At 35.3% G+C, this 144,179-nt stretch overlaps 1 protein-coding gene and 1 long non-coding RNA gene across 26 annotated transcripts; one reads left to right on the forward strand and one right to left on the reverse strand.

Moving 5' to 3' along the window:
* Positions 1–7,251: 7,251 nt before the first annotated feature.
* On the reverse strand, positions 7,252–100,728 carry EYA1 (EYA transcriptional coactivator and phosphatase 1). Of its 24 annotated transcripts, none has more exons than XM_087961845.1 (20): positions 100,374–100,728; positions 95,464–95,513; positions 93,881–94,008; positions 92,586–92,648; positions 75,315–75,386; positions 72,670–72,739; positions 72,247–72,389; positions 69,568–69,705; positions 65,626–65,708; positions 58,666–58,852; positions 56,344–56,477; positions 55,477–55,560; positions 47,434–47,523; positions 21,469–21,527; positions 21,110–21,270; positions 20,806–20,920; positions 20,349–20,441; positions 18,982–19,103; positions 18,482–18,582; positions 7,252–10,578 (listed from the first exon to the last, which is right to left on the reverse strand). In XM_087961845.1, the coding sequence occupies exons 3-20, from the start codon at positions 94,002–94,004 to the stop codon at positions 10,498–10,500; spliced, it is 1,920 nt and encodes a 639-aa protein (XP_087817971.1). In that variant the 5' UTR covers positions 94,005–94,008; positions 95,464–95,513; positions 100,374–100,728; the 3' UTR covers positions 7,252–10,497. The 24 variants fall into 24 exon arrangements, with proteins under 24 accessions (XP_087817971.1, XP_087817969.1, XP_087817972.1 ...); XM_087961843.1 differs by having other exon boundaries at positions 56,344–56,480; XM_087961846.1 differs by having other exon boundaries at positions 56,344–56,480; positions 69,568–69,690; positions 72,247–72,392.
* On the forward strand, positions 100,716–117,920 carry LOC148131491 (uncharacterized). 2 transcript variants are annotated; one of them, XR_015748944.1, is made up of 4 exons: positions 100,716–101,778; positions 102,821–102,936; positions 110,086–110,175; positions 115,582–117,920. It is a non-coding gene; the product is annotated as an uncharacterized LOC148131491 (long non-coding RNA). The 2 variants fall into 2 exon arrangements; XR_015748943.1 differs by lacking the exon at positions 110,086–110,175.
* The last annotated feature ends 26,259 nt before the right edge of the window (positions 117,921–144,179 follow it).

Raw genomic sequence — 144,179 nt, forward strand, 5'->3', positions numbered from 1 at the left:
AAAAAGAGCATGATTTACTTAAAAACTATGGTAAAAAAAAAATGTAAAATTGGGCACAACTCACTAACAACCAACTTGCTTAGCAATGGAAATTCTGTTCCCAATTGTTGTCATAAATTAAGGACTATCTATACTGTTATTATTGTTTGGAAACTTGACTAATGATCCCTTTTAAATAGTTTATGTAAAGTAGTATATGAATGATTTAAACAAATAAAAAAGTATCATAAAGTGTTTCCTTGGATAGTAAGATGCATTTTCGCCCATGCAATAGAATAAACATTCACTTAAATTGAGAATTTTACTTTATATCCATTTTACTATATAAACGTCTGTTTTAACTTTACAATATTATCCCTAGGTTTCCCTTGACCTGGGAATCCCTTTGGGAGTTCAACAAACTAATCTATATTCTAAATATCTTCCAATATTGATATTTGATAGCATAGGAATTTAATGCTTCAGTCAGTTTGCAGGGTAATACCTTTTATTCCATTCTGGCTATATACGAATTGGAACACCTGAAATTAATAGAAACAATAGTTAAGTCTGGATTTTTTCCAAAGCAGCTCAAAGTGAAGCTTAAGCTTTAAAACTTTTTTGATTGGCAGGACTTTAAACTCTTAAAATGGTCCACAATAAAGCTTTTTTAAACCTGACCATGAGAGTTATGCACAAAACATGTTGGCCAACAGAAACTATTCTATAGGATATACAGCCTTAATTCTAGGACTAGTTTTCTGCAGTATTTGTTGGCGATATTTTTTCTAAAGAGTGTAAGACATGGTATTTGTAAGCCTTTGGTTTTGCAGTGATAATCATCCTAAGTGCATGGTTTTGTAAATACAGATGGCAAACCAATTAGTGATGCCGATATATAAATATAGATTTGTTATGTAAAAAGTTATTCATATATTTTTTAAGTTGTGAAAGTTTTTATTGATTCATTTATTTGTTGGTTCACAACCATTACCACCAGCTACAGCCAAAGCGGCGTCATTACAGCTAGGTTACTATGTTAAATTAAGTCACAATGTTGTTTCCTTTGTTTTGGCATTGACTTGTACCCAATTAATATATGGAATAGGAATGCTCACTCACTGAGGTTACATATCTTGATATTACAAAGGCACTTTGGCTAATATGAAAGTCATACCATTACTGCATTAACATATTACATTAAAGCATAATTTAACCCTGGTTTGTTTAAAACTGACTGAATTTGCAAAACATACTTAACCACAGTTACAAACCACATTATGTTACATCCAGGATAAAGAAAACACTTTAATATGTGTTAATAAGTGCACTAAACTTAGAGTACCATTGGTTCAAAATATAGTATTAGAAACACTTTAAGAATATAACCATTTACTTTGGTAGTCTATGAACCAAAGAGAAGTTCAGAGTAGTTTTTTATGGGCATTATTAAGTCATTTTTTCTTATAATATAGATCCAGAAAGCTATTATTTCTAGTAGAAGTGATTGAAAATTTAAGTACTTGTAAGATACTTAATGAATACCCAGATATATTATTCAACTATACATTAATAAAGGAATACAGTGGTTTATCAATGACTATACAAATGGATATTTTATGGATTGCATATTAGTTAAATTTTAACTTCTCTATAATTCAATTGCTTAAGTCCTCATGAACCATTTTTTAAAGAAAATGTCTGTCAGAGACTTTCAGGGAAGCCATGTCAAACTAGAGACAGCTCTGTGAAAGGAAATTAGACAAAGGGCAAAGACCAAGTTTGTTGATTTGGCAATTCTTGTAGTCTCTATAATTATAGATTATAGTTTATAAAATCTTTAGTATTTTACTAACTATTGAGACAAGTTTAATTGATTGATAAGTTTTACACATTTGAACATTATTTAGTATCATCCTTTTTGGTAGTGGAGTATAAATTAATCTCTTCTAGTTCTTTAGCCATTGCGTGCTATTTGCAAACCATATGCCACTTTGAAGTACAGCATTTTGTAAGTTTTTAAATAGCTCTGCTGATATTTCATCAAAACTTGTAGCCTCGGAAACTTCCGGTTTGAAGGGCTTCGGAGACAGACAGAAATCCGCGATCGTGCGCGGTTTCTGTCTGGGCTCGCTGCTGGAGCCCCCGAGCCGGCTGGTTTCGGGGCTAAGCCGAAGAGGTGGTGAAGACGGGGGAGACCACCAGCAGGGTCTCTCCTCCTCAGCTGGCCATTACTCCCTTTCCCGAAGGCGGTTGCAGCGGTGGTCAGAAATGGCCACCACAAAGAAGAACTCGACCGGAAAAGAACGTGCAGGAGGAAGATAAGAAGTGAAAGTTTTGGCTGACTGGGTTAAATTGTAAAAGCAACAACTAAGGTACCCTGGAATTTAAACTTACAAAAAATAACATCGCTCCCAAAGAAGAGTCAGAAGCAGCGAAGGAAAGTGAAAAGGGAAAGGTTTGCCTTTTTTTCTTCTTCTCTCTCCTTCCCTATACTGACAACTAAGAGACTTAAATAAGAAATCGGAAAAATCCGCTATGACATCAATAGGCAATTAAGCTGAAAATAAAACAAAATGCCAAAGGGATAATAAAGATTTCTGGACATTAAAAATTTTCTTTTTCATAAGCAGGAAGGGAGAGAAAAAGAATAAGGGCAGGATCTGGAAGAGGGAGGAGACTGCCTGGAATTAAAAAAAAATCTACAGTAAAACTTCAACAAGACTTCTAAAAGATACATTTTAACTGAAACTTTGCAACTAAATAGTAACCCCAGGAAGAGAAAGTGAAAAAAAAGAGCAAAAAAGAAACAGCTTGCATGTATTTGGATTATTTGGTGATCTTTGGATTCTTGGTTATTATATTTGAATGACTAAAATCAATCGGGTGGTTGTTTAAAAATTTATACAATGGCACCACTTCTGGATGAATTGAAAATGGAACTTAAAAAGTACAAATAGGATGCACAAGAAGGGAAGGGTTCTTTTGGCTTCGTTTTTCAATTCTTAGAAATGGAGATTTGGAACTATGAGAAACAACAAGAAACGACTGCAAAACAAGAAGATTGGGACAAAGAAGAAGCCATCTTTAATGAACAAGCAATTTTATGTGGGGAAGAAAAAGAAAAGGGGGGAAAGAGAATGGAGAATTTAAGACTTAAAAAAACAACCAAAGAAAAGAAAAATAATTCAAAAAATAAGTATAATACTGGAAAGCAGAAAAGGGGAATACAGAAGAGAGAAATAGAGGTAGAGAGACAAGGGGGTAAAAAGGGGAGAGAGAAGAAGAGAGGGAAGAAGGAAAGGAAAAGAAGTTACAAAGGACCGGAGCAAGGTATAGAGAAACAGGACCTATTTAGAGATAATGGGTGAAAATCTAACTGAAAAAGGGATTCTGTAAAGGTACATAAGATTGTATTGTTATATTAGTAATAAAAATAACTTTAGAAAATTGGAAACAACGTATGATTAAAATGAGGGATAAAATAGTTAGTGTAATTTAGTGAAATGTTTGTGAATAAAATAAGTGAAATAAAATAAATGGGAAAATTGAATTAGGAAGGAACGGGAACATTTTAATTAATTAATGTTTTATAAAATATAAGTGAAGGGGGGGATTAACTATGGAAAGCTTATAATTGTTCCCATAGAAGTATGATATTTAATTGAAAAGTAATATTAAAGATGTTAAGACTTTAATGAATATTAATATTAATGATAGAATTGAATTGGAATGGAATGTTGTTTTAATTATATATATATATATATATATATATATATATATATATATATATATATATATATATATATATATATATATATATATATATGTATATAATTAAAACAACATTCCATTCCAATTCAATATAATACATAACTTCCATTCGGAATATATATTTTAAGAATACAGTGTGTATTTTAAGAATGTACCAAGCAGAATCCGAATGGAAGTTATGTATTATATTGAATGTTACAACTTTAGGGAAAAGATATAAAGGCGTCATACTCCAATCAGTAACTACAGGAGAAATTTTGTTTAATGAGAAAAAATAATAGATAATTGAAACAGGACAGACAAAAAATATGAATACAATGATTTGAATTGAGATGACATAATTAAAATTGAGAAAATTAAAAGAGGGGAGAAGCTATGCAGAAAATGTAAAATAGTAATAAGATATGGAATAGAATATAAAAATGAGCATGAACCTGAATTTGTGTCTGTACAAAGAAATGTAACCCGGGATTACGCTACTTTCAAAAAAGATGTTTTATTTGTATTTTTTTCTCTTTGTGAAAACTCAAATAAAATTTACAAAAAAAAAACAAAAAAAAAACCTTGCAGCCTTGATTTAAGTATAATTTTTCTAGGTCATTGAACTTTACTTTCCAGAATGTCTGGCTCTGCTTTAGTGATTAAGCCTTTGCATATATAATCTCAGTTTGTCTACTTTCTTATTTTTATCTTTATCCAAGAGTTCTTTTCCCTTCTTTGCCTTATATTTTGTATAAAGATTTCCCTTGATTCCTGTAATTTTCTAAAACAAATACATTGTCCATTCTCACTTGATTATCTATTTGAACTACTTATTTAAATACAGTTTTCCCCACCCCTTTTCTTGCTCTTATGTAGAGCTTGACATTGGGCAAATTTATCTCTGTTCTTTTTGTCTATTTTTCTTCAGCTCTTGTCAGCATGTAGCTCTTTCCTCTTTCCCGCAAATTTATATTTGTTTGCTTTAATAATGTTATAAGTTTCATTTGAATTATTTATCAAATCTATAGTCACCACATAATCACATTGAATACTGCAGAAATTCTATCTTGTTTGTTTTATGATTTTGTTTATTCTAACTTAAGTTGTAATTTTGCAATGAATTTGTGATCAGCAGTCAGCTAGATCTTCTTTTATTGGTTCTAGAATGTAGAGAATTCAATTTCAGTGTTATTTACATGTCCAGATGTCTTTGAGATTGTTAAGAGGTATTCATTTGTTATAACCATTGAATTTTCTTGGCATAAATGTATTAGTCTGTCTCTTGCTTTGGTTCAGAACCAAGGGCAAATATTCCTATTATTCCAGATGCTATTTTACTTTCAACTTTAACATTTCAGTCTCTTACAAATAGTTTGATACCTTTTTGGTTATTTTGTCAACAGGTTGTTTCAAGTCATCATAAAAGTGTTGTACTTCCCCTGGATTTGTGGTATACATTTGCATCATCATAATATTGATTTGCATCTTTACCTTTTTTTGTTTAGAATGATGATTATTTCATTTCTTCTATGATCTTGTCATCAGCATATCTTGATGTTTTTCTCATAGTGACACATTTTGATAATTTTTGTTGTTCATTGAGTCCAAATACATTTCTGTTCTATCTTGATTTCCTCTAACATTACAATTGTGTTAGTTTCTGATTCAGACATTTTGTGTATGGATTGTATACATATCCTGCAGCATCAAACTTTATTTTAGTTCTGGGCATATTTGTATACAAATATGTACTTATACTTACTTTCCGTTCTTTCTCAGTAGCTTTTGGGATATCTTCAGTCTGACGCTCATGCTACATATCATATTGACAAATTCTTGGTTATGAATATTCATTTTGCTTTCAAAGTAGAATAGTGGAATAAGTTGCATTTCATATACTTCCAAAGGTATAGCTCATATTGTTGCAAGTCCCCTTCATCAATACAAGGTGATATATTTAAGCCCTATCATTGACTATCACCAATACAATTGAAACCAGTAAGATTGTCATATTAATTTTAATACATCTGATCTGGACTCAGACTAGACTAAATTCAATGTACTTTTCTCTCAAGAAATATAGATTAAAATATATCCTTATGCAGATATTTTTAACCACAACATATTTGCATACAAGCCAAGTGTCACTCACCCCAAAAAATACTTGTATACACTAATTTAAAGTAGCCCCTTTTCCAGAAACAAAATAATAGTCAATTGTTTATAATCTTTACATATAATTTCGATCATCATCCATGACATTCCTTTCCTCTAAATGCTCATTGATTTTGACCATACATTTTGTAGAGCAGAATAATTGAACACATGTAATTAGAAATGAAAGGGTCAGTTTTTAGTGGAAAACATATATCTCAAAGTTTTATCAAAGTTATTAAGCATTTCATTTCAATATTAAGGTAAAAGATTGAATTTCTATTTTTCAAATAGTAAATAGATAAAATAGAAGTGCACGGCAAAATAATGTCAAAATTTTTAAAAGATGTACTATTTATTAAATAGAATGTAGGCTTGTAAATTTCTAGTAGAGAAATTAAACTGGAAAACAGACAATGGGATTCTGATAACACTAATTCTTCTGTACTCCTCAATGCTTTACAGGCCAGAGTTATCAATGAAGACATTATCTTCAGGTTTTTTTTTTAAATGGGATTGTGTTCCTCTGTAAAAGCTTCATCTGTGACTAGATATGTTCATGCTATCTCAAAACTAAACAATTACATTATGCAGTCGGGACACATCTTTGAAGATAGCTTGATAATTTAAACCAATATGAATATAGGTGATTATATCACCTGATTTTTAAAAAAAAATCCCAAATAGTAAACCTATGCAATGGTTTATATTTGATGGCTGCAAAAGGCTGCCATGTGTTCATAGTAACAGATGTGCCTGCTTTTAAGGAATTTATTTATTTAAATGGGCAGCCAAACTCCTATACGACTTTTTGGCAGCTTACAGCTAAAAAAAAAACCCATCATATAAAATGAATACAAGAGACCAGAAGAGCAAAATATGAAGACAAACTAAAACAGATCAAACCAATCCCAAAAGAAGTACCAAAAAAAAGTTGCAGACAGGTGCTGTCAGTAAAGGAGTTGAGTTTCAGGGTTGAAACATGCACTGAAGATATTATCTAGTTAAGGTAATGAAATGTCTGCAAGAAAACAACCAAGTTCAGAGAGCTCCAAGGACCCTCAGATAGGTGGTATATTCCCATATATTCCAAAGCACCCTTTTGGAATTAAATCCCAGCTGGGTAAAAGACTCAAAAATACTTTGAATCCATAGAGATCTCTTTAGTGAGCTGTGCCTATTGCCCTCACATCTGCACTTGAATTCTTTGGGTGAGGCCTGATACATTATATCAACATATAGCTTCTACTGTAGAATTTTCTACCAAGAAACCCATATAATATGCTACTAGATTTTTGAAAAGGAGATGACTAAGATATTATATGTTAAGGGATGGGAGAATTCAAATACATTCAAAATGGCTATGTCACAAATCAATTTTATTAATTTAAACACAAAGTAAATAGAGGAAAGTTTCTGTACATAATGGTTGATACAACACACTGTTTGTACAACAAGGGCCAGACATACTTTTAGTCAGCATACAGACTAACTTCCTCCCAAAAAATGGGAGGGGTGGCAGGAAAAAAAACCATATTTTGCCTAAAACAAAAACCAGCTTCGCAATTAACATGTCTGCTTAACCACAGACTTTAAGTAGTCCTAGCATTGACTTGTTTTTGGTAGATCAAGCTACTGAAAATGAAGGGTTATATTTACAATCAAATAGTTTGAAATAAGCCACAAAATAACAAACTTCAGCAGCAATATGCATCCCCCACAAAAAGAGGAGTTGCCCCAATAAGACTCTGTGAAACTTTGATTCAAATTGAGGGCGAATCATCAAACTTTCACACATGTGCCTGTTTGGATTTATTCAGCTGAACCTACAGATTATGAATGTGAATTGAATTTTTAAATCAAATTACAAGTTCAGGTTGGATCTTGGCTGAATCACATACACAAATTGTCTAATAGCTACTTTTGCTACTAGCTGGCTTAAAAGCTGGCTTATTCCACAAAAATAAAAATCTAGAAAGTGGTAAAATATAAGTAAAATATGTATTTCTAGATAACCCAGCTGTGCCTAATAATAAAACTTAAGCCAAGAATTTATACTCATGCAGAGATTCAGGCAGGTTTTGGTGTAATAAGGGCTTTGTTTAGCCATAGTTATAAATATGGATGCTCACAGGATATTATATATATTTTCTCAACCTGTGCCAATTTCTCCTTCCCTTTTATTAACAGTTAAGAATCCAGATTAAATATGATTTAATCTTGATTAAAACACACCAGTGTTGGTATAATATAGTAGAAAATAATTTTTGAAGAAAATACAAGATGCATTTGTTATTAACTCTGGCCAAAAAAGCCACATTGGTTTATATAAGTCAGTTCAAAATAAAACTGTCAGGATTGTTGCAGGTTAGTAAGAAAGGGTAGAATTAATTAAACAACTACAAACAATAAAAACAAAATTGGCAATAATTTTACTGTGTCCATTGCCAGCAACGAACCAATACAAAAATCTGATTGTTAGTGTGAAACGGTCAAAATTAAGGATCTACCAGACATTTGCCATTCTTAATTTCATTTCAAACTGTGGGTTTACAAACAAAATCATTTCAAAATGTTTGCAGGTTTTATGCATTTTAATGCTTAAAGAAATATGCAGGGCCATTGCTTCTTATTTTAAGTAAACATCACATGGTTAGGGACATAATTTGCTCCCATATAGAGTTAGAAAAGATTTGGGGTTTCTGTTTCTGAATTACCCATATTAAAATTCTTAACTTCTACTGTGCCTGGCTTTTTCCATTGCAGGTGTTAATGAGACTTAGACAGTAATAATAGACATGCTTACTTTTGAATTAAGCTCACTGAATTTGGTACTGGCCAGATATATAGAATATGGTTGTTCAAGTGTAATTTATTTTTTTCCAAAAAAAATATGATTATTTTTAAAAGAGCAAGACTAATTTTCATAGTCAGTATGTACTGACTGAATTCCCAAAAGCATTCCGTTTTATTTTAAGATAGCGTGGTACATTTCATATTTAGGTTTTGAGTGCAAAACATCTTTTTTACTTTATTAAATCATGATACATTACACAAGGTTATCTTTTTAAAAAGTTCTGTATATTTCTGACAAAAAGAATAGATTCCACATTCAATATTTGCATGAGAAGACAGTGACTTGAATGCAAATATATTTTCATTGGCAGAATTCCAGTAATATTGCTCCTGAAAGTAAAAATAGAAATAGGGAATGACAATTTTTGTCACTATCTCCTTTCTCCTAAAATCCTGTTCTGGAACATATCCCATTTCTTAGCAACATATTTCTGGGGATTCCCGGGAGACAAATAATCAATAAAATTGATTTTATCCATTAGGAATATTATTCTATTGTTTCAACATCTTCCACGGACAAAAGCTGTTCAGTTTATGACTCAAACCAGTTAAATAAAGGAACAGAACACTGTGCTCATTTTTCAAGCAGTACTAATACACATGCTTCATATCAGTTAGGAATACACGTTCATGTGTAAACTGCTACTTTTCTTGGCAAAGTACACATAAACAATGCTAAATCAGGCCTCCATACGCACTTTAAAAAAGTGACAATTTAACCATGCTATTTTTTCTCATCTGATTTGAATTAAGTATATTTTACACTTGAACTTATACATTCAAGTACAAAGTATAAATGAGAGGATAGCCTACTATAGGCAAGGTAAAATTAGAGAGCTGATATTGTGATATAATAGATTTGCAAAGAAGAAAACTAAAAGAATGAATAAAAAGTGATTCCTCATTGACACTTGACAACCATGGTTTTGGTCTTGACAAACTGATCTTAAAAATTTCAATTTATACATTATACACAATTCTTTTATAAGGCACAGCACAATAGTTTGTGCACATACTGCCTCATTCTTCACCAAAAATCCATTACTACTATTCAATAATATTTGCCTAAACAATATGTAAAACATTGTCCATTAGAAATTTACACAAAACATTCTTCCTGTACACGATTGTCTCAGTGATGTACTTATTTGTTTAAATTAGAAATACTTCTACTTTGCAATGCGCTAAAACAAAAAAATTTTTGTGAGCAGAAGGCAATGACGAGTTATAGCCTTCCCACATATTGTACATATCCACATTTAAATGATGTCAAAACAGAATCTGTTCATAAATAAGTAAAGATTTACAGAGTACCCTGGATCTGAGGAAAAAAGCAAGAAAAAAGTAAACCTTTAAAAAGGTGTCCATTTTTAAAAAGTTCAGTCTTAGTTGTGCAATCAGGTTTGTTGTATTTAAGATGTGTTCATACCACACTGGAGATTCTAGAAATCACAAAGCACATCCCAGTCTCTTCACAGGTATGAACTTTTAAATGTAGTGAATGTGGTAAGAAGACATTGCTAAAACATTCTCACCATGGCTTGTTCTCATTGGGTTCACAGTACTAGAATGAACAGCTGTTTCTGAAGAAATAGATGTGCTTGTCCGTTTATTGAAAGGGCAAGGGTTAAGACCATCTGCAGCTGCACATCAACATGATGAAATCAAAAAAATTCTGTAGGCCAGTGCTGAAACAAGACTCAGGAACATCGTCCACGGATGTGAGGGAGGTTCCGAAGTTACAAAGTGCTACTATAAGTACTCCAGTTCCAAGGCATGATGAAGTGCCATAAGGTCAGAATGACTTGAGATCCTCCAGAATGGCATGGCATGCTGTGAGCAATACAAACACATAAAGGGAGACAATGTTACATGTTGTTTCATTAACACAGTAGTATTTAGCTATTCCATATTGCAAACCAAGTCAACAAGAATGCAAGAACATTGTCAAAATTCATCAACCCCATAAGAAATGCATACTTAAATGTAAGCAAAGAAAAACATATAAAGGCAGACCTCACTGAAAGGAAATATGTTAAATGAATGCAAACTTATTGTGTTAAAGGCCTGTCTATTTTACCTTTTTTTTTTTTGCAAGTATTATTACAAATATACCTCAAAATGGATTATATTCAAGATAATGCTTTCCATTGAGAATTCTAGATTTTCACAAAGAAAGATGCTGGAGCTAGGTGCCCCTATGGCCTATACCCAGAAGCTGTAATGCCTAAAGTCATCATTTTATTGTCTAACTTAGTAACATTTGAAAAAATAATAAATAATTATGTTATTAACTCTAAAGTGTGAAATACAATGAACTACCGCACTAATGCAGTGTCATACTAGAATACTAATTTGCTATGTATCTGAAAAAGCTTCTTGGATGAGAAGCAAAACATCTTCTAGGAAAAACAAAGAACCCCCAATTGCCTTTTGAAAAAAATATCTTTGAGACAATTTGCTTTTGTCTAACACATACTTCTTTATATATTCAAATTCAGGCTGAATGTTCTGACATTCTTTTGCCAAGTGACTCTAAGTCAGGCCTAACGTATCTCCTATGTTTCAGAAAATAGCAATCCCAAAATAAAACAAAGTGCTTTGATTAAAAAAATGCTGAGCCAATTTAGGTTGGGGATTTACAAAGATCTTCTTAAGTGGACCTTCATAAAGATAATACAATGTGTCAACAATATCTTTAGATGCACTAATTCTTGTCATTTGTACCAATTTATAAAACAACAAAATAATATTCATAGTTGGAATCCAAAGAATAAATTACTAAGTGTTGCTATTTACAGTGTGTACGTGAAGGATTGCCAAATGTCCTTTTAAGCCACAACACTTTACACTCCATTTAAATTCCACTCCAGATGTTTCCATAACCATTACCACCAACCATAAAATGGGAACAGGTTAAAGTAAGACTGGACAAATTAACCTCTATTCTTCATTTGGAAATCCATGTGTAGCCCTCAGAATCCTAGCAAACGATTCATAAAATCCCATAAAATTCCTAACATGCAGCTTGCTGTTTGTTTATCTGAACTGTTAATTTCTTAGACTGTAATTTTTTAAAATCCCCATCAACCTGTATGTCAATGCTTTAATTTGAAAAGCATTTTGGAAACTCTTTTTCACAATAGTCAAGTAGGCCATTTTGATAGGATTAGGAGAGACAGAAACAAAATAAAGAGAACCAGTTCTAAAATTATTAATTTGGTGACACATTTTGTGTGATGATTAATAAACTATTCATTACCAAACATTTCTTTGCAGCCTTCTTACTGACAAATAAGTAGTTTAAGTAAATATTCTATAATATCATTGTTTAACTTAATCCTTTCCTATTGCTTCATAACGTATTGGCATTGGTAATGTTCCAACAAAAAAAATTAATATACAAGGAAGTATGAATATAAAATATTATTTACAACATATTTGTAAATAATGCTGATTATTTACAATGACTGTACAGATATCTTCTCAACAAGTTCTTATACATTTTTTTATTATAGATTTTGTTCAAGGGACTGTTTTTTAATATTTTTCTTTATATGGTATCATCAAGAAAATTGTTTGAAATAAGAAACATCACAACACAGGCTACAGCTTGTACAGACTTGTAAGTATCAATAAATATTTAATAATATTAAGATTAGTATTGTTAGCTATAGCAATTAATTTGAAAGGAAAATTAGGAATGAAGGTAAAGCAACTTTTCATCATACCCATCAGGCTAGACCAGGCCAGAAAATGAACTCCATGGAAGATCAGACATTAGTTCCAATAATGGAATCTTGCAAGTGCTTTCTTCTTCCTTCTCCTCTCCAGCGAATCAAACCAGAATTTGTTAAACTGCTTCTAAATATTATCTTGTTTCCTAAGACTTTAAAAAGGTTTTAACCCTTTTTATTTAGGTAGTAGTTTTTGCCTGATCTTCTATAGCACCTCACACCTCCTGTACCGGTAACATACTGATTTTACATACTACAAACTCAAATTGCAAAAAAAAATTTAAAACCCTTTATTTTTATGAATGAAAAATCTCAATGTGGCAATTTGGGAAAGGCTAGGTAAATAACCAAGCATTATGATGAATAGTCGTAATATTCAGATGGAGATATTTCCTAGTACGGTAAGTATGTTCATATATATAGATAAAAAAGTTCATATATCATGATCCTTATCTGCAGCAGTTATCCTGTGAATTATCCAGATAATTTTTCTTAATTATTATCACATGGACAAATATTTTAATTATTCAACTGCCATATATCAGCCTTGCATACAATACTGATTCTGAATACCATTCATCTACTCTCCAATACAGAATATTCTAGGCTCTATGCCATAATATTTTAACAGCATACTTGAATTAGTTTATTGGCAGCAGAGATGACTAGACACATCCAGTTGAAGAGCAGCTGGCAAGATAGCAGCTTGTTTTTTGACTGTCAGCTGGTAATCAGGGTGGAACTCTGACTTGACCACTTGAGAGAAATAGCAACTGGGATTGAATAAAATTAGTATGTGTGGTATGTAAGAGTACCTAACTTAATCCTTTTATTTTAGTTTGTCTTCTGACTATTCATACAGCAACGGAAGGAACATTTGCAATTCTTTGGTTATATAACACCATCCGTGTGCTGTACATGTGTTATAAAGAGTTCTGCCCTGGCTCCAGCTCACATCTTCCTGCAATTTCATCCAAGCTTAGGCCAAAAGAATAGAGAAGGTGCACTTGCTATGATAGGCAAAGAGCCAGCACAGTTTGTTCTTTCCCCAAAAGATCAGGCTGAATGGGAGGAAAATCTCCCTGCTGGCAACATTGGCAGCAAGAGATCCACAGAGTTTCCTTTATTATTCTGGCTTCAGGAAAAACCACAATTGAGACTTTTACATTGAAGGCATATAAATATAGTCACAGACCGCTTGAAAAGCAGTGTTTTTGAGGTGAGGTAAGAATCTGAATGGTCACTAACTCAGGAGGATGTTTCTTCTTAGGCAGGAATACATACATATGGTTACCAAATTCATTGTTGATATAATCCCATTTAATTCACTGTTGTTTTGCCAGGAGAAAATGTGGCTCCTGCCTTGTGTCCTAGGCTGGAAATTCCTTCCGGCAACAAAGAACACATGAAAGCAATGCCTCCTGAGGATGGTTCATATTCATTTATTTATTGCACAAGCATAGTAGCCTTCTTAGTTTACAATCCTACATCCTAGTATATGAGAAAAAGCTTCACCAAATTCATGAGAAAACATGATCAGGATAGCACTGTAAAGTTGTACTTTACATTTTAAAAACTACTTATTAAATGCTAGCACAAATTTAAGTGCATAATTCTTTTACCAATTCTCTTAATTCTTTTTCAATTTTCACAACACAAAAGAAATACTGTTTAAATTAGAAATAGATTGCAAGGTAAATATTTGCAATGGAAAAAGCTTGGCGGATAGGACAAAGAGACACTGCCAAGGAAATGGTCAGATAAGAGACAGCATAACATGCAGATGGATCGTGGGTGAAGCAAGAGGTTCAGAAGAGTTCCTCCCAGTTTCTCAAGCGTTAAAGGAGATAGGCAGGGTGGAATGTACTTTCAGACTTGCAAGATTCTGTTACTGAAGCACAGGGGCGTCAGACTCTATTTCATTGAGTGCTGCATCAAGGGTTGTGTCTGACCACGTGGGACCAGGAATGGCCATGGCCAGGGTGGGCATAGACAGCTTGATATCACTCAAGGCTCCGTTTTCCGCTGCGATAGCTTCCTGCAGCCCTCTGCCAGTAAAAACGACAGAGGGCCATGCAGGACCTCCCTGAGCTGTTTTTGGCTGGAAGAGGATTCCACGTGGCTGTTGCAGCCAGAAATGGAGCTTGGGAGGGCCATGCAGAGGCACTATGGGCTGGTACTTTGCTATTTCCAGGGCATCCCCGTGGGCCAGATCCAAGCACCCCACAGGACAGATCCGGCCCACGGGCCTTGAGTTTGACACCCCTGCTGTAGCATTACAATAAAGTAGAATTAGCTCATTTAATTGTGAGTCTTACCTGGCTTACCCCATGAGGCCAACATCAATCTTGCCGGACTGAAAGTATAATCCCCCTACCTTTGCCCAAGGTCTGTCCTAGATTTCAATACAATATTTGATTTTAAAATTTATCATTAAATTTTATTTTATTTTATTTCCCCCAGTTCTTCTCCCGACATTTTTCCTTAAACAGTAGCTATAGCAGGCAAAGATTTTCAAGTGTTTCTTTAAGAACTTACTTCTTTCTTCATCAAAGTTTTCTTAGTTAAAATTACCCAACCAGCTTCATCTAATGAGAACAAAGATCTAAGTATTTATTAAATCTCACAGATAGAAAACAGCATGGGGATGCATTTAAGAACTAGAAATGCTAGATTAAGAAGAGTTACAAACTATAGAAATAATGTAAAGCCTGTAATGACTCAATATTTTGACTGTTCTAAGCTTGAAAGAAAGCATGCATGTTCTTTATTATATTATAACAAATATTTTATTTCAAATGGCATTGTTTTAATTGTGGGAGCAACATGGATTTTAGTAGGGCTCTCATTCCAAGTCTTTTGAATATAACCAGCCAAATATGCAACTGTGGGCTGTACTTTAAGTAACTGCAGGGATTTATAGCTAATAATCAACACTTTTATCTGGAAGCAAAGTAGCAAACACAATGAAGTTTGGAGAATAGAGGTGTCCCATGCCTATATGTTCCAGACCAGCTGAAGCTTCTAAATAGATTTCAAGGGCAACATTTTGCAGTAGTTGAGTCTGATTAGGACATGAATGACTGTCTGAAGAACCGCCTAGTACAGTAAAGGAACGAATGGTGCATAGAGGTTGCTCAGTAAAAGCTGCCTGGCTACAGTTGCCACTTGCTTTTTAAGCAGACATTGTGAGTCCAACTGGACCTCCATCTAAGGATATGGATGGAAAGTTCTCAGATCCAGGGGTCCAAATATCTATAGCCCAATTTCAATGTTGGTAGGTTGAGTTGGAATTGGTTAGTCCCCACATTCAGGCCTATTCAGCCACCAGTCACTGGGACAAGTCTTTAGTTTCCTCACTTAGTCAACCTGAGGTATAACTGGGTATCAGCATATTGATGGTACATCATCTGCTGCTTCTTCTAGGCAAAGACAAAAACACTGCTTGCACATTGATACAATTCTACAATTTCAAAAATCTGTTATGGAGAAATTAAAGTTGATTTCAGTAAATACCATGCACGAAGACAGGAATTACAAGAATACAGGCTGAGTGTTATATATGTAAATGGAACATCTAATGCTATAAATGATTGCCTTGGTACATGTCTCTATTCTTTTGAATTATATTATGCCCTGATGTAGTTGAATTTAAGGATGATTTAACATTTAATTAGAGTTTTTTTTGCTGGTTGTGGACTGATTTGTTGAGCTTTGGTATATAGACTCTGAGCACGCTCTTGTGTTCTGATCCTTTTAAGCTTAATGGTGTCTTTAAATGCAGATTTTAATCATTTGTAAAGCCTTGGGTTCTGGAGCTTGTTTTCAACTTTTGGAGCACTACTATGAAGTTAAAGTTATAAAGTGAGTAGAACATCAACATTAGAATTTTTGTAGCTGTAATATGCAAACTGTCACAAAAGGTGCTGTATGAAAGCTTTTGTGTATATTTTGCATGTAACTATGCAGGCTGCAAAATCAAACATGTTGTTTGAACTTTTTATGTTTGCACGCATGAATATGTACATGAGGTAATCTAAGCTGACTGCTATCTGCTAGCCAAGCTACACTAAAAAAGAACCAGACATCCCCATAGAAAAATATGTTTCCCATTTTGTTCAAATGTATAATAAAGAAGCCTTTCGTTCTTCAATCCAGGCACCAGCCTTCATGGTTTCTTTTCAGGAAAATTAGAGAGAAAGTATCAGTGAAGACAAATAAGTATATTACCAGAGATAGCTTGGTCCTAAGAGAGTATGAAAAAAATGTTCAGTACAGTGTGACTAAAAGATCATTAATTTCAAAAGAGAGAAGAATAATAGACTGCATACTAGTTCACACTACAAATGCATAGTCCTTGGAACAAGCCTGAAGCCACACACACACACACACACACGTAATGTTTGTGTTTGGTAAAAGTTTTTATTTGATCATGAGGTTGGTTGTTAACATACAATTTTATGTTGTTTGTTGAACTATAACTAGTTCACAAGTTCTGGGACTTTTTTTTTAAAGCACAACTTAGAAGACTTTGGCCACTAAATCCTCTAAGTGGCCAAATACTGTTTGAGGCAACATATTAATTTGGCAGGGAGTGGTGGAACTGGCGATTTATTTTGAAATCCCCACGTCATTATAGTTGTGCTTTTAAAGTTGTAGCAACGTTTCGGCAGAAAATCATCTGCCATCATCAGGCTTCTGTATTGTGTTCGTCTGTGAGTCAGACTTTTACAGTTGTTTCAGTTTTAAATTTGGGGCTAGCCTACTGCTGTGCCAGAATGGTTTTTTCTTCATCCTGATTGGTTGGGAGTCTTGGTCTGTGTTTATTGGTCTTGGAGTTTGCTGTGGTCTGCTTGATTGGTGTTTCTAATATCTTTTGTCTGTTTTGTGGCTTTTTTGTGTGTCTTGATTGGCTGGCAATATTGTGTTCCTGTATTGGAGGCTTTTAGTGCAGCTTGGCTCCGAGTAAATGGACGGCTATCATTTGTTAGGAAGCTAGGTTTCATCTGGGTGCCTGGTTGGGGTGTGTTTGAGCTGGAGGTATCAGGGGGGATCTGTTTGTGCCCAGGTGTTTGTCTGGCTAGTGGTGTGGAGAATTTTTTGTTTGTGAGTGTAGGCTTCCAAATAATTGACAGTCTGGTGGAATCATCTCTTCTATTCATGCTTTCAGGTCTTTTTTCAATCTCTATGGCTTCTCTGATAATTCTGTGGCTGAACAAAGCTGAACAAAGCAATACCCGAAAAAAGCTGAATTCAGAGAAGCCATAAAGATTGAAAAAAGACCTGAAAGCATGAACAGAAGAGATGATTCCACCAGACTGTGGCCCTCGTGGGTGTGGGTCTGGTGTCATTCTTCATGTTAGGTACTCATCTGTTCATGAAGAATGACACCAGACCCACACCCACGAGGGCCACACAAGATGCTACCACCATACTTCCATGTAGAAAGCAGACTCACACCCACACAGAAGATGAGACACGACCACGGACCAGAAGCCGCACCGCAGCTACATTACTACCCGCTTCAAACTCCTCCGACCCATACATGAAGCGAACTGACGCCCACCATGAAGATGTGGCACGACCACGAACGCGAAGCCAAACAGCAGGATCACAGCTCACCAGCTCAAATCCCCCAGCAACTAAGACTAACCTGAGCACAACCAAGCCCCCACCTGAACAGAACACACCCCCAGCCAATCAGAACACAGACAACTCCCCAACCAATCAGAACACAGCCAAACCCCCAACCAATGAGAAGACACCCCCACCCAATCAGAACACAGCCAAGCCCCCAACCAATCAAGTCACACCCCCACCAGCAGTTAAAAGGAAGAAGCAGCTGCAAGCTCACATTACTCTGAGAAGCACAAAGCCGAAGACACAAGCCTGAAGATGATGAATGAGACTTCATAGAAACGTCACCTAGATACTTCCAATTTTACGTGGGAGAAAACCCGAATAACCAAAGATCCACATACAAATACCCGTATCATTACCTTCTTTGATCCTTGTTCTTCTTCCACACCATCTCCTATGACAACGTAAACTACTTTTCTTCCAAATCTTTGAATTATGCGCTCAAAACAGCTTTCTTTTCCTGGAAAATTCAAGCATATTATCAAGCCCCAATCTGGGAAAGAATAGTGTAGTTTATTTCTGTTTAGGAAGCAATAAAATGGCTGGACACATTTGCTTTATAGTGTAAGATAATTATTCCTGAACTCTTGTATGTAGTAGATAAAATTTATTTGACTTGATACTAAGATTATTAAGTTATAAATGGGCAATTGAAATAAATGTTCAAATAACAAACCACAGATAATAAATGAAAGCATAATAACAAACCATTTAATGATCCAGATAAGAATTATCAATAACAATTAGTTTGAAATAATTATATGATCTGTTCTAACTGCTCAATGACATTTTGGATTTGGAACTTGAAGAGTATGAACTTGAACATGAATAACAGGTTCTGTTCATTGTAAATACTCACCTATTTTTGTTGCACTGTAAATATTTTCTATTGGAAATACCACACCCAAACCATACAGCAAGACCTTGGCAAGAGCTGGGATAAGCTGAGTAGTCGTTACTAAAATATTGACACAATTTGTCCTAGAAAAATGTAAAGAAGTATGTTATAATAATAAAATAAATAACAAATTATTAGTTTCATTTAAAAACCTGGAAATAAAATTTACTGTACAATTAAGGCTAGAAAGGATTCATAGATGGAGAAATGGTATTCATATGGAATCCAATATACAATCACTACAAATTCTCTAGTTTTTGCTCTTTTTCTGGCTCTCAGTTCTTAACAGGATTGATACTAGGAGGTATAAAGCATACCTCAGTAATAGATATTTAAAGGTAGGGATTATTCTCAAGAATTGATGGAGAAGACTAGGTCCCTATAGTATTAATGCAGATTCTATATGTTTATTATAGCATTGCTCTTACCTCTCAAAAAGTACCATACAAAGGTCTATTCTACTTCAATATAGGGCCATATTTCCCATAATGACCTAGGAGAGAGAGTCTGATTTGGTAAACTACAGGAGTTTGGTTGGAGTCCTGATATTCTTGTTAGCTGTTCTAGAAATCCCACTTTTTCATGGCACAGAAATACTTTGTCCCAATAGTGAACATTTTGTAATTGGTTGGACATATCACAAGTGGGATACTTGTTGTGGAATGCAGATGTAGTGCTACCTGAAACTGGCAAACTGGGGATCAGACTAGGAAGGGGCTATGTGACTGAGCAGAGTGGTAAAAGTGGAGTCATACACTCCTTATGCAAAAGGAGGAGGAAAATGACAAGGGCTACCTATTACTGTGAAACTCTAGAACTTGAATTCCAACAGATTCTTCCAACTATTAATGGGTGAATAGACTGGTGGGAGGAAAGCTTGAAAGTCTGCATACATTCCTAGTTTGTCCCTCTCCTCATCTTGGCAAGCAGTGGAAAGGAGGATTTAAAATATATATATATATATATAGGGCTTGATAGAAGAGGGGTTTTTGGTGTAGTCATATACATCCTTTGAAAAAAGGATGAAACCTTTACTGGATTGCTTGATGAAATATAATGTAACAACAGAGAAATCATGTCCTTATGCCTGGTGTTTCAAATGCACTCATGTTTTCTTATCCTTTATCCCTTGAAGAAAGTTATACTGGATGATCATCATGCTATTAGTAAAGCAATGGTGTTTTTCTGACATTATGTAATTATAGTTTAGAACTATTCTGTATGCATCATAAGACAGAAACTAAACAGTTATAGGATGCAGTACAATAGGAAAAGAGTGAAAATTTATGAAATGTATGGATAAAAAGATAGTAATTGGCCAAATCTACCTTATAGGGCTATTACTGTGAGGTAAAACTGTTGTATGTGGGGAAGTGCTCTGTATAGTTTCTTGACTTTTCTGGCAAACACAATCTATGAACCTAAGAATAAATTTAATAAATTAAAGAGTTAAATTTTACTGCTATCTTATCTGGGACATGTAGAAATGATTCTATATAATCAGTTAAATGATTCTATATAATCAATTAAATCTGCAATCACTATCAACTAATCAACTACAGCATGATGCAATAGGGGAAAATGAAACAATTCAAGTCCACTTTTATAACAACACTGCACATCAATTCACCAATTTTTAAAATGTCATATTTTAGAAAGCTATAATTTAACTAAACCAGCTATTCCTAGCAGTGCATAATGTATTAATTGTAACTTACAGAATTGTAAAATGTAGCATTATAGCTCCAGTTAATTTGCATTACTACGTATGTGAAATCTACTTACCTAGAGTGAATTAGTGTGAGTGCTTTCAGTGCAAGTGTTAACCACGAATCTGTAAGGGCTTCAATTTCTGCTCTAAGCTGCAACCAAGCTTCTCTCTTTGCTGGGCCCAGAAGACCTGCCAGGGGATGAGTGACGGAGAACAAGCACTGTAGCATTTACATGTCAACTATAATCCCTTACCAAGTTGTACAGTTCTATAGAATTTATAACTGTAACTAGGTGGGAAAACATAACCACAAGATTCAAAAAAATCACACAGCAATGAGACAGTAATTACATGGACAGGGATATGATAGGTACTTGCCTCCAACATTATTTTTATAGGTGTTATAGATTTCTTTTACTCGTCTGTATCGGAAAGCTAGCTTTCTCATCCAGTCCACTCCTCCACGCACCCCCGTTGCTAAGCATAGATTAGCACTGGTAGCTGCTGCAGGAAACCCATCTGTCCCGAAGTTATAGGTGCTGTTTTAGATGTAAGGAAAATTTAAAAATTATCAGATGGTTCAAGATAACTGACTGTTATACTGGCAATTTAGACAACTTGAAAAAGAATAGAAATAACAGTACTTGGAAATTATTATAAACAAGCAGCAAACAAGCAAGCAAAGAAACAAAAACTTCTACTTTTTCCATCACTGTCTTATATTACTTTAAATTTACCTTAAATCCTGGCCATTATCATCTGATGAAACATCATCAATATGAACTTGGTCACATTCCTATAATGGAGGAAAAATGCACTATATTTACTTTAATTTGCCAATTGCAACACAAGAAATATTAACAATTTTTAAAGACATGCAAATCAACAATCATATTTTCATACTTTTTATACTGCTATAACTGAATTGATAAAAGTAATTTTAGTCACTATTCTTACAATTTAGGAAAAAAACTGCACTTGGAAGGAAAGTTGTTAAAATAATTATGTACATTCTTATACATTTTAAGCCACCCTCAAGTTTTAAGTTATTCCAAAGGGTTTTCAGGCAGTGCGTGTGTATAACTCAAACCAGATTTCTTGGTAAATGTAACTTATTAGAAAAATTAAATCTGATGCTAACCACCAATGAAACTATGACCTCTGATTGCTGTTGAGCCACACACTAATACAGCCCGGGGCTAACATTTTTAAAGAGTGCAAACAAAAAAGAAAAAGTTATTCGTTTCCCACTATTTCTGCATTTTCTGAAAAGCACAAACCGAGAGTAAAATAGAAACACTTTGAAGATTTACAGAATGCTCTAATTTACTTCTTAAAGCCACTGCATAGAACAAGTCCTTCATATGTATAATATTAATTTATCTGCTAATAATTGGGCAAATGAATATATATTATTATTTCAACATTAAACAACAGAATCACTACTACTGTTAGTACTGATATTTTTCAGAATTGTGTTTAATCTAAGTCCAAAGTCTATTGCTTCTTTGTTTTAAAAGTCCTAATGTGAATACCAATAGCAAAGATGATCCATTTGTAAAGCTGTAATACTCCAGAGCTGCATATTTCTGTGTTACTGTTCCTCTATGAACAATTTTTTCTATCTCTCTATGGGCTTGAAGGGAGGGAGGGGAGCTAGAAGTGGAAAGAAACTCAAAACAGCTGTTCTCTAACAGAATTAAAATCATGACCCTTAACCTTTGTTTTAAAAAACATCTATTTCTCAGCCAACCCTCTCCCAGCAAGCAGTGAGTTCCAAGGAGGAAAAGACTTTGACCCCATAACCTTCTTCACCTCTCCTGAGGTCAACAACCTCAGATAAGAAAAAAAAAAAAGAAGAATGGCCTCACATGATGACTATGCGTGTAAGTCTTCTAAATAGAGAAAACACAGGATACCTTTAGAATAATTGAAACAGCATTAGGACTTAAATACTGAATAGGTAGGATGAGAAAAGAGAGATTGGATAAAACAAACTGCTACAATCTGTCTGAAGTTTAGTAAAATCAAACTCACAAACTTAATAAAATAAAAATAATTATTTCAAAAATTACACATTTTTCATATAAAGTTTGCTTCTAAAATTCCATACATTTATTCTAATTAAAATTCTGTCCCATTGTTGGAACAAAAATAAGAAACAAAGTAGAAAGAAAACTTCCACCCTCTAAGACATATTTCTCAGTTTCACACCAACAACTCTGAACTAACAGTGTATTTAATGCAAATAGATATTTCCATCATCAATACAATTAGCAAAAGTTGTTTGCTCTTTACAGGTAATCTTTAATTTATGACTGTTCAATTAACAATATTTCAGTTATAATGTCCTTGAACAAACTGACCTGCACAAACTGAACTCATGAATGGGCCATCATCCCTATTGTCATGTAATAGTAATTCGGGTATTTGGTAACCAGTTTGCATTTACCAGTGGTCATGTTACTTTTTTGCTGATTTCGGGCAAAATAACAGCCATAAGATAAGCTGGGTTTGCTTAACTAGCATCATAAAATCAGATCTGATTCAATTTATGACTGCAATGACTAAATTCTGGTCCCAATTGTGATTGTAAATAAAGGCCCATATGTACATTTACATTTTTGAGTATGTGTCCAAACAAATATACATACTTTGCTTATTCATTCTAATTTACATTCAGATTTGCAACTTATTTTAGAACAACATAAAAAGTTTAAGAATAAAGTTTCTTTTGTTGATAGTTTCAGGATCTTGCAAGTGAAGAAAAGAATAATTATATTATACAGTATGTATGTATGTATGTATGTATGTATGTATGTATGTATGTATGTAACATAATCAGCTTTTTATGGAAAAGAAACATTAATTTAAATTCAAAAAATCCTTCTGTAAAAAGTAGTGTAAGGGAAGCAGGAAAAGAAAATGGATGGGGTACAGTTTTATTGGTTTGTTCCTTATCCTTGGAGCTTCTGGATTATATCCTACACTGTTTTGGACAGGTCTCAAAGTCTCTAAGGAAAGGTTATTTACGCTGAAATAAATGAAAGAAGAAAAGTGACTTAAGAACTATGGATTCAGTTGATTTTTCTTTTTCTCTTCCTTTCTCACAGAAATTTTAAAAAATAGCTTTAAGAAAGAGGATTGCTATTTGAAAAGATTGTTCTCTATATTATAACCTTTACTATAATAATCACTTTTGTTGTTTAAATTATTGCTAATGCTATTATAGTTTTTATCTTTTTTTTAACAATGATTGAAACTAAGAGCAGCAAATGATCTACCCATCTATAGTAGCTAGCTAGATTTTAAAATTCTAGGCAATATCTATTCCACTATTTGCTATTAATCAGTGTGAGATTGTTAGAAACGTCCTTTGACTAAATTTCAGATGTTAAAGAAACATCTTAAAGAAGTGAGAATGCATTATTGGAGCACTGCTTTGGGTAAGAGTGTTATTTTGATGGCAGGGAAAGAAATAGTAGGGAAAACAATTCAAAACAAACCAAAAAGGCCGAAAGAGGCATGATTGTGAGAGAAGAGGAGAGAAAAAGTAAAGAGAAGCCATTCTCAATGAAGAAGACAAAGGGAAAAATCAAAGCAGGAACATTAGTCAGCAGGAACGATGTTTAGTATCCACTACAAAAGACAGGTAGAAAAGGAAACAAAGCTACTTTTACTCTGGGAATGATGAATAAATAAACATAGAAATAATCGCACAACACATTAAACTGACGGAATCCATTTAATTTTTCATTTACCTATTGTATTTATTTTCTAAACATCCTGTGCTTGGATTATTTTTTTTTAAATAGAGGTATTTATAGTTTTATTCAGTATCTAGGTTAAGTGCAATTTTCACTTTCAATAGGTTTCAAGACTTAATTTCTGCAAACCTTAATTTGCTAAACTGGGATAATTGAGATTTGATTCAAATCAAATTCAAAGGCAGATAACTAGACAATTCTTTTATTTTTATCAGTATACTTTTGGAAATTGATTGACTGATAATTTCAAAGGTTCTCAGAAAGTTCTGATGCATTTTAAATTGCCAAACACATTTGTAAAAGGAAATAAGTAACAATAAAGTTCTGTGCATATTTATAATTAAAGTAAATAGCTACTCTTTAACATAAATATCTTAGACTCAATCTAGAATTCTAAACAGAGAAAAAAAATGTGAAACTTTTGTAGACATATCATTATTTCTTGTTTTTAAGTTTGTTTGTAAAGTACTTTTTACAATGAATATTCTGAATTTAAACTATGTCAATACAATAATCTCACATTTCAACCCTCAGCTATAAATATTCTCTTATTGGAATGTCAATACATTACGCCAAGTTATGTCATTTAACTATAATTTGTTAAACGTAAAAAAATTATAATAGTCCACTAAAACTAAATTACAATAAGAGATAGAAAATATCCAAAACTGATACAAGGACACTTTGCAAAGACTGCTGGTAAACTAATTTAAATGAATAAAAGATACTACTAATTGATGTGACAAACTGAAGTCATTGAACAAATAAAAGATAGAGATGCTGATAGAAGGTCCATAAATTAGAAATGGGCAAAAGAAAATGCAAAATGTGTCAATAAGCAGTAACAAGTGTATGTACAAGTTGGTCTCCAGAAACCATATTTCCTTCATATACTACATTTGGTTTCTTAGTAATTAGATAGTATTTATGTCTAATATATATATTACATGGAATGAAGGTAAGAGAAAAAGTTCTTTAGATAGGAAAGACTGAGGCTTACTTTTGCAAGAATCTAATTATACAAAACAATTAGTTTACAAGTCCTTCATTTTTACAAATTTAAAATAAAGGTTAAACGTTATTTCAATATTTGCTTATAAATATATAACTAAATACAAAATAAGAAGTGGAAATTTGTAGCTGACTTTCTCATGAAGCAGGATCATATTTTACATATATTAACATCATTTTATTATTTTATATGTTCTTCAAATGTCGAGTGACACTGGAATATAAACACTATTTTATTCTTCATTGTACTTTAGGAAAACCAATGTAATAAAATTATACACAACAAATCTTGTAACATCCAAAATTATGTTATCCGATTTGATTAAATGAAATGAAGAACATAGAAAGTCACTAAATAACTTTATACTTGATTAAAAAAGACAATACAAATAATATTACTAATGTAACTTCTTCTGAAAATTGGAAATCATTACAGACTGCAGATCCAAACATGCTAATCATAGTTAAAATGCAGTTCTGTGTTTGCTTAATCTTCTTAATTTATCATGAGAAAACTAACACCATGCTGTCAACTAATTGTTTCAGTGATTTGCTTTCCAAAGTAAAACGAGCCGACAGGGAAATGCTCCATCAAAACTAGCTCTTTTCCTCTATCCTTTACACATCACAGTGTCCTTTGAGACTTGCTGGACATTGGCCAACTCATAGGAAATGATCAGTGGATTCTCTGTTCCCCTCCTATCTGTCATTATGCAATTATCCTCCTGTTTCATTTTTCTCTACTGAACGAACAGTAGAGAAATTTGGTCCAAGTATGTGTGAGAACAAAATGTTTAAAACTGCAAAACTTACATATCTGCAAAAACCTCTGCTTAGTAAAAACAAAAACAAAAAAAACCCCAGCATCTTAAATTCAGAACACATATTTCAAAGAAAAGAGCTCTATTTTTGTTTCCAAAATATGAACATACCATAATCATTTATTAAACCTACTAAAGTAAATGGATTGTTTCCAACTGAAACAATACCAGGTTTGTGAAATGATGTACAGTTTATTCCATTTTCAGATTTTCTTTTCCTTCCTACCTACTGACCCATTTGAAAGGTGTAAACCTACAGATATGTAATTTGTTGTTAATATTTGTTTTCTAAATTGCATGGGGTTTTCATCTGTCAAAAACTATTCCTGCTTCAGAAAGCACATTCAATTTCGTATGCTTATTTACTGAAACACCATTAATTGATAGTATTTGAAAAACACAACTTTCTTCATACTAGAAAAAGGACAAGAAATATTCACACAAACATAAAATGTTTTAAATTGAATCAATTTTCAAATACTCAAGTGCAGAGATTTCTAATTTGCACAATACCCTTAACACAGTACATTTAGGCTATGGTTCTATACTTATTAGTCTGGACATAAAATCCAAACTTAGTGAAATTTGCACTTGAGCAACATGTATGGTTGGTAGTGGTAGGCAGAAGATAGACATTGATCTATCCATAGACACCTTGATAAAATGTAGTAGATTGACAAGGATTTTTCATTTCCAATAGTTTAACAGCAGCAGCAAATGTCCTAAATTACAATATTGGAATGAAAAAAATGTGTAATGAATAGATTTTTCTGTTAATAATAGATTCATAATAAAACTTCTAAGCTCAGGATTAATACCTTTTGGTGAGACATCTAAAGAATCCACACGTTATCAAAATGCAAAACGATACATATTATTAAATAAAAAGTGAAGTCATATTTCTCTTTGCAAAATGGCCAGATAAACAATATCACTGGATTCAATACCTCTACTTTTGAAAACGTTCAGAGCTGCCACTATGTATGAAGTTCTTGCCTAAAACTGACTCAAATTTTACAAAACAGTTTGCAAGTTAGCAAATCCTAAAGAGTTCTTGAAAGTTAAAAGTTAAAAAAAAAAGAGCAGATGAGATTACAGTTATTATATACTTTTATAATTGAAATACTCAATTCAGTTTGGGTACCATTAGAACACACTATGAAACTAAAACTAAAAGCTGTTCCAAAGTTTGCTGGAAAACTAACAAACATTTTAACATTTTTCTTGTCACATTTGCAGATATAAATTCCAGTGTTTAGAATCAATGTGTTTCTATAGTACCTAACATAGTTCCCTTGTGGAAACCAGGAGAGATATCAACACAGACAATCATATGAACAAGATTAGAAATTATTTTAGCTGCTGTACTAGGTAAATTAAAACTAAATTATGTAAGTAAGAAGGAAATGTGTCTCTATTAAATATTATCTCATGATCATTTAAATAGAATATTGACACTGAATCATTTTTTAAAAAAGTTTTATTCAGTTTTCCACATTTTAACATCTCTTTTTACTGAACAGCATGATTACAGGTTTCACATATACATATAAATATGAGCATAATTACATATTCAATTTTTGTATTCAATTTCTTATCTTATCTTTTATACATTTTCTATTTTATTATATTATTCCAAATGCTTATCTCATTATTTAATTCACATATTAACTTCATAATTATTATACTTTAGTACTTTTAACTGTCACATTTGTATATTCCTCTTAAATTCTGATTAATAACACTCCTTCTATAAATTGGTTTCCCCCCTAAAATATAGTTTAAGTGCGCCACCTCTAAGTTACATATTAATTATCTCCCCTTTTAAATCCCATTAAATGTTTAACATTTGATTACCTAAAACATTAAAATTAATAATCCCATTTAAAACTACATGACATATATAAATCAGATTCTGCATGGTTTCCCCTTTTTGATTTCATAAGGTTTATCTACAATTTCCGAAAAAAAGGACATATTAATCTACTCATTTAATCTTAAACCTGATGTTAATTCCATTTCAGCTCTCCTATATAATTTCATTTATTTTAGTATATTTAAAATATTTCATTATATTTAATAAACATTCCATTATGTTACAATTATCTCTATGCATAAAGGAAAAGAGCACTGAATTCCATTATCAAAAAATAGCAGTTCTTATCAATCTATATGTCCCTATTTCACAACTACAAATTTATTTATGTTACCCCCCAGCACCTTGCAGAATCCCTCTCCAAATATCTATCAGCCATTATCTCTATGTCTAATTAAACAATTTTTCCCATTTTTAAAGAATTCCCATATTTCTTTGTTCCTAAGTCTTGTTTCTTATCCCTTCCTTCCCCTTGTATTTTCCCCTTTATTCTTTCACTCGTTTTATCCCCCTCTCTATTTATAACTCCCTTCCGCCCTTCAAATTTCTGCTGATTCTTTTTCCCCTTAATTTTCCAGATATTTCCCTCTTCATTCAGTTTCCCTAATCTCCAATATTTATTTCCAACTCTCTTCCTCTTTCTTTCCAGAGTTCTTTGTTCTCAATGGTAATTAAAGATGGCCCCTTCTATGATTTGCTCCACCTCCTTGTCTGTCCTTTGTCTTTGTTGTTCATACTCTGCAATCACATTTTCAATGAATTTTGAAGCAAAGCCCAGTCTTTTACCTCATTCTTGTAATATTTCTTTCATGTTTCTAAGTTCCATTTTTAATGCCAGAAGAGATATCACCATTTTACAGCTTTCTAATTAGCAATTTAGTCCAAATAGTGTCTTTAAAGTTAATTTCCAACAGTCAGCTTTTATTTTCTTCCTCTCAAATTTTAATCCTCAACTAATCCAATGCCAAATCCATATCAGAATCAACAGTTAATCCAAGGGCAGAATCTTCCTGTTTCTTTCTTTGTTTCAATGTTTTAATTTTTCAAAGTTCTTGTTTTGTTGTATCAATTTTCCTTACAGTTTTAAGAAACAGAGTCTTTTGAAGGAAAAACAAGTTGGATTTAACTCAGATGGCACTCTTTGTTCTGACAAGTCCACACCCCCTTTTCTTTTTTTCTTCCCAATTATTCAGAGCTTTTTAAACCACAACCTTCCTAAAAGGTCAAATCCAATCGATATTAATTTTCTCTTTAACAATCTATAGTTCAGCTTTATTTGATTCTATATAGAATCAAAATATACTTATCCAAATTGATTAGATGATGCCTTCTCCAGCTTCTACCTTTCTCAGTTCAAAGCCCTGCCGCCGTCAAAAGCAATTCACACCTTTTTTTCCCTCTTTCTATTCGCCACTTTAAATCCTTTCTTGAAAATTCTTTGAAATGTTAATCCTGGGGGTACCTTCCATTTAATTATATCATCCCATTCCTCCTGCTGTTTGCTTCTTTCTCTCTCTCCTGCACAAACTTATTCCAGTCTAATCTTCCCCTTCAGGGTGGCCATTTTAGACCACCGCTTCAGGCATCTTCGGGAGGGAGCAATTGCCAAGCCGGGGAAGGGATTTGCGACTCCCCTCTACCCGGCTGACGGTCTCCCTTTCCTCCACTGCCCCCACGAGGCGGCTTCTGCCCCAAATCTGGTCGATCTCCAATGCCGAAGCACGGATCAAAGCTGCGTGCAGTCGCGGTCAGTCTTTGGGGAAGCTTAAAACCAGAAGCCAACATTGAATCTTAATTGTAGCCATGTTGGACTCTTTTCTCATGGTCAACATAGCTATTATTATTTTAATACATAAAACTTATTACAAAAATCTGGTTTCTATTTTTATAGCTATTAAATATTAATTGCATTTCAAAAGTGTACTATTAATAATATATTTTTATACATGTTATTTTTGAAAGAATTAAATGTATTTTATTGCACCTTTTATATATTTATATGTAAGGTAGTTCCTGCCTTACAACTGGTTGTATACAATGGCCCATAAGACTTTCAGCCATTGTAAAATGTCATGCTGCCCTCTTCCCCATAGTCATATGACTCCCATTGAGGTGCTTAACCAGCTCACAGTTATGTGTGGTTGCAACATCCCACAATCATGATTTCCAATGTTTTTTGCTGGTTTCCAACTAAATTCTGAATTTGGGAAAATGGATTTGGACTTATGACCATGTAATTTGCTTAAAAACTGTCATAAAATAGGATCTGGTCATGTGGGGCCTTTCCCCCCCAAGACATTTATTATGAAATTTCCAGTCCAAATTGTCATAAATCAAGGATTATCTGTATGTGCAAGTTCAAACCCCAAGCAAAAGTGAAATATTCTGTTCTTATAAAGTCATAAAACATAAATTTGCAAAAGTATATATATCTATATATATGCAACCATAATTCTGATGCGTGAAAAAAATATAAGAAAAAAACACATTTTTTTCAGACCTGTGTCTCTCAGTTGAGAACAATAAAAGCTTAAGATATGTTGTGAACTGCATAAACTGTCATCACAAAAAATCTTTTTAAAATATAACATAAAACCATGTGAAAAAAGAGCAACTATTGGTGAACCTGTCATCTTTGTCTGGTCTGTACTTTGCAACCATTTTCCCACAATAATTATTCTGTTCAGAGAGTAGAGAAAAGGTACAGATTACCTGTGGATAGGCACAGATATAGAGAACAAAGAGAGCTCTTGTAATCCAATTCACTGAATTTGACAATTTGTGGATTAACAGTCAAAGAATTAAAACTGACCTTGAAGAATTTCCTTTAAAAAAATGGAATGGACTTATACAACTTAAATTCCTACCCCCCCACCCCCGAAAAATAAAAGACAACAGCAAACACTATGAGGAAAAAGACTAAGGTGAAAACCTGTCAGTGGAAATTAATGTACAGGAAACTGCTTGATTTTCTGCTTCTGCTTCTACAAATGTGTACATTTGTATACATAATTTCGTCATGTAATATAGAAGATATTTAGATTATTACTTAGAAATCTAATTTCTTTATCCTATATATTAAGTATGAAACTAATATTTTGTGTATATATTGATGAATTTTATGTAGTAAAATTTAGTTCTGCTCAAATAAGAAAACTATATGAACAAAAATAAAAATTAAGATGCACTGGTAAATAAGAATTATTCATTCTTATTTAACAATGAGGGCATTCTGAAACACAGCAGTCTGTCAATACAGCTTAGCTCCTCCTGTCAGTGGACACTGCCAACAAGCTAGATGGCTCTGTCCATGTGATGTGTGACTCAAAAATATACCAAAGGCAGAAGTAATGATTCTTGCCCTTTATTCTTATTCTGAGACAAAAAACAAAGATACCTCATAATAAGTCAATTCTAACAAATGCCTGAGTTTGTAAGCTTTGCTTTGCTTACCAATCGAAGATCCTAATTAGGCCCAATGGAACACCAGCAGAATGGCCAATCCTGGTCTTCCATAATTCTTCAGAATTGTACTTTAGCAGTGAGTGAATACTTCTACTGTATTGATCATATTTCGGGAACTTTTAAACTCTTAGCAGTGGTATATGCAGCGTGTTTTAACAATAGGCTTAAATTGTGAATCAGAATTCAAATGTTATTTACTACCCAGAAGAAGCCAAATTATACAATTTGGACAAACACATTTTTGAAAAGAATATTTTTTAATGAAAATGTTCAAAGGGAAAAAATCAAACACAACCAATATGTACATTAAAATTAGCCTATCAATTTCTTCTAGACAATAAACATATTTTGTTCTCAATGTAGGTAGATATTGATAGTAATCTTATATATTCTAAACTGCATAAATAATCACACTGAATAAAATGTATTTCAGAATAATATATAGAGCTAATCATCACATGGTGTTTTTTTTACAAGAAGATCAAAATGAGTATTCCTTTAAAAAATAGCTAACAGAGTTTTAAATACATTTAATTACAGATAACAATATTTCAGGGTGCACATTCTTTAATTCTAGACAATTCCTGCATTTAGTATAATTGCAAAATACCAATTACAAAATTTTTGGCAGGTCACAGAGAAGTTACTACTTTGTGGACAACCCTATAGTAAGAATTATCCTAGATGCAATGCTGAGAAACTAAGCAGGATAAAGTCATGTCTTCGCTTAATAACCAAAATTGGGATTAGCAAACCCGTTGATAAATGAAGCAGTTGTTTAGACTTTGTGTGACTGCAACAGATTTCTAAGCTCACTTCCATAGTCATTAAGTGAGTCACCATAGGTCATTCAGTAAGGCATCACATGAATGCAACTTGCATTTTACTAATGGCTTCTCCATTGATTGCCTTTGGGAAGCTGCTGTGAAGCATGCAGATAACCACATGCCCATGAGATGCTGCAATGATAAATGCCTTCTGGTTGTGAAATGCCTGAATCTTAGTTATGTGATTACAGGGACACTGCAGTAGCCGTAAGAGCATGGACCAGTTGGAAAGTTACTTTTTCAGTTACATCATAACTTTGAATGGCACTAAATTGGACAGTCATTAACCTGGCTGTAGAATTTTCTTTTAAGAAACTAAGGCCAAAATATTTCATCACTACTTTCAATGTTAACATTTTAAAATATATAAATAAATTGGATATTTTATTATTTTAAACCCTCTTGTAAAAGTTTTTCATATAAAGCAATGTATCTATATATTTAATCTTAGCACACTTAAAAATTAGAAAAACAGAACAAAGGGACCTCTGAATAAACAGGAATAGTTGCAAAACACTGTCTCTATTCCACCTTCATACTATTATAAAATGCAGATTTCATATCTAGTAAAAGGTTTTAATCTTTTCGTTTTCTCTTAAGAATGTTCCTTAATAATACTTCTAAACATTCTGATGTAGAATTTGAATGAAACAGAAAATCCCACCACAAATATTAAACGTCTTGCAGTATTTGAAGTCTTTGTCCTGAGAATGCTGATCCCTACTCAAGTTCCTTCCCTCCTCATACTGCTGCCTTGAAATTTCTAGTTGAAATCTGGTAATGTCAAATAATTGCCTCAGATCTAATGATTTATCCTGCAGTCTGCCTATTTACCTGTTGATAAAACTCTACAGCAGATATTTACCTAGATTACCTTATTCAGCAACAGTAATAAATCAAAAGCAAACTGCTGTTAAATCTGATCAATGTGACTATCAGATAACAAGTCCAGGCAGTAGCATCTCCTTGAATACTAGACTTTTGTGTGGTTATGGGGCACTAATAACTATGGTAGCTTTATATAGTAGTCCTTGTATAGCTGTTTCTTTCTAGCGTTACTGTCTTTTGGGAATACAGAACAAAAAAATGCTTATCTACCTCTTTCATTATTATGCTAATGTCACCTTATGAAACTTTGCCAGAGCCAGGTAAGGGATTTGGTGGGAGGAGGTTGTGTGGGACTTCAGACTTGCAATTATCCCTTCATTCAACTGGACTGCAAAAAATCTGGCCTCCCTAGCTGAGAATGCATTGTGGACACTTTTTCTACCTTATCCAGAATAGGAGCAGCTGTAAGAAAGCCAATTTAACCTAGAAACAAACGTCTTTAAGAACCAGTACCTTAGTCTGTTCTTTGATTCTTCTTTCTATTCTTTTCCTTTTATGTTACAGCTTTCAGAAGAAGTTGTTTTACTAATCTTTGTAAGATGGTCTATGAGGACAAATCACTCATATGCAAATATCCATCAAATTATTTTATAAACCTTACGTCTTTTTTAAAAAAATCTACATTTGTTTTATCATTTTAGTATTCATCGTTTCTATCACTTTTAGACATATCTCTGATAACTCTTTGCCTCTTTATATTTTCACTAAATTTGTAATCTTTACTAATGTTGTAATGAAAAAAGCACATAGTCCAAAGGAACTATTCATACTAATTATAATATTGCAAAAAATCAATACATATGCAATAATATCAATATTTTTAACTGATGGCGGACACCAAGTGTTACAAATAATCCATTTCCAGAATTATAACACTGACTTTAAGAGTAAACATGATACGGTAGAACCAAAAATATCGTATTTCATACCATAATTATTTTGTAATGACTTGAAAGGCAAAACAATATATTTTTACAGTAATTCTGGGTTTAATGTTTTGTTTCTAGGTCACTAATCTAAGCTTTGAACAGATGTTTTTCATTCACTGCGATCTAAAATCCACATAAAATCATGCATATTCATAGTGACAGTAAAAAATGAACATCCCACTTAAGTTATTCCAACTGTGGGAATGTTCATATACAAATAACACCAGAGAGGATCATGGAAGAAACTGTATTTATACAGACATACTGAATACTACGGCCTGCTGAAATGGATGAACAATTATAATAATAAATAGGGTCTGATTCCAGGAGTGTTTCACACTTTAAAATGGCCAAAATATCAATCTTTATTGAATAGAAACAAACTTAGAAGAATGTTTTGAATAAGTTGTTGCAGTTATACCATAACAATTTTTATGATCTCATTTTATGTTAACAATAGTTCCAGGTTAGAAAAATGATTTTTGCCAGAAGCAATGTGGTTTAAGATGATTCCTGACAAACTAAGTATTCTAAGAATTATAGAGATAATATAATTGAAAAAAATGTAATTGAGAAAGCTATAACATGCTAGCTATTTAAAAGCTTACACCTTTCATTCTGCACTAAGAATATCCATACGAATTGACAAGATTGTGCAACCAAGCATATATTTCTGAAGGTCTCATAATTATAAACTGTACAAAAACATAATTTTTCATTGTTTTTGCAATAACAAACAATCATTATCTATTGGAAAAATTCAGCAGGCTTATTTTTATTATTATGGTTTGTCACACAGTCAACCAGATGTTCAGACTGGATTTCCCCCCTCCCCCGCCCCTTATCTTTGTTATCTTTCAAGGTAATGAAAGGACTGTGACTTTTGACCATTTATTAAGAGTCCACTCAAGACATACAATCATAGGGTAAATTTAAACAATAGGTTGTTCACACATCCAAATCCATCTCCAGAACATTTGACCTAAGAAGTGAAATTAAATACTCCTTCTGGTTTCTGGGTTTTCTTATTTAGTTTATCTTAACTAGATTATTTGTGCTTGGTGGTTTTAAAAGCATTACAATGATATGTTTAGTTCAGGCTTGCTGATTTAAAAATGTTTTCAGGCATTAGAAGTATAAAGGAGGACAGGAGCCTAACTATATGATTATGCAAATACTATGATTTTTATCCTGTGACTTGCAAATACAGCATTTGATTGATAATATGACCATGTCTCTATCATTTTTTATGTTATCATTTGTGATGAATGATATGTTTACATTTACTTTTCAAAAGTTTACTTGACTTTTCCATTAAAATGTTCAGGGTGGCTTAAAGTCTAGTAACAAAATAGATATAGTATTATTACCTAACGAGATAATGATAATGGGGAGATAGGGGAGGACAAAATTAATAAATATTTCAGGGTAAAGTAGGACTTTTAAAGATTTATTGTTTGCCAGTGGAGGTCAGAAAAGACAAAACAGAGGGTTCAAATAATACTGTTATGGTGATATGTATCAAGAATTATTTTGGAGGGAAAAATAATCTAAATAATATAAAATTTATGATTCAGGAGAGAGTAAGATCTACAGAAATGCTGTCCCTTTATCATTAAAAATGTAGCCTATATACTGAAGGATGTAAAAGAAAGTCCATGAAGAAATCCTTAATAATGCAAACAGTTTTACTTGAAATAAACATTTTAGCTTTTTCAGTTTTAAAGATGCCTCATGCTTTAAAAGTTGTATAGAACCATTTTATCTGATCTGAAAATGAACTGAAGTCAGTGGAGCTTTTATAAGCTCCCAATATCCAGTTTCTGTCAACAGCTTAGAAAAATCTTTTGGAGCAGGTGAATTTTCAGACACCTGTCAAGGACAGTACCATGCAAAGAACTTGGCAGCAGTACAATTATGATGTAACTGCACCACCTGGCCACTTTGAAATTAGGTTTTCAGATAATAACTGAAAACACTGAGTTTTATATGCCACTCTAACAAAAAAGCTTGTGTATAAAATAAAATTGGATAAAGCTTCACTTTTGGCCATGGCTGCTGCCTGAATGTTTATAACTCAGATTCAGAATTATATCCCGGAGCAATACTATATTATGCTATAATTTTGTGTTAATGTGCTAACACCTAATCCAGGGACAGTTAAATATTTATGTCAGAATTAGTAGTTTTATCAGTCTGGGACATCTATCTGCTTTATGGATTACATTCCAAATTCTTATCAGTTCAATCTCAAAAATTTCAGCAGAGAAAGAACAGAGTTGCTATTATGATAATGAAACTATTCCCTAAATACCAATGTTACTTGATTAAGACATAGAGGAAAAAAAACTGCACCAGGAAACCATATTGGAATAGTTGGACACCCCAAATGTCAGTATGAGTCACTATTTTCTAAAATTACTGTTTTTAGGATGATGTAACCAAACTAACAAACTATGCGTTAAAATACAAAATGATGATTTGTCAATATTAAGTGAATAAACTGATGAATTTGTATTTTATTTTCGCCTCTAAATTTTATTTTGCTTCAACGTGAATTTTAAGATAATTACAGAAACTTTTTGCAGAGTTTTCTAAAAAAGGGTTTTAAAACAAAGATTGCAAAAGACACAGAAATAGAAGAAATAAGAAAATCTTTTTCTTTGCAATAAATTATAAAATGAATAATAATGTCTTATATTTCTACAACACAATGCACATTATATTTTTATATATACGGCATACCACCACACTATTTCTTTCAAGCAACATAGGGATTAATTTAATGTATTTTTCACAGTAGAAAAATAAATCAGAAACAGTTTAAGGAACATAAGTAAATGCCTCAGTTCTAATTTAATGATAAACTTTGCTAAATATTTTTTTAATGTTAGCAACTATTATGACCATTCTTCGATCATGAACTGCAACACTGTTTATTTTTTAATCTACATTTTAAAAAGTTACAGTTAAGGTAATTATACCTTTATCAACAAAACATTTCAATTGAAATCCTAATGTGAGTAACAATACCTTGCATACTAATAGGTTCATAAAAATAAGAAACCCCGTAAATTTAAACTTCTTGATAGAATATATATGATTTCTATCTAAATTATAATCAGTATCAATGTAAAATTGTTCTAGAAAAATTATAATTTTGAAATTCTCTAATTAAATTGATGATTTTAAAAGAATTTCCAAATTGTTGAATTCTTTTTCAGCATTAAAATGAGCATCAGACTAAAAGCTACGTGCTATTTCAATTAATCTTAAATACACTTTCACTTAAAATTGAACCCTATCTATAGCAAACTACTTCCAAAAGGTTGCCAAGAAAATTGCATGGACTTCTCTAACAGTTGCTAGAAATTCAGACTAACTGAAAGGCATATGCATATAGGCACACAGAAAGTATTTTAAGGAATAAGTCATATTACTTTAAAACTTAACTCAGTAAAAAAGTGTTTACTGGTACCATTGTATTCAGCATCTGTATGTTCCATCATAAATAAAATATAAACACTGGTAGAAATCTCATAGATATCACAATTTTTTTTTCAAGACTGAATGGCATTACAGAAAAATCATTTAGATGAAAAAATTGAAAATGATATTGCTGCAATTGCATAGTGTCACACTATTTCTTTTAGAAATAATTATTACATTGGTGGGGGGGCAGATATCACTCTAAAGCCCTATGCTTTTATCAACTTGCTATCACTATTTGAGAGTGTAGGTGTGCAGACATAATAAGTTTGTTTGCAATTTCCACAAACCTGCAGGCATCACACACAACTGTGTATGAGATCAAATTAGAACCATTTACAAGTTGACTAGTGAAGAAAAGAGGTAAGGGGAAGGAACAAATTATTTTTAGGATAAGAAGCATTTCAGCTCATGTCATACTATACAATTAAAATGCTATGTACAGGTAATAGCTGAAACAAGCATAGATGTATATGGATAGATACTGTTCTTACCAAATAGATATAACAAACCAAAAGGTCAAATATATTGTATTGCAAGTCCATATATAATTCAGTGCTTTCAGATAGCCGAATAAGCTGATGCTGAAATCACCACAGGAGCTACAGTGTTTATTCATTGCTGCTTCATGTTCAATTTATCTATAATGAAAGACACTTATGACTTTACTACTGGTCTACCTTGGAGAAAAAAAGTAGGTGCCAGAAATCAGGAAGATCCAAAGCCAAAGGCATCAATTGAATCATACCACTAAAGGTTCGTCTATTGCCAATTAAATAAAAAGAGATTAAAAGCTCAATGCAGAGGGAAACAAATCTTTTTAAAGGTTTGAAAGTCTCAGATAACTTCCCTGCCATTGTTTTACATTTTTTCATAGAACTACACTTCCTGGTTCTGCCTGAGACCAGATGTGCCAAAATACTTTAATAAAGAGTGTTATCATAGCTCAGCAAGAAGCAGGAAACACAGGTAATCTTGTAAGCAGAAATAAAATCCCTAAATTTAAAACATCTGCATATATTTTCATAAGAACTAACATCTTTAATATAAAGTCACATCGCCTATTAATCCATCTAACATCTATCTATCTATGACCTATCATGAATAAAATTGATGATTTCACTAGCATAACATGCCTGCAAAAAAGTCCTACCTGAACGCTTCTTCTCGGGGAGCCGAAGGGAGAGTCCAGGATGGGGTAGTCTCTAGTCTCCTAGCTCTGCAGACCAAGTTGAAAAACTGAGGACACCCCCCCTGGTAATGGTCCCCAGTTCTGAACGACGTCAAAGCGAATTCAGCTGCTCCTCGTCCTCAAACTGATACCTTAGCTGACACTGCAAAAAAAAGGGACATATCCTCCCTACTCTGACCTGACAGAATACAGGGTGGGACTGGACTCTCCCTTCGGCTCCCTGAGAAGAAGCATTCAGGTAGGACCAACGCCCCTTCTCCACTGAGCCGAAGGGAGAGTCCAGGATGGGACATACCAAAGCTAGCTGATGGCTGTCCTACGGGTGGGAACTGGATTGGTCGGAGGTCCCCACTTCTACATGAACACCCTGCAGGACTCGTCTTCCAAAGGCCGCCTCTGCTGAGGCAAAGGAGTCAATTTTGTAAAAATGTCTTATGAATGGGGTCACCAATGACCAGGTCGCAGCTCTACAAATGTCCTGAATCGATGCCTGCGTTGCCCAGGTTGCAGTGGTCATTGCACTTCTGGTTGAGTGCGCAGTGATTCTCCTGGGTACAGGAAGCCTCTGTAACTCATAGGTCTTTGCAATGCAGGCTCTGAGCCAGCGACCCATGGTGGAAGGTGTCACCCTGCGACCCAAAGTTGATGGATGAAAGGAAACAAACAGGGCTTCTGTTCTCCTAAGGGAAGAGGTTCTATTAATGTAAATATGGAGGGCCCTCCGAACGTCCAAGGTATGCCATTTTCTCTCCAGTGCATGGGTAGGCTCTGGACAGAAGTTAGGCAAAATCAACTCCTGTGAACAATGGAATAAGGAGTTCACCTTGTGCAGAAAGGTAGGGTCCAACCGCAGAACCACCCTGTCTGCATGGAATACGCAGATCCTTCCTGATAGATAAGGCCGCCAACTCCGAGATACGCCTGGCCGAGGTAATGACCACCAAGAATGACACCTTGCACATGAGTAAGCGAACGCTGACTTTATGCAAGGGTTCAAATAGGGGAGAAGTCAGTACCTGCAGGACCTTAGGCAAATCCCAGGTGGAGTAGCGGTGGACCACCGGTGGCTTCAAATTCATGGCTTCCCTAAGAAAAGCTTTCACCCTAGGGTGTTGGGCCAGAGAAGCAGAGTCCTTGATCGAAATCACCGAGGCCAAGGCAACCACCTGTCTCTTCAAGGTATTGGGGGCGAGACCTCTATCCAACCCGTCCTGCAGGAACTCTAACACCTTTGCAATAGAAACAACAGTGGGTTCCAATTGGTGAGAAGCGCACCAACTGCAAAAAATCTTCCGCATTGAGTTATATATCCTGGTCATGGAAGGTTTTCTGGCTGCCAGGATGGTCTGAATGACCCTTGTGGAAAACTTCTCCCGCTTCAGGATCCCCTGCTCAAGCGCCAGACGGTCAATCGAAACCAGGCTGGATCTGGGTGTTCGATTGGGCCCTGGCTGAGGGATATCTTGTGCAGGGGAATTTTCCAGGGTCTGGCAACTGACAGGCCCACCAGGTCGGTGAACCAAAGGCGCCTGGGCAAGTAAGGGGCTACCAACAGAACTTCCGCCCTCTCTATCAGTACCTTCCTGATTGCCCCCAGAATCAGGGGAAGGGGGGAAGGCATATAATAGTCCCTGAGGCCACCTGCACCGAAGAGCATTGACCCCTACTGCTCCCCGTGCAGGGAATCAAGCAAAGAACCTTGGGAGCTGTGTGTTCTCTGGCGATGCAAAGAGATCCAGAATCGGGCAGCTGAAGCATTCCATCATCTCCTGGAACAGACTGGGATGCAGTTGCCATTCCGACTGGTCGACCGTGACCCTGCTCAACCAGTCTGCTTGCACATTGGACACTCCCGAGATGTGTTCTGCTCGTAGGAACAACAGATGTCTCTCTGCCCACCTGCATAATTGAGTCGCTTCCTGGATTAGAGATCTTGAACAAGTGTCCCCCTGCCGGTTTATGTGGGCCTTGGTAGCCACATTGTCCATGAGGAGAACATGTCTCCCCACCATCTCCTGCCTTAGATCGTTGAGTGCTAAGCGGGCAGCCCTGAGCTCTAGCCAATTTATGTTGTGGGCGAGCTCCTCTCATGACCACCTCCCCTGGGTGACCTGTACTCCCAAGTGGGCCCCTCAACCATACAGACTGGTGTCGGTGGTGATGGTAATCCTCTGGGGCTCCCTGTAGAAGCATCCCTGATCCATGGCTTGCGACTGCCACCAATGGAGAGAACAAAGAACTGGCAAGGGGATGCGAACCCTCCTTGATGAGTCGCCCCTGCACTCCCTCTCGTAAGGGAGCAGGAACCACTGTAGGGTTCGGGAATGGAAGCAGGCCCATGGGACAATCCCGATGCACGATATCATCTTGCCGAGAAGTTGAGACAACAAGATAATAGGCGCCTCTCTGGGAGACAGGATCAGCGACATGACTTCCCTGATACTGTCTCGACACTCCTGTGAAAGAAAAACCTGGCTGGCCAAGGTGTCTATGATAGCCCCCAAATGCAAGAGCCAAGTCAATGGTACTAGGTGACATTTGTCCAGGTTTATTGAGAAGCCGTGCTCTCGAAGAATCCTGATTGTCGACATCAGATCCTCCTCTGCCTGGGTTCAGGAAGAGGATGCTATCAGGATGTCATCCAAATAGCATTGGATCCTTATTGGTAAGGCTCTGAGGTGTGCCGCTACAGCTGCCAGGAGCTTGGTAAAAGTCCGTGGGGCTGATGACAGGCCGAACGAGAGAGCCCTGTATTGAAAATGGCGGTCGCCATAGCAAAACCTCAGGAACTGGCGGTGGTTGGGGTGTATGGGCATATGGAGGTAGGCCTCCGTCAAGTCTACTGAGGCCAAAAAATCTCCCTCCCACAGTCCGTCTAGGATGGAGTGGAGGGAGTGCATCTTGAACCTTTGGTAGATTAGATGTCTGTTGAACCCTTTCAGGTTGAGAATTGCTCCCCCGAGGCCTTTAGAATCACAAACAACATTGAATAGAAACCCTGTCTCTCCTGGTCTTTTGGAACCGGCTAGATAGCCCAAATGTCCAGCAGATGGTGGATCACCGATTCCATCAGATCCCTCTTCGAGGGGTCCCTGGATACGGGGCAGCACACAAAGGCTCTTGGGGGGAAGAAAGAAACTCCAGAGAGAGACCTGACCGTAAGGTTGACAGGATCCAAGCATCCGTCGTGGTCTGTTCCCACCTCTGCCAGAACAGTCCCAGATGGCCCCCTATGGGAGATGAGGCTCGGGTGTCACTTGTTGCACCTAAAGGGTCTGTTGGAGCATCTAAAGGACCTTCTGCCCTCTTGCCTCTGACGCCCTCTGGTGGCAAAGGCCTGTCTATCGGCCTGAGATGAAGATCTTTGGAAGAAGGGCCTACTTTGACGGGGAAAGCCAGCCCCAGCTTCCCCCTGTTTAAAGGAGGGCTTCCTGTAGTAGGGAGGAGACCTGTAAATGAAGCGCCTCCCCTGAGAGGGCAGGATCTTTCACTTGTCCCTGGTTTCTATCAAAAAAGGATCCAGGGCCTCCCCGAAAAGCCTCTCTCCCTTAAAAGGAGCTGAGGCCAGCTTCCATTTAGTTCTGACGTTCATCTGCCAATTTCTTAGCCAGAGGAGCCTACGTGCTGTTATGGAAGAGGTCATGGCTCTGGAAGAAAATTTGGCCGACGTGAGGGTGGCATCAGCAGTCAATTGAGCTGAAGCTATAATCTTATTCAGGTCCTGATGCACCCTGAGATCCTCAGGTGGGATTCTGCCCTGTAACTGCCTCAACCACTGCAAAGAGGCCTGCGTAAAAAAAGACGCGGTCGTCAATGCTCTGATGGCCCAGGCATCGGCTTGATGAGCTCTCCGGAGCGCCATCTCCTCCTTTTGGTCCTCCGCCTTTAAAACATCCTCCGCATCAGGTGGGATGACAGATGAGGAAGCTAGGGCCACCACTGGGCCATCTACCTTTGGCACTTCCATAATGTCCAAAAGGTCCTTGTCTATATTAAATAAGGTAGACTCAGACCCACTGGGGCGAGTGTACATCCCAGGGGAGTCCTACTGCTTTTTTATCAGATTCAAAAATATCTGGGGCACAGGTACAGCGTCCACCACAGATGCTTTCTCAGTGAACAGGTAATCTTCCTGATCCTCTCCATCTGTGGAAAGGTCCCGAGTGACCGTGTCCTTTTTAAGATGATCCGTGCTCTTAGCCTTAACCAGCAGAGTCTTGAAGAGAGCCGGCTGGAAAAGGAGGTGGGACCTGTTACCTCTGACTCCTCATCCGAAAAATCCCTTTCTGGAAGGAGGTCCCTCTCGGAGCCATAAAATTGGCTGCTTTCTGAAGCCGAGCGCTCTCTGAAGTGGATCGGCTGTTCTGCAGAAGCCTGCCCATGCCCCTGAAGGACGCCACTGTTAGTGTCCAAATAAGACAGATGGCACAGCTGGTTGACCTCTGCCTGCAATTCTTGTCTTATTGTTTGGGAGATCCAGGCTCTCATGAAGGGTGGTATTTCTTGCATCTGGGTCTCCTCAGGCCGTAAGCCAGCTGCTGTAGGTGTAAAGGTGGCTGCAGGCACAGGTCTGGCTCCGCTGGAGACTTGGCTTGCAGGTGCCACAATCAGAATGCCCTGAGGCGGCTCAGCAAAATTGTGAGAGGTTTCTGCCCTGATTTGGAGGTTTCCCTCCAAATCCTGAGTACTTGAGCCACCAGGAGACCAGGCAGTCAAATACTGCCTATCTGCCAGTTGGTCTAGCTACCTGTCATCTTGTGGAGGCAGAGGAGAGGTGGCCCTGTTTTCAATCATCCTGGAATCTCTCACTGCCTTGTCAAACTGTTTATCTATGGCTTTTTGTCTGTGCCTGGCCTGTCTATCCTCAGCCCTAGAGGGTCTTTTAGGGGCTAGAGCCCTGGCTCTAATCCTAGCTGCTACCTCCAGTCCAGCAGACCTGGGCTTGGCAGATCCCTTTACAGCCTTTTCTCTACCCTGCTGAGGAACTGACAGTTCTTGATCAGCTCCCCTGGTGGCCATTTTGAGCCCGCCAAAATTAACTGTCACTTGACAGAGGGAGGGAAAGGGAAAAAGTAAAGAAAAAAATTATTTAACCTAACGCTGTCTGCTACAGCCACAGTAGCTGTCCACCACTTCAGGAGGCTAGTGCAACGCAAAGTGGTGAGCTCAGCCCAGCTCTGTAATTCAAAAGCCGAGTCAGAGAAAAAAAAGGTGAAAAACGGCTGACTCTTTGAATTGCAGCAAGCCCTGACAGGTCAAAGGCTTGCGAGCCTGGCGCTGGCTGCACCGCAATTATCTGGCAGTCTCAAGCGTCTCGCAGCTGCCACGGTGCTCTGAGGACGGGATAGGGGGTCAGGATTCAATCCTGATGGCCAACCCCGCCAAGGGACAATCCTGGAGACGAACTGCAAGACTGTCCCCAAATGCGAGAAATGGCTGCCGCCGCTGAAAAAGGGGGCATTTAACAGCAGATGCCGCTAGCCCAAGTCAAGGGAAAGTGGATCGGGAGAAGGCGAGTTAAATAAGACGCTGCCTCCTGCCCGGGCCACACGGGCTCTCAGGGTCACCTCCACCCAAATTCCAACCAGAAAGGGAAAAAAAAAAACCAGTCCACCAGCAAGGAAAGTTTAAAAATTAAATAATAAGCAAAAAAAAGCAAACCGGAAAAAAGGCGCGAAAAAATGAAAGTGCTAAACCGGCAAGCCAGCTAGCTGTCAAACCTGATCTAAGCCTCTCTAAGACAAAAGTCTTAAACCAGGGGGTGAAAATTCTTCTGCAATCTGAAATATTCAGAGACCTTAAAGGGTGGTCTGAACACGCTGAGACCAAGTGAAGAACTAGGGACCGTTACCAGGGGGTGTGTCCTCAGTTTTTCAACTCGGTCTGCAGAGCGAGGAGACTAGAGACTACCCCATCCTGGACTCTCCCTTCAGCTCAGTGGAGAATTTCCCTGTTTCCAACACAAGATAGATAGATAGATAGCATAGACAAATTACTCTGACCTATTTATGTTCAAAATTATGGAACAGGAATAGTTTGTTTTGAGGGGAGGGATGAAATACAATACAAAAGAAAGCCTGTAGATCAGGGGTGTCCAACCTTCGCAACTTTAAGACTTGTGGACTTTGCTGGCTGAGGAATTCTGGGAGTTGAAGTCCACAAGTCTTAAAGTTGCGAAGGTTGGACACCCCTGCTGTAGATCAAATAAAAAGTCTCTGTAATTCAGTATTCTGTGTCAGTGACAAGAAGATATTTTTTAATGGTACTTAAGCAGCATATAAAGCTGTAGCTCCATTCTAATGTTCTTCCTATTGGCTGTAGCTAGTTAGCCAGGAAGACTAATACCTCTATTTTTTCCATGAATCTGTTGAACTCATCCTAAAGTCAGCTAAGCTAGTGATTATCACCACAATTACAAGTAGTGAAATCTATAGGTTATATTGCTTATCTGAAACTTTGTTCAAAACATTACTCCTTGTAATATATCCTAATCAAAGGGAATGGCATGACACATAGAACTAGTTCAGACATGTTCAATTGGAATCATAATCCTTGATGCTATACCAGAAACTGCTTTTTGTAAGATCCATGTTTCAAAATCAATTTTATGGGTCGAGTAAGGAACTACTGCACAAAATAATAAAACTTAAAAGTCATACTTGATACACAGTGGAGCTGACCAAATCCCTGGAATGTTGACATTTAACAATTAAATTACTACATTTATGGTCAATTATAATGGTATGCAACTATTAAAAACATCTGGATGTATATTCCATTTTGATTAGAAAAAACTATAGGCTATTTGGCACAGGATCAAGATAGAATACTCTTTCAGCAAAACTTGAACTAAATTATATAGTATATAATCAGAACACAGAAGCTCATATATTGGTCAGGTTATCTTGTATTGAAATATGTTCATGTTTGTGTGTGCAACTTGAAATTGACATACTGGCAATACTTGAAATAGTGTTTATTTTACATATTTAAGAGACAAAGTTATAATTTTTATGTTAACTTGTTAATGTATCATTGAGTAGTTTCTTTTATAAATGAAATTGAAATACAGGACAGATGTTTGAGAAACCACATTTAGTGGTTGCACACACTAATTTCAAGTAATATCAGTTCAACTATTAAATAAGGTACATTTTGTTAGATTTTGGGAAAAAGAAACATCAGGAAATATTTAAAGGGCAATTGTTGCCAATTAACTTTGATCAACAAAAGTTGTATGTGAATCTTCAGGATTCTTTTGCCTGCCTAGAATAATGTATATTTATAAATTCTAACAAAATAATATTGTGATGATTAATGCTTATTGGCAATGCTCCCCAAGCTTGTTTAGTGGTTCAGTTTTAAATAAACCGCTGTCTTTATTACGACAGAATCTGTGTTTGAAATTTTAATGAATATAACCAACAATCTGTTTTTCCATTGATAAATGAAAGAAACACAAGAGTTGGAAACTACTATTCATAACCAAGGAAGTTTTTTTTGGGGGGGAGGATTAAGATGAAAGATTTTAAGCTTTTGATACGGTTCTATATAGTTTGACATTACAACTAACTGCTAGAATTTCCTACAGTTCATGCAAAAGATCTACTTATGTTTATTATTCACATAAACATTGTGAACCAAAACATTTATCATAATAACTATAAAGGTATGAATCAGTTACTCAGGTTTCATTGTGCTATTACTGTGCTATCAATAACAAATATGTTCTTGTTTTTGTTGATATCTTAATCTTGTGTTAGTAGCCCAGACTCACAATTGTGAGACGGAACATAAAACAATGTAATAAATAAAATAAATTTCACAACAAATACACCATCTACAAGATGCATGACAAAAAATAATAGTATTAATATGGTATTGGAGAAGACAGAAACCCCAGTTTCTAAAAGGCATTTAATATATGCAAGATTACTGAATTAACTTAATTTCAACACAGTTCCTCACTCTGAGTTGTATTAGAGCAATACACACACATACACACACACACACACACACACACACACCGATAGATAAATATTAAGTTTCTTTAAGGGGACAACACAATTGGTAGAGTGTTTTGAGTAGAGATAATGAGAAAGAGGAATGACAGGAACAAACTGGGTAAATATTGTAGGAATTATTTGTGAAGAGATCCCAATAGCAAGGAACAGAACTGTACCTATCTCAGCCTATGCCAGGAATACAAGACAGATACTTGAAACCAATGACAAACAGTGGGTTGCATATTAGTTAGCTACACCTAGAAACAGACAGCCAATTACTATGAAATTAGTATCAATAAACTGATAAAGAACTCCAAAACACTAATTTTGCCAGTGTAAATCTCTCTTATTTTCTTATAGAAAATAGTGGTCACTCAACCATTATTTAGTCTTTCAAAAATCTGTATGTCATTCAAATAATAATTACTTACTTCTAAATCATTAAAGAACAGATGCGTATCTGCCAAATTGAAAATCATCTCCTCCATCCTTAGTCCCAGTGAAACAGAAGTAGGGGGGTCCTCATAAAAGAAAAAACAAGAAAAAAATTAGACTTATCAGAGAAAAGAAGATAAACTGTTATGGTTAAAATGCCTTATAGGGAAGAGGACTTTTATGGCCCCAAAACAGTGTTCTAATTACAAATTCTAATTACAAATTATGCAATAAAAATAACAAAAAAGAGATAAATAATAAACCAATTACCACGTACTATGGCAACAAGGAGAGGCAACAGGTCATTAGAGCTAAAATTTATTCTATTCCATTCCTATTCTATTTGTTCTGTTCTATTCCATTCTGTTCTGTTCCACTCCACTGATTATTTTATAATTGTTGAGGTAAACATTTACAGATTTTTTTTAACAATGGGTATCGGGATAGGAGCTGTGGTGGTGCATTGGTTAGAATGCAGTGCAAAACGCAAAATGAAAAAAACTGAAGTGCTATGGGGCTTTAGAATTCAAACAGATAAGGCCCTTCCACATAACACTCCAGACTTAATAACTGTCAATCGGAAAGGCAAAAAAGTTTGGATAGTGCATATGAGAAAGAACTGGACAAAATCACAAAACACAAAGATCTACAAATAGAAGCAGAACGATTGTGGCAAAAGAAAGATAGTACTACTAATAACAACAACTGCCTTGAGTACAATTCCAAAACATCTGGAGTACCACTAGAATACCATCAGCATTGACAAAATCACCATCAGTCAACTGGAAAAGGCAGCTTTACTTGGAAGCTTACATCCTATTATGATACCTTTAACATTATTAAATAACACCAGCTTATCCCAGATCCTTTGGAGGGACAGAAATATGTAAACATCTGGATGATTATGTGATAAATCACAACACAATAACAATAATAATCTCCTCCATGGACACCCATTATTATGGTGACGGGACTTTGATAATCTGTTCAGGTTGACAGCTCTGCTGGCATTAGTGTATTTTACTCAGTCAACAGTCACTCTAGCAGAGAAGTCTCATAGCCTGACTATGTGTATAGTGAGTAAATAAAAAAAAAGAATCCTGTACCAGATTCAATGACCTGATTGGTCATTGCCTGGCTCAGCAAGGATCGCATCAGGTATTAGAGTTCCTGGATATCTTGACAAGCGGTCAGTAGGACTTAGGATGCCTGGGCAACCAGAGCTTAGCCCTGTAGGATTATTGGAAGAACAACAACCACAAAAATGGCAACAATATACTGTGATACAAAAACCAAGACATTGTGGCCTATTATAAATTGGAATCAACAATATGAAGTTACTTAAAGTGAATGTTTGAATTTTAGAAAGAATTCATCCAAACTCAAATATTGCTGAACAACTATTAGCAGGTAAAAGGAAATTTATTATTAGAAATAAAATATTCAGGAACGCAGAATTGGAAGAAGTTCAGAAAAATTGTGATAATAGAAAACCCAAAACCAATACAGACAGTCCATACTCAACGTCTATTCATTTAGTGACTGTTTGAAGTAACAACGGCACTGAAAAAAATTATGTATGACCAGTCCTTGTACTGATGACTGTCACAGCATCCTTACAATAATGTGATTGTGATTTGGGTGCTTTGTAACTGTCATGCATTTATGATGGTTGCAGCATCTGTGATCATGTGATCGCCATTTGTGATCTTTCTAGACAGCTTCCAACAAACAAAGTCAATGGGGAAGTCAATAGAAAAGGTTGCAAGTAGCAGTCACATGATGTTGAGTTTAACAACCATAGTGATTCACTTAATGACCATGTCATAAAGGTCATATTGGGGTTGGTCATGTGCTATCTTATTTAATAACCACTTAATGATGAATTTTCTGGTCCTTATTGTGGTTATAAGTCAATGACTACCTACAGTAGAGTAGTAGAAAACACTGAAATAAAAATTGGAAATATAGAGGGAATGTCTGATAGAAATGATAGAAATGATAATTTAGAAAATGGTTGTTCAATTTTTGACTTGCCAGGGCCACATCAACTGAAGAGGAATTGTCTTGGGTCATATTTTAATATATAATATACTGTAGTTAGTGCATATAAAGAACAAACTTTGTTTATATTTTTTATGATCTTATGTGGCCACATTATAGTTGTCCAGGCTGCATGCACCCTATATCCCACATGTTGTACAAGACTTAGAACAAGTAATAATCAAATAATTAGTAGTACAGGTTAGCACTGTAATAACCTGACTCTCTGACAAGAAGAATGAAAATAAACTAATATGGCATACGCACAATCACCAGTAGGAAGACAAAGACTACCAGGACAAGAAAGTAGTGCCTCCCCCCACCCAATTTTGTGCCAGCTATAATGAAAGATGAGAATAAGATGCTTGCAAGGATCAAAATAACATCTATCGAACAAATCAATCAGCTTGCCTATAGTATAGCAGTGGTAGTTACAAAAAATTGAATACCAAAATTAGAAAACCAAAAATAAACATATTCGATCCCAAAGTGAAGATAAGATTGGAGGCCAAATTAAGATCAGATGCAAATAATTTAAAGAACATGAAAGAGTTAAGTTAGGTAAAGTAAGCTAGTTGAAATGCTAATGATTCACAGAACCACCTTGCAAGTAGCTTTTGTTACACAATGGAATAATTAAAAACATATTTTTCGGAGTATAAGATGCTTTGAAGTATAAGACTCACCTAGCTTTTGGGGAGGAAAACAAGAAAAAAAAAATCTGCCTCTGCCTCCCAGCAATTTGCCTCCTTGCAGCAAACAGCCTGGTCAGCTTCAGCACAGCCTGATTAGCACAAGCAGGTGACTGTCGGTTGGATTGGCCTCCTGACAATCAACTGTTTCAGGCTGCAAGGATTGCCATAGCCTATTGCTGCCTCCGTGCACCCCTTTTTTGCATGCCATTTTCAGCCTCCACCTGCCCTCTTTCCGGCCTCCATGTGCCCCATTTTGGGGCCATTGCACGTGGCAGGGATCAGAATGGGCGGAAAATGGGGTGCATGGAGGCCAAAAATGGGGCATGTGAAGGCTAAAATGGGATGCGGAGGCCGAAAATGGCAGGTGCGGCGGTAATAGGCAATGGCAATCCCTGCAGCCTGAAACAGCTGATCATCGGGAGTCCAATCTAACCGACAATCAGCTGCTTGTGTTAATCAGGCTGTGCTGAAGCTGAAACAGGCTATTTGCTGCAAGGAGGCAAATTGCTGGGAGGTAGAGGCCGAAGGGTGTGGGGTGGCAGGTGAGCAGGGCTTCGGCAACATTAGCTGTATAAGACACAGATATTTCCACCCACTTTTGGGGGTGGAAAAAGTGCGTGTTATACTCTGAAAAATACGATAATTATTATTGTAAGGTTCTATCATATTATTTCATTTAATATTTAAACTTAGAAAACTATAAATAAGTAAATGCTATACATGTACAGGTTTACACTAACAGAAAAGAAATTTTGCATTCATAACTTCTGAATCCAGTGGTGAACAAAGTTTGTAGTCCTGAATTCTTCCCTAAATCTAATCTATTGCCTACACCAGGGCTGTCACATTCCTGGTCCATAGGCTGAATGTGTGATGCCTTGGCCATGCCCACACCCGGTTTAGCGAAGGGGAAAGTCCCGATATATCACGTGACGCTGCCATGACGACGTGTGTTTAACACCCCTGCACTACATGATTACCATTAATTCAATTACCTCCATTTCTCCCACATCCAAAGTGACAGAACCCTATTATTATGATGAATATCCATTTTCTACTGCAGAATCTCATATACATTCCACTAGAACAAAAATATATTTAGAGCTGATTGTGTTTTAAACCTCTACATGTTTTTGGAGATAAAATCTCTTTGCTCACTTAGACCTTGTGTATAGGTCTGACAGAGAATCTAAATATTAAATAGCACAACATTGTTTTAAAGCTTGTATACTTCAACACAAAAACAATAGTGGCCAGAACTGGCATGCAGACTGAGATAAAATAATGGAACACTAGACCTTTTTGGCACTGAGTGCCCAAACCGGAACACATGCATATGTGCTTGCCGGGGTGCTGGAAAACTGAAGACCAGCTGGCTGGTGTGCACATGCCTGTTATGGGGCCATTTTTCAGCCATTTTGGGGGCAAAAACTAGCTTGAAAACAGCTTGAAAAACACCCGGGAAACAGTTGAAAAATGGCCTGAAAACAAGACCAGCTGGCCGGCACGCGGCAGAAAGCAGAAGAGCAGCTGGTGACACCATGTATGCCCAGAGAGGGCTCTGCATGCCACCTCTGGCACGTGTGCTATAGCTTCACCATCACGGCACTAGACTGTTAATCTTTGTTATTTTAATTCATTTCTAAATAATTATTGCAAAATTAAATGTTTGAAAAGTGTAATGAATCAGTTAAAAAGTACCATTTATAAACAGGAATGACATATTTATTAGAATTTTTTCCACCCATATTAGCATGTCATCTTAAAATCCTTGCTCCCTTTGTTTTCTGGTGAAACAGGAGTTGAAAAACAGGAAAGTTCACTTTTTTTCCTGTCTCAGCTTATTTTCCAGTTAGCTGGAAAGTCAGAATTGAATACTTCTGTGAAAAAAGTTATTTTAATGTAGCATGTTATGACATATATCTCTTACAATTAAATCGAAGAAAAAATAACTTCATATTAACACTAAAAAACTTCAAATGATGAAGTACTGAACCACAAGTACCACTACATAAACAAATTATCTGAATTTTAGCTAAATTTCATAGTCTTTTAATCTGCACAGTAATTTTCTCCCTCTTTCTTAATCTGAATCAATTGAGTTTCCATTTAATCTAAAGTGGCAAACTATCAGTTTTCTCTTTGAAGAATTAAATATCAGTATTTGACAATGAGAACAGGAAAGAGTTACTACATAAGCCTGATATTCATTTACATAATGCCAGTATGTAACTTGATGTTATATTTGAATTATTTTACTTTTTCTACTTTCCAATTCTTGCTCCATGTTTTGCAGGGACAATCTGGGCTTCAAAGAATCAGCTGTCTGGCAGGAGAACTTCTCTACCTCATAATGCATCGCAGCTGGTGAACTAATAAGTAGTAAACCCATAGCCTCAGATGCACAGAAGGCATCACTGCATATATTCAAAGAACATATCCCACTACTTCTATACTTTCTTTTCAGCATAATATCTACACAGCTGTTAGTTATTTATATTCAAGATAGTGCTCACAGAAAACTGTTCTTTTAGGACTATTGGATAAATAACTGGAAAAAAATATAATTTAGATTGTAGTAATATGTAAGTAATGGTCTAACCACAGAGTAAGAGTTTAATTTACATTTGTCCTTATAAAAGAAAACTGGGAGTCACTTCTTTATATTTTCTTTCTTTTTTCCATTTTTCCTGCATTTTTTATTTGTTCTTTTCTTATTTTTTCCTTATTCCCTTCATTCTAAATATTACTTATTATTAGTTTCTATCTTCCTTCTTAAATTGTTAATAAAGTTATATAAAATATGTATATCATATGCTGACTTTTAATGTGCAATAAGTACATTTAAAATAATAAACTACTATATAAAATTTTACTGTAGTAAAAAAGGGGGATAGCAACTGTATCTTCTACCTACCGTAGTTAATTTTTAACTGTATTGCCTATACATATCTGTGCCATTTTTTAAAAAAAGATGCAATCCTAAATTGAATCATTTGTTATTTGTCTGAATTTCATTTCTACAAAGTCTTCAGTTCTGATCATTTATATTCAGCAACCATTCAAACCTACAACAGTGGCGAAAAATTAGCTTCATGCCCAATTATGATCTTTGCAGTGTGCCTCAATAGTGGTTGTCATTACAGGTAGTCCTTGACTTACAACTGGTCATTTAATGACTGTTTGTAGTCATGGTGGTCTTGGAATGGGTGCTTTATGGTGTGTAGAGTACTTCCAGATGCACTGTAAAATATTGCATTGCACTCCTTCTGCAGTCACAAAACCACGTTTTGAATACTTGGCAACCTGTTCCCAACTGGTTGCCAAGTGCCCTGATCACTGCAGCATTGAACAGTCACATGATCACCATTTGCACATTTCACAACCATTTTCTGACAATCAGAGTCAATGGAGACTCCAGCAATAAAATTGCATGTTGTGGTCATGAGATGTATCATTTAATTATTGTGTCACTAATTGACAAGAGTTGCTGGTCCCAGCTGTTAGTTAGGTGAAGACTGTCTATAATAGGTACAACAACCAGCCTTAAATTTGACAATAAAAATATTGAAGCAGAAGATGGTTTCTGACTTTTAGGATAAGCTATAAACAGAAAAAAAATATACCAGCACTCAAGAAATATGCTGCAAAATAGCACTTGGTAGAAGCAACAAAGGCCTGGGAAAAAATATTCAGATGCCCTAATAGGTCTATATAGGTCAGAATCATGCAGGCAAATTTTCTTAGCACTACTCTATGGACGTGAAAGTTGGACAGAAAGAGAACCTTTACTTTTGAAATATGGTGTTAAAAAGGTTTCCTGAGAACTCTACAGATAGGCAAATGAACTGGGTCAAAGAACAGATTAATCTAAAGTTCTCACCAGAGAACTTTACCAACCATCCTCAAATTATGCAAAGACCTAGCCCTCTGAAGAAGACTTTAATGCTGAGAATCATAAAATAATGGAGCTGGAAGGGACTTTGAAGATCTTCTAGCCAACTCTCTGCCCAAAGCAAGAGTTCTTATTCCATCTTCCCTAAACAGGCTCCCACCCATTGTTTCTTGTCCTGCTTGCTTTGGAGAATAAGTTGACCTGCTCTTCTTTCTGACAGCCGTTCAAGCAGACAGTTTAGCCATTTATATTGTCACTCCTAATCCTTCTCTTTGTTGGGCTAGACATATCTAATTTTCTTAAATAGACATACTGGAAGAAGAAGAAGAGGAGGAGGAGGAGGAGGAGGAGGAGGAGGAGGAGGAGGAGGAGGAGGAGGAGGAGGAAAGTGAGTGAATTCAGTGGCAATGGTGATAAATGAGCTATTAGAAAATCATGTTAGGGAGAGATCGTCATGGAGAAAATCTAGCTATGTGGTCACTAAAACTTAATTAGTAACTAGATGACATATCATCCATCCATCGATCAATTAAATATTTTATCATATCATAAATTCTGTACCATGTAACCAATTTTCATCAGCCTATTTATTTAATAATAATATTTATTTTTCATTATGGTGGCATTATATTAGTACAGTTTGTTATATACTAATCTAAAAAAAAAGATAATAATGACAGGCCTATATAGAAAGTTCTTTATGCAATTTGCATAGAATATTTTATTTATGTCTAGTATTAAAAAGCTGGAACTTTTTTTTATCCATATCATAAATTGGTTTTAGTTCATTTTACAATTCTAACATTACAAATGTCATTTAATCATTTTGTACCTTTTTTCTTTCATTCAGTGGAAAATTGATATTTTATGTATTTAGAAGTATGCTATTTTTTAGAATGGCAAATATTTTCTCACCCAAAAGTCAGTAGGAAATTTGTACATCAGTAATAAAAAAAAAATACCAAAAGTTTTAAATTCATAATTTTTTATTATGTCAACATGAGGACAAGTTGCATCATGAATTCCTAGTGTATTATTATAGAGACACTACAACTATAATACAAATATGTATTTATTTGTTTGAAAAGCAGTATAAATTTATAAATGACTTTACTTTTACAATTATTTCTTAAAATTTTTCTGAATTCACTATCAGCTTCTGATGACTACACAGAAACATTTGTATTGATTTCTTTACAATATGGATGTTTCCAGGGTGTTATTTCTTTTCAGATTTCCAGATGATCTCCAAAATTTATCATTTACTTTCAATTCTTCCTAAGAACTGAAACCCCAATGAAAATTATTATTTTTATTTCACTTTTAGCTTCAGTAATTCATCCTATTAAGTTTTTACTTTTTTCTATAGATTGCTTCTATATACAAATGTTGTATTTCATACTTACTCTCCCATATCTATTAGCATACGATCCTGTAAGAAGTGAATGGAAAATGATGATTGTCTCATCCAAATCCCAAATGAATACTCTCTATAAAAATAAAATCAAAATATTTACATATGTCATGTTTTATAAAGTTGGTGAGTACAGTAGACTTACCTAAAATAATTGTTCTGAAAGTTGTACTTATTATAAACTTATCTATTTTTATTCAATTTCAGACTAATGTCCATTATATATAATGTCAACAATGATGACATATTGCAAAATTTCTCAAGATATAAAGTGAATGGTTGCTTATTAAAGCATCCATATCTTTTTTATGTTTATGCAAAGTTTTAAAAATAATTCAGGTTCTGGGACATGCTATGCTCATATTTTCTGTTTTTCAAAATTTATCTTCCAAATCACTTTTGAAGTAAGCATAGCCTTATAGCAATAAGGGTAGTCAATTAATTGTTGAATGTTATAAATTCAAACACAAATTATACAATAAAAGTTGTTTTTCAAATAGAAACACACACTTAGTTCATTAGTTTGTTTGTTGTATCCATAAACACAATCAACTTACTAGAACATTAATTGTAACTTAGTTATTTCTTTTGAAAATGTAACATTCAAGGTTTGAACTTGAACAGTCATAAAAAAAAATGTAACTTTTACCTTGAGAAAGAAACAACAGGAGTTCAACTACAGATGAATAATTTTGTAGAAGAAAATTCACTTGTAAAAATACAAGTGTTGCTAAGTGTTGTTTCAATTAATTTTCAACAGTTTTCATGAATTCGCATTTACTTTCCCTATCAACTCTTCCTAATGCTGTTCAAAGGATGAATCAATATACAAATAAAATAGACGTTTCATATCTAATACCTCAAGGTCAGAGTCAGGTGGTGGTGAAGGATTGTTATTCCTTCTGCCTCGGCCACGTGATTTGCCATCTGAGCTGCGACGCAGCCTATCTGCCTCTGAATCTTTAACTGGTGTTGTAGGAATTGTACTGTACTCTGCTAGAAAAGAGATGGAAAAAAATTGCTTTAAAAAGAGATGAAAAAAAATTGCTTTAATTCAATTGTAGCTTTCTGGATTTCATTATTTTAAGTAGGCTGTACAGATTTGACCAGTACAATTATCTTGTGTTCACTTTAGCATTCATCTTGGATTAATATTATATTAATATAATATACCTGGAAGAGCTCTTTCTAATCTTATCCACAACAATCAATAGATAATAGAAGTTCACTTCTTGCCTATTATCAAATGCTTATTGCTTCAAAAAAATGACTTCCAACTTTTAAGAACTCAAATATGTCCCATCTAAAATTATGAATGGCTAAATTTCAGTGATATCAATTAAGTACACTGTTTTGTTCTCCATTTTTAAAAAAATTATTACCATAAAGACTTTTACTTTAAGTTGAGCTAGTGATCAATGAGTTTCTAAACTGGTATGGCAATTTTTATAGAGACAAAAAATAAGTTTGTTAGACAGATTTATTTTGAAGAGATCCTTCCAATTCTTCTTTCCTGAGAAAATCATGGAGGGGTATTTTTCAGTAGCCAAAAGAACTGTCCTTTGTACAAAGGAAATTTGGGACAGATTTTGGTTTCAGTGCTGATCAAAATACCGGTAAGTACATGTGTGCCTAATTTTACATTCTTACTCATGGTTTCAGCTCATGATCAATTTTAACTATATTATAGGGTTAATGAAAATAATATGAATTAAGATTCCCATAGAGATTTTTGAGGAAGGTCAGGGTTCATAATATGATAGACTTACAATAATAGTTTCAGTTTACCTTTGTATAATTAATTCAATTTCTTCAAGAAATTGAATATGTATGTATGTATGTATATGTGTATATATATATATATATACACACACACATATATACATACACATATGCATGTGCGCGCACACACACACACACATATCAACCTAAACTCAATCGATATTGAAGTAGGAATATTTTCCTTTGGAAAGAGGAGACAAAAGTCTCTTACAGTTTTATGACAATTTTCAGGTGAATACTAGACTGCTTATTCATTTGGAAGTATTGATATCTAAAGATGTAAGCCAATAATAGCTACTTGATAACTTAATAAGAGAAGAATACCAGCTCATGTATCCACAGAATTAAATCAGTTTAGTGCATGAAACTTATCTGAATATGCCAATTCTTACTTCTGCAATGTCTCTAATTCTAATCATATATAAGGACAATCAGCCACTAAAATCAATGAAATGAATTTCAAATGAATTTAAACATATCCTTCTCCCCTTTGCCAGTCACAACAAAATTTCATCAGAAAGGTATAACTTGGGTATGTTGTCTAAGTCCTTATCTTAGTATAAGCATAATAAAACTGGGAATAGAGGAACAAGGTGTTCAACACATTGAACTTTCTATAGACAAGTTATTTTGGGATTGTACCCTAGGTGCCCATTACTATTGCTACTATTACTATTTGCTTTAGTACATAGAGCAAAGAATAATAGGATTGGAAGGCATCTTGGAGGACTTCTAGTCCAACCCTCTTGCCATAGCCATTCGTCTTCTATTAGGTCTTTGTACGGTATTTTGTGATTTTCTCCAGTTCTTTCTCCTGTCATCTGTTGTCTCCAGGAGAACAAGTAAAAATAATCTTTTGATCCTAACTTGCTGCAATTAAATTTACTTTAAAGTTATACATATTCTAGTTTGAAATTTTGGTTGTGCTTGTAGTTCTCTAAATACAGCAGCCAGAAATACAATTCTACATTTCCCTCCTATCTATCTGCCACTGGGAAAACCTGAGCTTAATGTTTTGTGACCAAACATTGCTTTTCTCAAAAATTTCTTGCTCTGGAACTATTTTTATGAGCTTATTCTGATACAAATCTCACTGAATTTATTTGAGCATACTCACATACAGTATAAGCAACTACAAAACTGCACTCTTACTCTTAGCCTAGCACCTAAAATAGTTTAGGTGAGGAAATCAGACTTTTAAATACTATTTCTCATCTTGCAATTTTTATTACTTCAAACTTTGACAATTTTACAAAAACTGTAGAAAAACCATGCATCTGAAAATTCATTGCTATACAATTTATCTTTAACCCATCTTTTCAGTACTGAAAAAACAATAACATAAATTTATCTTTATGCATCTGATATGTTTATTGAGGTAATAAACTAGAACAATTACCTGCTGTAGCATCTGTTATAGCTTGATTTGTGATACCACTTGGTGGTTCTTGTAGTTGGTAAGTTGCATTGGAGGAAGGAGTTGTTGGACTGGTGTTGCTGCTTGTCATATAATGCGGGGGATATGGAGAACTATTATAATACTGTGCATACTGACCCTGGCCAAAGGTGGGATAAGATGGATATTCCTATCAGAGGCAAGAGAAATGCTGAATTACACTTTCCATCAGTATGCAATTGCATTTTATTTACTTCTAATATAAATTCAAATTCTGTATGCACTTTCTGTTACCTTAGCCTTAAATAAATTACTGTTCTAATATTTATTTCTAAAGAACAGATAATTATAGAAACTGTTTCTACCAAATTTAAACTAAATTTGGAAAGTGAAAATTATACACTGAATTTTTAAAAAGCTTTAAAATTCTGTTACTAAAATAAAAATAAACGTCAAAATTCTAGATACCGCAATATCAAATTTTTCTGAGTGAAGTACAGGTAGTCCTGGACTTACATCAGTTCATTTAGTGACCATTCAAAATTACAACGGCACTGAAAAAAGTGATTTATGACCATTTTTCAGATTTATGACTGTTGCAGCATCCCATGATCTTGTCATCAAAATTCAGGTACTTGACCGTTGGAGTGTCACAGGCACACGTGATCATCTTTTGCAACCTTCTGACCAGAAAAGTCTATAAGCCAAATTCACTTGACAGTGGTGTTACGAAATTAACAACTGCGGTGATTCACTTAACAAATGTGGCAAGAAAGGTTGTAAAATGGGGCTAAACTTACTTAACAACTATCTCACTCAGCAAAAGAAATTTGGGGCTCCATTGAGGTCATAAGTTGAAGACTACCTGTATTTGCTTTGTAATCATTTTAAAAAGGTAGCTCTGGCAACCTTTGATGATAGAAGTATTTCACTAACACAAATATTATTTGTGAAATAAAAATGAAATATTATTTTTTTCAGGCTCTTCCTTTCTCTTTATGCAGCTGATCATTATGTAAGAACTACTACTACATTGATAAAAGAGAATATTTAGCTCAGGGTTGAAATGAGAAGTACTTGCTGCTGCCAGAACTTGGTTGTGTTCTCTGATATTATTTAGTTTTGGCAATGAAAGGTCTGCAAGAAAAAAACCAAGCTCAGACAACACCAAGGACCCTCCCTACTCCTAGTGCAGTTCTATACATTCTATACATAGAAAGACTTATTTGACATTCTCAGATATTGTCAGACAAAAAGGAAATACATAATAGTGTCGAAGATAATTGAGGAATAGGAAAATGATTGTTGTAAGAATGTTAAAATAGTAAGTTTTCAAGTAAAACCAATATAATTTTAATGTATGCTCATAATTTCTTTTTCAGAGGTAGTACAACTTGTTTAACATGTATGTGAAGACTGCGTCCATTACATGTTATTGGAAGAATATTTTACTACATCCTTCTAAAAAGAAAATATAATAAAAATAAATACAAAAATATATTTAATGTCCTGCCCTACATAAGAGGTACTACAGACAAAATCAGTAAGATACTACACAGGCATCACATCAAGACTGCCTTCAAAACAGACAGAAAAATAGCAGCCATCCTAAGAAACCCCAAAGATAAAATTGACCTGGAAAACCAAGGCATATATGAAGTCCCCTGTGCATCATGCCCTGCCACATAGATTGGACAAACCAATAGAAGAATAAGTACCCGCCTGGATGAACACAAAAATGCAGTAAAAAAGCTGGAACACACTTCCTCACTAGTCCAACACATGAAAGCAACAGGTCATAGCATCGACTTCAATGGCACCAAAACCCTAGCCACTATAGAAAACCCCAGCCACAGAATCATCAGAGAAGCCATAGAGATTGAAAAAAGACCTGAAATCATGAATAGAAGAGATGATTCCACCAGACTGTCAATTATTTGGAAGCCTGCACTCACAAACAAAAAAATCTCCCCACCACAAGCCAGGCAAACTCCTGGGCACAAACAGATCCCATCTGTTACCTCCAGCTCAAACACACCCCAACCAGGCACCCAGATGAAACCTAGCTTCCTAATAAATGATAGCCGTCCATTTACTCGGAGCCAAGCTGCACTAAAACCCTCCAATACAGGAACACAATGTTTCCAGCCAATCAAGACAAAAAAAGCCACAAAACAGACAGAAGATATTAGAAATACCAATCAAGCAGAACACAGCAAACTCCAAACTCTTGGACTTCAGCACTTCAACAACAGAATAATCAGAGAAGCCATAGAAATAGAAAAACGCCCACACAGCATGAATAAACGAGATGATACCTCCTGCCTACCAGACATCTGGAAACCCGCCCTCATTAATAAACGAGTACCTAACATGAAGGACACCAGACCTAGACCCACCAGGGCCACACAAGATGCTACCACCATACTTCCACGTAGAAAGCAGACTCACACCCACACAGAAGATGAGACACGACCACAGACCAGAAGCCGCACCACAGCTGCATCACTACCCGCTTCAAACCCCTCCAACCCATACATGAAGCGAACTGACAGCCACCATGAAGATGCAGCACGACCACGAACGCGAAGCCAAACAGCAGGATCACAGCTCACCAGCTCAAATCCCCCAGCAACTAAGACTAACCTGAGCACAACCAAGCCCCCACCTGAACAGAACTCACCCCCAGCCAATCTGAACACAGCTAAGCCCCCAACCAATCAGAACACAGCCAAACCCCCAACCAATGAGAACACACCCCCACCCAATCAGAACACAGCCAAGCCCTCACCCAATCAAGTCACACCCCCACTAGCAGTTAAAAGGAAGAAGCAGCTGCAAGCTCACATTATTCCGAGAAGCACAAAGCCGAAGACACAAGCCTGAAGATGATGAATGAGACTTCATCGAAACGTCGCCTAGATACTTCCAATTTTATGCAGGAGAAAACTCGAATAACCAAAGATCCACATACAAATACCCGCGAAAACGTCACAAAACAAATATTGCACCTCTACGGGGAGGAAACCCACCATCTGACCAGGGCTTATGAAAAATTTGAAGTCCAAAGAGCTTCCATTTTATGTGACCTTGCATTCCTACGCAACTGCCGAGATCAACATTTAATCCCCCTAAGCTTCCAATTGAAATTCCACGCCAACACAGCAGCCACCAAACGCATCCTAAAAAGAACAGAATTGGCCCTAATTAGAAATAAACTTCACACAAAAAGATTCCTCCTAGACCAAATCAACAAAGATCTCCTCACACTTCACCTCAGACTCAGCAACAAGATTCACCCCGCACTTTGGGACAAATCCAAACAACTCGCTGTCTGGAGAGCCGAAACACAGACCACCCTCAAGACAGACACACACACCAACAAACTCAAAAGGCTACAACAATGCCAGAAACAAACTCCTTCCCCATCACAGCCACACATGAAACAAACAGTGCAAGATCAGACAAGATCCTGACCGAAGCCGAAACCAATGTCCTTTCGAAAGGATTCAACTTTGCTGTCGCTCCCAAACACATCACCACAGAAACCATTATATGTGGAGTTGAAACCAGCCTGACCAAAACCAACCCTGATGATGCTAACAGAATTAGACTCGAAATCACCAACATCCTCTGCACCAGCAAACCACCCAAAAGCAACTTATCCAAAGAAGAACAAACTGCACTACTTTACCTGAAGGAAGACACCAGCATAATAATCCTACCAGCAGACAAGGGCAATGCGACAGTGGTTATGAACACATCTGACTACCAAACCAAGTTAACCAAACTACTCCAAGACCCCACACATACAAACCCCTAAACACAGACCCCACCACCTACCTAGAAAAAACCACCAGATCCAAAATAAAAGCCTCCCCCATCAGCAAAGAAATCCAGCAAAGAATCATACCCAGAAATCATCCAGATGCCCTAAGCTTTATGGTCTCCCCAAGATACACAAAGAAGGAACCCCACTTAGACCAATAGTCAGCTCCATAGGCTCACCTTTACAAAACTTAGCCAAATTTCTTGCCAAACAACTACAGCCCTATGCAGAATCCATCAACTCACATGTAAGAAACTCATTCCAGTTCATTGAGATCATAAAGAAACAAAACTTACAGCCCAGCGACCTACTAGTGAACTTCGATGTCATATCCCTCTTCACCCAAGTGCCTATAAAAGAAGCCTTGACAGCCATCCAAAGCAAATACAACCCCCCCAAGCACATCCTAGATCTGACCAACCACTGCCTATCCAATACATACTTCACCTACAACGGACAAAATACAAACAAATAGAAGGAGCACCTATGGGATCACCCCTCTCACCTGTCATCACTTACCTCTACATGGAATACTTTGAAACACAAACTCTAGAAAAATATGATCACAAACCCAAACTCTGGCTCAGGTACGTAGATGACACTTTCATAATCTGGCCACACGGGAATGAAAAACTGAACAACTTCCTCACACACCTCAACAGCCTACACCCAAAAATACAATTCACCATGGAAACAGAAGATAACAATCAACTTCCCTTCCTAGATGTCTTAGTATACAAAAAATCCAATGGCTCCCTAGGACACACCATCTACCAGAAGAAAACACATACAAACCGCTATCTACACGCACTCTCACACCACCACCCAGCACAGAGCAATTCCGTAGCCGAGACACTCATCTCCATAACAAAATGCTTAGCTGACAAACAACACCTAAAAACCGAACTACATACTCTCACTAACGTACTAACAGCCAATGGATTCCAAAGAAAGAAAATTACCCACCTAATCCAAAAAGAAACCCCAACCAAAATCCAAGACAAAGAACAAGAGAACGGCAAAATCCTCCTCCCATAAATAAAAGGCACTACAGACAAAATCAGCAAGATCTTCCAAAAACACAACATTAAAACAGCATTCTGCACAAACAGAAAAATATCCACCATCCTAAGAAACCCTAAAGACAAAATCGAGTTAGAAAACCAAGGAGTATACGAAATCCCTTCCACCTCCTGCCCCACCACATATACTGGACAAACCAACAGAAGAATAAGTGCACGCATTGAAGAACACAAGAACACAATCAAAAAAGAAGAACCAATCTCTTCCCTGGTCCAACACCTCAAAGTCACAGGACATGAGATTGACTTTAAAAATACCAGAACTATCGCCAAAACTGAACACTTCAACAACAGAATAATCAGAGAAGCCATAGAGATAGAAAAATGCCCACACAGCATGAATAAACGAGATGATACCTCCCACCTACCAGCCATCTGGAAACCCGCCCTCATTAACAAATGAGTACCTAACATGAAGAAGGACACCAGACCCACACCCATGAGGGCCACAAAAGATGCTACCACCACACTTCCATGTAGAAAGCAGACTCACACCCACACAGATGATGAGACATGACCACGGACCAGAAGCCGTACCGCAGCTGCATCACTACCCGCTTCAAACCCCTCCGACCCATACATGAAGCGAACTGACGCCCACCATGAAGATGTGGCACGACCACGAACGCGAAGCCAAACAGCAGGATCACAGCTCACTAGCTCAAATCCCCCAGCAACTAAGACTAACTTGAGCACAACCAAGCTCCCACCTGAACAGAACACACCCCCAGCCAATCAGAACACAGCCAACACCACAACCAATCAGAACACAGCCAAACCTCCAACCAATGAGAACACACCCCCATCCAATCAGAACACAGCCAAGCCCTCACCCAATCAAGTCACACCCCCACTAGCAGTTAAAAGGAAGAAGCAGCTGCAAGCTCACATAATTCCGAGAAGCACAAAGCCAAAGACACAAGCCTGAAGATGATGAATGAGACTTCAACGAAACGTCGCCTAGATACTTCCAATTTTACGCGGGAAAAAATCTGAATAACCAAAGATCCACATACAAATACCCGCGAAAACCTCAGAAAACATATATATTATAGAATGTTTTGAATGAGCATATGAGCTGAGAGTTGATTGCTAAAAGCAGTAATGTGATATAAAATAGAAATAAAGGAAGTGTAAGAATAAATAAAATGGTTCAATGTCAAATAAAAAGGGGGTATGATGTTCTCTTGGTAGTTTATATTTGGAAAAATCTCTAAGGTCTTGTGGCAACATTAGAGGTGTGGATTAAATACAGAAGTGAATGATTCATGTGAAGAAAATACACTGACATGGTTTGATCACAGAGAAACTAGATAAAGATGAAATCAAAATGGCAAGCAAGAGTAAGTGTGTCAAGAAAAAAGTTGGATACTAATGTTGATGTGATCTTTAAAAAGAGATAGGTGAACTTTTAAACAACAAAAGGCAATTTAGGAAATGGGATAAGCTCATAGTGGAAGCAAATATGTTTTGTAAGGTATTAATATATGGAGAAGTATATAAAATGATGTGTGAATTGTATTTTTTTGTATTTCGTTTCACTTAGCGTTGACTTTAATTTTTTTTGCTTATTATTTCTTGCTCTTTACTATGCTTTGCATGAGTATGTATGCATAAGAAAAATATTAGGGGTATAAACATTGAAAATATTCAGAAATGATTCAGAGCTCATCAAACCATGCCACTTCTCTGGCTTTAATTAAAGCAACCCAACTACCTCGGCTGCTCATTAAAATTAAGGCAACTCATAATGCAATGGCATTTTCTTTATAATTTGCCTAAAATTTTTTTGAGCTACTTCTTTGAATGGCAGGGAGATGCTATGCTCATGCTTGCAAGCCATCCAAAACACTTTTTCAATTAATTTCCACAATTCTTCCAAGTGTTCCTTTTTCTGCTTTTACCATTCCATTGCATATTCTTTTTATGCCATGTTGTTATGATTATAAACAATGGGCAGGAAGTCAATGTTCATTCTTACAAAAAAGGTACACTGAGATGGCAATAAAAAGTGAGAAAAATATTTCAAATAACCCCACCTCTCATATTTACCTGCTGCGAACCATTGAATCCAGTAGAATTTGTAAGTGAATTATTTCCAGTATATATTCCAGATGATGTTGTGAAACTGCTTCCTAAAACAAAATATTAAAGAGAAAGTATATAAATCTTTAGTATAACTACATTCAGTCAGACTAAAACATGCCTAGCATGGATCTACAACACATTTTGAATTTGAAATGTTCTGTTTCATGATTGAAGAATGATTTCAAGTTCAACATGGTTGTTTCAATCTTAATGAGTGCTGTAGTGCTGTTTGGACAGCTCCATTTTGTGCTCAACATATTAGCCCCATTTTAATTAAAACAAAAACAGTTGCAAATAAGAACCAGAGCTGTTCAAAACTCAGAATAATAAGATGAGAACAATCTGTTTTGAATCCAAGATATAAAAAATTAAGTTTATAATGCTTTGAATTCAAAATATAGTGCACATCTCTAATATTTAGTTCAGCCTTCTGTTGGCATAGTGACTAACCAGGGGACATTCAATAATAGGACTAAACTATGTTAAAATTAATTTCTGTTGATCCTGGAAGAAACTAGGTATCCAGAGTTTTCAGTTTAAGCAATTTAATATCACCACATATACCTTCTTGCCATAGAAAGAAAACGTTTTAGCTAAAGGCAAACCTGTGTCATGTCTAATAGTGGCACAGATAATTATAAATTATTTTAGTGTTATTCACTATATAGCCTTGGGCAACACTTTTCTCTTTCTTGAGAAATTACTGTTTCTCCTAATTCCTAGAGCATTATTACATGGCATTTCAAGTAGAAAGACCACTCACTAAAAGGGTTTGGATACTGCAATTCACTGTCAATTTCGTTTCCCAAATAGACAGATGGCCTTCTTGTTTTAATGTTTTTATCTACAAAGCTGTACTTTCTTTTATACCCAAAAGCTAATTTGAACATATGGATAGTTAAAAAAAAACATGTGAAGGATGGATTTTTAATAAAAGCAATAAAGAAAAAGCTGTAATTGAGAGAAAGACTGTTATATACAGAAAAGTTGAAGTAAATAACCCTAAATGTCTTACTCATATGACAATCTTGTGATGGGATTCTGAAAAAAAAGAAAACTCATTCTCTATTGCAGCAGTGTACATCTTTGACATAGTTTTGTAACTATTTTTAAAGCAAACTGAACTTATACCCAAACATGAAAGGTAAGAGGATGACACTGATCTATAATTCTTTATGCCTCATATTTAACCTTTCTGTTTTCCTAGCTTGTAATCATTCTGAATAGGCATTATAAGACTTGTAATCTGTAAAGCACCAGTGTTGGTTTGGCTGACATGTTTTAATTAATATAGCTTTGAAAATGTTTGCTAGTTATACAAATTGTATTTAGCATTCACAAGGGATAAAAAATGCTCATATATTAAGAATAAAAACAGTACAACACATTCATTAGTACCTATATTGACTTTTACTCTCAATCATGTTGTTATTTAGCAAATATAGAATAACTATATGATAAAGCCATTGTTCCCAGCAAGATTAAAGTGGCAATTGTAGAGCACAGATTAAATATATAGTTTAACCTTAATTCTTAATTATTGTGTTTCAAATTCACTATTATTTCAGAAAGTAAGTATTAACCTTGCTTTCCAGAAAGGATTCTGTGTATGTTTTCTAAAAGGTAACCTTCATCTAGTTAATATGTTAAAGTTTCTGTTCTTCATAGCATTTCTGTAAGCTGAGGGTGAGGGTTCATTCTCCGAGCTTGTGGGTTGGTTTCCAAACATTTTGTTACCAGGATAGGTAACATCTTCAGCAGAGTTTAAGGATGTCAATGTCAGTTTTCTTCTATTCATAACACAGTGATGGCGAAACTTTTAGAGACCGAGTGCCCAAACTGCAACCCAAAACCCACTTATTTATTGCAAAGTTCCAACATGGCAATTTAACCTGAATTATGAGGTTTTACTACCTAAAATTATGATAAACAATGCAGAGTTTAGCTAATTGTTCTAAGAAAAACGTGATAAATGCATTTTCATGCTCCTTCATTTTTATCCTGTTTTTGAAATATTACGTTTAGCAACAATAAAAAAGAAAAACTTTTGTCATATCATTTCTCTTTCCCTCCCTCCCTCCTCTGTTTCTCTCTCTGTTTCTATCTCTCTCTCTCTTTTCCTCCCTCACTCTCTTCCCCCCCTCTTCCCTAGGGGGGATCCTCTGAACTGGGGCTGGGTGGTGGGAATCTGACGTCTGGAGGCCGAGGAGCCAGGAGCAGCTCACCCACGCTTAGCTAGTCTGTAGAAAGCCAAAGACCAGCTGGCTGGCAGGGAGGCAGGGCATCCCAACAGAGGCAGCTCTGCAGGAAAAGCAACTGACAGAGGAGAATCAACATGGTCGCATTTTGTCTCTGTGTCATAATGGGCTCCAGGAAGACGGGACCCCATCTCCCTCATTGTGAAGTGCACTAAATTTCACTGTGCTATGCAAGGGGCAAGGTCATGGAGGCAGCAACAGAAAATGCACCGCCACAAAGGCAGAATGCTGTTTCGCGCATTTTTTTTAGTCCTGCAAAGGACGGTGAGAAACGCAATGGAGAAATGGAACAGAGTGAGCTGATGGCACGCGTGCCCACAGAGAGGTCTCTGCATGTCATCTCTGGCACGCATGCCATAGGTTCGCCACCACTGTCGTAAGGGCTTCAGGTGTGGGTGTGTCAAGTGAGGATCTTGTGATGGGTCAGCTGTGGGTCTTGTGATGGGTCTTGTGATAGGTCTTATGATAGGTCTTATATAAGGAGATTACATCAGGTCAGGGTCATTAGAAGTTGATCTGGGGGTGAGGGGTTGCGTGGGTTGGTTGAGGGTCAGTGCTGTCTCTGATTGGCTGTGTGGTTGATTTGGATTCTGAGAGGTTGTAAATCAACGTATCTGTTGTTGGAATTGCTTGTGGAGTGCCAGGCTTCAATGAACTCAAGAGTGGGACGGGTAGTAGCATGACTGATAATTTTTGTATTGTTCCAATTGAACTGGTGCTGTTTGGTGTCGATATGGTTGGAAATTAAGGATTTGGAATCATGGTGTGTGACTGTCAGAAGGTGTTTGTGGATCCTGGTTTTTAATTGATGTGATGTTTAAATTTAGATATTGTTTCTTTTCATTTCTCATTTTAAAATATTACTATTTTATAAAAAGTTATAAAAATATAGTTTATTAGAAAAAAACGTAACTACTAAAGACACATTTAACTGCAATTGGTAATATGTTATACTTAAACCAATTCCAAAGCTGTCTTCCAACATAAACTAAATTGTACCAACAAGTTAATTTGAGAGATTATTTTAAATTGTCAGATAAAAAAACCATACTTATGGATACAACTATCTCAGTTTTTCCACACTACTGTATTTTATTTTGATGAAGATTTAGACTTTAAGAAATGGAATTCTAAAAGCAGAAACAGTTTTGAATATGTTAATATTGCAAAATCATTAAAATGAATGAAAAATACTTATGAAAATGAATAAAAAATTCACAAACTGTATTCAGATGTTCAGACCCAAGAATTAACTTGCAATAAGTCCTGTCCTACCTAACTACAATTTATATGAATATGTACAGATGGTGTAGCAGTCAAACACATATAAAAATGTTTATGTTCTGATTTCCAGACAATAAAAAAAAATGTACTGTCACTGTTTCTTCTCAGATGGAGGCTAGAATATTTATAATCCAAAATACATTCATGGTATTTTCACTGTAAAAATCTATGTTGTATTCATGTAATAATTTATGCTGGCATATTCGGGGCTTCTGTGGAATGACTTTATTTCTGAATACCCAAATACAAAATATTTAAATTGTACAATTGTCATCAACTGGTTCACTGAATGAATTAAAGTTCTGAATTTAATAAAACAAAACAATATGTTAAAACCAAATGAATTATAATCATTTATACAGACCTTGCATCTGGTAACTGTATGGAGCCTGTCCTGGTTGAGGAGTACTAAAGCTTGCACTGTAGCTCAGAAAGCCTGTCTGACCAGGTGACTGTGTTTGTGTCAATCCACCTTCTGTCTTGATGCCTGCCCACAATGCACCTAAATCAGTTAGTGATAGCAAAGCTATTTGTTCAAGTTCAACACTTAGAGGGCATTAATAAATCACACAATGATCATGCATTGAACTGCAAAGGTATATTAAACCACAATTCATTATCTATTTATAAGTTTTCTGTAGAACCACTTTAAGTCTTAAAATGAGAAAATTGTCTTTTTCAGCACGGATTGGATTTAAGAATACATGTCCATAGAGGCTGTGCCAGAATTCCACAATTGGGATTATATGCTTCAAACCATTTCTGCTGCTCATTAAAGCCACTCATGTTTTCTCAACTTTACAGTCCTTCTTCAAATTCTTCAGGAACAGATTAAAAAAGGTATAAGTCAAATAGGGTTTAAATACTTACTAAAAATAAAATTCATATCATTACCCAAAAATGTTCAGCCTTATTAAATCAATACAATTCTTTACAAAGAGATGCAATTTAGAAACTTTTTTCTCCAGCATAACAATATGAACCGAGAAAGTTAACATTTATACAGTCTAGAGAAAGTTAAGATGTACCAAACAACTAGCCATAATATTTGGCTATTTTTTCCAATTTCAAGGACTGCAAGAAAAATCTGTACTGGAAAGTAGTTATACCATCTTCAGACTTCTTGGAAATGCTTCATGAACGTGTATTGCAGTCTTGTACATGACTTTCGCTTTGTGGTTAGTTTCCATACCACAAGTCATTGTATTGCATTGAAAAAACAATCTATTTGGAGTTAATAAATATAATGATTTGACATACAGAGGAAACTCCTCAAGTAGATCATGCCAATATTGTTTCAAGCTATGCATGAGGTATTTTTGTGTTATGAATAGACTTGAAAGCTAAGACCTGCTTCGGTGCTAATCATCTTCTCATTGAGGTTTATTGAAAAAGGAAAACAGACATTAGGTAAATATTATATACAGCTTTGGTGTAAATTTTTATTTGATCCTATTAGTCTGCGCGATGGTTTTATTTCAAAAGATTTTCCTAATATTTTACTCTCTTCTCTAACTTTAGAAGAGAAATATAAATGATATTATTAGAATTTTGGTAAGATAGTAATGAGAATTATGAGGATCTACACATGCATAAATGAATACTAATACAAATAAAATAAAATTCCATTAAATATGTCGAAGCTAGAATGTAATGAAAAAAAAAACCTGTGGAAACACCATAGACCAGAATGTTATACACTTCAATCATTTCTACTACCTTTCCCCATTTAACAATACTATATTGCATAATGGGGGAATTCAAAAATGCACCACGCTAAGTAAACTGATATGTATATAATGTATGTTTTAGAAATGGTTACTGTTAACTCTGTGATAATTCTAACATTTTCAAGGGCCTTTCTGCTCATCTAAGCCTTTTAGTTTAAAATTTATGCTTTTACACAGTGGTATAAGATCTTACTGCTTTTTTGCTATTTTATGTTAATGTAATTAATTTTATGTTTGAATCTAATCTTTTTAAATATTTTTACCTAGACTCACAGGTAAAATTTATATATTGCAAAACTGATCAAATAAGAAAATTATCTATAGATTTACATTTATATTATTTTGTATTCAAAAATATATTTAAAAACCCCCACTTTTATTTATTTGACTATTGTACTGTATACAAGTTGTTTTCAACCAGAGGTAATATAATATCTACCACAGAACCATTGACGGTATTTATTACCCAAGGTACTTTATGTGACTCAGCTGTCTTTTAATGTATTTAGGTCGTAGATCAATTCCAATTAATTGAGATGAAAAATAATGCTTAAATAAAGCTGTTAAAGCCTTTGCCACTATTTGTGGTCAGTTGCAAAAAAAGTTTGCAGTTCAAGATAACTAGGAAAAATCTGTTTTGCATTTATTACATTTTAAAATCATTTATTACATTTAAAATTTCTATCATTTTAAAAAAGAAATCTGAATGTTAGTAAGCTATTTAGAAAAGAGGTAGCAACTTGATCCAGGAATAATTATATACATTTCACTTTGTACTTCTATTATTGCATATTATTGATGTTCTTGAATTGAATGTTGCTTTTGTTCACCATTTAACACAGCCTTGGCTGTAGAAGATTATAAATTCACAACTAAAAAAATAGAATTGGGGCTGTATAAACCTTTCAGATGTACAAAACCCTTTTTTTGAAATGTTTGAAACAGTTGAATCTTTTGACAGGTTTGCACAACTGGGCTGTCATATGCTCTCTATCTCTATGTATGCAAAAAGAACTGGAATCAACTTCCAACAAAAAGATGCAGCTGCTTTAACAATTCAAAATGCATGTATATGCACCTGTTTCTTCCAAACCACTTCTTTTGAACAATGTACACAACTTTAGTGATTACTTCAGTTTAGCACCATAACTTGATACTCAAGTCTAACTAAAATCTTTTAAAAGTTTTACAGTTATATTTTTTTAACATCAATTTTTTTTTCACTTTTAAAGCAATATTTGCAAATTTAGCTGCTTAAATAATATTTTTGCTTATTATAGGGAAACCTGTTGCCCTTTTCCACTTTCACTCACCATATGATGGGATTCCATAGTGTTGACCAGGTTGTGGGTATGTTGAATAAGCAGAAGCTTGCTGCATTCCGGTGGTAAACTGTGTCTGCCCATATGCAGCCATAGTTTGCGAAGAAGGGGTGGGGAGAATATGTGGATATGGTCTGCTGTTACATGCAAAATGATAGAAAATAGAAAAAATATTTGCATTAAAGCAATAGAATGTCATATTGGTTAAAGTGCATGGTACAATCTAAACATTTTAGTGATATGCAAGTATATTAATATACTTCTATAGCTAAATATTTATTTTATTATTTTGAAATTCATTCTTTTGCAACAGGAAACTGATTTTAACTACAATTTAACAGTGTCAATCACAGTGATAAAAAGCTGGGTATAACTTTTCTTTTTTCTCTTCTCTTTAAAGTAAAAATATCTTACTTGGAAGAATATATCTGAGGTGGGGAAAACGGGTGTGTTTGTCTTGGGCTGAAGCCACTGCTCCCAATTGCTATAGGGAAGGGGGGGAAAAGCACATGGAAATGTAAGCATATACACAGAACATATCTAATCTAAATATTATTTTTGTTAGGAAACTGTAGACATTTAACAATGTTTAATTAAACTAATGTCAAGTAATAATTTATTAAAGTCAGACTAGCACGATGACTCCCTGTATCTTAATTACAAATTACATTTTTTCAATTGTTCCTAAGGGATCATTCATAACTTTTACTCTCTGTCATACTTTGCTCTATTTAATTAATGTTGAAGTTACTTCCTTTCAACTACGCTCTTCCTTAATACTCTACATTTATATGAGTGATATTTCTATCAGAACTAATGACCTTTAACTAACAATCTGTCTTCCTCTTTCTCCCTCACACACTAAAAACTATAGCTGAAATTAAACACTTATTCATGTAAACAAATGATATCTTTAAAATCTTGACTTAAACAAATTTATACAATTCAGGATGTTCCTTATATCACTGCCGATTTTTAATCCATTACTATCTAAACCAAAGCTGAGGAATATTTTTCACCTAAGGGCCATGTTTGTTGTGCTTAATCTTCTTCAGATGGACCATAGAACTCATCAGTCAGGGTTCCCATTCAAAGCACAAATGACTAGGTTCTAATTACTTTATTTTAGGCATATTATATGAGACTCAGTTCTCCTAGCAAGTCTGTAATGCTGTGAAAGGATAGAGAAGAAGATGACAACCAGCAGCAGCATAGGTGCAATTTGATTATACCAGCAATGAATGCACCTCTGAAAACCTGAAGGGCTAAGCTGGAGACACATCATCCTGGTGAAATACATCCATCTATGTATTTACTGACAGCAGCTTGATTGCACATCCTCAAATTTTCTTTGAATCACAAATTGGCAGCACTGGTTTTTATATAAACAGATTGGCACACAGTGCAGAAATTCTTATAGACAACTGAACAGCAACAAAATAATACCATTTTTAAAAAGAGCAAATTCAGTTATGAATACAGCAACATTTCAGTTTCCTACACCTTCTAGCTTTTGAGATAGCAAGAAAATGAATGAATTAATTTTCCAAGCAGACCTCTATTCAGTTTACTACTGAAGAACTAATGAATTAGAAGCCTAGCAAACAGTATTTAAGATTTTCCACTTCTATTGCACAGTATTTGACAGTAGCCTGCCAGGATTGCAACAGATCTTTTCAGTGACATGTAAAGTTCTAAAGATTAAACATGGGTTTAGTCTACACATTTTCTACTGAAATACAGAAAGATATGCAGAGTATCAAGAAGCTACACATATTATCTTCAAAGAAAGTTCAGTGTCAACCGAATCTTAAAATGTAAGAATATTCAGATTGAAAAGATATAAACAATATATTTTCAAAGGAAGATTATTTAGTCTTCCCAAAATATGCAGAAGCAGCATACTACACAAGCTGCTTGGTTATTACTTATGAAATTAACAAGAAATCGTTCACTGAAATATATGGGGCTCAAGTATTTTATTCTTTATTCTATGAATATCAAAAGGTTTAGGAAAACTATTATTTTCATATTATGAACTGAATTAGACTGGCAGGTGATTACTTCACAATTTCTGCCATGGGAGATAAGCTGGATCAGATGAAAACTTTTACTATTCCATTATTCTGCTCCTACTATACTATGGATAAATAAATGCTTATGAGAAGTTCCTAAGTGAGATAAACAAATGGTACCATCTTACCTCATCAGCAACTGATGTTAAAAAAACATAACACTTTTCATACTAGACCTAATCTATATTAAAAATAACAGTCACTAATACATTTATCTTCTATAAATTTGTCTAATAACTGTTTAGGGCTGTCCATGTTGGTGAAACATATTACATGCTCTAGAATTAGATTCCAGAGTTTAGCTATGTAATTCATTATGTAAAAACAAACCCTGTTATTTGTTCTGAAAATATTATGAGAAAAGATGGGAGATTCTTTTCATACTATATATGTCACAATACATGTCCTACGTGCCTTTCTTGTACTTTCCTTGTATTTAATTCTATTCTGCAATTTTTCCAGTTCTGTGTTAATCTTTTTCAATAGAAATGGTTAGTGCATCAGTATTGTTTAAAATTATTACAAAACTGGCAGATTTATTTTTTATTCTTTTCCTAATAATCACACAGTAATAAATCTGTTTTTATAGCAGTCATCTCATGAAATATTTGCAACCTCCCAACTGTATTCCCTGCCAATTACTACATATCCCAAGAAAGAAATATATATTTTTTACACACACAGAGAGAGAGAGAGAGAGGGAGAGAGAGAGGCTAGAATGCAGTATTGCAGGCTAATTCAACCCATAGCCTGGAGTTCAATCCTTAGACTTCCATCCTTTCGAGGTTGGTAAAATGAGGACCCAGATTGTTTGGGGCAATATCTAAACCACTCAGAGAATGTTGTAATGCACTTTGGACTGGTATATAAGTTTAAGTGCTATTGCTATTGCTATATAATCTTCTGCCATTGAAACAAGTTGTTAGTAAGTATCAAAACCATGACTCAGACATTTAGATACAGTTAAAATATTTTATTTCTTACCTGGTCCTGAGAAATTTTCTAAAGACCCGTCTGTTGTTGTAGTTTCACTGCTGCTCATTGGCTCTGTTTTAACTAAAAAAACAACCACAAATAACATGTGTTCTATATACCTATTATTTGTGCACAAACCCATGCATACATGCAAAACATATACTGTAAGCACCCAGTGGGATCACATACAAAAAGGCAACACATCACAAATCACAACAAGTGCATTTATAGAATACAGACTCCAGAAGTGCTTAAGTTAAAAATGAGTAAATAATTCATTAATAATTAGTTAAATCATATATTATTTTTCTAGAGAAATATCAAAAGTGATGAACATAGAAGATAATCAATATTCTCAAATCTGATAATATTAATGAATCCATCCAATTGTATAATTTTATTTTTCATCTTTTAATCTCTTTGCCATGTTTTTACCTTATTGAACATATATTACATTGTAATTAGAAACCAGACTACTTTAATTCCTTATAAGTTGCAGGCTTCTTCTAATACAAGCAATTTGACACCATTTGATCAACAGGTGCTTTTAAGGATTTCAGACAAGAACCTTCCCTATTCTATGAGGTGATGGCATCCCCGGGGGGGGGGGGGGGGGGGGGGGGGGGGGGGGTGTTTTTTGTGGGGGGGGGGGGGGGGGGGGGGGGGGTTTTGGTAAGTTAAAGAAGGGACCTTGGAGGACTAGAAGACTTCCAAAGTCATTTCCAATGGTTATTCTATTCTGTTTTGTTTTGTTCTGTTCTGTTCTATTCTTTATTCCTGTTTTAAAGCTCTTGTCCTAATTGTAGTGCAGTTTATATTGTGACGGGACAAGGTCATTTATTTATTTAGTTATTAAAACTAAAATACATTAAAATAGACATTGTCACTATCTTACATTAAAAGTTGTTGCATATATAAAGAAAATATACAAAAAAGTCAATTTGATAGTTAACGTAGGAATAGTTAACGTAGGATGTATTATATATGTGGAATATAATAAATCAGTATAAAGGTAAGAATTTCTAAAGATGTCCTTTTTAAAGAGAAAAGCTGTAGGTACTTTCTCTGTACATAAGTAGTGTTAACTATAGTTATCTTTCTCTCTTTTTCAATTACTAAAGTATATATTGTACTTTCCCTTAGAATGAAAAGGGCGTTGGTACTTACCTGATATACCCGTTCTCTGTGAGCTGTGAAGAGCATCCAGAAGTGGGAGGTGCTTCAGTCTCTTCTGGAAAGGCTGGGCTTAAAACTCCAGGACGCTCCTCCTCCTCCACGGGACACCTCCCCAGTGTCCCCCAGTTTTGCCAACACTGAGTGCCAAAGTCCGGAACTCATCACCTAATCTAGATCCCTGAACGGAACAGAACCCCACCAGATGGAAAGAAATGGGTGGGGCTGGATGCTCTTCACAGCTCACAGAGAACAGGCATATCAAGTAAGTACCAACGCCCTTTCTCCCATGAGCTGTTCAGAGCATCCAGAAGTGGGACATACTAAAGTTTGGACTGTCCTTAGGGAGGGACTCCGTCTGAATCAAAATCCACTCCTAAACTCTGTGGACCCTCTGCAGGACTCTTCTGCCAAATGAAGCGTCCGCTGAGGCATAGACATCAATTTTATAATTTCTGACAAAGGGCGATGGTGAAGCCCAAGTTGCCACTCTGCAAATTTCGTCTATGGAAGCCCGTGTGGCCCATGCTGCTGATGTTGCCACACTCCTTGTTGAGTGGGCTGTAATGCCCTTAGGAACTGACTGGCATTTGTAACTTTTAGCTATGGTGGCTCTGAACTATCTACCAATGGTCGTCGACGACACCTTTTCGAAATGCCGCCATGAGGTCTAGATAGATGCTTAACGCCCTTCGAACGTCAAGTCGATGCCATTGATGCTCCAGTCTATGAGATGGTTTCGGACAAAAATTTGGAAGCACCAACTCCTGCGCTCTGTGGAAGACTGAATTTACTTTAGGGGTGAACGATGGATCCAATCTGAGAACCACTCTGTCCGCATGAAACACGCACAGGTCCTTTCTCATCGACAACGCTGCCATTTCGGAAATCCTCCTTGCTGATGTGATCGCAATTAAGAAGACCACCTTATATGGCAGGAATTTGAGACTAGCGGTTCTTAAAGGCTCGAACTGGCCAGTTGTAAGTGCGGTTAACACCTTGTTGAGCTCCCAAGTGGGATAGCGGTGAATTACAGGAGGTCCTAAGTTTGCCTTAAGAAAGCTGCGGACATATGGATGGTGCGCTATGGAACGAAGGTCACCCCAGGATATCACTGAGGCTAAGGCCGCCACCTGTCTGCGTAAAGTATTTGGAGATAGGCCCTTGGTCAACCCCTCCTGTAAAAAGTCCAATAATTGTCCTATAGATGGGGCGGTTGGGTCGATCTTAGACCCCCGGCACCAGTGACAGAAAGCGGACCACGTGGCCTCGTATATACGATTTGTTGAGGACCGTCTGGATGCTTGTATGGTGGCAATGGCATCCTCTGAAATCTGTTGGGTCCTTAAACGGCTCCGCTCAACCTCCATACGGCTAGGCTAAGCCATTTTGGATTCGGGTGAAGTACCGGCCCTTGCGAGAGGGAAACCCTCGATGGTGGAATTCTCCAAGGTTGTTCTCTCGACAGGTCCTGTAAGTCCGCGAAACACGTTTGCTTGGGCCAGTAAGGGGTGACCAATATCAATTCCACTCATTCCTCCAATAACTTCTGGATCAACCTGGGTATTACAGGGAGTGAAGGAAACGCATACAGAAGTCTGGGAGGCCATTGACATCGCAGGGCATTGACGGCTTCCACCCCCTGAGTCGGGTACCTTGAAATATACTGGGGCAATTGGGCGTTGAAGGGAGAGGCAAATACATCGATCACCGGTTGCCCAAACCTTCGCACTGCTTCCTGGAAGAAAGACGGGTGTAGGCGCCACTCTGTCTGATCTATCGTGGCCCTGCTGAGCCAGTCCATTTGTGTGTTTAAGGCCCCTGCTATGTGCTCTGCCTTAAGCGAAAACTGGTTGGCCTCGGCCCACTTGAACAACCTGGCTGTCTCCAGCATCAGAAGTTTGGAGTGGGTACCCCCCGTCTGTTTACGTGGGCCTTGGAACGTGGTGTGATTGGAAAATGGTTAGAAAACTGCGTAACGCCAGATGAACTGCTCGCAGCTCCAACAGGTTGATGCTTTGTGATTTTTGGGAAATAGTCCAACTTCCCTGTGCAGTGTGGGATTGGAAGTGAGCTCCCCATCCTACCAGGCTGGCGTCGGTTGTGATCGTTGCCCTACAAGGTTCCTTGAAAGGACACCCCTTGTTTATCGTGTTTTCCGACCACCAGCGGAGCAATCGGAGAACATTGTGCGGTACCTTTATCTGGACGTTGGAAGTGGCTCTTCCAAATCACTGGAAAGGTAGCAGGAACCATTGCAGATCTCTAGAATGGAATTGAGCCCAAGGCACAATGGAAATACAAGAAATCAGTTTCCCTAACAGTTGAGACAGAACTGCCAGGGAAACCCTCTTTAAGCCTCTGATCTTTCTGGCCAAAGACTGGATACGATTCAACCTGTCCTGAGAGAGAAAAACCTTGCCCTCCACGGTATCTATCACTGCCCCTAAATGAACTAACCTAGTTGAAGGGATCAAATGGCTTTTATCCCAATTTATGGAAAAGCCATGACCTTGAAGGGTCTCCAGAGTAATCTTGGTATCCAAATTTGCTTGATGTCTGGAAGATGACAAAATTAAAATATCATCCAGATAACATTGTAAACAAATAGATTTGATCCTGAGGAAGGCAGCCAAAGCCGCTAGGGCCCTGGTAAAAGTCCTGGGGGCCGAAGCCAGACCGAATGGTAGGGCGATATATTCGTAGTGCTGATCACAATAGCAAAATCTAAGGTATTTGTAGTGAGCAGTTCTAATTAGTATATGTAGATAAGCCTCTGTCAGATCTAGAGGTCAGGACATCGTTCTCTCTGATGCTGAGCAGAATGGACTGGAGAGTAGTCATCTTGAATTTTCGATAAACCAATGATCTGTTCAGACGTTTGAGGTCCAGAATTGCCCTCCAGACCCCTGAACTCTTTGGGACCACAAACAATAGAGAGTAACAGCTTTGACCCTGTTGTTCAGATGGGACCTCTCTAATGGCCCGAATATACAGAAGATGATTGATAGCCTCCTGCATCAACGCTCTCTTAATGGGGTCCGTGGACCTTGGGCTCCTAATGAAAAAGTTCGGGGGGGAGGATTGAAACTCTAGCGCCAAACCAAACCTAACAGAGTCCCTGACCCACGCATCAGAGGTGGAGCTGTCCCATTGATCAGCAAACAATTTTAGCCGCCCTCCAATGGGAGCTGCTTTCAAGGACCCACTTGGGGCGACGAAAAAATCGGCCTCCGGTACCTCTGGGGTTTCTTCTGTTCTGGCCCCCCCGCTGACCTCTATCGGAAGACTCCGACCTATCCTGTCTAAAACTGGGCCTGTAGCCTGATGTTCTCTGCGATCTGGGAACGTATGGGCCTTGATACTAGGGCTGAAAGGAACCCCTTCGAAACGACTGGGGCGTTCTGTTTTCAGACCTCCGAAAAAGAGGGGGAAGCACTTTTTTCTTGTTTCTATTCTCAATAAGCAGGGGCTCCAAGACATTGCCAAATAATTTATCCACCGATATTGGGGCTTATGCCAGCTTCCATTTATGCTTGGTATCCGCCTGCCAATGTCTGAGCCATAGCAGTCTCCCTGCTGATACGTGAGATGCTATGACTCTAGACGAGAATTTGACTGCATTAAATGTGGCGTTGGCGGAGAATTCTGCCCCTGCAATAATCTTAGCAATGTCCTGGTGGGCTCTGACATTTGACGCCGGCAATATATCCCTCAAGTGGAAGAGCCATCGTAGGGAGGACTGTGTAAAAAAGGATGCAGCTGTAGCTGCCCTAATGGCCCAGGTGTCAGAAACATGCTCCCTATGGAGTGCCAACTCTGCTCTTTTCCTCCGGTCTCAGGGCTTCCTTGGCCTCGTTGGGAAAGGTTGAAGGAGAGGCCAGTGCCACAATGGGCTCATCCACCTCCGGCGTTTTGAGAAAATTTGAAAACTCTGGTGCCAAATTATAATATCGTTTATCGTACCCTGTTGGGCTGGGTAGGATGCTGCTGATGTCCATTGATTTTGTACTAATTCAGCAAACATACGAGGGACAGGAATAGTTTCTGCCTCATTAGCCGGTTGTGAGAATATTAGATCCTCACATTCGTCCTGAGACCCTGTTGACAATGGATGAGGCCTTGATGTGCCTAGTTTAGTGGTGTTCTTTGCTTTGAACAGTAAAGATTTAAAGAGGTGCGGACGAAAAATGCCAGAAAAGGTAGCTTAGTCCGGAATGAGGCCTTCGTCATCCGACATTCCTCGTTCTAGTGGGTCAGCCTCTGATAACCCCAAGTCTATCTGATGGATCGACCCCACCTCCATGGGAACATCCTGGTCATCTAATTCCACCTCCTCCCGAAGACCCTGGACTGGTATGTCAGGAATATTGGGGAATACCTGAGTTTGATGATGTCCCATATGCGCAAAGGATCGAGCAGACAGGGATCCCACTTCCGAAGTAGCTGAAAAGTGTCTGGTCCGGATGGATTGCTGAACTCCAGCCGCAATGCCCTTTTGTATGGCCATCTCCATCCATTGCCTCATTTCGATGGGAATAGTCTCAGGTAATCCCTCCTCCTATCTTAAACCGGCGGCTGTAGGGGTGAAGGTTGCCTCTGGGATTTGCCAGGCAGTGCTTATTGGAAGAGATATGCCTATGGGAGGCTGTCCAGAAATAGCCTGTCTGGGCTCGGTGGATAAGTCCAAGGGCCCCAACAATGTAATTGGGCCTTGATCCGATTGTTGTGTCATAGCCATCTTGTCTGCCTCCCTGGCCCTTTTCCGCAATTGCCTTTCCAAGGCTTGGTGCCATCTATGGGCATCCTTATCCGCTGCCTTAAAGGCCTTTTTGGGGCCCACTGACTTATCTTGGGACTTATTTGTCTTGGAGCGGAAGACATTGTCACCTTCCATTGTGGAGGACTGATTCTCGTGCCTCTAACTTTATTTTTTAAAAAAATTATTATTGTTGTTGTTATTATTATTATTATTATTATTATTATTATTTGTACTTAGGGGTGATGCCTACCCCGTGGTTGAAAGTAGAACGCTTCTCTAGGAGTGTAAGTCTATATATATATATATACACACACACACACATACATACACACACACACACATACACACACACATACATACATATACATGCCTATATCGACATGTAAAACTGTGTATATGGGAAGCAGTATCTAAGGGTCCCCAGCAAGGGAAACCCCCAAGCGCTCCAAGCAAGAAATATTCTGGATCCCTGGTCCCCAACAAGGAAAACCAGCTATACAGGGCCTGGATGGATCCTTTCCTGTCAAAAACGTCCCGCTGTTTGAAATGGCACTTGCAGCTTCACTCCAATGTAATGATCCAAAAGTAATTGCAAAAAGAAAAAAATTATTGTTTAAGGACTAGCCTGCTTATCCAATGCCAGCAAGATAAAAGAGAAATAATGCCAGTGAAGTGGAGTGGGAAGGTACCTGCCCCGGTCCCCAAGAAGGGAAACCAGCGGGGAATGGCGCATGTGATATTTAGGTGTGAACTTGAAGCCAGCCATTGAAAATGGCGAGAAGGCAGAATCTCCGGTGTTAATTGCCTGAGCAGTTTAACGAGCCGCTGCTGCTGACTGTCTAAATTGTCAGATAAATGATCCTGTCAGTCGAAACGGCAAGGAGAAGTGAGCCGCGGCTGCGACCACTCCGCCAAGATCGCAGAGATAAGACGATCAGGGGATTAGATAAGCTAATTGCCTGAAGCGGCCGTCTCACGCTGCCTGCGGAGTGGCAGGCTCCGCCAGCCACAAAGAACTGCTCTCAAACTGATCGGGGGGATGACCTAAGAGAGCCACAAGCCTTGAAATCGGCAAATTAATTGGGGGAAAATTTACAAGCCGAATTAACCCAAAAGCAAACCTGAATTTTGACTAGCTGAATCAGAAAACCGTTCCAGTCAGGGAGTGCACAACCTCTTACCACGAAGGCTGAGCTAAAACTGGGGGACTCTGGGGAGGTGTCCCGTGGAAGAGGAGGAGCGTCCCGGAGTTTTAAGCCCAGCCTTTCCAGAAGAGACTGAAGCACCTCCCACTTCTGGATGCTCTGACCAGCTCATGGGAGAATCTCCTATTTCTACTGGCTGGTTACAAAGTGTTTTATTCAATCCTGAGGAATTGTTTTTATAGCTTTATTGACTGTCAAGGATCCAAATGCTTATGGGAACTGACAAATGAAGCCAATCACCATAAGAATTTAACTTATTTAGAAGAGTTTTCCTCCCTCAAATTGCATGACATGATAAAAATCCTTTTATAGCCTTCAAGCACCTATAAAATGTTAAACAATTTAGTTTTTTGACAGTATATAAGGTAGAAGAAACAGTAGTTACTTTATTTCTACCAATGCCAAACTGAGCTAAGAAAATGAAGACAACAGAATACGACACTTTACTTTGTAAAATATGAAGCTGGGCTTTTTTATATTCAACTTTTCCTACTATTAAGGAAACCCTTAGTCACCAAACATCATGAAGGGAAATGGGAAAAATTAATATATACAATATACACAATATACATATATACATTATTGCTTTCTTAGATTGTTTGGCACACACAAGCATTAACAAAAAGAAAAAATTGTTTTGCTGCACATAACAATTGCTGCAATTAAAAGTGTATGATATAGGAATAAGAGCTTGGAAGAATTCTCTAAAGTTGGCAGCATAACGACATAGTCTCAAAGCAGTCTCAAGAATGAAAACAGAAAGATATTGTAAGTCATTTCAACATGCATTCTTTACTACAAAGAAAAATATGCTTTGGAATGCAGAAAATGTGTACAAAAACCACTTGTACCACATTTTAAAAACTCCACTATTTGAGCAAATGGAAACCTTATTCAATCACTCCAGGAATTTTGCCTAGTTTTGACTATATTTTTCCTATATTGCCAATTATTCCCCTTTCCAAATCTAACATGATCTTACAATATTGTATTCCCTTTATCTTAATTTTATCCCTTTTATCCTGATCTTGTTACAATGGTTACTACATCACACACTTACAAACACGCGCACACGCACACACACACACAAACATTTGATAAAGATCAAACTATGCTTTATGCTAATTATATATTCAACAGTTTTCTTAAGCAAACAGGACCTAAATCAGACTAGGGTCAGAGCAAACACACCGCAGACATAATTACCTCCAGAATGTGATACTTTAATACAAAAACAAATGCTCCCTTCCCCAGAACAAACTGTCAGGCATAATTTCTGCTTGTTTTGAAGATACATGTGTGGGCCTAATCTAAATCTAGACTATCATATACAAGAGGTGTATAACAATGGAAGTCAAATGAAGATTGGGCACATGCAACACAATGATGTAACACATAGTTAAACACCAAGATAGCAACCAGATGTCTTTAAAGCAGGTGTGTGGATGAGTTCTATATGTAGCAACCTAAAAAGTTATGCAAATTATTTTATGAAAAAAGAAAACTGTATCCCAAGACACATCTGTTACATTTATTTCATAATACAGAGTTGTGTGTGTGTGTGTATATATAAAATTTGTTTTGGAATTATACACACTTACCAAATGTACAGCTACCTTCTTTTGAGTGCCAATATGTAATGTACTGTAATGTAATGACAAAATTGAGACCCTCCCTCCCTCCCTCCTTCTGCCTGTATTCTTTCCTTCCCTCCTCCCAATATTAACAAATTTGCTTATAGAAGCACAGCAAATAATGAAGAACCAGACAAGCAAAATTAGCTATTTTAGAGATGAAGTTAACGCATGAAGTTAACAAATGAGTACTGTAAAATAGCACATATAGTGCCAAGTGTTTCTGATATGCTACATTTTTCTGTTTTCTCTTTCTGATAACAAATGAAATTGTTACATTCTTTATAAAATATACAAAATGTTTTATAGAGAAAATAGTTTACTTAGTTGAAAGTTGATTAAATCTAAATATTTCTTTATAATTTGCCATTTATTTTATTTTATAAAAATACTAGCTCGATACTTGTGCTTCGCGACGAAACTATGCGGTCAGGGTTAGTTTTTGGAGAGGAAAATAAAGGGGAAAAAATTCTGCCTCTGCCTACCAGAATCCATTGGTTTTCTTCTTGCTAGTGTCCTGTCAGTGTGTGAGAGTTGAGGGCTGTTTGGAAAGTGAAACAGTATTTGCTGTGTGAGCGAGGTGACAGCAAGGAGCCTGGTCGTGGCTTAGCTCAATTGTTCTGTACTAAAGCTGGTTGCTGCTGTGAAACTAAAACTGAAACTAAAACTCCTCTCCTCTGCTTGTGTTTTACATTTGGAACAGATTTATTTTTAGGTGAAGATGAGGAGTAGAACTCCTTAGCTTCAGAGCATGTTAATAATACTATATGAAATATTAATGCTCTGATAGTCATTTCAAAAAATCCTTTCTTAGTGAGCACCTAAAAGCCAAGAGGAACATACGTGCCAAATTTCAAGTTTGTAGGCTTTACAATTCTGGAGATTTTGATGATGCGTGGGTGGTATTTCACACACACACATATATATTTTCAATTCAATATTTATGATTCGAACAAACAAACAAATGGATTTTCATTTTTCAATCCAGTCTGTACAAAACTGACAAGCTCTTATTTAAAATATCCTGATACTTATTCACACAATAATCTAATACTTTCAATAGATTCTCATACTTCTGCCATGAAAATATTAATGTCAGAGAATTTTTATTTTATATATGTATCTACAATGCTTTATATGTTACATGAGAAATATTATGGTCCCAAAATTCCTTTCAGGTTTGGATTTTGATCAGTTTTGGTAAACCCTTGCTTTAGTCCCTTTCCCTATTTATTTAAATCATTAACCACTAACAATGAGAAGAATGAACAAAAACATATTTCCAGTACCAACTATTTTACATACAGACAAGAAGATATTAAAAATTGGAGCAGTGAAGTGATTCTTCTAAGTACTCTTACAATTCCCAGAGGACAGCACCATAGGGCATGGGGATGAGATCTCTTTTGCTCTCTTTTTGCTTTTAATTCTTGATTGAGGATTTACATATGCATTGAATGCACTGCTTGAATGATAGAAAGCTGTATATCCCATATTTTAATATTTTGATCAGCTCCAAAATGAAGATAAATTCTATGTAAGGCCAAATATTTATATTTGTACAAATATACATAATATTTAATCCAATTATTTTTAAAAAAATCCTACAAAGCACATTTAAAACTAATAAACTCTAAAATTCTGTGAATATAGCAGTGCTAGCCAGATGGAAGACCTGGAATAGATACTTCTGTGGCCAGTACTGGATATTCATAAGGGTTAGCATCAACTATATTTGAACAGAAACAGAATTTTACCACAGCAATTAAAACAATTTAATCAAGATTTGGATTACAAAAATTAACCCTTTAATTATGCTTTAACTATATGTGTGTATGTACACACGCACACACACACAAAAAGCTGATTTAAATAGTATTCAAAAATAGGTTATGGTGGCATAGTATCTGATGAGCAGATGCCTTATCTCTTAATATGTGACGGTCATCAAAATAAGTAAATTATATTTCTAAATTTAAGATCAATCCAAAACCATGTATGTCATGTATAACCCCACCAGACTCTTCATAAAAAGTATTTAATGTATCCAGATTGAAATATATAGATTATTATGATGTCTGTTTCACTATGTAAACATCACATTCATTTTGTTTTGGTGGCACCAGTAAATTTTTGTCTGTTTCAGAATCAATTATTCACCATTTTAAACTAACAGATAAAAGCAAATATTTCTTTAATCCATTTAATTTGTCAAATATTTAGAATATTGTTGTATTTTAAATATATAGAAAACAAAGTGTGTGAATATTTATAAAAATAAGGATTTTTGATGGAAATAGCTGAAGCTGAAAAATTCAGTCAGCGTTGAAATCAGAGAATCGGAGAAAGTGCATTTCTTGCTTTTGCCATTAAACAGCTACACAAAGTCTAAAACTCTTGCAGATTTTTTTCAATGTTATCATAATCCTCCCTAAGTAACATTTTTTATTAGTAGTAAAAGCAAAAGAATATGATATCACAGACATTTATTGCTTTATTAAAGGCAACAGATCTTTCATCACTTTAAAAAGTAACATATCTGACATGGAACATCTCAAATTATTTATCTGCTTTATACTTAATGCATTGAAATGCTGTGAGTTATAGAACAAGATTTCAATAATTTCAGAGGAGAGGATAAAAACAATACTCTAGTATCAGAATGTTATCATTCTGTAATAATTTTAAATTAGGGAACAGATTTAAAGCCAGATGGCTTTAAATTCCAGAAGAAACAGGTCTGTGAGTAGGCAATTACCTATTGTAAATAGGCAATATTTTTTCTTATCAAAACCTATGAATCCTGGCAGAAGACTGTCACTGAATCATATCAGATATGTAAGTGAATCTATTTATTTATATTCCCTCCCTCTCTCTGTTCCTTCCTCCTTCCTTCCTCCATCCATCCATCCATTGAAAAGTTCTAAAGAAATGTTTTCAAATTTTCTTTTGGTTTACTTCTAGGGCAGTGGTTCCCAAACTTTTTCAGTCCACTGCCCCCTTGGTGCTACAAACTTATCCTAAGTGCCCCCACGCAAGGGTGGGATTCAAATTTCATAACAACTGGTTCTGTGGGCGTGGCCTAATTTGTGGTCGTGGCTTGGTGGTCATGTGACTGGGTGGTCATGGAGGCCACGTGACTGGATGTGCATGGTTTGGTGGTCATGTGACTGGGTGGGCGTGGCCAGGTAGCCATGTGACTGGCAAATCAAATATAAGTGGTCCTCGCTTAATAGCTGGTTGTTTAACAAGTGTTCTAATTTATGACTGACCTCCCCAGAACTACTTGACCTGTTTTTGGAGTTTTGACAGCCATGCACACACACACTCCCTTCTAACCTGCTGGAGCAGGTGGTTGGACTAGATATCTCATTCACTTTCTCCTCCCTCCCTCTTTCTTTCTTTTTTTCTTTCTTTCTCTTTCTGTTCCTTCCTTCCATCCCCTTTCTTTTTGTATCCCTTTTCTTCCTTTCTCTCCCTTTTTCTTTCCCGTTTCCTTTTTTTTCTTGTCTCTTCCTTCTCTCTCTTTCCCTCTCTCTCCCTCCCATTCACTTTCTCCTCCCTTCCTTTTTTTCTTTCTCATTCCCTCTTTTTTCTCTCTTTCTCACTCTCTCTTTCCCTCTATCTTTCTGTCCCTTCCTTCCATCCCCTTTCTTTTTCTATCCCTTTTCTTCTTTCTCTTCCTTTCTCTCCCTTTTTCTTTCTTTACTTTCTTGTCTGTTCCTTCTCTCTTTCTCTTTCCCTCTTTTTCTCTCTTTCCTTCTTTTCTTCTGTTTTTTTTTCTCTTTCCCTCTCTCTCTATCCTTTCCTTAACCTATCTACCTATTTTCTGTCCAGGCAGGTGTGGCCTGATCTGTCAAAGGCCTGGGCTAATCCTGCATCTCCCTGTGTCCCGTTTCAGAAGCCTTGGCCCTTAATATCCCCATTTCCTCCCCCACGACCGCCTCTTTCATCGTCCCACAGTTGCGACTTTACCTTCCTCCCATGGCTGGCTGCCAGGGAAGGCAAGCCAGGGATGAGCCGTTATTGTCGCTGGGCTCCCCACCAGACCACGTCGCCCTTGTCACAAATGCCTGCAGCCGAGCAGATTGGTGTAGCAGTCAATGGGGCAAGCCTGCATGGCCGGCGCCTAGAACGTGGCGGCGGTGGCGCATTGGAGAAGCAGAGCAAAGCTAGAGGTTTTTGCTGCAAAAAGTCTCCAGATGCCACATGTTTTTTTTGATGTGGCTGGACTGCAGCCGCACCAGAAAAAACACGCAGCGGCTGCTCGTGACAAGGGCAACGTGGGCTGGTGGGGAGCCCAGCGACAACAATGGCTTAGCCCTGGCTTGCCTTCCATGGCAGCCAGCCTGGGGGGGGGAAAGTAAAGTCACAGCCGTGGGATGATGAAAGAGACGGTCGTGGGGGAGGAACCGCCCACTTTGGGAACCACTGTTCTAGGGAATTAAGCATACCTTAAACTACAATATTTTATTATATTTCTGCAGTTAGGTTCTTGAAGAGGATCAGAGACACCTCATTTTAACATTACTTGGTTTCTGCAGGGAAAAGGTGATGTAGTATTTTCACAGAGATGTATGTGATATTTGAATGATACATCCAAGAATAACATTCCAGTGCTGGCAAAATATGGACAAATATCTTGGATGTATTGAACGGTGTAATATGGTAGTTATGGTGGTTGGGTTAAGAGGACTGAGACACAGGTCATCATAGCCATTGAAACTCATTGGTTGATTTGAAGTCATTCAGTCTCACTCCCACTCTCAACCCAATCTTCTTAACAGGATTATTATAATTAGGATAAAATAAAGGATTATTTCCATGTACAGTATATAATTCTGAAATCCCAGAGAAAATGTACCACCAATAAGCAACAGCAATATGTTACAAACCAGACAGACTCCAAATGGATACTAAGCTTTGAGATTTGGGCTCAAATTCAAAATACTCAGTAAAACCTGCATATTGGTTTCATCAGTCAATATGGTTTATGTTAAAATGTATATTCAAACTCTTATTACTCTGTAATATCTGTTTTACACATAATTATAGTTTTGTTTATAATCGTCATCTATAAATAATTATTTTTATTCCTTATTTTTCCATTTGCCTCTCTTTTCCTCCTCTCAACAACCTTTCATGGATGATCCATCAAAAGCTTCAGATATAATAAACTTGTTATTCTTTATAATGGTATGAAGCTACTGGTTATAGCTTGCTAGTACATCTAACACCCTGCAAATAATTTTTTCTTTCCTATTTTCTATTAATACATTAATATATAAGTGTAGCCAATTCTCAAAAAAAAGTCATTTTCAGAAATTTTGGTTTGGTCTACTATTAGAAAATATGTATACTTTACTATTATTATTATTTGCATTTTATTTAAGGATATAATTTTGAAAAGTTTTGTCAATGGTTGCATTGCCACAATGTCATTAGTATTGTGCTTCATCTGTAAATAATTCACAGCTGCAACTTATTTTCTATTAATTCTTCTATAAAAATGTTATAGCAGAGTACAAATATAATAAAGTAGATAGACTTTTATTTATCCATTATATTATCAAGGTGATTTAATTATGGATATGAATAGCATGACAAAATATGTAATTGCAATTTTAATTTCAGCAGATGGTTCTGCACTGGACAATCAGAAACAAGATAATAAATACATCCATATTTAGAAAAAATAACTTCAAATATCTACATTCATCAATAAAACAAATACCAATACTCCCATTTCTAAAATATGCAACAAAATACAGCTTCATGTACCTTTAGTCAGGAATTCAAGATGCATTTCTTACTTATAATAAAACTGTTTACCCAGGTTCAAAGTGGACCACAGTAGCTTAAAGTTAACATACACCGTAAATAATTATTGCTAATGTTTAATAGCAGAATACTTTGTAAATAATTATTGCTAATGTTTAATACCAGAATACTTTGGTTTTCAGTGTAAGGATGAAAAATGCAAAAAATACTAACAGCAATAACTGCAATACATTCTTTGCTCCTCTTCCAATTGCATTATAGGCCTTCTAGGCAAGTCTCACTTTGCAATGTTTTAGAAAATAAACTGAACTGGTGTTTCACCTGTAGAAACTGCCCATATGGTCTTTATAACTTTATCCAATAAGCTTAAACCAGCATGTTATTGTTCTAAAACTGCTACTTTTTTCCACTAGCATATTTCTTACCAAAAGACTGTTTTTGCGATAATGAATTTAACCATTCATTATCTCTTTCCTACACACACACAAAAAAAATCACCTATGCATACACATTACATATTTTTGGACTGATGTCCAAAATCACCTAGTTGTTTCCAATAATTTGACCTAAAGCAAAATCCCTCTTCTGAAATTGTCTCCTCTGTAAAACAGCACTTGTTGCTGAAAATAATCCATAAAGCTAGACTTTTAGGGTACTGTATTTGCCCTGTAAAAGATATCTACTTCCAATGTTAGATTGTGTGTGGTATTTCTAAGAATGATGCTACGTAAGCAGGTGCACAATAAAAAGAATAATACCAATGCTATGGTGCAATTGCAACATTTAAAGTATATGAAATCATCATTTTTGTTACAGTAATCCAAAATCAGTGTCTAATGTCAACTAGTTAACCATTTTAAATCTTTACTATGACCAAGTTTGCCTTTGAAGAAAATTGATATACTCTAGAGAGGATAAAAGAAATGTTTAGTGTGTTTCTCCTTCCATAACAGTGGAAGTGGAGTCTGCTGTGATCCTCAAATGGTTTTACATTATAAATTCAGACTCAAAATGCAGGTGCATAATTCCCACTGTACTTAGGTTAACCTGCCAGTCATCTCTCTCATACTAACTTCTACACTGAAACTCCAACTATTTAAATAGTTAAAGTTTTCTATACCAATCATGGGTTCATACTATATATAGAAAATTACAATTGAATAATTTTTTTCTCGTGAGGAATCTAAGTATCTCTACCAACTCCAATTAAGCGTTAGTTTTCTATAATACATTTTAACCTGGAAAAATATATGAGAAGGGAAAATATAGAAGTAATAAACCAAAGTTATAAATCTTTTCTTGCTTATATAAGTTCAAGGAGCGTAGATCTGATGTACAATAAATTCTCAGTGATTAAAGTATGAATGAGTTTCAATTACTTCAAGTTAAAACTTACAAATACATAAATGTCTCAAACATAAGTTATACCGAAGCAATTTATGTCAAGTCCTATCAATGTGGTCTTGACTTCCTTCTGAATAAACATATTTATGAACAGGCTAAGAAAATGTTCTCTGCATGCTGCCATGTGACATTCAGATATTATGATTTACTCTAAACTCCTATGCACAAGTGAGTCTGATTGAGTCCTGTGAGTTTATTCCCAGGGCAGTACACACTAATATTGTAGCTTCAGTTTCCTAAGAATGTTATAGGAATAAATTGGACTATAACACAGTATTTTTTTTTCTTCCACCTAACCCACAATACCTTGATATAAAAAGGATAATACAGAATAATATCTTTCAGTACATTTGAAAGGAATGAAAGAATACAGGTTTGAAATAGAGTAGTTTCATATTCCTCTGTTAAATCACTTAAAACACTTTAGATTGTATAAAATCCAAACATATTCAACAGCAGTATAACTTTGGTCTGAGATCAGTTTTACAACATGCAAAAAAATACCTATAGAAACTCAAATTTCTTTCTTCCATATACTCTAACATTGCATTTCTATTAAGACATTACACAAATTATTTACTCATCATTAACTAGCAATGACCTGATTATTCAATCATTCTTCTTATTTTACCTATAGCAAGAACGCAAACATTTTAGCTAACTCCTGAAAGCTAAGTATGGTTGGACCAAACTAGTACTTGGATGACCACCAAGAACTCACAAGGCTATAGGCAGAGAATTGGAAGAAATATCATGGAAGAAAGGAATGGAAAACCATTTGAATATTGTGTGGATAAGAAAAATTAGAGAGATATAGTCATCAAGAGTTGATTTTTTTTGTCAACTCTGTATTGTTTTCATATAAACTAAATAGGTTTATCCCTAACCTCTTATACTATAAATTCACATGAAGCAAATAAGAACAAAATATGGATTGCGTTTCCACAAATGCTTTGTTCAAATCCAACATTATTATTTAAAAATGAATATTATCTGTCTGTCTTAAAAAGCTGAGTGTCTTCCAAATCATCATTAAAATAGGAAAAGGAAAGGAAACTCCTCTAAACAAATATCAAATTAATTTTAAGGAGATAAAGCAACTCTCACTGTATGCCACTGTATGTTTTTCTATATTAGGCACACATGAAAATCCTGTAGCAATCAATAGAGCTTACTTCAACTACCTGTACATCCTACTGTGAATTAATTACCTTTCAATAAAGTTAACTAACATCACTAACAAACAATAGTCAGCATCTTACAACTTTGCAAATCTTAAAATGCATGCTAGCAATTTTGCATTCATCTTAGCTACACAAACCTGCAGTGGTCTGTGTATTAACATTTAACAACCAGTCTGCAGTGCTGAGCAGAGTCATGTCACCTAAAGGAAAATTGCAAAGAAAATAAAATGCTAGTAGTTTTTCCATATATGGCACAGAATCACATGTATGTAATATCCATCAAAAAAGTTTTATTCCTTTTAAATTGATAACGCATTAGTTCTGTTCCTTCTCTCAATTACTTGGAATTGTTGCATTAAAATAATTTTAACTTAACATCCTGATAGGTTTGTTTAGAAAGAAGAATAATCCTTGTAGGCTTCATTAATTAAAGTTGTTAACTCCAGAATATAATAGTTATCATCATACTTATACTCATCATATATATATACTATGCCAAATTGAAAGATTTTTTAAAGTAGCAGTCTGTCTCATTTAGATGTCCTTCTATGTATCTCCAAGTCATTTTTAATTAAATCTGAGAGTAAAGATGGTTGCGAGAAGGGGGATGACAATGATCAGTGGATGGTATCTCTCTCTTAAAGGAATGCAGTATACTATGTACAAGTTTTTATTTTAATATACTAAACTTTCTTATAAAAAAGTTAAATTTGCCTATTACCTTTTTTGAAATATTTCAAAGGAAATTGTTAAGTTGTTCTACACAACATATTGTATGTGTAGTTTTCCTAAAATATTGCTGTGCTAATATCCTCATTCAATGCATATTGGAACGCTATCTCCTATAGTACCATGTTCTTATGCATTTTAACATATTAAACTGCAATTTTGCACATTTTCATACTATTTTTTTTTCATTTATATTAAATATTTCTTTTAGTGGCAAATTAACCATGTAAATGAACATGCAAGATAAAACAAATCCTGAAACATTACTGATAGCAAGCTTCAAAACATCTATAAATAAACTACTAATATAATTTGTCACTAGCACCACCTTATATTCATTAAAAACATATACAGTAGCAGAATTTATCTAGTTAACATTCTTGCATATCTACTAAAGAAGTCTGGTTTCCAAGATGCTAAACCTGAAAGTCATAATAGTAACTTTCAGATGCCAAAACAAAGCTGCTGCTTAAAATCAGCAAATAAATAAACACCTAGATGAAAAGGTTAGTCATCCCTAGCCTTTATGTAGAGAACTGGAGAAACATTCCAGCATTATGTTCTCCACTTTCATTCAGATAGTAAAGCCCAAATGTAAATGTAAAAATGGCAAGGCCTCATACAAAATTTCATACTGTTTGTAAATTATATAATGATGTTTCTATATATGTATCATAGGCAACATACACAATCAGGAACTAACCTTCTGTGCCATTGGGTGTCATGGAATTATTATTTAGGTGAGAATTATCAAGTTGTGGACCATTAGGAGACTCACTGCCAGCACTCAGACGGCTATGTGGGGTGGCTAAATCCTGCATTTCCATAGACCTAAGGAAAGAAAGAAATTTAACTATAGAAAAACAATTCAAGACTTTTCACATGTTATGTCTACAATTAATTTTTCTACCTCAAACACATAATCATTTCTGTAAGTACAAATCTACATATATTTATAGCTTTGGAAAGTCTGTAAGAAATAAAATCCAATGGATCTTATTCCTAGGTAAGGAGTTTTGCACCTTTCCATACACAAAGCATTAATGTCTAATGAGAATCTTAACATAGCAAAAACAAGTTACTTCTTATAATATACCCATGTATTATAATGTATAAATTTTGATGTCAGAGGCAATAATAGCACATTAAAAAGTGAGTACCCAAAGTAACACTGCTTGCTTGCATATAATTGACCACCCAATTACAATTTCATGGGCCTCCAAACCAAAGAAAACACTTTAAGCAATAGTTGAACCTACCTACAGACTACTGACAAGGAATGAGATATTCCTGATGTATGTGTTTACTCTAGCAAACTACTTAATTGTTCCTCTGTTTCTATTGAAACAAATGCAGCATTACATTATTATTATGTCTGTTCTCATGTTTGCTTTGTGGATTACATAAAGTGTGCCCCCTGAAAAAGGATAAGACCAATGCCCAATGAATGGTTCTAGCATTAATATACTTAGCACTTTGCGGTACTTGAACTGTCACTTAAATAAAATAAAAACTGAGCTAAGTACAAAATTGCCAATATTTTCTCCTTTAACTATGCTTTAGTAAAATACTAACATTCTTAAATATACCACTTTTTATAATACATTTCCAATTGTGCTTTGTATAATATATATAAGTTAGGCAATAGTCAAAACACACATTCTGAAATAAAAATAGTTTTTGAATAAAGAAATAGTGCTAGAATACTTTATTCATATTTATGATATGAAAATATCATTGCTATCAATTCTAGATTTTCCAAAATGCTAATAAACTTACTAGTTTGGATTTTCAAATTTGCTCGGAGGATTTTTTTTTTTGTAAAATACTATCTGAAATTATACTAATAGGTAAACAAAGTTCAATAATGCAACTGAACTGAATCTTTCCAGACTTACTTCATATTCTGTCAAATCCATGCAAAGAAGCATATTTTTCAAAATTCATTATTATGTATTTAGTTTTCAACAACTGCTTTCTTGTAATAAATTCTTTTGACAATGGTTCTGTTTATCGAACTTATATTTAAAATGCACTAGTTTTCCAACTTATGTACAAGATTCTGTATCACTGATTAAAAAAATCCAACCAACTGAATATTTTTTAAATTCAGAAAAGTATTTTTAATCATCATTTTAGAATATTTAAAGAGTGAAAATATTTCTCCAGTTTAAAATTAAGAAACAAATCTCATTTGTATATTTGCCACTTGAAGTAAACAAACAAAACTTCAGTCTAAGCTTTTCTTTCCATAGAAAAGCGACTTTCTAAAAATTTTAACCTTACCTGGGAAAGGATGAAGCAGCAACATCTGAACTGACTTGGGATTTTTACACCTGCAAACCAGGGACACAAACAGAAATCTATGTTATCCTATGTTCATGTCAGGTCTTAACCTAACAAAACAAAGAAATTTTCCTGGAGATCGTAATGCTGTTTTTTAACCTAAAGAGGAGGGGGACAGTACTTCGGTGAAAGACATATTGTGTTTAAATTGAAGCTTCAACTGTTGTTTCCTCCAGCAGGTCTATCCCCCTCCTGCCCATGTCATGGGGAAGGCAGCCAAATGACGGGATAGTGATTCATCACTTGTCTATGACAGCTGCACACTGCATTACCCCTCCCCCAATCAACATGTAAAGCTGTCTTCCTAAAGTAGTTTAGGAAGAAGTGCCTAGGTAAGGAAGCTATTAACCAGAGCAAGCAATTTTAAGGAAAGACGCTCTAACACTCCAACACCCTCTAAAGATCTATCAGCCAGCTTTTATTATCACTAACTGAAATATATCTCCCTCCCACTCTTTAACTCTTTACAGTCTTTTATGCCTAGCAAATTACTTTTTATCTTTTCACCCAATTTATGTTTTAAAGTTCAGACTTCAGATCATTTTAAAAGATTTCAAGTCAGTGCTAAGCGTGTAAAATACAGCTATGTTATACTTTTATAACTCATCTGTGAAGTTTCTTCATGTCTAACTGGGCCAGAAATTCTTTAGCCTTCGATCTGCGCACTCCTCCACTAATCTAAATTAAGCTAAAAATAACCATACATACCTCAGAAAAAATGAACTTTATGCAGTCTTTTAAAATATGAATCGCACATACAAAAATGGTTTGCTAAATAAGCTACTATATGTTCTCAATGAATATTATCCTTCAAGACAATTAACTTTTCTTTTAAAAAAATCAAAATATTTTTGGATTTATATAATGTAGATTAGCTTTTAAATTTCAAAATAACTTGTAAATAAACTGTATTTAAGAACAGGCTTGACAGAAAATTGTTTCTAAAGAGCAGGTGATATATCTCAGGTAAAGATCCGCTGCTTGCTTGAAAGTACAAACAAAACTTCTCCAGCTATGGCATGTATATCTTAAAAAATCTGAATTCAGAATTCCACGCAACCTGAACTGACATTTCCTAGATGATCACAGAACAAAGACAAGAGAGATGAAGCATTTTAAGTGCCATAAAAGTCATCTAAGCAAATCTCACTTATGTGTTTGTAGTTTTTGTTATTTTTAATCTTAGACAGAATTACTACTTTAGAAAGCACACACCACTCCTATAAGCAGCCAGACAACATATAATGTTACACATAAGGGCAAAAAGAATGCTGTAACAGAGATAGAACAACTACAATATTTTCCTTGTGCTGTTTTAAAATGCCGCATAAGAGACCATAAAAAGCTAATTCAAATATCAAGTGTATGTTTGCAACAACTAAACCATATTCTTTCAAGATTTTTAAAAAAGATGTAAGTGTTAAATGAGAACGTTTTACTCTAATACTCAAAACTGCGCCTTTAGGATATGTTCTCTCACACTTCTTGAATATACTTTGAATAAATTATAGATGGGAAAGTAGCATGCTTAAAACTATCTGTTAAGAATACAGTTATTTTAGTATTTTAAATTAACTTCTATAATATATATTTATATTTTGTATTATATTTAATATATATGTGCTAATCATGTACAATATTACAATGTGTCTTTTGTACGCTAGATTACATATGATACCATGTATAATACAAATATTTGCATATCTTTTAATATTATAGAAACTGAGAGTTCATTTGTAAGATCTTCATTTTCGTGTCATACTTCAGTTGCAATCCTTTGCCTATTAAGGATTATTTAAGTCACGTGTTATTCATTATACTATTTAAAAATAATTCTTTAATCAAAATAACTTTAAAACTACTAATCTCCTATTAGATTGGTCAATGAATCCACATAGTATATAGGAAAAATAAATCTACTCTCAAGAATGCAAAGGCAAGCAACAATTAGACACAGATGTTGGTGACATTAGTTATAATTTACAAAATACTATACTTCATATGTTTTTGGAGGACTATGAGGGATGCAAAATTACACTGTAGGGAGTGATTGCAGTATGATGACCAATTTATAGAGAATAACACATGGATGGATGATACTTATTAGTATTTCAATTAATATACATCTACTGTAGCTTAAAATCTTACTAAGGAAGTGTAAGCTGTTCAAAATAATAGTTTTACTACTCAAATCATCCCATAAAGCAGATGTTTGCAGCAATAATTAGAATCAACTGAAGAATTGATGCACTAAAAATGGAAGATAGGATTATTGCAATATGCAAAAATCAAGTTGTGTAATCAGACCAATAAGTTTTGAAAAAAAGGCAAAATCTGGAACTTCTTTGCCATATAAGTAATCATTACATGATCATGATTCAAGAACTGAATATAAATTAATAAATTGCAAATCTGATTTTTAATTCTTCCTAAAAACATGATGTAATTTTAAACTTCATTTAGTAAAATTACAATGACAATTAGGATGGTAATAGAGTCATGCAGCTCTGTAAAGTTTACTTGTGAACAGGCCTGCATAAAAGTGCACTGCCAAATATCTTCACAAATAATACCAAATTGTGACCACCTTATAAAATCTTTTCAGTTGGTCTTTTTTTTCTAATTAACTTCATAATTCTTTACAGATGTAGGTTTTGTTGATATTCAATTTGTCTCTCTCATTTTGTTAAACCTCACATAGTACTCTAACAATCCAATGAATAGCCACATTAAATCTGTTAATACCATGCTCTTCAACCCCAGAAATTATTTCCAGAAGGCAAACTTGCTTTAAGAGTTCATCAAACAGAACTTAAGGTACACATTTTATCACATTTTCCCTACCACAGAGCTCAGGATGCAGAAGAAAATTCATGACTTTTGCACTGTTTATTATACTTTGGTAAATTACAAATCAAAAGCATCTGACAGAAAATCATGTATGAAGCCAGAAACTTAATAATGTTCCGTGAAAAGTAAACTGTAAATGGGAAGGGTTTCTAAATCTCAGCAGCACAGAGCAAGTAAAGTGAAGGTACTTGTCTAAATGATTGGTTTTCCAGACTTTTTAAAAATTGCTAGAAGCAATTTATAAAAAGGAATTTATAATTTAAAACATTTCTTCTAACCAAAAGGTATTTTTTTAAAAAATACTGTAAAGCTCATATTTGAATTAATAAATTATATTCAGCCAGGTATAATCTAAATCCCCAGAGTTCTTTTAGTTACTTTTTTCAAATATTGCCCTTTTAAATAAATAAAAAAAAGGTTGACTTACAGGAGTCACAAATGTTGCCGGTTTCAAACATGGAGTTACTTAAAAATTACTTTAGAATGCATGTATCAAAAGTGCATGAATCATTAAAATTGATTTTTAACTAGTATTGGATCTTCACCCAACAGATATTGGCATTTCTAATGAAATATATTGACATATGACTCAAACATAAAACTGAAGACTAGGTTTCTGAAATAGATATAGAAGTCAAAATAAAATATGTTGATTTGTACAGAATGAATCTATCTTTTGATAAATATATATACAATCTCTGCTCTTGAATCAGGGATCTTTTTTACTTCAATGAATAATCCCAAAAACATCAAAAACAAGCCATTCTTCCATTTTTTTCTCTGCCATTTGGAATCATGCACTTCCCTGCTGTATTTATGAAAAATGAAACAATGGCTTGTTTTATAAATCTGTTACTGTGCAGGATTCAGCTTCCAAAAGTATAAGAAAGGTCATTTAAAGGGAGTACTATAACCCAAACAGTATCAAGATTTGAATAATACATATTTTGTTTTGAACAAATATTGTGACATGGATTAACATAAACTATAATCCTTTCAGAAAAATAGGAAAAAATGAGCAATATTAAGATGAATAGTATAGGGTGTGCTTTAAAGAAAAATGTAAATAGAAATAAAACATTATAATTTCTAGAATGCTATTCTTAAAATTTGTCAGTTTTTCTTTTGCAGAAAAATATATTTAGCTGGTTTAAATATTATTCAAACTCTGAATTCATATTTTATCATTTTCCTTGTAAAGTGCACTTACATTGTTACCTGAGGCTAATTTAACATGATTATGGTTTGGGTGTTTTAAACATCTGGTAGCATTTATAAAATAGGTCAAAAATGAAACTTACATTTTTTATGAATGATGAAATTCAGAAGCTTCATATAAATACAGTGGTATATTAATGCTAGTTAATTGTAAGCATTTAGTTTCCAGAAATACCAAAGGTTTTACGTTATAATTATGTCAGGTAGCTTGATAAAGTCATCCTTTAATGCTCAGCAATTTCTCCAGGATTTCCTCCTTCAGAATAAGCTGTCAAAATTTCTGCCACACATCCTTCCTCCAAATTTATTTTCTTTCCTTCTGAATTGTCTTTCACCAATTCAAGGATCTTTTTAAAAAATCACTCATCACTGGGTTATTTATTTTCAGTGACCCGCAACACTTGAGAAAACTAAACAGTCATATCAAGCAAATTTAACAAAATAAATACTTTAGAAGCACAGAACATCTGACTTGAACGACGTCTACATAAAGAGGAAGTTCAGCCAAATTTTACTGCAAAAATTTTTGTGACGTATATTAGGTATTAACAGGAATGGGGAGGGGGGGAGAAACGTGCATATGATCCCATGGTGGTGGATCACTTAGTTGCTTGGAAAACTTGTTTTTGCCACATAGGGCATTTTTGCGGATGACTCCCTTATAAAGCTTCAGTCGGGCCAAAAATTGTGTGTGTGTTTGGGGGCTTCTCTCACCGTTTTACAAGAAGAGACAGTTGTTGTCAAATCCATGCAGTTTTCGAAACAGACAGGTTTGTACTTACAGCGAACGGCTTTGCAGCATCCACCAGGGTTAGGTACTCCCTTCACGTGAACCAACCAGTGTTGCTCACATCGTTTTGGTTTTAAAAGCTCAACAGCCTGTGCTGATTGAAAAAGAACAAAATAAACCAGTAACCCTCGACCCACTTCAAGAGCAGCCGTCACTCGCTCTGGAGGACAATTTCGCGTTTAGAGCGAGGAGCGGGTGAGGGTGACTTCTGCTGCTGCTGCCGCCGCCGCCGCCGCCACGGGCTGTGCTTGCCAAGCGTCTGTGTGAGGCAAAGGAGAGAGTGAGGTGGCGGCGGCGGCGGCGGGAGGGGCGGGGAGGGGGGCCTTCGGGTCTCCAGAGCGAAATTGAAAACAGCCAACGAGGACTTTCCCAGGAAGGCTTAAAGTCGGAAGTGGCACTGAGGGGTCCGTCTGCAGCAGCACCCAGTTCCCAAATCGGCGCGCGCCTAAGTTCCCGCTCAAATGCTCTCTCAAGCAAACCAAGGCGCCCTTTCGCTCGCTCGCTCTCCGGCTCTCCGCAAACGCGGCCGCAGATACGATCGCTGAAGAGTAGACAAAGAAACAGCCGAAGCCTCGTCGGCGCTCGCTCATTGCCTCTATCTTGGCCCAGGCTTGGAGGTCTGCCCCAATCTAGCCCGAAGGCTTTTCCGCCTTCCTCCCCCCCCCCGCCCCACTCCCCAACAACACACCCCGCCTTGCGACTCGTCCCCTTTTGTTTATTCTTAATGCAAACCACAGCTAGTCTCTCGTCCTTATTGGTTTGAACATGCGAACAATCGAAGTCAGCCTTGGGCTGGCTGGTCGGAGGCCACCTTTGCTGGCAAGCAATTTTGGTATGCAAATGAAGGATCCTGCGGCATGTGCATAAACAGCTGTGTGTCGGGGGTGGGGGGGGGAGAGATGCAGCTGAGCGCGCCCTGTCAAGAAGCGGGCCGGCGGGCGGGCTTTCTGCTGCGGAGGCACCGGCGCTACCGAGCCACGTAGAGCTTCGCAGAGCAAGCGGCGCGGAAAAGCCCCCTGTGCACTTTCCAAGCGGGCTAGCCCGGCGTTGGGCTCCTTAGCCCGGAGCGGAGCTGGGGGATGGGAGAGGTGTGGATGGACTTAAAGCCTTGGCCCGATCCCCAAAGCAGGCGACCCAGCACAGCGTTCGCGACCCTCTCCAGATCTGTTTTAAGTACAACTAAAAAGAGAGCGATCCAGCAATATCAACTCTCGCGTCTGCACTTGTTTGGATACGGATCGGAGTTTTGTTCCTGGGTATCCCTTAAAGAGGCAAAAATACGAAAGAGAACAAACAAGAAGGCAAATCGCTAAACCCCTGACCCGTGCCAAGCTCCAGCAATTTGACAGAATAACCACCAATCTTTCAACTGTTTATATGCGGGGGTTAAAACGATGGTGGGCAAAATGAATTATTTAAATATACTTCTATTTGGATTCAATCTTTTTTTCGGGGGGAGTAATTCTGCATTATCCTTATTTCTACTTATTTTTTTCTGCAGAATGACTCTAACTGTAATAATATTACAGTTGCCTTTGCGTATGTTAAACATTAACGTTGAATTTAGAGGCAATTTTTAGAAATAATTCTTAGATAAGACAAGTATCTAAAATCCAGATAGCTAATGTTGCTTTGAGCTATTTTAACCAATCTCAGAATGCAAAACCATTTCTAAATTAATACTGTTCCAATTCCAATACAAATAATGTACTACCAAAGAAAAAAAGATTGTTTGTTAAAACATGTTAAAATATCTGTAAAAACTGTTTTTGAATGAAGGGTATAGTTTTGCCTGAATGTATTGCCACATGAAGTAACATGAGTACACAGTTGAATATTGGAATACTGTATAAAGTTAGCTTCAAATAATGTTTGTTATAAATACAAGCTTATAATCTCAACATACTTTACAAAAATACTGTGCAATGTCCAGCTTACATATTTTCAGAAAATAATACAGTGGGTAACTTTCCAAAAGGCAAGGAAATTGTGCCATGACAGTCTTGAGCAGAACTCTGGTTGCTTAGTGAAGGCAAAAAATCATGATAGACATTTCCATACATGGAAGGTTAAGGTCAAAACCCACAAATGTCTGTTAGGTCTGCCTCTGTGGCATGACACATATATTCACAATATATCTCTTCTTTTAATTCTTAAATATGTTCAAAGTAGAATTTGTAATGTTATATTAAATTGCACTGGCAATAAAATCATATGCAATATTTTAATGTTACTGAAACACTTCATTAAATAAAATATTTTTAGGATGACATAGAATGCTCCTTATTTTGGGAGTTCTTTTCATAAGTAATTTAATTAATTTGTAATATGTATAGTAATGTCTTATTTCGCAAGTATATGGTTAATACAAAACTTTAGTGGAAAAAGTGGTTTTATGTTTATTTTGAAACACACATTAATGATTTTTTCTCCCAAAAGGCAAGAAAAGAGAATATGAGGCAGTATGGCAAATACTGGGCTTGTGCTAACAACGCTTTTTAACAGTGCAATCCTATTCTGGCCAATTCAGTTTACTGAGAATTATACCCAAGAAAGTGAGTGTAAGATTGAAACCAAATCCTTTTAGAAGATGTTTTAAAATGTCATCTTACCAATGACAATACAATATTAGTTAGACATTTTGCATTTTTCAGTGTTACAAATCAATAATAACTTTATGTACTCTCTTTAAATCATGTCTATTCATTTATATTTACAATGGTTAACATATAAGCTATCTCAAATAAGACAGGTGCATATGGATCTGGGAATAATTATCTGCTTTAGATTTTAACAAAGTGTTAAATTGGTAGTAGCATCAGAAAATGTGTTTTATGCTAACATTTGTTTTAGTACAGTGCTTTTCAGCAGTTAGCCACCTACAATATTATCTGAGGAAATAGAATTTTTGAGTATTTGATTTCATCTTGTCTTTATAGTAGATGAAGTTCTTGCACAGTGACTTTTTATAATTTGACTATTCTTTTGTGGGAGGAGTATTAACTATTACTTCTCATTGATTCCTCCTCCTCTTTGTCACTGAATATCCAATCCACATTCTCAAATTATAGTACTTATGCATAACATATTTGGGAGCAAATTCTACTGAAATCAGTGGGGGTGACTTGATGTATTTAAAACCAGGGTATCATACTTCAGTGAACTTCTTTGACCATTAAAACAGTTGAACCAGACTTTAGTTTATGAACCAGTGCTTTAGTTTATGAAGTAAACTTGCATAGGCCCACTCTAGTTATTCTAAATATGTTTAAACAGTTGCTTTCGCCCAAGGACAATGCAGAATGCCATAAAACAATAATAGGATGGTATATTTCCATTCAAATATTTTGGGAAAGTTTACGTTATCTTTTTGGAGTAAACAAATCAGCAAGTATCACTATGATACAGCACAAGAAAATGCTATTAAAAATTCAAAAGTCATTCTACGCTGCTGGACTAAACCAAAAGCTTTTTGTTTGCTTGCTAATACTATAAATATCAGAAAGGGACAATGCAGCCTGGTCTCTAGGTTAACTTCCGGAGATGAAGAAAGAATGGTCTGTCTGGAATTCTTGCAAATCTGTGTATGGAATATTGGGATATAGATCTCTGCCTATGATGTCCAAAGCCAAACAATCTGGAATCTCTTACATTTCAAATATTGAAACAAAGGGCAGAGATGGTTAGCATAAGGCAACCTCAAATAATATCTTGCTATCTTTGATTTTTTAAAATAGCAATTTACTTTACAAGCAGCTTTATTTAATACTGAATGGGAATCATTTGCTGGGATGCAGATGTTGCACTAGCAATAATGTATATATTTGGACATATTACGATATATTATGGCACGGCCTATAATATTTATTTTGTGAACACACAAAGAATATTAGAAGAAGTATTAAGAGGGTACTTTCTCCCCCCCTTAAAATATAAGTTCATATACAAGCTAGTTTAGGCACATTCAAGCATTGGCAGTACTGTATTCAATGAAATATTTTTGAACAGCTGTCCTTAGTGATGTATCACAAAACTGCTTCTGAAATGCTGTGAAGTTTCAAAACAATGCTTCTGTTTGTGAATTTGCACAGGATATATATGGAACTGACATACTGCCAGTATGCCAAGCAGATGCAGTACTTGGAAGTTCTGATAAAAATATATACCAGATCAAAATCTGAAGATAACGATTAAGAAAATTATTTTAATTTCAGTGTTATCTCAATTCTATTGGATCCTAAATTGATCCAGCAATTCATTCTAGGCATAGTAACAGAAATAGGCACATATCAATACATATATTTTTAAAATTCAGGTGATAGTTTAAGAACCTTCAGTAAACAAGCAGAAAAAATTAGACGACAAATCTTTAGCTTTTTAAAATCTCAAGTTTCATTTACTCCAGTTATGAAGGAATGTATAAATTTCAGGACTTATGTATGATATTCAGAAAGCTCAATTTGAATGATATTACCCATACATTCTGACCAAATTCAATAGATATTATTGTTAACCACACGGGATGTTGTAAAAACAGTGGCATCTGAAACCCAAATTTTAAGAGATAAATGTTTAACATACTGCTTGGATAATAAGAATATTTTCTTTCATTTCCACTAGATTTTATTGAACTCTCAAGCTCTTTCCACTGTTTTCAATGCAAATAACAAAAATAATTTAATGAATATTTATAAAGAAAAAAAAATGAACCGATTACAAATCTTGCTCATATCTTTGCAGAGTGAACTTTTGGCTCCTTCCAAAGACCTCAAGTCCTTATTGTTATAGTTACTTTTAGAACAGAATCAGGAGGCAAATTCCTTATATAAATTGATTGATTGATTAGTTATATTTTTTCTTCCTTTCTCTTCAAAGTACTTTCAAAATGGCTTGCATTCAATTAAAAATAAGAACATTCAATCAGGAAAAAATATGAATAACAAGCCATCAACAAACTTACTCAGTGTAAATATGAAATGATGGATCCACATATATCATTTAGATCTCATTCCTGATACTTGTTAAGCATCCTTCATTTGTTTAATGAAGCTTACAGAGATAAAAGGTGCATGACATTATCTTGAATTATGTATTCATAACCTAATCATATTTTCAATCCTAACCATTTGAAACTGAGAAAGCCACTATTTTTGTCTGGGTGATTCTATAACATCATGTTACATTGAAGTCATACTCTATTGGAGTCTATAGGCACTATATGTGTAATGTAATTTTATCTATCAAGAACTTTCAAAATATTTTTTTTCCAAAATAACGTTTCAGTTATCCTGATATGTAACAAATAGTAAAATAAGATTTAGAACTTCTAGCTCTTAAAATTAGTTTCTTTCTCATGCATAATTCCTCTGAGTTTTAAAAGATATGAAACAAGCAGCTTCTACACTTTATTGCCCAGAAGATCAAGATAAAATGGCACAGGAACTTAATTGGTCTTCTGCAAAACATTGTGCACAAAGATGTATAGAAAAAAATAATAATATATGGTACTGCCTAAACTAAGAGAGATAATAGCTAATATCATGGTAATTTCCCAGATAAATTGTCAATAATTCATTTTAATAAACCACTCAACACATACAATAATAGTTTTTAATGACTGATCATAATTATTATGGGTGTATATTTAAATGTACAACAACCAAATTGTAATTATGAGACAGTTCATGGACTTTTATGAAATAGACAAAGATTAGCATCCATGTGATTAGAAAGTGCTGAAGTCTTTTAAAATATTCCAAACTAAAAATAAAAAACAGATTTCATCTTTAATATGGTATGGTACAGCTAGCAGTGAATGAGCTCTTATGAATTCCTAAGAACATTTAAAATAGATCTCAGCCATTGATTTCAGTGAGAAAGATAAAAGCAAGTGCTTTATTGTCCTTCAAGCTAAAACAGAATGTAAAACCTTTAATTCCAGTTACTATTTATTAGATTTCATCCAATCTTTTTCTCTATGAGCTCAGAGCAATGTAACAGTACTATTTCCTCCAGATATTTTTACTCACAATAGAACCTTATAAATGCATTTGGCAGTGATTTGGCTAAGAATAATTGGCCATGGCACCAAATAAGCTGCCATGATTGAGCTGGACTTTTATGAGGTCTTCCCTTTTCTTAGTTCAATCCCCTAATAATATTCATTAATTAATTATGTGCTATCAAGTAGTTTTTGAGTCCTAGCCACCATACAAATAGATTTTTTTCCATGGCAATCTATCCCTAATCTGTTCTTTCAGGCTTTCCAATGGTGTACTCATTGCCACTGTAACTGAGTCTGTCCACCTTGCTGCTAGTCATTCCCTTCTGCTCTTTCCTTCCACCTTCTCTAGTAGGAGAGCCTTTCCAGAGAGCTAGGTCTTCACATAACATGTCTGAATATATATTCATTCAAAAGGGCTGCTTCAACGGCATCATGTCATATGACTCACCCCACCTATTATCTCCATCTGTATATCTGCAATGCGTTAATGTATAAAATATATCCTTTGTTTTCTTTTCAAATCATTAAACAAATCCCCATATTTCATTATCTGCAAGCATTGTATCCACATTAGTTGCCCAAGCATGGCATTGTGGGTTGAGAGAGCATAACAGCCCCAAAGTCATTCAGGTGGCTTTCATACCTAAAATGGGACCATTGTCCTGGTTTCTAGCCTGGTCCCTTAATCACTAGGCCAAACTGGCTCTCAAACTGCATCCACATAAATGCATCGCAATAACCTTTATCTATTAAAAGTTTTGTTTTACAATTATTTTCTATTATTTTGGTTTAGAGTACTGATCATTGGAAGCAGTCCAGACCCAGCATTTACAATCTGAGCTCTGTTTCTCACAGTAGTATCTATAAGTACATCATTGAGAATTTCACCACTGCTTTTTTTCAATGTAGCATGGATTACATCCGCTGTTAAGCACTTCTGTGACCTATGTAAAAGAAAGAATTCAAGTATGATTAATTTGTTCCATTCAAATCAGTTAGATATACAGTGGAATTTTGGGTTGCGAACACTCCTGTTCATGACCAGATCGATTCAAATATTGGTTGGAGAACAAAATCAGTGCAGAAAGATTCCCTTTCTGCACCAATTTCCCCTTCGGCTCCATTTTTTTTTGTCGATCATGCTTCTGGACACAACCAAACTGGGTTGCGACCAGAGTCTGGGAACGGATTAAAGTGCTGCCCCCGCCCCCGAGGCTCCACTGTATTAGGAATGTTTGGATTGGATTGGGCTTGTAATGGTGGTATCAAAACGGAACATCAATTCAAAAAAGAAATCCCACTCCATAAACATACCTACCTAACATCAGTTAACTTTAGTTAATTAACATGACTTGTTTGGCTCCTTCACACAATATATTTAATTTTGTGCTATGTATGGGTTTTGACTAGTGTGCCATATATTGCACTCATCACTTTCAAACCAGGCAGGATAAGAGATTAGAATCAAAGTAATAATGATAGACACAGAATTTCCTATTTTACTTTTAGAAGTACTTAAAGCCCAGGCAGTTATATTAGCAGAAGCGATATGAGCAGGGAATCTAGCAGTTTCAAAGATTCTGACCTCCCCCTTCCTTTCAGGAGCATGAGCTCCTTTTCTGCAGTCTCACAAATCGGAAAAAGAGTAACCTCTAAAGCTGTTTTAGACTGAAGGTCAGAATTCAAAGTCTCTGGTAACTTAATCCACAGAACTCTGTAATCACATTGCTATTGGAAACACACGAAAGAGCACCCGTATTCTAGATATTATGAAGCAATGTCAATAACTAAGCAATCTGGACAGGCTTTTTTCAATGTTATAAAATTTAAAGTTTATTTAGGCTGATAGTTGCAGGAAACAGAGTTGCTTCATGCTACTGAATTTGACTTTATGCTCTTGAAGTTAAGAAAACCCAAACTGTATGTAAGCAGCTTTGGTTTGCTTATCTAATACTCAGAAGAGACACCTTTTTTAAACAAGATACAAATAAAGTTTTAACTATTATTGGGCTTTAGACACTTTCAAGTTAATAACAACTGAACACAGTAATTAATAGTTAAGCACATTTCTTATCTAATGTGAAAACAGTTTCCAGATATTTGTGTTAAGCCCAATCAGGAACTCCATATGTATGTAAAATTAAATAAAGTTTCACCATAAGTATTGAAAATGTTGATTATCTTTTCATCAAAATTAATTCAGGAAACATTATATAAATCTCAGGAAATTTTGTCTTCAGTACAGTATTATAAACAAATGAGACTGAATTTGAAAATTAAAACATTTTCTCTAAAACAAAATATATCACTGTATGGAATAGTGATTGCCTAAGACTAGTTTCAGGAAAAGAAGTTACTGCAAAGTGATAATCATATGCAACTATCATGTCAAATACTGCTGGCTTATTAATAGAACTCCAATTAGCTGAGAGCTAATCAGACAGTCAATCATTTTCCCCTGTCAATCAGAGATTAAGTTGTTCCTGACAGAGGCTATAGCGGCTATAGAGGCTATAGTGGGGGAAGGGATTACTAAAATACTCTTATATATGTACAATTTTAAATGTAAAACTTATTTAAGAATATTTTTGTAATTTTGTTTTACACAATACACTATTATTTATTTGAGAAGCTGAAAGATGAAATTACCCCAGGTACTATTACACTTGTGATGGATATTATAGCAACTAATTATAAAAACATGGAATATAGGAATAAGCAGTTAAAGTCAGAATTCAGCTGAAGAAGCACAAGTTGGCAGACAGACCTTCAGAAAGAAACACCATAGAAAGGTGACCCCAAAAAGAGAGAAAGAAACAGAACTGAGCTGAACAACTTTGCAGATCTTTGGCCCTGGAACATAAGTAGTAGGGGTGGGATTCAGCCAGTTCAGGCCAGTTCAGGCAAACTGGATGTTAAATTTACATCTGGTTCGCCAAACTGGTAGTTGAACCGACTGGCTGGTGCCTCCCACCCCTCCCAGGAGACTCCACACAGCCCATTTTGGATGCAGGTAAGTGCAGCGTCTGTGTGGAGGCTCTGGAGGGCAAAAAACAGCCCTCCCAGAAGTTCCAGATGTCTGGAAGTGGGCCTGTTTCCAGTTCCAGAGTCTGGGGGAGGCCATTTTCGCCCTCCCAGAGGCCTGAAGGAAGCCTCTGGACTCTGGGTAAAGCGAAAAATGGCCCTCCCGGACGTTCCGGTAGGCCATACCCACCATGGCCACGCCCACCCATCAACTGGGCAGAGAACTGGTTGTTGGGATTTTTGAATTCCACCCCAGTTAAGTAGCAATAAAAAGGAAGAATGAAGAAGTTCCCATCTCTTAAAAATGACACCTAATAGGACTGAGGAAGCATGTCTTCTGGGCTGCAGTCCCTCCTAGAGCACCATTCCCACCTGAGATTTGTGAATCTTGAACTTGATAATATTCTGGAAGTCTTTGGGCACGAGGGGTTGAGGTTAGTTGATTCTGTCACTATGTTTGTCTTTCTTATGACCTTGTCTTATGATTTTTTTTCTGTCATTGTTACTTTCCTTAAATTTTTGTTATTGTGTTCTCTTTTGCTGATATTCTTTATACTTTTAGTATTGTGCATTGCGATCTCTTTTACTGATTTTAATCCTGTGTGCACTACACAGATTTTCAAATGTGAGATGTCCAGCTATATAAATATATACTGTATAATCAATCCATAAATAGGAGCTGAAGCCACACTGAGAACTTCAGTAACACCTTGGGAAGGGAGGAAGCTGCAGTTGAATAATTATCTCAGAAAGAAGAACATTCCTGGTAAGAGAAGCTTACTAGCAGATCCAGAAGTGCAAATGGCCCCATAATACCAGTGGTAACTTCAGGAATTCCATAACACAGAAATGGTGGTGGAAAAGGAGAATATTCAAACAGCACAGAACCCTAAAGGCCAAGAACTGCAAGGTGAAGAAATGGAAGGAATCCTGAGGAAGTCACAACCACCAATGTTCAAGAAAGCCAATTCCTTGTCAACAGCAGCTAGGGCAGGGGTGGGCAAACTTTTTGGCTCGGGGCCTCATTGACTTTTAAAATTTGACAGACGGGCCGGGTCAGCACAAGATACGATACATATAAAAACTGAAAAATCTCCAAAATCAAGTCACTGCGCCTAATGCACCACCTGGTGTCGAAAATGCCTGTCATTACAAGTCAAAATCAAATGAATGCAATCATTCAATCATTCACATCAAACCTTAATTCTGTACCAATCTTCGCGGGCCGGATTAAAAAGACCAACGGGCCGGATGTGGCCAGCGGGCCGTAGTTTGCCCACCCCTGAGCTAGGGCCTTCAAGAAAGAAGGGAGAGGCAATACCCAGTATTCTGGGGCCATGCAAATCATTGGAAAATCATTCAAGTAGAACGATTTTAAAAAAAATTTAAAGGAAAAGAGTTTGGGTAAATAAACTATTGTTTAAATAAATAAACACAGTAGAAAAATATTACAAAGTAGTGTATTTAGTATTAAGAACTATACATAACTGGAGTATAGAATGATAAATAAAACATAACTGGATAGGCAGGAAACACAAGATAAAAATAACCCACGGGAATAAGGAAAAAAACTTAAATCTCTTCATGGTATACATCTTTGTCTGTGTCTAAGATATCTTTATTATGTATACTTTTATAACAATATTCTTTTTAAGAGACTTGTTCAATTTCTTGTTTTGTTCTGGCATCAAAAGAATCCAGAACCTAGTATATACAGTTTGCGTCAAAATAACAGTACAAAATGCAATAAATGACATTATTTAACATTAAACAATATAAATATTGTTAACATCAACTATTAACAATTCTTAAAAACCAGAATAAGACACCAATGTGTCTTAAATTCCTTTCTGATGTGTCATGAGAAGAGATTTAACATTTTGGAACCCATACATGAAAAGGCCATTTTCCTGTAAGTACAATAAATTGGTCTTTGTAACTAGAAGTGTTCTCAAAGAATTGCTTATATTGATCTTAATTACCAGATTAATTAAGAAACTGGTTGTATCTTCAATGACCTAACCCCAAACTATTTAAAACTTTTAAAGTTATGACTAACATCTTAAATTTAATAATTGAACAAATAGTTGACATCCAGTGCAGATCTTATGATTGGTGATATTGCCTACCTGTTGGCAGTTTTTCTGTAGCATTTTGCACCAAACACAGCTTCTGCTACTGGAAAAACCTGATTGTCAGGCTTTTCTCAAAAGCAATGCACCACAAAACAGGCACAAGCAGGCAATCAAGGATGCAAATCTCTGATAAGCAAATTTAGTGTTTTTAAAAAATGAAGCCATTGAAAAATAATTGTATACCTGCTCTATATCAGATGCAAACCCTATTTATAGTGAAATTAAGGTTTAAATTCTTGTGCCTTTTAAATCCTATCTATGTTTTGCAGAAGTGTTGAAACTATTCTTTTTGGAAGAAGAATACTTTCCACCTGTCCTTTGTTTCAGTAACACACTAATCTGGTTTCAGGTTATTCTGACTTTGCATTTATCTTGCACTACCTGTTTGCACCTCTACTGATGCCCAACTGTTTCAGAATGGTAATGTCATTCTGTACTCACCCTTCACCCACTGACAAAGCTACCTCTAAGGGTGTTTTTCTGCTGCATTTTCTAAGTATTGTTTTCCTGTTTCAGTTGCATAAAGTGGTGCTGCTGTTTTACCTGGTTTTTTTTTAAGCCAATTCCTTCACTTTGGCTACTTTACGGAGGTAGGATTGCCCCCTTAACTGGTTCCATGGTTGCTATGGACTCTTAGGGCGTGTCATTTAAAAAAAAATTTAATTTCCAAGTTATGACCAATATTAGGGGTGTTCCAAAGTTGTGACATGCTTTGTGAATTATAAAGATATTTTGGTTTCTTTAATATAATTTAGACATTATTGGTAAGTAACTACATAAATATCATAACTTTTTAACATTTTGTTTGTTTCATTTGGACTCTTAATATCTTTCAGTATGACTTTTCAGAACAGTGCTGCAACAGTTATAACATTTGCCTTTCACATGGAACATTGCTGAATCTGAAAAAATATCATTCTTTCCTTGAACTTCATCCATTTCCATTTAGTCCCCTTAAAAAAATAATAACTTGATTGATTGACATTCTGTTTAATAGTTATTCCTATCATTTAAGGTAAAAGTCTTGCTACCTGGGAGCTGAGAACCTTGCTATTTTAAACTAGCACAAAACTGTTGCCCTATCTCATAAAGAGTACATAAGTATAAAAATGTTCAATTAAATCTTATAAGAAGCATCCTTAGACTACGCACTTGCATATTTAGGGAGGAATTCAAGTCTATTCCAAACAGACTAAACATTATTTAATGAATGTAATAATAAAATAATTTGACTACCTGGTACCACAAATTAATTTGTAGACATAAGAAATAAACCTAACTCTAGATTTCCTCCTAAGACTTGGTGTTTAGATACAGAACTATCCTTGTTTTTGTTCCATGGCTACATTTCAGTCTGTCAATGATATTTTTACAATATGACACACAGAACTACAGTCATATCTGAACAGTATAGAAAAATGCCATTATTTCATCTTGTAAAAGGAATAAAGAATCCAGTCTGTTTAAACCTATATCCTAATTCTTAATTGAATATCACTGTTTTTAAAAAAGATAACAAGGTTCATCAATTATTATCCTGCCATGATTCATAATGCAGTATTTAAAATTTGAATATTGAGCTACTGGCATACAAATCCCTCGTTACCCTACACACACAAGGTTTTAACCACATCAGTTAAGTGATCATTTTCTTCTATAATTAATTCATAGATCATATTGTAGACATCAATTTTTGATCAGATATAGTATGAGCATTTTAGACCGACATGTTGCTATGAATGGATCTTTTAGGAAGGAAGAACAGTTGTTTACTACCTCTTCTTTACTAATGGGCTGTTTTATTTTCATTATCATAACGTATCATAAATATAGCAGAACACTTTTTTGCTACCACTGAGCTTAAGAAGCTGAAGAAAAATCTAGAAAAATAGTATGAAAAATCTAATCACTTTTAAGAAAAACTAGAGTTCTCAGAATGTATCAAAAACCTGCTAAAACTATTGTGTGCGAAGTTATATTGGTCACTTCTCCTAGCTCATGCTCTCCATTCCACTTTTATAACTCATCTTACTGACCCTAAAACTGTTAGAAGGTAAATACACTTTAAGCAGGTGGTTCAGTGGCCAAGGGATCATAGGGTGATTTTTTATTTTTATATATTAGGGACGGGAGACATGCTATCATTTTCATATCTCAGCAATATAAAGGGATGATGTGAAAGGATCACAAAGGGATAACTCCTTGAGCAATAACTCACTACTCAAGGCAATTCTTTTCATAATCCTGTGAAATAGAGATACAGTTTGAAATAATTTGTCGGAAATTGTTGATAGAACAGGTCAGAATTTATCTGGTAAGCAGAGTTCTCTGGATTTGCTCATATAGATAAGGCCAAAGTTATTCAAAAATGAACAGAAAGCAAACATCCACATACATATTTCCTGATGGAATGGCCTTTTTCACTTTTATTTACTCTTGTTGGAATTGATGTTTAGGGTGCAAGGGAACAATCTTCTTTGATGCTGAGGCCCCAGAAGATATAAACCCATATCAAATTCTAGTTATTTTCTGTTGGAATTAATTCTCTATTTCCTTTGGGACATGAACACAGGCTTAAAGAATACAGACTGCTATATGACTAAATTTACAGATAGACAATACAAGTATGATTCAGTTGATTCCTCTGGTCCTTTCACAAGTCCAGCTTGGGAGTTAACCCAAAATATGACACAATACTTATCTAGTCCCTTATATTGCTCAGTATCTATATGGGCCTATACTTTTCAGTGTAAATCTCAGTATCAGATGAGGTTATATATTGGATTAATTTTTAATATGTTTTGTATGATAGTTCAGTTTCTACTAGCAGGCTCAATGGCCCATTTCAATGTTATTTGCTTCAGCAATGACTCTTGCCTAGATTATCAGGATCATTATTCAATGGAAAAACACAAATATGTGTGTCAGAGATCTTGGATTCAAAGGATGGCATCCATTGGTTTGAATATGTTTCTTCTGGAAAATTATGCATAATTTTATGTTTTTATTATATTGTTATGAATTACCTTGCATATATTCTAGTCAGAGTAAAGTGACTGCCACAATATATTCATTTGGTAACAATAAATAGGCAATGAACTTTATTTGAAGTCAATATAACATAATTTTGCATATCCTTACCTGAGAATAAATTAATGGTAGACCAGAAATGGATTTTACTAGAATAAGTACCAACATTGAATAGAATAAAAAATATTGTGTGACTTATTATTTGAAAAATAATACATGGTTATGATTAAATATTAAAACTGAAAAAGAGCCATATAGTATTAGCACATAACTATCCTAATGTTTAATCAAGGATTAAATTTAGACCATATAGTAACATATTGCTCTATCCTCATTTTTATAATAAAGACATTACGTCAGATATTTAAAGATTTTGCTATCGGTATTGCACTATACTTTTTGTGTGTATGTGTTTTATTAGTGACACATACCCTTTAAGTGCCCTTTATGGCACTATAAGCTCTAGAGCTGGATTGCTTTGAGTATTTTTTGAAAACTTGGAATTTTGAAATAGGATTTTTCAATCCCCTGCTTCTAACATTTATTGCCTCGTTTGTCTTCCGATCATATAAATCACATGAACTGTGGTCATAATTACAGAACAAAGGGCTGGAGATAATTGGTTGCAGAGAGTGGTACATAAGAGAGAAAGAACCTCATTTTCTTTAGGAGGCAGATTTGTAGTTCCAAATTGTACTTCCAACAAGCTGCTGGCAGAAGGAAGAGATCAGCAAGATTGCCTCCAGGAACAAATATTGGGTTCCTCTATGCCCAACAATACTATCACCTCAAAAGAAGAATTGTCCTTGTTGTTAATTGTTAATTGAAGTTTTATGTTATGTTGCCTCCAGAAAGATCAAAGCTTTCACAAAAACATCCTAATAAAATATAGAATCAATTAATTGTTTAATTGAAAACACTGTTTAAATGTTAATTAAGGATTAACATTTAATACTGCTTTACTGTTTGCTAGCCTGATTTGACTGGTTTTTTTCTTCTTCTTGCAGCCGGTTAAACTATCACTTTCTCTAATCCTGATTTTTGTAGCAGAATCATAGGAAACAGTGAGAGACTTCAGATTCAGAAGCTAAAGAACTTGTCTTGAATGAGTATCCATGAATACCACAAGAATGAACAGAAGTGCACTCAGTATAAAATTGAAGAAAACATGAATACGTAAGATGGGCACATTTGATTAATAAATAAGTAAATATGGACTGAGCTATTGCCTTAGGCAAAATCCTGAGCCAGCAACATGTTGTAAATGATGAGAAGATGGTCAAGCTTGAAAGAAACAAGCTTTACTGTGCAAAGAAAAAAAGAAGTGGGGTTCATTTAAGAAATGAATCAAGTCAGAGCTATAAAAAAGGCAACACGTGACAAATAATGTTCTACTTCCCTATCTACAAGTTTATCAGTATGCTGTGTTGGATTACTTGGAACTTTGTATTGGAAATTATTTTTGGACCCTCTCTGAAGTTGAGAGAATTCTGGTCTCTGGGGGAAATCAGCTTTGATACCTATGGTTTCCATGTCAAAAGTTTTAACTTGCAGGTGTTATACATACAGGTAGTCTTTGACATAGCAGTTCATTTAGCGACTTTTAAACGTTAGAATGGCACTAAAAAGTGACTTGTGACCGTTTTTCACTCTTACAACTGTTGCAGTATCTCCATGGTCCCATGATCCAAATTCAGGTTCTTGGCAACTGGCTTCTATTTATGACAGTTGTAGTGTCATGGGGGTCAGGCAATCCCCTTTGGTGACTTTCTGACAAGCAAAGTTAGTGGGGAAGCCAGATTCACTTAATAACTACAATGATTCACTTAACATCTGTGGCAAGAAAGGTCATAAAATTGGGCAAAATTCACCTAACTGTCTGTTCACTTATCTTAGCAACAGAAAATTTGGGCTAAATTGTGATTATAAGTCAAGGACAACAAGTGCAACTATAACTGCTATTGAGTTTGGTAGTAGAGGCTGGTTGTGTCTGTGTAAAATGGGGACAGAGAAGACAGTTACTCTCTCATATTTATATTTTTATCCTTAAGCTCTTTTCCTCAAGCATTACACAAGCACTGATCACACACTGGCCATGCTCACCCCCAGTTTAGCAAAAGGGAAAAAAGTCACAAAGCGTCACGTGATTACACCCCTGTTGTAGAGTATATTAACAGAATCTTGAAAGGCTGACTGCCTCACTGTTTCTTTATAAGGATAACAAATCCAAGATGGGCTGTTTTGAAACTGTTTCTTGTGCTTTCTACTTCTCAGAACTCAGCAATCATTTCACCCTCTCTTATTTCTCAAAGCCAGACTTCATTATAAATTCCTATATAGTGATATAGAAACATCTCATTCTGCTCCAACTGGCTTCTGTGTCTTTCTTCTTTATATCCCTTTTCTTTGCCTTTTATTGGCTGATTAATCTACTGTATTTTCCACATTCATACTTTCTCTTCCTGAAGTTGTTCTACACTTATTCTTGTTCCTCCTATTTTTTTTCTTCCATGCCTATTTTTATCCAAGATCCATTCTAGACATGGCCTATCCCACATTCAGATCTCATCTTTCTATTCTTTAGGAATGCTCTCAAGTTTTCACCATCATTAATCATATTAATTATACTTTTTGATTTCAATCTATTCCTTCACTACATATGCATATGAATGGACTAAACAAAATTGTATACATCAATAAAAATAATAATCACCATTTTCTTACAGGAAGTTCCACATTGTATTTGTAACAATCTGTAGCACATTGAGGAATATTCACTGTCATCGTACTTGAGTTGCAGTTAATAAATTGCACCTTCCTTGAAAAAAAAAGGTGATGGATTGAAAAATGTTTAGCACACCCATGCATAATTGATAGGCTCCCTAGTGCAAATAAGTGTCTACTAAATAATTAAATTTAATCTCATTATAAGAGTTTTCATAATGGGATAATTTAATTAAATGAAAGCCAAAGGGTTTCTATGGGTTGAAAGATGCTCATGTTGCTATATTTGGCTAATGGTCTGGGGATGCTAGAGTGAAAAAGGGTAATTCACAGAGGTGCATGCATTATTTAATGAATCCCTCCAAGACAGAAGGACAGATCAATGATAAAATGACAAGTTATCATTGCTTACAAAGCACATTTAAGCAAATTGGTAAATGTTCAAAAAGAACAAGTTTGCAGTTTCTTATGAGGACTTTTTCTTTTACTGTCATTTGCTCATTCTTTTCTTCTCAGATGCTTTATTCTGTTATATGATTATATTATAAAATTTTGCCTCCATGTCAGAACGAAAATAAAAACAAAACCTTATAAGCTACTGGACAGTTAGCTCTAAGTGAAATTATAATGGCTGCATCATGTATATATGATACTAAAAACGGAGAGCTGTGTCATGTGGGACCCATTAACAAGCTTTTTCAGTGGGCAGAGTTTGGGGTTGTGTCTCCAGAAGCACTTATCTATACTAGATTTTTCAATCCATACAGACTAAGTAGTTGTCTTGCAGGTGATCAGTTATGAATTAACATGAAGGGCAAAATGTGCATCTGAAAATGAGGGGAAAAATCCTGTGAACAATTATGATCAAAATACAAACTCATAAAATGTAAAGGAAGTGACCTAGACTGGATTAATTGCTTAATTATATAACTACAAATGCAACCACAAAGTTTGTGTATACATAAAAATAGTGGTAAATTTCTGTAGACTACAAGCATAAGTTTGCTGCATGTGAATGAACATAGCTAGAGCGATTTGTTTCAGATAAAAGTTCAAGAAAGGAAACCACAAACATAAGAGGAAACTGAAAGACAGTAATGGCTTTTGCACTGGAATATCATAAATCAGGACAAAGTTTTTTGAAAATGTATCTGATTATCCAACAATAAACTGCCACTTTTCTGGAAGACTGTGAAAATACCTTAAAAACTTCTGTAAAAAGGAGTTTTTAAATATATCAGAAAGGCTATATATACTCTGTTGGGAGGCTGTGTTCCATTATCTGTTTTAGTTATGCTATAAAATTTTTAGAACATATCATATATTCTGCTATTCATATTGCTAAGGACCATTGCAACAAAAAAAATAAGCTTTGTCATTTTGTGTGTGTGTGTGTGTGTGTGTGTGTGTCAAAAAGCAGATCTAGAATAGATGTAAACTGTCATTTTCAGGAATTTTGAATCACAACATAGAAGAGCATGCAAACACAGATGTGTCCATAATTGTTAGAAAGAAGAAAGTACTATATTATTTGCCTTTTAATTAGAATAATTGATTTGATTGTTTAATTATTACTAATAGTTATTATATGCAGTTGCATAATTGCAATCATTTTTCCCAATTTCTTTATTATTTAGGTTAGCCAATATTTGTATTTTGAAACTTACACAACTTTCAAGCTGAGTTCAAGCTTTCAAGCTGACTATATTAAGCATATTTTTTCAATTGTAATTCAATATTTTATAGCATTTAAACAATTATGTCAGTTTCAAGGAACCAGAACAACTTTGTAAATAGGCCAAAGCAGTTTCTTTGCTGTTGGTCATCTTTTTCACAAGAATCTCACCAATGTAGTTGCATTCCCTTGGGAACCAGTAGATAAGGTTTCACTATTCTAATCTATGATGTTTCCTTCCAACTCCAGGTATGCCTCTTTAGTCCACCACTTTAGCCAGGGATTTCACAATTATGTTGAATTGTTTAAAACAAACCATGCAATCTTGGAACTTTGTCCATTCAACATTAGTATTCTGAATGTCTATAGAGATTGTCAGTTGTTCAGGTTGTCAGAATTGAAGAAGCTTCTTGAATGAGAAGCAAAACATTTTCAAGGGAAAACAAAGTCCAGTTGTCTTTTGAAAAAGCACCTTTGGGATATTCTAAATTAGCATCCTTTTAGAAAAAGGAAGGAAGATTTGTTAATCCAAGTTATAAGAATGAATTTTATGCCTTTGCAAAACTACATAATTCACATAAATGACATCATTTGCAATAAAATCTCCATTTAACAGTCAAATCCTTGATTCAATGGACATACATTATGTAAAAAATACACCTGCTGATTTGAAGTTAAATAAATAGAAAATTAATTTTTGGGGGACTACTGCCAAACTATGCAATATCAAACTATTTCTAAGATTAAGTTATAATGTAGTTTTAGTTTTGTTTCTAGAAGTAAATGTGTAAAATAAGTTAGTTTGGCATTTATTTGGATCTCAGCAAAATGTGTAATTGGGTATCATCATAATATCTTATGATTTACTACTCTACTGCTTTTCTTGTTGGACAAAACCTTACACTAGAATTTGATATAAACTTACCTTTGTATTATATCATAATAAAAAGATGTTTGATACTCATTTGTTATGTACTTGGTAAATTAGAAGGAAAACATAAAAAGAAATATGGTTTTAGATATTAGCACAGAACAAAGAAACTGGTCTGGCATAATTGAGAGTCTTCACATTTTGGACCTCTTTATTATGCTTTATTTCCTGTCAGGTATTTCAAAACATTCTGGTTTGGCAGCCTATTGGACATTTGATCACCTTGATATTAATATTAATAGTGCCAGATGGTTACAGTTCCACTCCCCCCCAACAATCCATAACTCCAGCCTTTAAAAATACATGGTGGATAAGTTTGTCTGTTTTAGATTTTACTTCAAAATTGTGATTCTTTTTTGACAACTCTTTCTCAAGTCTAGATTTCAAGCACTAGAATTAATTAATGGAAATGAAACAGTTGTCTTTTGTATACAATGGTCAGGTGAAGGAAAATACTCAATCAGATTGGCACTTTCTAATTGACAATAATCAGCCTCAAAAGTTATTCTCATGAAACAAATTGAATATGCTGCTTATGTTCGACTGCTTATTAATACTGTATTTTTCTTAACCAGGCATTAGCTTATTATTTGGTTTAGATAATTTCTGCCCTGGAAAAAGTTAATCCAAATACATTAATTCATTAATCTAATATTTGTATCTAAAAGTGTGTGTGGTTTTTCCATTTTTGTAAAGGTGTATACATTTTAATTTTTATATCTAAAGCATATCTATGTCATAGAATAAAATAAGCAACTAATGAAAAATTGAACTACACCTGATTTACAAGATATATACATTTATTTGTATTTAACTTTAAATTGCATCATAAAATTCTCTTGTCAAGCTGGTTTCTTATCAGTCCCAGAATTTTCCCCTTATCTGTCTGCTCTTATGTCAAAACATCCGAACTTTCCTTTGGTTACACAACAATATCACTCTGAACTCATTCTCTTATTCTTTTATCAATTCAAAGTTTTCTTTCCATGTGTTTCCTTACAGTATGTCTGGGACTTTCTCTAAAAATATATTTATGAGCAATTCTCTCACTTTGCCAAAATTGCTAATTAAAAATAATTTTGGAATAATTTCCTAACTAAATTAGGATTTGGGCAATTAAATAATTTCACATGCTTCTTCTGCTGAACGCAGTTCCATATTGCTATCTTCTGCTCTTTCCAGTACCTCAGTTTGGATATAAAACACTGGATACTGGGATGCATTAAAAAAAGGCTAGAATTGTCTTGTTTTGTTTTCTAAAGAAATTAGTTTAATCCAAGCGAAAACCAACCTACTAAAGTTAATACACATACATGTTTTCTAGTTTAGATGTTTTTAACAACATTAAAGCTCTAAGAGCAGATGTCTATTATTTACTAGGATCAGTCATTTTAGTATTCTAGCACAACCTACTCCTAGTACCTTCTAGTTGTGTTAGACTTTTGCCATGCTGACAAGGATGTATGGAAATTGTAGTCCACTGTATCTGACACAATATATAGTTACAAGCATAGCTATGAAGCCTTATCATAATTGCAATGCCTTTCTTCCAAAGAAGCAACAAAGCTAATGTACAATGCATTTTCATCAGCTTTCCTAACAGTTTCCTAAATTGTTTAGAACCGTTTCAATTATTTATCTTTTTTGGAAGGAAAGAGGGAGGGAGATCATCAAGGTGTTTTGTTTTCTTCACATATACTTGTTGAGGTTTTGTTTATTTAGTTAAAGAATTTATATGGCTGCCAGCTCACACAGTGAATCTAGGCAACTCACAGCACCCAGTAGAAACAACACCATAAAACACATCATATCATTCACACAAGGTGTGAGAACCATTCATACTGTTGACCCTGCCCCCCCATCTCTTCCTAGCCCAATACTTGAAGGAAGAGCCAGCTCTTCATGGACTTTCAGAAGATTTGAAAGAGGAATCCTGTCCTCCAGCTCAGGTGGAGGCTATCCCAAAGGGCCAGGGCAGATACAGAGAAGACACATCATCACCCTTGAGAAAAGAGACTTAGACGTTAACTAAAACTGCATGCTAATGTAAAAGCAAATGTCCTTTAGAACCATTTGCAGGAAGGCAAAGAAAAGTCTCAATTTTCTTAAGAAGTATTAATAATAGCACCTTTGATAACAAGGTGTGGTTAATTTCTCAGAAAGCCATATGAAATTGCAATAAGTAAATGATATCTAAAATTTATATTGGTCCCCTTCCATAGATGATCAGACCTCAGGTGGTTTATTCACTAAGTTATAAAAACCGCAAAGCATAAACTAATAAAGTTGTTATAAAGGATTACTTCTGTGATTTTCCTTTATAGTAAATTGAGAATGGGTTTTTCAGGTTTTTTTATTTTATGAAAAAAAAACACCAGATAATTGTAATGAAGTTATTTGTTTCTAGGAGATGGGAAAAGGTATTTTATAGTGGAAATACAATTATAGTTAAGAACAGCTGTCGCTAATTTAATGGAACATTAGGAACTTTCTATTCCAAACCCTTCCGCTTTTAAAAATGTATTTTCAGTGTCAACCATGCAGACATTATTTCCCTACATCACAATTTCACTCTGAATTCATTGCCTTATTTCTATTACAATCTAGCCTTTTCTTTCTTTGTATCTTGTTATGCAAAGTACACAAATTTATGTTGGGGAGGACATCATTATAGTTCAGTGTTCATTTAAATTTCAGACTTCTATGTGCATATTCTATTGACAGAATTTTCTGTTTTCAGTTTTACAATTGCAAAACAACAACAACAACTATCCTGCATTCAGTTTGAGTATCTGAATGCACTTTCCAAGAAGAAGAAAATTCTGCTACTTACATATTTATTAATTTATTAAGGGAAAAATTCTCCATTGTTAAATATTGACACTACAGGTGAGGACAGCTTAAAGCACTCAACATGTTAGAAATAATGCTCCTTTGCTGAATAAGATAAATGCAATAAGATTTTCTTTATATTCTTTAAGATTTACCAAACTTTTAAGGCTATACAAATGGAAGGGATTCTGTTTTCCATTTATATAGAATATTTCAGTCTTCCATAAGTAATGGGACAATTAGCTGTACTGGTCAAGAATTCCACCATCCTTACATATTTGGAGACCATCAGATCAAGAGTTGTTGCTGTTCATAAATTGGTGCTTAACTTGTTATATTAAGTATGTAGTGCAACACTTACATTTATTAATTCATGTATTTGGATTTTTAAAAATGGCAATGCATTAATAGTTAAGAGAGATTTCAGTAAGCCAATTTCACTGTTGTCCCACTTTCCATTGATGTAATACCTTTTTAGATGTTATAATATTTCAAAGCCTATTTCTGCAAAGCATGTAAGCATATTTGCACAATAGGTGGTCATGCTACCAGTAAGCAGTGAACTTGACAGGCATGCCATATCAAAGCTGCAAAACTTTGGGCATCAGATTGAAGTGAAGAGATATGGAAAATTATAACTCTGCATTGCTATCTAATAATTTTATTAGTTTTGGCAGCTCAGTTCTGCCAACTGAGTGCTATAGCAACTTTGTGAGAAACACAGAAATGCTCTTGATAACTTGATTTCCAAAAGCCACATTATCCAGAAACCACATTAGAAAATCTATTACACATATTGTGCAGTCCATACGTAAAATGTTTAAGACAGTCATATGGAAATAACTCAATTGAATTTAATGTGACTTTATCCAGGAGAGGAGGTATAAGATTGCAGCCACAATCAGACACAGTTTAATCAGCAGATTGAATGTGCTAGTAGGTCTTTGCCAACTTCAGATAAGAAGTTACATAGCTCATTGCATTTAATACTTGAATCAAAACATATACATGTGTAGATTTAGCATTTGTCCACATGGTTATTGTGTACAATTGACAATTTCTTTGGTGAGATAATTTTGGGATAAAAGAATTAAAGCCAGGGTCCTGATTTTAAATTCATTTTAAACTGGGTGATAAAATGCATACCTCTGATAATAGCACATCTGAAGTTACCATAGACAAAATAAGATTATGGCTCTGTCTATTGGTATCAGGCAAGGGTATCTTTCATTTGTTTTCTTTTTAAAATATTTTTTTATTCAGCTTCTTTAAAATATATAAATAATTCAAGATGGTGAATACTCCTTCTTCCTTCGATTTTCACCAGAACAACAATTCTAACAGGTGAGTTGGGCTGAGAAAGAGAGTGCCTGGCCCAAAATCACCCAGATGGTTTTCATGCCTAAAACGGGACTAAAATTCAAAGTGTCCTGGCTTCTAAGCTGGTGCCTTAATCTCTAGACCAAACTATCTCTCATCCTAACTCTCTCCCTTTCTACAACTCTCAAGCTTCAAGAATCAAATATGTGCTCACAACTTTGTTATGGCTTCTCCTTCACAGCTGTCTATGAAGAAATTCATTAGGCAGTTGCGTGGCTTAAGACCATATGCCTTTCCTATTAGGCTATATTCACTTAGATTAGATCAGGGAAGGAACTATACACATAGAACACCTGTTTGTATAGGACATTCCATAGCAACTGAAAGTGCATGTGTGATTATTGTGAAAAACCTGATTGTCCTGAACTAAAGGTAGCTTAAGAAACAATTACAGTTGATGGTCTTTTATTTACTTATTTACTGTATTTTGATACCAAAACACTAACAAAGACACAAAGTCCAATTAACATGCATAGTGTAGTTCATATTCTATCTGTTCCTGAATTCATGGAAAGCTTTACATAAAATCTTACAATTCTTTCATTTCTAATTCAAAAAATATAGATTAAGTTGTCCATCTAATGAGACTGCTTTTACTGACACTTTTGGGGTTTTTTTTTAAAGGAAGCTCTGTAACAATAATTTTATAGGCATCCTTTCATAACACTTATAGTCAACATTTGATTTATGTGATCCATTTATAATATGACACCCTAACGACTAAACATAACCATTTACAACAAACGGAGAAATAATTTGTTTAGCGATATAATCAGAGCAAAGGCCACACACAATAAAAGAAAGCATTCGGGTTCTAAAATGAATAAAAATTGATTGTATCCCTATAAAAAGTAAATTGGCAGAGTGTTAATTGCATTTCACATAAACATCTGCAGCAGGCTGACTCTTTTCTAGGTTGTAATGCAATATAGGACACTCAGGAATAAATGCATCCTTCCAGATGAGTTCATAGATATATTCTAAAAGTGCCTGATGAGATTGTAAAAATCTGATTAGTCAGAACTGCTAATGACACTTAAAACAAAGGAAAATCTTTAAATAAAGTTATTTTGCTTCACTTTTCTCCTGACAAATGATATGTAAATCAGTTCTGACTGAAAAATGTTTGCCTCAAGGTAATTCATAATAATGAAGAAAAAGGCTTCCAACTTCAGAAAAAAATACATTTGGCAAGTTCTATGATTTGTAAGCTTATTTTTTTCATGGAGTGGTTTATTCTGAATACATATGCAAATTTTTGTCTATTTCTGTTTTCAAAGCACATTCATTCATTTCTTAAAAGCATGTATTTTGATCTCGAATTCATTTTAAATTTTCAGGTCTGCTCCTCTGAATCAAATAGTAATGCCAGTATAATAATATGAAATTAATTTCACTTTGCAGAAACCTGCATTGAACTTACATGGTTTCCTTCAATTCCATGAATTTATGATTCACAAAGCAATAGTACCATTTTCCATAGAATCATGACCCTTTAATATTTAAAGGTTTGCAGAGGATTCTTCACTGGCTGCTGTGGTTGTCAGACCCAAATCCAGCTGTGGTACTTCTTTCAAATCACAGATGTGCAACTATCCTAAACCTATAACAGAATAGGAAACTATTCTGTTATATTCCATAACATTTTTTTTCAGATAGAAAAGGAACTTCTTTATATGCAGAAGCCTCTCTGGAGGAGAGAGGACAAATGGCCGCACAAGCGTGCGGTCAAAGCTCGGGTCCTTTTAAACATGCATTAAATGCATTACATGCACATAAATTGGAGCAGAGCTGCCACCTTGATGTTTGACATCCTTACAGATTGACCTTCTCCAATATGCTCTCTCCCCAACCTTCAAGTCTTTCAATGGCACACCTCTACCAATGAAATTGCGTCCATCCATGTATGATGGATTGTCCTCTTCTTTTCTTGCTATCTATTTCCCCCACCTCATATTATTAATTTCAAAATGTAGCTGGGTCTTTGCATAATGTGTCAAAAATATGATACTTTTACTCTGATCAATATGTTCTATGACGTTTGTTTTCTTGTGTATCCATGATATCCTCATGAGTTTTGTACAACTTCAAAGTATAAAAGCATTAATTCTCTTTCTGTCCTGCTTTTTAAAAGTCCAAATTTCCATTCCATAGAATGTCACAGGGTAGTTATTGGTTACATTATTCTAATCTTTATAAGGCACCTAAATTTAAGTGCCAGTACTTTATTTTATTTTTTTTATGCTATCTGCTTTAGCTATCAACCATAGCAGTCAGAGCTGAACCTCTTCCAAAACTATTTGGAACAATTGCTGTGGTTTTTGCCTGAATACAAGTGATTTAGACATTCATAATCTTTTTCAAGCACTACCTTTTTTCAGGTTTACCCCCCAAATCTGAATGAGGTTATGGATTATTTAATGAGATGTCCTGTGCTTATATGATATCTTTTATCTTTCAAATCATTTTCAATGTGTGCTTAAGCCAAACAACAAAGTAATTAATGATTGCTTGGACATTATTACTTTTCCACTTTTCAATTCTCTGTGTTCACAAGAATCTTCTGTTAATCTATTCTTTGCAGGCTTCTTTGTGGCAGCAATCTAAGTAGTGACACTGTTTATGCTACCTGGTAGATGTTCAGATTCTTGCAGTTGATAGTTGGTAGTCCCTGGCTTCTTGCTGCCAGCATTTGCTACTTCTAAAATGATATCAGTAAATACTAAGCATTCATTCAGTAGTTTCAATAACATTTGAATGGCAGAGCTACACTTTTTGTCTTCTGTCCACTCTTGAATTACCAGTACCTTTAGAATTTTCAGAAAATAAATTATCTGTGTGACTCCATATATTTTTTCCATGCAGGAATTAGTCATCTGACAAGTAAAGTTACTCAAGTCATAGTCCTGAAGGAGTTCTCTGTTTCTGCTATCAAAGTAATAGCTAAAACACTGGAAAGAATGATTAGTACAGTAGCTCTGTACTTCAAATAAAGCTTAAATCTCCTGCTGAGTTCACTACCCTCAATGTTTATGCGCATTGTGCAAGAAGGAACCTCTATGAGCGCACTTAAAAATAAAAGAGGCTCATGTGTATAGAAGGGTGGCCCAATAGTTAATGTATTGGGCTGGGACTGAGAATCAAGTCCAACCACAGTCATAAAAACCTAGTAAGTACTTGGAAACAGTCTCACATTCTCAGCTAACTTTCCTCACAGGGTTGTTGTTGTTGAAGGGATAAAATGGAAAAAAAATTAATATAGCTACCTTGAGATTCTGGCTAAATCTCATAAATAATTTTAATGGAGAATAGCCTAGATCTTTTTCAACTCCCTTCATGTGGAAAAGCTTTATTGTGCATATCTGGATGCATATACTGAATCCCCAACCCCTATTGATTGAATAAGCAAATGGGAAAGGGGAAGGGTTGCTAAGCTTAATGCCTCCCTTGGCTCTACCATTTGTTCCAATGTAGAGGAGGAGATTAGATAACTCCACTTAAATCAGAAGGAAATAGTATTCCCTATAACTCTTTTTATACTTTCGCTCATCAGCTAAAACATTGCTGTGGTTATTCAGGCAATAAAATCAAAACAAAGTACTATAAAATTACATGCTGCACAGTTCAGGGAAAATGCTAACGCAAAAATGTGTTTGGTTAACAGCAGTATAAATGCTGAATCTCATTGTGTAAAAGTTGAACATAAATACTCAAACAAATTATAGTTCACAGTCTCCTCTGGATGAATCAGAGATGAAAAAGTTATAAATATAAAAGTCAAATGATAACAGCCTTACGAGCCAGATGGGAAAAAAAAGAAGAGATAATTTTTGCCATTTCCCTTAGTTGCTGCCAATTGATAGCTAGCCCTCTCTGTCATTTTACATTATCCACATAATATTAGCTTATTGCAGCGCAGTCATGCCAAGGATGAGAACTGACAAAGTGATGAAGGCCTACAGTGCATAATGATCAAAATGAGAGAAGTCAAGACTAGCTTCCCATGCCAGGCATTGCTAAGCTATAATGCGGTATGCTTGTTTGTGGCTTAATGAGTTATATGCACCCAGCCATTGCTGTTTTTCAAAACAATCCATTTGGCTTTGCACAATGTATGAACACAACCAACTGTGGTTTATTCATCAATCAGTGGTTAAGCAAACTTTGGCTTAGTATTATGTATGAAATTGGCCAAATTTGACACAGGCGTGCAACAGTTTTGCGCTGCTAGTAACACATTACCCACACTGTCACAAGGATTTTTTTTTAGAACCCACATTTTCTAACAAGCTGGATTTCCCTTTCCATTTCACTTTAATCATACTTTTTCCAGGATTTCTTAAAGAATGGCTACTCACAGCCTGAACTGATAGAAACTAGGCAACAGATTGGAAGCAGGCTGTCTTGCAAGTTTAGTTCTTCAAAGACTTGTTTAAAAATAGGAACTCTCTATCTGAAAAATCAGGAGTTACTCTCTTTTTTTTTGTAGTTAGGCAGAAATTAAATAGGACAACAGGGTCTGGCATTTATGAAACACTTATTTGTAGCAGTTTCATATACAACAGACTCTAATCAAACACAAGTGTTCTCATGAGACAATAGCTCCCCATAGTAACGTTTTAATATTATTAGTAGCAATAGGGTATAGTTTGATTCCAAGATGAAACAGGCAGACACTTTGGATTTCTTTCAGGAATATCATTATACTTCTAGAGCTGAAAAGGAAATATTTGATGCTTATAAACATCTAAGTGGGGCAATTATTCAAAAAATATGTGCATAGTGCTTATTGAACATTATACACAAAATATAATTATATACAATGCTGTAGTTAATAACATTTAGAATAAAATATAAGAAAATTTATCATCTACTCCACATAGAAATGTTGTGTGTGAACTGATATGGTGCTTTGTCAGAAAGTAATAATAATAGCAGTTTGACAGCTGCAATTTCTTATAGATACAGTATGTCTAAGTCTTGGATGATCCTCTAAGGAATCTCTGACCACTATTGCCAGAATTAGAGGCTCATTTCACTTGCAGAAATACTGTTTTCCCTTCCAGCTGCATTCATGCTTCAGAACAACAAGAAAGAAAGAAAAAAGAACTCATAGTAAAATAAAAAGAATAAAGATGCATCCTGTTTTTGTTTCAGATTTATTTATTTTTTCACTTTTAAGCCTGTTTAGTTTTCTCATTCAAATCACTTTGCATTATACCCTAAAGTAACATAAAATGGCATGACAGTTCTTTTACAAAGCTACCCTAAAGAATAAGTTATATTGAGCCAAGATTTTGCGCTGCAGTTAAAGTAGCTGACCCCTTCTTTGGAGCAAGACCCACTGGTGCCTGATGCTGTCGGCTGTTGAGAACTAAATATATTACCCGCATTCTGCTCCACATTCTGTTTGGACCCTTGCATGCCAGCCATGGCAGTGCAAGCAAAGAAACAGCTGCCATGAGAGAGACAGTTAAGATCCTGAGTGTACATTGATTCATAAAACTGACTCGATAACCCTTCATGTAATAAATTACTAATAGCTGTTGCAAGAAGGCTGGAATGGAGATCCCATCTCTTCATTCACAAAAAAAGCACCAGCTGTAAATAACAGCAGAACCATTCTCATTGGTGAAAATGATATAATTTTGCTAGTAAAAAACAGACAAATACATGTACAAACAGGACACTTGAAAATTCTTCCTTTCAGAAGGCCCAGACGAATGCTAGGACAGACTCGTTCAAATCAAAAGTGATGGCTCTTTAATCCAATTTGAACAAAATGATAAGAAATGTGATTTCCAATGAAGGCATAGGAAATCTCCTTATATCACAGGAACCGTAAAAAATAAGATGATCTTGATGGAGATACATAGGAGCTGTAGCTTATGCAGAAGGGGCTGAAACAGTTTTAAAAATCCAGAGCAACAGGCTAATACTGGAAAATAGGGAGGCACATCCCTATTTATATAGACATGTCCCTAATTAACAGTAGCGTAAGAAAGGGGAAAAGGCATAGTGCAACATTCTATTAACGTAGCCACTGTCTTGGTTTTATATATTAATTTTATTAAAATGTTACCAGAAATAAAAACTAACACAAACTAACACAGAACAAAGGAAAATAGAAAGTAAAAAACAAAAGTGCATAAATAAAGAATAAAAGAAAGAAGCTTCCTTTTTTTTACAGCAAATACAATTACAAAGTTATCTTCTACTTTATGATTACAAAAGCTCATTTTTTTTCTATTATACTTTTTTTTCTAATTAAATCACAAGTCATAAGTGCAATTTTTAAAAATTTCATGCAGAAAGTCTGTAAGGGATTTCTAGTCATCCATAAATATAAATATTGTCTTTTCTCTGCCCAAGGAAGTTATTTTAGCCAGCTCTGTAAGTTCTACCATCTTTACCAACCATTCTTCCATTGTAGTCTGACTGCAGTTGTCATGTATAAAAACATCATTCTATGACTTTTTTTCTAATTGCCTATCCCTTGGTCCCATAAGAAAAGCCTCTGGTTTCAAATTGCATTTTAGTCTTTAATATCTTCTGAATTAATGTATGCATTTGTATCCAAACTTTTTTGGTCTTTTTAATTGCCCATCAAATATGATAAAGTGTCCCTTCATGTTGTTCACGTTTCTAACAAATATTCCAAATATCTTTATACAAACTAGACAATTTCTTTAGTAATGAACATCAACTTTACATTATTTTATAAAAAAATTCTTTGAGGCTAGAACATAATATAAATTTTAGTCCTTTCAAGCACATATTTTCCTGTTGAACCATTTATATACTATACCCAATTTTAGCCCATTTTATCATTTCTTCTTCTGCCTCAGCAAAAGTTTATATATTTTGCCAATAACATGTTCATCATTAGTACATAGTTCTATATTAAACTCACTTTGTTCAGAACTAAAAAATCTTTCATTCACTCTAAACCTTTCTGAAAATTGTATATAAGAAAACCTTGACAGGGATATGCATCTGTTATCAAACCTTTTGATTTTTATCAAGGGAAATCTCAATTCTCTTGAGAAAACTTTAATACATGTCAGTCATTTATTTTTACATATAATTTCTCATCTATAAAATGCTTCTTGCACTATAAATCATAAATGTTTGGGGAACAATCTAAATTTATATTATTATTCAAATTGTATGGCATTCAGCTTTGTTCAGGTATTTTCCCACGTCATTGTAGTTGTGCTTTTAAAGTTGTAGCAACGTTTCGGCAGAATCTCATCTGCCATCATCAGGCTTCTGTATGTGTTCAGAATGAACACTATACAGAAGCCTGATGATGGCAGATGAGATTCTGCCAAATGTTGCTACAACTTTAAAAGCACAACTACAATGACGGGGAAAATACTCAACAAAGCTGAATGCCATACATGTAAGTACCCCGCAAAACTTAAGAAAACAAATATTATTCAAATTATTTATACTCTTAAGAATGGCCTAATTGTCATAATGATTTTAAAATCTGCATTAACTTTATTTTTGTCGTAGCATAGGTATTCATGCCATCCAACTTTCAAACCATGTCCTTCTAACCCTAATAGCCTTCCATTTCTTAACAACACCCATTCAGGCAGTAAGGTATAATTTCAAATCTCTTCAATCCTCTTTCATTTGCATTTTGCAGTATCTTATATTTAACTGAGGTTTTGTCCCTGCCATACAAATTTAGATATATACTTCTTCCATTGTTTAAATGGTACATCAATTGACAAAACAGATGTTGTCTGAAATAAACATTTATTATTATAGCCAATACCAATAAAAATAGCTTTAATTTTCCTGTGGAGTTTCCCTAATTATATCTGCTCAGCCCATCAGATTGGGCAAGAGAGACATGCTACAGGTCCCATCTGTCAGGGAACACATGGCAGATCTGAGAAACTGGGCTTTGTCTGTCTCCTTATGGAAAATTATCCTCCACAAATTGAGGTAATCTCCATTCTTACTTATTTGCCACACCCCCAACTTCCTGACAACATTTATACTACTCATGAATTCCAAGCCATATCACCAATGACAATTCTATATAACTTTAAAACAAACCCATCTTTGCTAACTTAATTTGTAGGAATGGCTAAAATGTTATACATATACAACACTAAGTATTTAAAAATTATCTTTTTTTTCCATGAAAGGAAGTTTAGGGCCTTACTGAAAAACATCTCCCAGAATTTTTAGTGGTTCGCCATGCAGAGATGAAGAGGTCCTGACAGCAGTCTATCTTTGATGACAAATTAATTGTAGTTTAAGATTGCCTTACCCATAGTTGATATTAAATTCTATGCTCTCTATGAAAACAATACTGAAAACCCATTTCTTAATACCAAAAATAACTGTTGTTTCTTTTTTACTTTATACTACAGTTCTATAAGTAGTCAGTATTACTTGTCCAACCATTCCATATTGTTAAAACATTGAGTGTTTTTATTATATTATTCTTAATGAGTATCTTGAGTGATATATATTATTCTTATTGAACAGCATTACCTAATCTATAATATTGACAATTCCTTAGGTTCTTCTGATAAGATTGAATTTTGAATCAAAAGAAAAGTTTAATTGAAATGAATAAAAATATTTTCAATACTTTGCCCTCCAAATAATGCACATTTTCAACAACACTGATCATGAAATTAACATAGATGTTAATTGGCACTACCATAAAATGTCTGCCATTGTCAATTTCCAAAATCTTGCCATGTCATGAAACATTTGTTTATCAGAAGGAAAATTGATATTGTTCAGTACTATCCCATCCAGTCCCCTCTCAGCCTTTTTCAGGGTATGAAATTTTATAAAATTTGGGATCTTTTCTATCAATGGTTAGGCAATAAAGTACAGTAATGAATTATGTAGACTTTTAGAAAAAAGTCTACATACAAAAATAAATATACAAAGATGTACTTCTTTCTTATTATATCTACAAAATGATTTTAGGATAGATTTAGGATGGTAATATGAACTGTTATAAGATCTAAGTAAATTATGGTTATCTTGTAAAACATGAATGAATAAAAGTATAGTCAAATGATTGATTAATAATGATACTAAGGTACTTAATTTTTGATTGACAACATGAGATTATATGTAATGTAATTGTAATTGAAGACTACGAAATGGAAGCACAAACAATTTTTTTAAACCAACCGGCACACTGTATGTACACCTATGGAAGATAGCTTGGTGTTTTTATGTTTTGTTTGTTTATGTTTTTTAAAAAAACCAATAATATTTGGGGGGAAAAAGAAAGAAAGAAAGTCAAGCCGCAGAAGCTCCAGAGACAGGAAGTCCAGGCATACTGCCAAGATTGTTATAAGGATGGGAAAAAAAAACAAAAGGAGATTGCTTCTAACTACAGGTTCTCCAAACTGCTTAGAAAGTTAACAGGGGGTTCTATAGAACCAGACAGAACCGGTAGAATCCCACCCTTGCTTATAGGTCATCTAGTCCAAAGAACTTCAATGTTAAGCCAATGCTGGGATAGTTTGAGCTATTGTTAGTAGCTGATAACATGAACTATAGCCACAGTCCCAATCAGGGCAAAAATATGATTTCCTATCAAATTGATAACTCTGGGTTCATATATTACACTAAGCAATGGTTTGTTTAACTACGGATAATTGAATAAGTTGCAATATGCTGGGTTTGTACAACACAATAAGCAATAATGAACAGCCATTTGTTTGAAATCGTATAGGGTCTTCTTGAACAGGAGCTTGGACAAGAAGACTCCAAGTTCCCTAACAACTCTGTTATAAGATATGGTATACAAACCACAATGCCTGGATTTACACAGGTTGCTAGGCCAAGTGGTGCATTTTTATAAATTTAGATAGAACTACTCTGTAACAAATAATTTATATTTTAGTCTTTTGCTGTAGAAACTTAGAAATACAAAATGGAAAACAGATGCATTCAAAGCAATCTACATATACATTAGTATGCTTGCATGTGGGTTCCTCTGCAGAGCACCAATTTACTTCCATCTGCAGAATTTGTATCTACTTACTTATCTATATATCCACTATGCTAAATCAATATGCAGCAAATTAAAATATAACATAAAATTGGCAGAAATAAAACTGCTAAAATATTATTGTTACAATAGCTTGAAATCCAAAACCAAGCAGAGCTGATTTTTAAGAGTATGCCTCCATTTGTTAACAATAGATTGAAAAACAAATGCAATGCTTAAAGCATATTGTGTTTTTTCAACATTCTGATAACTAATATAAATTTTCATTTTAAAAAAATGGACAAAGAACTATTATAATTAATGTTGGAATTATTGTAAAATTATAATAATGTGCCTCATTTTATGATTCTTTATGCCTGGTTATATTCCGGATTGCTAATCTTTCTAAATTAGACCAAAGCATTTTCTCTTTGGTTTACCTACATTTTGCAAATGGCAGGGAAAAGAAAAAAGAAAAATCCCCATGGGTCATTGAAAATTATCCTTTCATTCCAGCCGCCTGTTTCAAGTCAGTCAAAACATTCCAGACTTCAAAAGGTTGCCTTGCATGCTTAGTCCGTTCTGGTGTCTTTCGAAGGTTGGCCTAGGAGGGATTGGTTATTTGGATAAATTAATTTGTGGAGCCTGCTGGCCTTCTAGAAGACCTCAGTGTCTGACTGCAAATTAGTTCTACTGAACATGTAGAAATCCCTGGGCAGACTAAAAGAAATAAATGGTGATAAAATCTAATACTACAATGTTTGTAATGTGATTTTATTCTGCCATGTCCCTTGTAAGCAAAACTAATGTTGAATTTTTTTTTTTTAAAGGTATTTTAAAAAAGGTCCATGAAAGCATAGAAATCAGATCAGTATCCCTAGTCACAGCTGAGCAGGCATGCTGCCAACTTTAAAGGAAAGCTTCCAGCAAGAATATTTTTCAAGAACAAACAAATGTCCTAGTTTTCCACAAAATCAACTAGGTATTTACATTACGGATGCACCCCTGCTTAAGCCAGGAAGTCACACAGTTGAATTCTGCTGGAGTTCAGGGTTGTGAATAAACGGCTATGCAGTCATTTAATGCATAGTTGTACAAGTGCCTAAGGATAGTTTATCCTTAAGGAAGAGGAGGAATTTGTGAGCCAAAACTAACAAACATGGGTCCTCAAGCGGAACAATGGGCCCAAAACTCAGTCAGAAGGAAAATAAACTTTGCTAGCTGTTTGTTTTTTGCTGTTAAGAGTTAAGCTACAACTTTATCAAGACTTTACAGGAAAGGTAAAAACAACAGCAACATATGCTCTACGTTCCCATGACTGCTGGAAAGCTCATGGCAGTCTGTCTAATCTTATATTACTACTCTTAAACTATTTTAAATCAGGCACTTACAGCATATATTGCTACCACATCTGGAGAAAAATATTTCAATCTAAAAGATATGGGACATAAACTTTCTTTCCGCCATTTTTAAACAATCTCTTACATTATCCAGGTCCCAAGTGACATATATAATATTGGTATACCTACACAGAATTAAAAACATAAAAGCAGAAATATCTTGAAATATTACTAGCCAATCTCATGTCCTGGTTATGCTGAGGAATTTTGTGATTTTTGTGAACGTTTTATTTTTGGCTTAATTTTAACAGGAAGATGTCTTCCTTCCATCCTCCTGGATTTTTAGTGAAGAAAAATAGATGTGGTGACAAAACAAATAATTAAAATTTACCTATGTGAGTGGACTTGTTTCTTTATGCTTAGTTTCAGCTCTCTGAAACAAGTTTGTTTTTTTAAACATGTTTATATAATATAGCCACCCATCTCATGACAATAATTCTGAGTGGTATATAGGAATTAAAATAACAGTCCAATAAGGCATGATGCTTAAGTAAAAACAATACATCCCAATCATAAAAAAACACAGAGCTCACCTAACTTTCTGGCCCAAACACAATGTGTTGTGTTCACATTCCAACACATACTTTTTTTAACCTGGTGCTTTCTAGATGTAACACATATGCAGAACTAAAATACTGGGGAGATGAACACCCAGTATATCTAGAATGTATCAGTTGGGAGTTGTTAATCCAACACACACAGTGTAAGAATAATACAGATAGTTCTTGACTTATGACAATTGAGCCCAATGTTTCTGTTGCTAAGTGAACCATTTATTATGTGAATTTTGCCCCATTTTACAACCTTTCTTACCCCAGTTGTTAAGTGAATCTTTGCAGTTGTTAAGTTTGTAAGATGTTTGTCACGTGAATCTGGCTTCCCCATTGACTTTGATTGTCAGAAGCTTGCAAAAGTTGATCACATGATTCCAGGAGTCTGCAACTGTCATAAATATGAACCAGTTGCCAAGCATCCATAGTTTGATCACATGACCAAGTGGATGCTGCAATGGTTGTAGGTGTGAAAAATGGTCATAAGTCACTTTTTTTAGTGTCATTGTAACTTTGAATGGTCACTAAAAGAAATATTGTAAGTCAAGGACTACTTATAATGGTTAGTCTTTATTGAAGCTGCACAATACAGGGCTAGGGTAGAATAGAAAGATGAACCCATGTGTATGAACAATAGGCTCTTTGTTTTAGTCTGATATCACATTTTCCCCTCTAGAAATTGGATGCTATTTATTGTTTTGATAGTATTTAACAATTCTTGATCACAGCTACTTCATAAGTTATATGTGTCTTGTTTTTCATGTTTTTCATTCTATGATGAACAAAACAAACAAAATTAGTGTAAAAATTAAAACTTGGATGGAAGATGTCAGTTTAAAAACACAATTCTTAGAATAGCCCTGCTAAATCAGATCAAGGTTTATCTTACTTTAGCATTTTGTTTTTCACAGTGGCCAACCAGCTGATTCTGGGGTGCTTGTAAATGGGAGGTGGTGGTATTTTCCATGTCATATACTTTGATTTGTATACATTTACATCAATAAAATCATTACCTCATAACATTGTTGTACTAAGAAACTAGTGTGTGATAATTTTAATCTTTCGAAGTATTCAGTAATGTCACTTATTGCAAACTGCCAAAGTAGAATTCATCATCCATGAATAACTCTTTAGAATGTATTTTTTTAATTCTACAAAGTAATTATGCCACTTAGAAGTTTTCAACTGCCATTTTGCTATGCATATTCATCACTAGCCAGTATTAGATAAATTAAACTTATAATATTGGAATTTCTACTCATAATTAAATCTTTTGTACTGGTTAGCCTTAAAATGTAATTGACTTTGTCCTTTTAATTGTTTGAAAATACAATAACTGAAGAATGTACTGTTAGAATTATACCCTATCTTTATTTGGGGCAACTCAAGGCAAACTACTTACTGTAAGGTTCCTGCCTGCTACTTTCTGCAGAAGAGTCCTGTGAAGCAGATTGGCCAAGAGAAGGTAACTGGTCCAGGGTCAATCAACTGCTTTTCATGTCTAAGGAAAGCCCAAAATTCAGTATCTCGGTTTCTAGTCCAGCACCTTAACAATTGCACCAAACTGGTTCTTTAGAATCTAGAATCAATGCAGCATGAATTGTAGTAACCATGAGATCTTCTTCAAGACTGTTTGCAGACTGACTATTTGGGTTTAGAAAACTGCTTGACAGGTCATTCTTTTTGGTGGAGAAGTCCTTTCTTCTCTGAAATTTATATTCGGCTCTTTCAGGGATAGCTTTCAAGTGAGCCCTGAAATGCCATTTTATTTTGACGTTGCATTGTCCTTGAGAAGAGCAGGTTAGATATTTTTTAAAAGAAACCAATAATTAACTACTATTAAAATCCATATTTTTAAAATCTCTCTACTAGGTAGGATCTATACCCTTCCCTACTTAGATACTTATTCCGTGTACCTGCAAAAGTGATCCTCGCTCACAAGAATTTATGGCAGAACCCATTTGCCAATGTTCAGTAGGTTCCTTGCAGTTATTTTAGACATCGGTTTCAGTTGATAGTATAGGATTTTCAGATGGTACCAACAGCCCCACTACAGTTTGTCACTTATTCTACAGCACCCTTCAGCCAAATAAACTGAGCAGAGATAACAAAACTAATTAAGAAAGTAACCCGTTTTCAGACTAAAATTTGCTAATTCACAGGCAGAGTGGATTTTTCCTATGACATTTATACCAAGCATAAAGCAATAACTCTAAAATTAAATACATTTGTAGTTTAGATTTGAGGTGACCTTTAACCTTTCCTAGTATAATAAATCCATTTCTCAAGATCAGTTAAAAGTAGGGCTGTGCTTTAAGGAATTTCCAACCACTCAGTTATGACAAAAATAATTACTGCTTTAATGGCAATAATTCTTTCCTCTGGGATGACATGCTGTTTACTTATAGACTCTCCATTTATCCCCTGAAGGTATTCTATTTAAGAGATCTTCTTCCAAGTTATGTTGGTTGTAAAGATACAATATGTTCCAAACAGTCCCAACACAGGAACACCTGGAATAATCAGCAGTGTATAGTTGTATTAATTAGTTGGCATAAAATTAAGAACAGGCTGTTATATATGAAAATTTCCATGGAGAAACATCTATACATATGTCAGGAGTGTTTATCTTCAATGTACTAGGCTGATCTTTAAAACAAATATGCTGCTTTGGTAGGAAAACAGGTTTTTGGTTGAATAAGGAGGTAGTACATTGTTTTTCTTAGCCATTGCTCTGGCTAAAGACACAAAGGAGGGCAGCTTCTCTGCTTCTCTCTCTCTCTCCTCTCTGTCCCTCCTTCCCTCTCTCTCTCTCTCTCTTTTAAAAAAACACTGCTGTTTTCTCTTGAGTGTCTAACATTTACATGGATATTACAGGAAGGAAGGAAGGAAGGTAGGTAGGTTTAGAGCTTTTTTTAAAAAAAAGAAACATAATTTAGAGAAAAATATTCTAAATTTCTGAAAATGATATATTATGTCTTATATATCATTTTACATTTTCAGTCCTTTACCAAAAACAAACAAAGTTCAGCATAAAGGATACTATACAAAACCAAGATTATTCTGACAAATATTCTGTGAAATTATAACATAATGCATTATTCAATGGATAAACTTTATTTTTCCTCTAAAAACATTGTCCCATAGAATGTGCTTGAAATTATCTCTCACCTTCATAAGCCTAGTTAGAAGTTTTTCGGAAAAATTCTAAGACTTGAGCTGAGATGAAAAGTAGGAAGACAAGAGATAGTGTAGCAAACAGACAAAAATGAAAGTAAAACGAAGGGAAAGTAGAGAAAAAAGGAAAATAGTAGGAACAAAGAGGCACTACCAGGAAAAAAACTACCACTAAAAAAACAGATTGTGCAAAAATTGGGAAGTAAAGGGGTACAAACAAGACAATCAACAGTAAATTATGCAGCAATCAGAAGCTACATAAGGAATTGTAGCAGAATACAACAGGGAAGAGAGGTTGCCAACTTCTTTTGTTCTTTGCTGTCCCCCTCTATAGAACTAGCAGAGTTGTATATTATGTGCCAAAGAAAAAGAGTACTGACACATAAAAGATTTGTGGGAAACAAATTGTGGGAAATCTGGTCATTTCATATATGAGTGTCCTGCTAAGTTCCATTATCCAAGGCATCATAAAGAATGTCATAATTGGGAAACATTTTGAAATACCTGCTCTAACCATTTCAGAAGGTAGGCAACCAGTACTGAGACCAGATATTATACATTGGCATCTAGTCATTTTCTTGTCCCCGTGGATCCATTTTGAAGAGCCTCAGCAGATTCTGGTGTCAAGAACATTTTCCATTTCACACAAAATTTCTTCAGCCCCTCAACTTCTTCAACCTTTTGTCAGGGCTCTGACTCCAATAGTTAATTCTTAAGCAAGAATACATCACAAAGCATACTGCTCACCACTAGCAATTATCACTGCATTTTCTAAGTCTTGGAAATGGATTATTTATAGACTCACAATCCCAATATTCAAACAAAACGGGCTAACAGTGCTTTTAATTTCTATGATGCAAGATATGTACTGTGAAAGGCTTCATATTCTCTCCACCTACCAACCCTCAGCAAATACTCCCTCCTACTTGCTTGCCAATACCGTATTTGAACTAAGCAGATATGTTATGTATTATGTGAGATAAGCATAGATCTTTTCTCCCTACTGGTTTTGTGAGTGCACAATGATTCTTATTCCCAGAGCCCAAATACCTGGAAAATGCCACTACTTAATTTCAGAACCAGAGTAAGTTTGCATGAATGAAATGAAAATGAAAATTTTGAGAAAGATTTTACTTTCCTGACGCTGTTTCTATGCTCAAGGAGAGATTAACGCTCTCTCTTTATTCCATTATTACTGGCTTCTAAACTCTGTAGCCCCCTAAACTTTTGGAACTGTGATAATCACCCTCTAGCCCCCTAAACTTTTGCAACTCTTACATACAGAATACCAAACCAGAGGCATTTTCACATGAAAGTATGAAAGAGGCCATTAACAAGTTGTGGAACATTTGACTATAAAGTAATTTCTGCAAACTTCATGAATCACATTTTTATGGCAATCTGAACAAATTCTTGATAATTTAATTACATAATTTACTGACTTGCTCTGATGATCTTGTTCATGACGATCACATTCAAGCAATTCTGTAATACCTCTTTCAAGCTCTTAGCAATCAAGTTCAACAGAAAAGAAAAAAACCCTGAGTTTGTCTTAACATTTTTAGAAAGGATAGGAAAAGAGTACAAATATATCTGGATTGCTTCAAATTCAGAATCCAATTTATCTTTAAGTTTCCTAAGACATAGATTTTTTTCAGTCTTTCTCATGCTTCTGGTGAGGAGTTTATGCTCTTAACTGATAAATGAGAAATGAATTGGTGGCCAGCATGTTAAGCTCTTGCATATCATTGTAATTAAGTTTCTATGCTGAACTAAATAAAAACTCATTTGACCTGTCTATGGAGATTTTCAGCCATCCAAGTTACGGTTGTTCCAAAGGTGCTTTTTCAAGAGGCAACTGGACTTTCTGGTTTTTCTTTGAAGACGTTGCACTTCTCATCCAAGAAATTTCTTCAGTTCTGAGCTGAAGAAGCTTCTTGGATGAGAAGCAAAGTATCTTCAAAGAAAAATGATAACGTCCAGTTGCCTCTTGAAAAAGCACCTTTGCATCATTTCACTTGTCTGTGTTGGACTATTTGGTTCACCATATTTCTTCCAAAGCAAATCAGAAGGATCCTGCTAAAGTAGAATCTATTTTGTTCTAGAAATCTCCCATTATCTAGCTTATACATAATTGTGTATATGTGTGTGGAGTGTCTCTGTTTTTACCATAAATTCATTCCTACTTTTGTTCTGAAAGTGCTGTTTACTTGTTTTACAAAGAAAAGTGTTCCATGGAAAGTCCAACAAAGCTTTATTCAACTTAAGTAGAGATTAATTTTTCATCATCTATCATTTTATCTCATATTTTCCGTAGTTATCTAGTCCTGTCCTCTGTATATTACTTTTGAGGGAACTATTTCTAATTGAAGGAAGCAATTATGTTTTTAACGAAGAGGTTTTGACCATCAAGGAAGCCTTTCAGCATTGACATTATTTCCTCATTAGTGCTGAACATTCTATAAATTCCAGATTAAAAGGACACATTCCTTTTTTATTTTAATATTTGAATCTCTTTCATTCCTAGCTTGCAGAACAAGCATGCTTATACTTTATTACATGGGCTAGAATATTTCTTACCTTATAAATTCATCCCTTTCAACTTTTATTCTGCTCACAGAAATCTTTGACATTCTTCCTAAAATGTGAATTACTTTGTGAGTCTCTGAGAGATGCAACAGGGTTTCCTTAACTGATTAAAGGCTTAGATAGATGATCCTCAGGATAACTCTCTGTTTCATGATTTCCATCAAATGACAAGCCAGAGAATGATTCTGAAAAAGACTTTCTACTGGATATATGAAAGAAGTTGGTTAAAGCCTTGAAAATCAAAGTGCAAATTCAAATGATAAACCAAGAGAATGACCCGGATAATGACTTTTACTGATTTTGCAATAGAGGCTTGCTAATGCTTGGAAGAAGCCTTTAGGACAGGAAAAAAAACCCTACAACCTCTCAATCAATTAAAGATCAAGATTGTCAGAAGTAAAAGGACAGAATATCAAATTGGTTTGTTTGAGTAAGGTTAAAGTAAGACCTTTTTATAAAGCTCTGGTAATCAGAGGTTTTTGATGACACTAGGACTGAAAAAGTTGATGATTTGTGAATTAGGTTTGGGTTATGAGAAGAAGATATATTTCTTTGCAACCCTATTGGGTGAAGAGTTAAATTTATTTATATTTGTAAGGGAGATTGAAAATCACTTATTTATATATTTTTATTTCTTTGCACTTTTATTCTTTCTTTCTATTTCTCATTCTTTCTCTAAATTTATTTCTATTTGCTTTTAGTAATTAGAATCTTTAATAAAGATTTTTTTAAAAAAGAAAGAATCTACTATTTGGGGTACTACATCTAGGCTAAACAATCCCAGACAGTGGTGTTTTTATTATCATCTATCCAACATTCAGTTTTTTGTCTGCCAGAACTGGTAGCCCTAATACTATGTTTATAAATACATTAAGCTATGATTTGTTTAATCATGTTTTATTCCATAAATGTCAACTAGTTCATTTAACTCACAAATCTATAAATCATGATTTACAAAATAATGACTGATTTAATTATAGTCTGAAATACTGAAACTAATTTGTTATTACATCTCCCCAAAGAAGCAACTAGTGAGACCAGAGGTTTGCGGGGGTGGGGGTGGGGTGGATTGGCATCTGTTACAAATGGCAGACCTTTCCTTATTAAAAACAAGGTTGGGCATAAAGGATTCAGATTTAGCTCAAGAAACATAAATTCTCTCTGTATGGGAAGTATAAGAAGCCAGATCCTTCATGCTAATTTATTCCAGATGCTAGTTGAAATGCATTATTATCTTTAGCCTGTTTAAATATGTAAACAGTAGGAAGCTATCTTCATATACCTTTCTATTCAATAAGGCTTGCTTTGCACTAAACCATGGCTTGCTTTAATTATGATTTAGGTAAGGTGCAATAGTGAGTCCATACAATTAAGTAAGCAAAAAATCATGATTTAGAAATTACTATCTTTGGGCATATCAAGGAAAATAAAAATAAAACACGTTATTTCAGTCAAGAATTAGGCTGCAATTTTTAGCTCAGTTTTGAGGTAGATCATAGGCGTTTGAGCCTTTTCCTTGCTATGAGACTTGCAGCACATTACTGAACACATAAATAATAACTGAAAGCCATAATTATACTATGAATGCTGCTGCTTCAGTGGCTTCTTTTATGAGAGTGTAGGTATACATAAAGGTTTTCCTCAATGTGGTTTTCTTTCTGGAATTTTACAAATCAGTCAATCATATCCACTCAGTGATATTTGCACATGTAACCAAAAAACTGAACCCGCTAACTAGAAGTTTTTACATGTACTTGGATTGCCACAGCAACAATGACAAACTGATTTTTACTGACTCATAATTCAAGTCTGGGCATAGTGTTTGTACTCTATCAGGAAGGAATGATCTCTTGCCATTATTCATTTTACTATCATGTTTCTCATAAAATAAGGCCGGGCCTTGTCTTTTCGGGGGTGACTTAATTTCCTTCCCCACATGCACCCCCACCTAGAGCGCCCCATGCGCACTCACCTCTCCATGAGGCCGCTTCTATCGGCCGATGGAAACTCTCCGAAGTCAGAGTCACCAGCGGCCTCGTGGAGAGGTGAGTGTGCATGGGGCACTTTAGGTGGGGGTGCGCGTGGGAGAGGAAATATATTGTCCGGTAGAAGCGGCCTCAGGGTGAGTGCCCATGCGCACACCCCTCACCACGAAGTTGCTTCTACTGGCCAATAGAAGCGACTGGTAACTCTGCCATTGGGGAGCTTCCATCGGCCAATAGAAACGGCTTTGTGGTGAGGGGAGTGTGCATGGGGCGCTCCTGTCAGGAGTGCTCCACGGGCAGCCACATCTTGCCCCAAAGCGGTGGGTGACTCTGCCTTCAGGGAGCTTCCACTGGCCGATAGAAATGGCCTTGT

The sequence above is a fragment of the Notechis scutatus genome, chromosome 3 (genome assembly GCF_049901735.1).
Source record: "Notechis scutatus isolate UNSWTSFEM ecotype Mainland chromosome 3, rNotScu1.2, whole genome shotgun sequence".
Classification (NCBI taxonomy): domain Eukaryota; kingdom Metazoa; phylum Chordata; class Lepidosauria; order Squamata; family Elapidae; genus Notechis; species Notechis scutatus.

Coding starts and splice junctions, on each gene's coding strand:
- EYA1 (XM_087961840.1), bottom strand. CDS start 94,004: ATGGAAATGCAGGATTTAGCCACCCCACATAGCCGTCTGAGTGCTGGC. Junction 72,740..75,314: donor AGAAAATTTCTCAGGACCAG/GTAAGAAATAAA, acceptor CCTTCCCTATAG/CAATTGGGAGCAGTGGCTTC. Junction 56,481..58,665: donor TATAACAGATGCTACAGCAG/GTAATTGTTCTA, acceptor TCTCTTTTCTAG/CAGAGTACAGTACAATTCCT.